At 35.1% G+C, this 123,273-nt stretch overlaps 14 protein-coding genes across 24 annotated transcripts; 9 read left to right on the forward strand and 5 right to left on the reverse strand.

Annotated features, from left to right (window-relative positions):
- Nucleotides 18,310-37,936, forward strand: LOC18588930. Its single transcript, XM_007013671.2, has 24 exons — nt 18,310-18,493; nt 18,599-20,688; nt 22,126-22,324; nt 22,421-22,480; nt 23,267-23,371; nt 24,994-25,134; nt 26,317-26,379; nt 26,778-27,005; nt 27,106-27,189; nt 27,694-27,851; nt 27,978-28,497; nt 29,216-29,386; nt 29,507-29,566; nt 30,036-30,158; nt 30,866-31,141; nt 31,947-32,012; nt 32,216-32,347; nt 33,089-33,913; nt 34,038-34,318; nt 34,595-34,851; nt 35,735-35,973; nt 36,145-36,336; nt 36,914-37,186; nt 37,478-37,936. The coding sequence occupies exons 2-24, from the start codon at nt 18,731-18,733 to the stop codon at nt 37,622-37,624; spliced, it is 6,558 nt and encodes a 2,185-aa protein (XP_007013733.2). The 5' UTR covers nt 18,310-18,493; nt 18,599-18,730; the 3' UTR covers nt 37,625-37,936.
- Nucleotides 38,280-42,322, reverse strand: LOC18588931 (psbP domain-containing protein 5, chloroplastic). The gene is made up of 11 exons (XM_007013675.2): nt 42,198-42,322; nt 41,918-42,099; nt 40,948-41,056; nt 40,467-40,516; nt 40,226-40,293; nt 40,040-40,138; nt 39,514-39,573; nt 39,302-39,361; nt 39,150-39,204; nt 38,693-38,742; nt 38,280-38,591 (listed from the first exon to the last, which is right to left on the reverse strand). The coding sequence occupies exons 1-11, from the start codon at nt 42,248-42,250 to the stop codon at nt 38,493-38,495; spliced, it is 885 nt and encodes a 294-aa protein (XP_007013737.2). The 5' UTR covers nt 42,251-42,322; the 3' UTR covers nt 38,280-38,492.
- Nucleotides 42,993-47,510, forward strand: LOC18588932 (polyadenylate-binding protein-interacting protein 5). Of its 3 annotated transcripts, XM_018127510.1 has the most exons (4): nt 42,993-43,117; nt 44,084-44,533; nt 46,023-46,111; nt 47,070-47,260. In XM_018127510.1, the coding sequence occupies exons 2-3, from the start codon at nt 44,105-44,107 to the stop codon at nt 46,092-46,094; spliced, it is 501 nt and encodes a 166-aa protein (XP_017982999.1). In that variant the 5' UTR covers nt 42,993-43,117; nt 44,084-44,104; the 3' UTR covers nt 46,095-46,111; nt 47,070-47,260. The 3 variants fall into 3 exon arrangements, with proteins under 3 accessions (XP_017982999.1, XP_007013738.2, XP_007013740.2); XM_007013676.2 differs by lacking the exon at nt 46,023-46,111 and having other exon boundaries at nt 47,070-47,510; XM_007013678.2 differs by lacking the exon at nt 46,023-46,111 and having other exon boundaries at nt 44,102-44,533; nt 47,070-47,510.
- Nucleotides 47,927-52,709, forward strand: LOC18588933 (pentatricopeptide repeat-containing protein At1g12620). The gene is made up of 3 exons (XM_007013680.2): nt 47,927-50,964; nt 51,112-51,201; nt 52,261-52,709. The coding sequence occupies exon 1, from the start codon at nt 48,337-48,339 to the stop codon at nt 50,497-50,499; it is 2,163 nt and encodes a 720-aa protein (XP_007013742.2). The 5' UTR covers nt 47,927-48,336; the 3' UTR covers nt 50,500-50,964; nt 51,112-51,201; nt 52,261-52,709.
- On the forward strand, nt 52,717-57,776 carry LOC18588934 (dnaJ homolog subfamily B member 4). 2 transcript variants are annotated; one of them, XM_018127511.1, is made up of 4 exons: nt 52,717-53,956; nt 54,088-54,287; nt 55,915-56,318; nt 56,901-57,776. In XM_018127511.1, exons 2-4 carry the CDS (start codon nt 54,123-54,125, stop codon nt 57,337-57,339), a joined length of 1,008 nt encoding a protein of 335 aa, XP_017983000.1. In that variant the 5' UTR covers nt 52,717-53,956; nt 54,088-54,122; the 3' UTR covers nt 57,340-57,776. The 2 variants fall into 2 exon arrangements, with proteins under 2 accessions (XP_017983000.1, XP_007013743.2); XM_007013681.2 differs by having other exon boundaries at nt 52,717-54,287.
- LOC18588935 (death-inducer obliterator 1) lies at nt 58,286-64,540 on the reverse strand. Its single transcript, XM_007013682.2, has 5 exons — nt 64,338-64,540; nt 61,632-63,734; nt 60,268-60,388; nt 59,543-59,602; nt 58,286-59,459 (listed from the first exon to the last, which is right to left on the reverse strand). The coding sequence occupies exons 2-5, from the start codon at nt 63,695-63,697 to the stop codon at nt 58,521-58,523; spliced, it is 3,186 nt and encodes a 1,061-aa protein (XP_007013744.2). The 5' UTR covers nt 63,698-63,734; nt 64,338-64,540; the 3' UTR covers nt 58,286-58,520.
- Nucleotides 65,812-70,296, reverse strand: LOC18588936 (E3 ubiquitin-protein ligase At1g63170). The gene is made up of 6 exons (XM_018128189.1): nt 69,727-70,296; nt 67,552-68,392; nt 67,150-67,275; nt 66,761-67,052; nt 66,261-66,483; nt 65,812-66,157 (listed from the first exon to the last, which is right to left on the reverse strand). The coding sequence occupies exons 2-6, from the start codon at nt 68,205-68,207 to the stop codon at nt 66,078-66,080; spliced, it is 1,377 nt and encodes a 458-aa protein (XP_017983678.1). The 5' UTR covers nt 68,208-68,392; nt 69,727-70,296; the 3' UTR covers nt 65,812-66,077.
- Nucleotides 73,486-77,560, forward strand: LOC18588937 (serine/threonine protein phosphatase 2A 57 kDa regulatory subunit B' iota isoform). Its single transcript, XM_018127679.1, has 2 exons — nt 73,486-75,414; nt 76,934-77,560. The coding sequence occupies exons 1-2, from the start codon at nt 74,260-74,262 to the stop codon at nt 77,288-77,290; spliced, it is 1,512 nt and encodes a 503-aa protein (XP_017983168.1). The 5' UTR covers nt 73,486-74,259; the 3' UTR covers nt 77,291-77,560.
- Nucleotides 78,321-85,006, reverse strand: LOC18588938 (cyclin-A2-2). The gene is made up of 12 exons (XM_007013686.2): nt 84,831-85,006; nt 83,372-83,732; nt 82,803-83,091; nt 82,250-82,377; nt 81,776-81,868; nt 81,230-81,363; nt 80,848-80,923; nt 79,776-79,852; nt 79,654-79,687; nt 79,398-79,547; nt 79,150-79,284; nt 78,321-78,845 (listed from the first exon to the last, which is right to left on the reverse strand). Exons 2-12 carry the CDS (start codon nt 83,699-83,701, stop codon nt 78,786-78,788), a joined length of 1,506 nt encoding a protein of 501 aa, XP_007013748.2. The 5' UTR covers nt 83,702-83,732; nt 84,831-85,006; the 3' UTR covers nt 78,321-78,785.
- LOC18588940 (aspartate aminotransferase) lies at nt 88,797-92,278 on the forward strand. 2 transcript variants are annotated; one of them, XM_007013688.2, is made up of 9 exons: nt 88,797-89,037; nt 89,200-89,247; nt 89,366-89,494; nt 89,725-89,784; nt 90,184-90,340; nt 90,552-90,658; nt 90,791-90,849; nt 91,153-91,261; nt 91,565-92,017. In XM_007013688.2, exons 1-9 carry the CDS (start codon nt 88,975-88,977, stop codon nt 92,015-92,017), a joined length of 1,185 nt encoding a protein of 394 aa, XP_007013750.1. In that variant the 5' UTR covers nt 88,797-88,974. The 2 variants fall into 2 exon arrangements, with proteins under 2 accessions (XP_007013750.1, XP_017983754.1); XM_018128265.1 differs by having other exon boundaries at nt 88,798-89,037; nt 89,722-89,784; nt 91,565-92,278.
- Nucleotides 92,420-94,458, reverse strand: LOC18588941 (photosynthetic NDH subunit of subcomplex B 3, chloroplastic). Its single transcript, XM_007013690.2, has 6 exons — nt 94,198-94,458; nt 93,971-94,084; nt 93,816-93,869; nt 93,580-93,642; nt 93,219-93,281; nt 92,420-92,626 (listed from the first exon to the last, which is right to left on the reverse strand). The coding sequence occupies exons 1-6, from the start codon at nt 94,387-94,389 to the stop codon at nt 92,588-92,590; spliced, it is 525 nt and encodes a 174-aa protein (XP_007013752.1). The 5' UTR covers nt 94,390-94,458; the 3' UTR covers nt 92,420-92,587.
- LOC18588942 (pentatricopeptide repeat-containing protein At5g11310, mitochondrial) lies at nt 94,653-99,697 on the forward strand. 5 transcript variants are annotated; one of them, XM_007013692.2, is made up of 4 exons: nt 94,653-95,199; nt 96,116-97,841; nt 98,400-98,583; nt 99,148-99,697. In XM_007013692.2, exons 1-2 carry the CDS (start codon nt 94,653-94,655, stop codon nt 97,354-97,356), a joined length of 1,788 nt encoding a protein of 595 aa, XP_007013754.2. In that variant the 3' UTR covers nt 97,357-97,841; nt 98,400-98,583; nt 99,148-99,697. The 5 variants fall into 5 exon arrangements, with proteins under 5 accessions (XP_007013754.2, XP_017981987.1, XP_007013756.2 ...); XM_018126498.1 differs by having other exon boundaries at nt 99,279-99,697; XM_007013694.2 differs by having other exon boundaries at nt 98,400-99,697.
- LOC18588943 (protein TIFY 8) lies at nt 105,059-114,493 on the forward strand. 3 transcript variants are annotated; one of them, XM_007013700.2, is made up of 6 exons: nt 105,059-105,745; nt 106,696-106,859; nt 106,973-107,424; nt 107,579-107,666; nt 113,513-113,735; nt 114,036-114,493. In XM_007013700.2, the coding sequence occupies exons 1-6, from the start codon at nt 105,457-105,459 to the stop codon at nt 114,089-114,091; spliced, it is 1,272 nt and encodes a 423-aa protein (XP_007013762.2). In that variant the 5' UTR covers nt 105,059-105,456; the 3' UTR covers nt 114,092-114,493. The 3 variants fall into 3 exon arrangements, with proteins under 3 accessions (XP_007013762.2, XP_017983928.1, XP_017983929.1); XM_018128439.1 differs by having other exon boundaries at nt 114,025-114,368; XM_018128440.1 differs by having other exon boundaries at nt 106,699-106,859; nt 114,025-114,368.
- LOC18588944 (gibberellin 3-beta-dioxygenase 1) lies at nt 117,518-119,856 on the forward strand. Its single transcript, XM_018126687.1, has 2 exons — nt 117,518-117,984; nt 119,178-119,856. Exons 1-2 carry the CDS (start codon nt 117,518-117,520, stop codon nt 119,737-119,739), a joined length of 1,029 nt encoding a protein of 342 aa, XP_017982176.1. The 3' UTR covers nt 119,740-119,856.

Consider the following 123,273-nt stretch of genomic DNA (forward strand, 5'->3'; position numbering starts at 1 on the left):
TTTTTAAAATAAGTTTTGATTTAGTTGAGGTTTAGGGTTAGTATTTGGGAATGGGGTTATTGTTCAATATTTTAGAGTTACTAACCTATTCTAATTGGATTTTTCAAGTTTGGACATGGTGTAGATGTTGTATAACTTGGTGGTGCACCATGATAGAAAGGTGATGGTTATCGATAGTGTTGATCTAGTTAGATACTCATACATAAAGCTGACAAATGGCGTCTTTGAAATGTTAGTGGACATTCCAATGTTGGAGTTGGAATGGTTGTCTCCATTATTACACAACACCTTAAATCAAATGAGGTTATCGAATTGAAGAGTGATGGTGATGTGTTGAAGCTGTTCGAAGTTCATAAAGGTATCGAGGAAATTCATTTGTACTTGGACATGATTCATGCCATTCCATTATAGACAATGAGATTTGGTAAGTCTTCTGTTGCCAAAAATGCTAGTGTGTGTGCTTTTGTTAGACTTGTTAATGGTGCTTTAGGTGTTGGCAGAGGCAAGATTGATGAGTCTAGCTATAGTGTTTTGAATAACTCTACTTTAGACAAAAATAATGAAGACAGAGTTGGTGAAGTAAAGGTTGAAATTGGAACTTCAAGAAGAGGTGGTTTAGATTCAAGTAGAGATAGAAGAAGAGGTAAAGGTAGAGTTGGTGAGGGTAGAGTTAGTGAAAGACCTTCTATTACTATTGGTATTAATGATGAAAAAAGTCGTGATTTAGATAGAGAAAGTAGTGATTCAGTTAAGGACATTGATGGAGAAGATGTATTCACTAAAGATGTAAACTAGATGCATGAGATAGAAAGTGAAGAAGAGATAAGTCAGTCTCAAGACAATTAAGGTAGTGATGCAAAGAATGTTGAGGTTGAATTTGATAAGGCAGAGGTAGAGTTGGTAAGGGTAAAGTTGGTCAAAGACCTTCTATTACTATTGGTATTAATGATGAAGAAAGTCGTGATTCAGATAAGGAAAGTAGTGATTCAATCAAGGATATTGATAAAGAAGATGTAAACTAAATGCTTGAGAAAGAAAATGAGGAAGAGATAAGTCAGTCTCCAGACAACTAGGGTAGTGATGCAAAGAATGTTGAGGTTGAAGAAAATGCAAAGAATGATGGTTTTTTGGATATTGGCACTAATGTAGAGGAAGGGAACTAGGATAGTGATGAATTTGACAATGAGGGTAGAACAATAGATAGGTCTTTTAAAGGCATACTTTATGCTCCTGAAGAAAATGGGAACGTTGTATTAACAGTGAACATATTGTCTACAAGTATGCATCACTTTAAGGAAGTGATGGCTAATTATATGATCCAAGAAGAGATAAAGCCAAAAATGAGAAAACTAAGTTCAAGGCTTTTTGCAAAGGAAATGGTTGTGAATGGATGGTTCAGGAAAACCTATGTTTGCATTGGAAAACCTTTAAGATCATAAAGGTAGGGAATGAACACTCTTGCATTAGAATTAGTAACAATAATGTTGCTGCTAATAATGCTTGGATAACTAACAAGCTTGTTGCTTAGTTGCACTCTAACCCAAATATGTCATATAATTTGATGCAACATGATTTACAAGAGAGGTATGGAGTGAGTATTCATTCTAAGAAGTTGTATAAGGTAAAGAAAAGGGCCCAAAAGGAGTTTAAAGGGGCTTATGGTAAGCCCTATTCTTACATGCACCTGTTTGCCTAGATGGTGAAGGATACAATTCCTTGGAGCATAGCCATCATGCAGTTAAAGAGGCTTGAGTTGAGCATGTACCCAACTTTCAAAAGGTTATTCTTGTCCTTTGATGCTTTACGAAAATGGTTAAACAATGGGTGTAGACCTTTCATTGGGGTTGATGGTTGCCACCTTAAAAAGCTATATGGAAGGGCCTTGCTATTTGCTATTACCATGTATAGGAATTGTGGTTTGTTTACTATTTCTGTTGTTATGGTGGAGATTGAAAATGGTGACCTTTGGTCTTGGTTTTTGTACTTGGTTAATATTGCCATTAGGGACTTCAATAAACCATTGGCAATGATGAGTGATGGGTAAAAGGTAAACCCTAAACCCCTACTATTTTTCATTTAATTAATTAATTTCAATTACTTATTAATTGTTACTTATTCTTATATGGCAAGATCTAAATGATATAATTACAAAGATAATACTCCATACCACTTAAAGAAGGTGTGTTAAACGCCTTTATAACAACTTTAAGTAAAGGTTTTTAGGATTGAACATGAAGGTGAACTTCTGGAAAGCTGTTAAACCATACAACTAGTGGGATTGGAATGAAGCCATGATGAATATTAAAGTTGAAAATGATCAGGCATGCAATTGGTTGATGGAAAAGCCACTCACACTGTGGGTAAGGCACACCTTTGACCCAAGTGTGAAGAATGACCATGTGATCAACAACATGACTGAAAGTTTCAACCACTATGTTAGGCTTATAAGGACTAAACCCATTTTGTCTTTATTTAAAGAAATTAGAGTCAAGATAATGAAGATGCTTTATGATCGGTATGAGAAGGTTAGCACATAAGAAAGGCAAGTGACACCCAAAATTAAGAAAAAATTAGTTTCTACTGAGTAAAGTGGCAAGTTTTGTAAGGTTGTACCTGCCTCGATTTCTAAATTTAATGTGTTTCAAGGTGATAGGGCATATTTTGTTAGCTTAAGGGTAAGTAGGATAACTTGTCCATGTGGTGTTTGGAATATTTCAGGTGAAGGTGTCTTAACATATTTCATGTATAATCTAATTGGTTACATATTTCAGGCTTTACTAACTTGTGTTTAGCTACGTTTTAAGTATTCCTTGCAAACATGCAGCAGCTTGCATAGGTCATGTCACGACCTGGTATTCCTTTCGAGCTCGTGACAACCGTCGCAGTGTCCCAATAGACACTCAGTGCCCGAAATGTCAATCCGAAACCCCGCAAGGCTTTATTATCAGTTTCTCATTTTCCTTGTGAGCAACCATTGTCAAATACCGTGTTCTAAAAGATTTTAAACTGTTTCTAACTAAAAGCAAATAAAATATTAATTTTCGTCTCACAGGAATATTTTGATCATTTTTTTTTCAAAATTTTCGAAACTGGCTAAAACATAATATACAAGTACAAAATACATAATTCATATTCAAAATGAGTTAAAAAGTCTAAAATCTTCATTTAAAACGAAATTACAATTATTTGAATATAATAAGAAAATAAAAGAACTATTAAGAAAAATATTATATTTTCTTATAAAACAATATTTATAGAGTTATACATGAATAATTTTTTATAGCGTAAAAGCTAAATAAATTTATACATACTGAAATATAGTAAGCCAACATATTTAATTTAATTTACAATAACAAGAGGGCCCCCGAATAAACAAAAGTAAAGAGGACTGTGAACCTACGGTTTGGAAAATGTAGATCCAACGGTAGTTCTCGATAAGATTAGCTATCTACAGTCTATACTGAACCTGAAATGGGTGGAAAAGAGGGTGGTGAGATTATAAAATCTCAATGAGTAAACAGACATCATCATAAATATCTACAGTTGAGTACATGGAGACAATAAAGTAAATCATCGTAAACTGAGTCTCAGCATTAGAATACATTTCATTTAAAATACGTAAAAAGGCTTATGAATCTCATAAAAACTAGGCTTGTGCCATAAATCCATTCTCGGGGACACTTTGGCTAAGGCATCCTACCGAGACCGCCAAAGCTATTAAAATTCACATTTCACATAAATCATGTTTTTGTTTTGAAAACATAGTCATTCCTTGGCGTTGGCTGAGTTTCCCCTCACGTGGTGGTTTAGAGTGAAGTGAACCCTAAGCTTTACCCTAGGAGATACCCTACGCGCCTCTCCGTTCGAGGTAAGAATATAATGGGGTTTACCGTGCCTCTCTAAAAGGCTGATCCACAGAAATCCCCTACTGCAGTGATTAATTAATATATATAATCCACCATACAATAAAACTCAATAACATGATATGGTAATTTTGTAATTCACAGTCTTTCAAGGTAACCAAACAATTCGCATTTCAATACAATTGCCAACTAGCCAATCATGCCCGATTTATCATAAGCCAATCAATTTAAACAATCAAATTGCCACAATTAACAGTCTCTGTGTACTCTATTTTTCAAAATCATTACTAATTTCAAAACAATTTATAATTTAATTTCATTGAAACACGTTTATTCATAAAACATGAAAATTTACCTTTTTAAATTTCTTTTTCCATAGAATTCATGAAATCCCCTAAAAACCACCCTAGATAATTAAAATGATAGTAAGTTTACTCACAATGTCTAGAATGCAGACTTTCGACGCACTCTGTCTACTGGTCCTCGGATGTAATTTTCTTGCCTTTATCGGAGGACTCACCACCTTGGCACAGTACAAAATTGAGAAATTCACTACATTGGTACTAAATTGAAATTAAACTAATTTAGACTATTAATGCATAATATGGAATACAAAAAAATACACTGGTAACTATCCAAACTCGGTATTGGCCTAATTCGTCTTATCACCCGATTAAATTACTAACGCGTCCAATTTAATCCCAAATTAATTTTTCTCAGTTTCTATACCTCAATTGCACCCAAATTTACTTAATGTCCCTCAGTGTGGTGCAAATTATCAGTCTCAACAATAAATTACGAAAATACCCCTAGTGAGTAAAAATTCATATTTTTGCTCCGAAAATTCCCATTATTTTTCTAGGCTCATAATTCATCATTTCTTAACCAATTTTCCTAAAATAAAAATCAAACTCATCCTCACTCATACATGGTAAATTTGGCCATTAATGGTTGTGGGAGAAAATAAATTCTTTTCTTGTTGTTTTGTTTCTAAATATGCTAAACTAACTAAAAACACTAACATAACTTAAAATCAAATTAATCTAATAACTTTCTCTCTCCTAACCCATTTTGATCAGCCAACAATTCATCATAAAAACATGTAATTTAAGCATGGAAAATCAGGAGAAATGCTTTAGGAAAATAGATTTCAGGCTTAAGTTGAAAAATCTTACCTTTTTCACTTGTTTTCCTTGATTTTCCACACTTTTTCTCTTGAAATTCCTCACCTAGGGTTTGTTCTTCCTTTCTTTCCCTCTTTTCCTTCCTTGGCCAAATATTTGGAGAATAATGGGCTGATTTATGATGATTTTTAAGTTAAATATTAAATTATCTTAAGCTTGACACATGGCATTTTCTTATTGGTTCATTTTTAAAATTTTCAAAATTTAAACATTTTATCTCCACCACATGATTAGTCAAAGGTCCAAAATGAGGATAAAGGAAGACCATGTGCTGAAAAAATATCTTGGTAGTGGAAAATTACAATTTTGCCCCTGGAGTGGCAAAATTATCATTTTACCCCTATATTCCAAATTATACCGAAATTAAAATTTTTCACTTCTAAATCTCAAATCATACTCCAATAAGTCAAATTATACTCCAATAAGTCAAATGGGAACAAATAAATCTTTTCTAAAAATTATCATTTTGTCTTCAAGTGGCAAATGACCATTTACCCCTGGATAGTGAAAATTCCAATTCGACTCAAATTGATCCTCAAACTTGAATTACCATTTTGAGTCATCCTTGGACTGTGACGATCTTAATCTCACCTTAAAATTCCTATTTGATCTAGTTCGAGGATTAAATCAACTTTGTTGTACCTCTAGGTACAATACCGACTTTTGTAAATTTTTCGGGACTCTCCTAGCATGCAATCATGCTATCATCACATGTATGTCATGAATAGTATTTTATAAGGTCGGGCTTTACAGCACTACCCCCTTTAAAATAAAATTTTGACATCAAAATTTCACTTACCGGATTCGAAGAAAAGATGTGAATATTGGTTTCTCATCTGGCCCTCGGCTTCCCACGTCATCTCCTCCATTCGAGCATTCTTCCACAATACTTTCACCATTGGAATGCTCTTGTTCCTTAGCACTCGATCCTTTCGATCTAGAATACAAGCTGCACCTCAAACTTCAAATCCTCATGCAATTCAATGGGAGGTGTTTCTAAAATGTGCGAGGGATCTGGAACATACTTTTTCAACATCGAGACGTGGAAGACATTATGAATCCGATCTAACTCTGAGGGTAATTCAAGTCTGTAAGCCACTGGCCCAATCCTTTCAATGATACGAAAGGGTCCAATGTATCTTGGATTGAGCTTTCTCCTCTTCGCGAATCTAATCACACCTTTCATCATCCAATAAATACCACAAATTATCACAATAGTATAATCAAATAAGATTTAATACTTGAAATTTTTAAATTATTACCTTTCCAAGGAGAAACCTTAAGAAAAACTTTATCGTCGTCTTTAAACTCCAAATCTTTCCTTCGTTTATCCGAATAATTATTCTGCCTATCTTGAGCTGTCTTTAACTGCTCTCGGATAACCTTGACCTTATCATTTGTCAGATCAATCAATTCCACATTCACCAATTTCCTCTCACCTACTTCATCCCAACAGAGCGGAGTTCGACACTTCCTTCCATACAAAACCTCGTATGGTGCCATCCCAATACTAGACTGAAAACTGTTATTATACGCGAACTCCACCAATGGCAAGTGTCTGTCTCAACTGCCAATAAGTCAATGACACAAGCCCGTAACATATCCTCAAAGGTCTGAATAGTTCTCTCAGATTGACCATCTATCTGCGGATGAAAGGCAGTACTAAATCTCAATTTAGTTCCAAGTGCTTCTTGAAATTTTGACCAAAATCGAGAAGTAAACCGAGGGTCTCGATCTGACACAATAGAAACTGGAACTCCATGTAATCTCACAACCCCATCTATATAAAGTCTTGCCAGCCTCTTAATAGAATACGTGCTATGGATAGCCAAGAAATGGGCGGACTTAGTCAATCTATCCACAATCACCCAAATAGCATCCTTCCCACTTTATGTCCGTGGCAAACCCAATACAAAGTTCATAGTCATGTGTTCCCACTTCCATTCAGGAATCGGTAAAGGCTGAAGAGTACTTGACGATTTTTGATGCTCCGCCTTGATCTGTTGGCATGTGAGACATTTCGCTACAAACTCTGCTATGTCTCGTTTCATACCCGACCACCAATAACTTTCTTTAATAGTCCGATACATCTTGGTGCTTCCAAGATGTAAAGCATAGGCAGAAGAATGAGCTTTCTCCAAAATAGCTCGTCTCAACTGATCATCCTTAGGGACACAAATTCAGTCTCTAAGCATTAAAGTACCATCATCGCTAAGTCTAAACTCACTAGATTCTCCATCTTGCAACTTTTGAACTTCCTGTTTCAACCAATCATCATATTTTTGTAATTCTCTAATCTAATTCAACAATGAAGGTCTCACAACAAAACTAGCAAGTAGGGTTCCATCCTCACCATTATTTAACTGGATCCCTAGAGATTTCATCTCAAGCAATATCGAAAAATAAGAACTCTGAAGTGCTGTTAATGAAGATGAGGATTTACGACTTAAAGCATCCGCTACAACATTTGCCTTTCCTGGATGATAATCAATCACCAAGTCATAATCCTTAATCAACTCCAACCATCGTCTCTGTCTCAAATTAAGCTCTTTCTAGGTGAGCAAATATTTCAAGCTTTTATGATCAGTAAAAATTCGATAACGCTCACCATATAAATAATGTCTCCAAATCTTCAATACGAAGACTACTGCTGCTAACTCCAAGCCATGCGTAGGGTAATTCGTCTCATGCTTCTTCAACTGTCGGGAAGCATAAGCTATTACTTTTTCATCTTGCATCAATACGCACCCTAATCCCAACTTAGATGCATCACTATATACCACAAATTCTTTTCCATTTACAGGAAGTGTTAAGGTGGGAACAGAGGTTAACCGGTTCTTTAGCTCTTGAAATCGATTCTCACAAACATCATTCTACTCATACTTAACTCCTTTACAAGTCAAACGAGTCAGAGGAGCTGCTATCAAAGAAAATCCCTGAACAAATCTCCGGTAATAACCGGCTAAGCCAAGGAAACTATGAATCTCAGTTACCGTTCTCGGTTGCTCCCATTGCAAGATTGCCTCAATCTTCTTGGGATCAACATAAATTCCAGCTTCGGACACCACACGTCCCAAGAAAACCACTTCCTTCAATCAAAATTCACATTTAGAGAACTTGGCATAGAGTTGCCTCTCGCGCAAAGTTTGTAACACAATACGCAAATGTACAGCATGTTCATCATCATTCTTCGAATAAACCAAGATGTCATCTATGAATACTATCACAAACTTATCCAAAGTATGGATGGAACACCTTGTTCATAAGATCCATAAAAACTGTCGGGGCATTAGTCAAACCAAACGGCATCACTAGAAACTCATAATACCCATAACGCGTCCTGAAGGCAGACTTGGGTACATCCTGCTCCTTAATCTTCAACTGATAGTACCCAGATCTCAAATCAATCTTAGAGAATACTATAGCACATCGTAATTGATCAAAAAGATCATCTATCTAGGGTCAAGGGTATTTATTCTTGATGGTCACTCGGTTCAGCTGACGGTAATCGATACACAATCGAAGAGTGTCATCCTTCTTCTTTACAAATAGGACTGGTGCTCTCCAAGGAGAAATGCTAGGGCGAATGAAACCTTTATCCACCAAATCTTGTAACTAGACTTTCAATTCCTTCAACTCTGCCGGAGCCATTCTATATGGAGGAATAGAAATAGGTGCGGTACCCAGAAGTAAATCAATAGGGAACTCAAGCTCTCGATCAGGAGGTAGTCCCGGTAAATCATCAGGAAATACATCAGGAAACTCACTTACTATTGGGACATCCTCTAACTTAGGTTTCCCCTTTGAAGTATCAATCACGTATGCCAAATAAGTCGGATGCCCTTTTTGCACTAATTTCAAAGCTTTGATGACCGAGATTACATAAGACAGTAATACTCGATGTTTCCCTACAAATACAATCTCTGCTCCCTTCGAATTTCGAAGGACAACTTCTTTTCGAAAATAATCCACGTTTGCCCGATGTGCAGTTAACCAGTCCATACCCAATATTAAATCAAAATCCAAGATCTCTAGAGGAATTAAGTCATCCCTAAATTTTTCCTCACCTACCCTTACCCCACAGTCTCTATGACAAGTATTTCTAATCAACTGTTCTCCTAGAAGGGTATGCACTACAATTTCTCCCTTTAATGGTGACTAGTTTCTATCAGCAATTGATGCAAATGTCGTACTCACATAAGATCTATCTGAGCCAGAATCTATCAAAACATAAGCATTTTTATCAAATAGAGACATAATACCTGTCACTGCTCCAGGTCGAACCCGTGCCTCATCTTCCGTCACAACGAAAACTCTTGTCAAAGTATGAGTCTGTGGTCTCGAAGGTGGATGCGTCGGGGTATTACTCTCCACACCGGATAATATGGCTACTCCTTGTCTCGGTGGTAACCCAAAAAAATCTCTCTTCTACATATCAGTGCGAGCTGGTGGAGATGATGCAGCTATAGTGGCTCGTCCTAACCGTGGATAATTACTCATAATATGACCCGTCTGTCCACATTGGAAACATCTTGTTGGCCCTCTACATAGCCCACTATGATAATTCTCACAATTTCTGCATCTGTCAGAACCTCCAGAACTCTTTCCAGAACCAGTCATAGCAGATCTGCTAAACCTCGAAGGTTTCTGCTGTGATGGTGGAAATAGAGGTCAAGGAGATGTTACGAAAACAGAAGTAGTGCTCCCTGAAATCGCTGAGTGCTTGCCTCTTTTTACTAGCTGACTAGAAGACATACCAATATTCCTCTTTTTTGCAAACTCAGTCCGAATCCTCTTATTCTCAATCGCGAGCTTCTCAGCCCATAAAGCCATCTATACCACCTCCTTATGTGGGTTCCTACCAGTCACTGTCATTCGCTCTTTAATCTCATTACGGAGCCCTTCCTCGAAATAACTAGTCTGATCCTGCTCAGATTTTACCAGATCTGACACATATAACATCAACTCGTTAAAACGAGTCTCGTACTCCTTTACAGTTAGATTCCCTTGTTTCAAACTCAAAAATTCTCTCTTCTTTTCTTTCTGATGAAAGTAAGTGAAATACTGACCATCGAATTCCTTGAAAAAATCGGACCATGTCTGAGGAGTAGTGGAACGGGACTTCACCGAATTCCACCAGGTACGAGCCCTCTTCTCTAATAATCTCGTAGCCACCATTAGCTTCATGTCGTCATCTAATCCCATATCAAATAGAGTCTCTGAAACCTAATTAATCCAGTCCTTTGCCACAGTGGCATCTAACTCACCCACAAAAGACACACAACCGAGCTGTCTAGCCTCCTTTAGCTTCTTAGAAATGGATACATCTTGTATTGGTGGTGGAACTAAAGGAGTAGTTGGAGGCACTATAAGTGGAACTTGACCAGTCTGAGCTTGACCAGCCATTGCGGTAAAGAAAGCTACCAATGCCTGTGCTGCCTCGGTAGGCATCACGGGAATACCAGTAAGTAGCTGAGGAGATGAAGGATGTGGAGGACTATCGGCCTGCTCAGCAGCAGGTGCTGCCCAAATGGTAGACGCAGCCGATTCTTTCTCTATTGCATCTAGCTGATGATATTGGAAATGACCTCTTCCCCTCCCAACCGATCTAGTGAGAGGTGGGCGTCCGCGTCGAGAAGGCATTATAATCTATAAAAGAATACGAGCAAGTTTAGGTAACCTTAGGCTCAATATGCAGATGCATGCATTCTATTCGACCTAACCTAACTTAATCAGGGGCCACACTGATACTGTCAATTTTTAAAACAACTTTAAAACTAAAAACTTTGATCTTTAAAACCAAAGGCTCTGATACTAATCGAATTGTCACCCGGTACTCCCCTCGAGCCCGTTGCAACCGTCTCAGTGTCCCGGTAGACACTCATTACCCGAAATGTCAACCCGAAACCCCACAAGGCTTTATTATCAGTTTATCATTTCCCTTGTGAGCAACCATTGTCAAATATCATGTTCTAAAAGATTTTAAACTGTTTCTAACTAAAAACAAATAAAATATTAATTTTCATCTCATAAGGGTATTTTGGTCATTTTTTTTTAAATTTTTGAAACTGGCTAAAACGTAACATACAAGTACAAAACACATAATTCATATTCAAAATGAGTTTAAAAGTCTAAAATCTTCATTTAAAACAAAATTACGGTTATTTGAATATAATAAGAAACTAAAAGAAATATTAAGAAAAATATTCTATTTTCTTATAAAACAATATTTATAGAGTTATACGTGAATAATTTTTTATAGCGTAAAAGCTAAATAAAGTTATACATACTGAAATACAGTAAGCCAAAATATTTAATTTAATTTACAATAACAAGAAGGCCCCCGAATAAACAAAAGTAAAGAGGACTGTGAACCTACGGTTTGAAAAATACAGATCCAACAGTAGTCCTCGATAAGATCAACTATCTACAGTCTATACTGAACCTGAAATGGGTGGAAAGGAGAGTGGTGAGATTATAAAATCTCAATGAGTAAACAAACATCATCATAAATATCTAGAGTTGAGTACATGGAGACAATAAAGTAAATCATCGTAAACTGAGTCTCAGCATTAGAATACATTTCATTTAAAATACGTAAAGAGGCTTATGAATCTCATAAAAACTAGGCTTGTGCCATAAATCCATTCTCGGGGACACCTTGGCCGAGGCATCCTACCGAGATCGCCAAGGCTATTAAAATTCACATTTCACATAAATCATGTTTTTGATTTGCAAACATAGCCATTCCTTAGCATTGGTTGAGTTCCCCCTCACGTGGTGGTTTGACGTGAAGTGAACCCTAAGTTTTACCCCAAGAGATACCCTACGCGCCTTTCCGTTCGAGGTAAGAATATAATAGGGTTTACCGTGCCTCTTTAAAAGGCTAGTCCACAGAAACCCCCTACTGCAGTGATTAATTAATATATATATATAATCCACCATATAATAAAACTCAATAATATGATATGGCAATTTTGTAATTCACAGTCTTTCAAGGCAACCAAACAATTCACATTTCAATACAATTGCCAACTAGCCAATCATGCCCGATTTATCATAAGCCAATCAATTTAAACAATCAAATTGTCATAATTAACAGTCTCCGTGTACTCTATTTTTCAAAATCATTATTAATTTCAAAACAATTTATAATTTAATTTCATTGAAACACATTTATTCATAAAATATGAAAATTTACCTTTTTAAATTCATTTTTTCATAGAATTCATGAAATCTCCTAAAAACCACCCTAGATAATTAAAATGACAGTAAGTTTACTCACAATGTCTATGATGTAGACTTTCGACGCACTCTGTCTACTGATCCTTGGATGCAATTTCCTTGCCTTTATCGGAGGACTCACCACCTTGAATTCTATTTTTTCCTCTAGACATCGCAAACGGTCTGCTGTTGTTAAATTTTTAAAAACTAACTTCCTCTCATCACGAAGAGATGCAAAAGTTTTTGCAATATCTCCCCTAACCTATTAAAAGATAATTAAGATAAAAGAATTATTCACAATCATTCATTCAAATTTGAAACTATATTAAAATTATACATTTCAAAAGGGCATATTTATACACCTTATTTGTCAATTTCATCTTTTTACCCTTTTCATTTTCACCACAAATGGATTCATTGTCAAGAAAAAAAATAATTATTATAAACTAAATTTAATCGTCAATATAAACATCAATATATAATAAATTTCACAACGTAATGAACAATAATACTTACAATTATGTCAAATAAAAAAAAGCAACATATGTACACACTTACTAGTAAAAAACAAAGGCATTCTTAGGTCGCTTTAGACGACAAGATTTGTTAATGACTTGGCCTTTGTTGCCATCTATGTTTTCATGGTTTTCACATTTTTCCAAAACGAAATCCATGCAAGAAGTTTTTGTCATAGTCTCAACATCTCTCATTATTGTTGTCATATATTTTCTAACAGCCGTATCTGTAAAACTGCATTATAAAGTAAATATAACCAGCCTTAAACAGGATTATGAATTGAATAATTGTTATGACAAAATCAATAACAAATACCAAGGCATAAATTAAAAAGTTATACAATAATGATGTTCAAACACAACTAGATTTTTGTTAACTTATAAATCATATTATTTTTAAAAAATTCTAATAAAAACTATTAAAAAAATAGCTCAGATGCAAACTATTCCCATAAAATTTTAAATCAATTTTCATAAGCGTGTTATTGATATGAAGAGCAGTGAGTTCAAACATAGGAAAGTAACAATGATTCAACTTTTCTTTTCTTTCAAAATATTTTTAGGCATGTTGAACTTGGGTATTTAAACGTTTATTGAACCAAATGCAGGCCATATATCATTCATTAAAGATGCAGCTGCCACTCGACCACCTGAGAATCTTCATCACCTGCTTAAAGTGCTTCAAACAATTTGTATTAAATTATCATGCAGTAAAACAGGAAAAACCAAGGTAAATACAATTAATATCGGGTCTCCAGTTGTTCTTAGGATGACAGAAATGGAAGCAATGTCTACATATGTCTGAGTAGTGACCAATACGTCAACACAGACTTGTTACATGTTCCAATATAAAGAGCATGGTCAGAATCAGTCATAGCCACAGATATATGTAACCAACAAAAATTTCAGCAAGCATTCACCAAACAATTTTTTTATCATATTACAATGATATCAAGGATAAAAGAAATCACTCAAAGTTTCCCTGATACTCAACAAACTTAATTGCCATTGTCTTGAGAATTTTGTCAGCAGGTTGCAGTAATGTATGCGCCTCCTAATCAAACAGAAAGTTAAAGAATATTCTTGCCGTTTTGTAAGGTTTCGATGCTGATATCGGTTAGAGTGAAAGACCTTCTAAAAAGGTTGACATTGTAGGAGAAGATTAGGTTGCTGGTAAACAATGCTGCACCATCCATGGGTCGAGATCAAAGGGTACGAATGGTGGTCCAAAGGCAATGTTGCTTCAATACACAACGCTGCAGCTCTGAATTCACAATAAAATAATTCAAAAAAAATTCCTCTGTTAAGAGAGAACACAGTCTGTTGGGGAGAGTCCTCATCTTCCCTGGCTCCTCTATTTGTGAGAGTTCTTATTTCTCTTGACTTTTTAATTTTATTTTTTTATTAACCAGTTGAACTAGTTTACATGTTTCTTTATCAGTTTTAAATCAATGGTCACAATTTAATCTTGTAAATTAAACAATGTTTATTAATTGACCTTACAGTAAGGTAAAAAATAATCACCTTACTGCAGAATTTGCCTATTTCAAATAGTAATGGATCTGGTAAAAAATAATCACCTTACTGCAGAATTTGCCTATTTCAAATAGTAATGGATCTGCGTAAAATTATGGACAAAATTTAATGGGGTCAAGGTATTTTACCCTTGTTTTTTTATCTTCAACCTTTTTCAAAAGTTATTTAGGTTTAGGGTAAAATATCGTGACCCCTTTTAAATTTTAGCTATAATTCTATGCGAGTCCATTGGTATACGAAATGGATATTCCGCCCTGATAGAATATCTTTTACTGGACACATAAGTTAGTCATTAGTCAACCGTTGATGTTTCATTAGTTTGATGATACGGCAATATTTCTTGGATAATTTTACCTTTCATTAATTTTAAAAATTATCACACTATATAAATTATAATTTTTCATTTTTAAAATTTTTTCTTTCTTATTCAAGAAAAAATTCTCTCTATCCTACCTTTTGTTGATCGACCATTTTGTGACTAGATTTGGCCAGGGAGTGCCAAATCTAACCAAATTTTGCTCCCTCAATTTGGGCTCCTAAACATTCCCCTAGGAAGCATGGATCGACGCTCCTTAGGGGAGTGTCGGTTTAAAGAGTGTGGATCTAGGGAGCATCGACACTCCCCTAGGGAGCACAAGATTCTCGCTCCCTTAGGGAATGTCAATCTCAGGTTCCCTTGGGGAGATTTAGCCAGATTTGACATTCCACGACTAGATTTGGTTGTGGGGTAATTAGTCAGTGTAAGGAAGCGTTATCGATCACTTTGAGAGAAAGGAAAATAGTGAAAAAGAGTGAAGAAAGAATATTAACATTTTAGATATTTTACATTTGCCAGTTAACATTGTTTACACATTTGGGATGAATTGTTTATTTTGAATACTAATGGATCCACTTGAAATTATGGCTAAAACTTAGGGGTCAAAGTATTTTACCTTTAGGTTTACTTGCTTGCATTCTATTTAGCTAGAAGTCATAGCCACCAATATGATTAATTGCAAACTAAACTTTATTACATATAGAGAAAGTTGAATGGGACAAAACATGATCCCAACATGGTCTCTGAGATGCATAGTAAATCTTGTTCTTGATTCCTTAATATCAACAAATAAATAAAATTTCCATGGCCAAAAGAGAAAGGAAGATTAAGAGTAATGAAATTGTTAGCAAATCCTCTAATAGACTTGATAAAGCAAAGACCAAGCTCCAAAACATTTACATGGGCAATTGCGTCCTTTGTAAGAATAATTTTTTTTTTTTTTTGCTTTCAAGTTCTTTGCAAATGATGATGACATTGACTTGGGCAAGAGTCAATTCTACTTGCTCCTCTTGCATTACAAAATATTTTAACAATTACACTTTTCCTTGTTTCGTAAATTATCTGATTAACTAATTTAAAATGTTGAATCATATTAATAACCAAATGAGATAACTTCAAAGTCTATGCAAGTGTACTAGAGACAATTTCAAAGTTCAAAGTTATGGCAAAGAATGATTTAGACAACCAAGTTTAAAGTCACTATAACTACCCATAACAGTGAATATGAATATGGTAAATTTTAAATAACATGTCAAATCTTATATAAAAAAAATAGTATAAGAAAAGGAGTAAAAAGGCTTGAGGCATGCTGTAACATACTTTCTTTAAAGAGTTGCTACTTACTATGGGGATTTGGAAATAAGGACTCTCTAAGATACAACAAGTTTATTGCATAATGCTTTTGATGGATGAAGTCAGTGCTGAAAGTGCATTCTTTTTTATATATTGAAAAGTTGTGTCCGTTGTGTTTTTATATATGTGTCTGTTGTGTTTTAACAGACGTTTTTATTGAACAATTTTCAATAGTTGTGTTTGTTCACTTCTATTTATTAAAAGAGTTATATTTTAATTTAAATAATAACATCTTGAATAATTATTTTCCAATGTGAGACTCTTAAATATTACAAACTATCTAACAATCCTTCATTAGTTTGTAATATTAATAATACTATGCATAATAAAAAGTATCATGAACATTTGAACTTTCTACTAGAATAGAAATTTTAAATTAAGATGAAGTTATTGGTATCACAGGGATTGAACTGTAACTCCTTATGCCATAATCGAAAATATCACATACATAACAAAATTTAATCGCTTTAAAATTCTACCAACTACTTTAGCACTTATATGGTCCTGTGTTAATCCTCGTTTCATGAATATTTATAAAAGTAAACCTTTTTAACTCTTATTCAAAGTGGCACCACTTTAATATTCATATAGGTGAAATTTGTCATTATGTCCCTATTTCTACAGGCATTTAACATTTCGATTAAGAGTTTTTTACTCATCTTCTCCTTGTAACAGTTGGACTAAATATTCTAGAATAAGGCTATTTAATGTAAAAAATTCAATACATAAGAATAGCATATTGTAACTTGTTATTAACCATTAAACTTTTATTGTTAGTTTTGTTAACTCAAAGTTGGGTTTCATTACTAACGCATTTAAGTCAAGGGTTTTAGCCCCATTCCACTAGATGTTGATTTTACAACCTCTTGGCAAAGTTTTAGTAAGTGGATTAGCCAAATTTTTACAAGATTTAACATAAACTATTATTACAATACCATTTGAGATTAATTTTCTTATGTAAGCATGTCATAGACTTATATATTTAGACTTTCCATTATAAATCTTATTGTGGGCTACACACATTGTAGCCTCACTATCACAATTTACGAAATTGGTTGGCATTGGTTGTGGTTATAATTTTATATCGAATAACAAATTTTCGGCTATTCTGTTTCTTTTCCAACAGCTGTTAATGCTAAAAATTCAAATTCCATAATGGAATTTATAATACAAGTTTGCTTCTTGAATGCCTAACTAATGGCACCACCTTTTAAGGAAAAAATCCATCTTGATGTGGATTTATTATCATCAATACCAACTATCCAACTAGCATAAGAAAATCTTTCTTTCTCAATTAAGACCGTTGTATCTTAATGTACATACGAAATGTCAAATTAATACATCAATGTGTATGTTCACACAAGTACCATTGTACCTTTATTGCACAATAAGAATGTTATGTCAAAGATATTGAATATATATGTTGCACCATTATGCTTTCGATGATAAAATAGGAATACATCATAAATCAAGTTGTTAACTTTACATATTAGTACCATTATACCTTTATTTACAATAAGAATGTCACATACCAAGCTATTACATAAACCTTAATGGTATTTACATTGGCATCATTATGTCTTAATGTATAATAGGAATACTAGATGCCCACCTATCATATGGGCTTTGATAGTATTTACATATTAGCATCATTATACCTTAATGTATAATTGAAATGCTACACATCTTTTACGCTAACAAGTCTTTATAATTATTAGAAAAGCAGTATAAGAAAGGGAATAAGAAGGCTTGAGATACGCTGTAATACATTGTTGCTTATTACGGGGATTTGTAGATAAAGACTCTTTAAGATACAACAAGTCTATTACAGAATGTTTTTGATAGATGAAGTCTGTGTTGGAAGTACATTCTTTTATATATACTAAAAATTTGTGTCTATTTTGATAGATACATTTATTATGTTTTAACATATGTATTCAAAGTGTTTTTACAAATGTATTTGTTTTGTTTAAAGATATTGAATAATTTTCAATAATTATGTTTGTTTAAAATTCTTGTATATATTAAAAAAGTTATTTTTTAATCTGAATAAGAACAGAATAATTATCTTCGATCATGAAATTCTTAAATACTACAAACTATCCAACATTTTGAACTATTAATTCAAATCTAAGAAACTTTAAGTGGAATTGCTATAAAACTTTTAAGTAGGTGAGTGGAATTTACCCATGTACCCATCCATGTTTTTTTATAAGTGTCGGCCGAGAAGGTCAATCTTGCCATTTCGTATATTCATCGGTTGCATACCCGTCGAGAGGCTCCACAAAATTTCCCCTTTGTTTTTTTTTTCCTATCTTGCCACGCTAAAAAAAAAAAAAAGAAAGAAGCTCGCATTGGTAACTGGAAAGCGAAGCCAGACAAGCAACCGATTCCCTTCTTTTTCTGTCTTTGTTTCCAAAAAGAGAAAAAAGATTCAAACTAACAATTAGGAACAACGAAGCGGCAGGCATTCTTAAGCTCTCACGCCATTCCTTCTCCCAGGTTTCCTTCTTTTTCGATATCTAAAAAACTAAAATTTTTTGTTTTTTTAATCAACTATTTAGTTCAAGAGCGAAATTTTTGATTTGTTGAATTTTTAAATTTTAGGATTTTTTGGGAATGTTTGCGAAGTTTGAGATAGTTTAAGTTGTAAGGGGACTAAGAGCAAGAAGGTTCTTGGTCCCCAACAAGATGTGTTAAGTCTATGAGGTGAAGAAGAGGAAGAAGAGGAAGAAGAGAATGAGCCTAAAACTTAATTCCCCATTTCTTGAGATTCCACTTGGAAGCTCTTTAAATGGTAAAAAAGGCCATGGGCATTGCTTTGGTTTTGATAGGGGTAAGCTCGTTAGAAGAGCAATTCGCAAGCGTGTATCTGCGGAGAAGCAGAATGATTGGATTGCTCAAGCAATCAAGTTTTCCCATTTTTGTGGGAAAAACATTGATTTGTTTAGGAAAACTATTGGGTTGAGAAATGGGTTTGTCGTGAAAAGTGTTAAGGAGCCTTTTGCTGGGAGCAAGGCTCTAGTGAGGTCTTTGTCTCCGTTGTGGAATGAGGGATTACTGTTGGTTAGGTGCTCCGTTCTCACGGCTGTCATATCTGGTGTGTGTTTATTGGTTTGGTACGGACAGAAGAAAGCTAAAGGTTTTGTGGAAGCAACGCTTTTGCCTTCGGTTTGTTCGGTGCTTAGTGAATATGTACAGCGTGAGATTGATTTTGGCAAGGTTAGGAGAGTTTCGCCATTAAGTATCACCTTGGAAGCATGCTCTATTGGGCCTTACAGTGAAGAGTTTTCTTGTGGTGAGGTTCCCACTATGAAAATTCGTGTTCGGCCTTTTGCCAGTTTGAGGCGCGGAAAGATCGTGATAGATGCAATTTTGTCTCATCCAAGTGTATTGATTGCGCAAAAGAAGGATTATACCTGGCTGGGGATACCCTTTTGTGACAATGGTCTGCAAAGGCATTTATCAACTGAGGAAGGGATCGATTATCGTACAAAAAGGAGGAGGATTGCCAGAGAGGAAGCTGGTGCTTGCTGGGCCAGAGAGAGGGATGATGATGCTAGGAAAGCAGCAGAGATGGGTTACATTGTTTCTGAGGGAAGTTTAGATATATCTGAAGATGATACAGTTAAAGGGATAGGTCTTTCAGCTGAAATAGCAAGCTCAAAGTCATTTTCATGCATGGATGAGAAGATGCATTGGAGGGATCATCATTGCGTGGACACTGGTGTTGATTATGACACGAAGCATGCAGAATTGGAGAAATCATTTGGTGTGAAAATTCCAGGTTCAGGGCTTACATTGTTGCCTAAAGGTCCTAAAGGGAACAAATTTAAGAAAAAGTTTAACAGGAGTGATACCTCTACTGCTGGTGTTGCTGCCAAGAGACGAATCCTTGAGCGTAGTGCATCGGTAGCACTTGCATATTTTCAGGGTCTATCCCAAGAGGACTCTGGTGATTATTCAGAGGCATCTGGAAGTTATGATATATCGGACCTTAATACCCTATTGGTGAAAAGTGAAGTTGATTCTAATGCTGAAGCTTCTATTGGCATTAATACTGGTGGAGGAAGTTTGCTCAGTTATAACCATTATGGAGAGCAATGTGAAGAGACAGAAAACCGGCATATTATCACGCACTGTAATGATAATGGCACTTTAGGTAATTTCAATTTCATACGTGATCCGTTTCTTATGACTGTTGAAAGACTTAGTGGAGTCAGAAAAATTGGCAAAAGTTTTCCATATGATGTAAATGCTGCAGGAGCTGCTAAAACTATGAGCTCTAATGTAAATGGTGAGGATTTGGTTGTTGATGTTGTTGTAACTGGAAATATGAATGAGAATGTATCCGAGGGTGAAAGGAGTCATGCATCTCAAAGTTTTACTTCCATAAAGTCTGACCTCACTCCTTCAGCATCCCATTCGGTTACATTTTGGCCATTAGGCTTGAAATTTACCTTGCCTTCTTTTCCTGACAACATGGGGGAACGTGTTTCCAATTTTTTAGCTGGATCCCTTCAAAAGCTAAAAAATGGTGTGGCTCTAAAGGTTGAAGATATTGTTGCAGAACTTGTTGATGGGGTAGATGTGGCGCAAACTGAAGGAATTGAGAAGATGCTTCCAGTTATTGTGGATTCTGTCCATTTCAAGGGTGGAACACTGATGCTGCTAGCATTTGGTGACAGAGAGCCCAGGTTCAAACTCCATTCCCCTAGTTTCCCTCTTTCACTTTATGCATATATACATGTGTGTACGTTAGTATATTCATATATTTCAATGATTTCTTACTATGTACCACGGATAAAATAAGAAAAGCAAGATTCAATTTCATTTCTCTTCATAGCCCTACCTTAAAGTGTCTTTAAGAATCTGTCGTAGTGAATTAAATGCACTTTTTCAGATCGCTTTGAAATGTAGTCTATAATATCAGTTTCAGAATTTCCTTTCTTATGCATTCATACCAAATGACTTTTCGTATACGATAACATATGGGAATTAATATGTACATTTTACCTTCTCTCTGAGTTTCCTCATACCCTGCAAATTTATGCTATTGAAGGGATCATTTTTTATTGTTTTGTTTGTATAGGTTTTAGGTTTTGGCTTATGCTTCTTAGAGTTATGGGTTTGTAATATGTAGTTGTTTTGGATGACATGGTTTCTGTTGGAAATCTGACGTTGGTGTTTGAATGAAGTATTTGAAATTGAAATGCCTATATAAAATACCGTATCTCAAAATTGATGAATTTGAAAAAAAATCTGTTTGGGAAGCAGTGGACAACATTCCAATGTAATTTTTTTAAGGAAAAAGGGACTCTACAAAGGTAAAAAAAGAAAACTTGAAGCTAATTTGCCCTCATCCTCTCTGTTGCATCTGCCTTCTATCACTGTGCCACAACTGTGACATACCTTTCAAACATGCTATAATTCACAACTGTCAAAATTGACACTTGAACCATGAAAATCACCATTAAATTAACTCTAAACATCTTTAAAATAGATGAATTCCCACTATTTGACCACTCCAAATTTCTTAAATTTGGCACGAAATCAGTAACTCAAATTCTCAACCTTCAATAACCAAAATTTTCAACCAAACATGCTCTAGGGATGAAGGCAGGTATGAAGACAAAGAAGAATGGTGATGACAATCGAAATTGTAGGAGGAGAGGAAACAGAGACAGAGAGAGAGAGAAAAACACTGAAATTGATTTTGAAGATGTTGCCTAAAAATGAAGGTTTCTGTGGTTGGGGAAAGACAAGATTAGTCTATAGGTGAAAGAGCTTCGCTCTCTTCTTATGTTTTGTCTCTTTCACAAGACTAGGCTGCATTTTCATTTGGCCTCTTGAGGCTTAATTTAAAGCATATAATTGTGACCCTCAGAGTACAGGTGCTGAAGGCAGATGCATTTACCAAATTCATTGTCTTGATTTGCAAAACAGAGTATTTGACACATTTTGAAAATTGAAATTCACTCTTGATGTACAACCCTCCTTGAAATACTCCATACATACTTCCTTAGTGAATCTGATTTTTCTCTATTGATCATTTACCGTGCTTGGAGAAAGTTTACAAACAAGAGATGCTCCATGTTAGTTCTATCTTTTAAAACTTTCAATATTGTTTGCAGAGAGATGGAGAATGCCAATGGATATGTGAAGTTCCAAAATCATTATGGCCGTGTGCACATACAACTCAGTGGTAACTGTAAAACTTGGAGATCAGATTTGGCCTCTGAAGATGGTGGCTGGTTGTCTACAGATGTTTTTGTGGATACTTTAGATCAGAAATGGCATGCGAATCTAAATATTTCCAACCTCTTTGTTCCGGTAAGGTGTAAAATGGATGTGATGCTTAACTTTTTTGACTGCATTTGATCCAGCATGAATTTGATATCTATGTTTTTCGTTTGCCTTTTCCTACAGCTTTTTGAAAGAATTTTAGAGATTCCAATCACATGGCTTAAAGGAAGAGCCACTGGTGAGGTGCTTTTCTAACTTCACTTTTTAGTTTTTCTTTTTTTGTTTTGATTTCTGGCATTATATAAAAATACATTTCAATGCTATAGGTTGACCAAGTCATTTTATATGCATTGCAGTACCATGTTGAAAGTTGCTTCTGGGATTAGTATTATAATCTGATGTTTATGATCTCTTTTACTCCCTTTGCTATCGACTTCTGTTTACTTCTAAAATTTTGTTGTTTGATATTTCATGGGAAGTTGCTGACCTGCTCCCCTGTTGTACTTTGCATTCACCCAGCATAGATGGGAGAGATGTAAGAGCATCATAACACTGACATTAGTTCGTAGGAATGGTTGATATTTACAAGAGTTGAGCAGTATGATCCAAGCCCGTCTCCCTGTCCCCTAACACTTTAAAATGACTTAAGAGGGACTATTTTTTTGCTTCATAAGCAATAGACCCGGGTTTGGCTCCTGGCAAACACAGTTGTTAAATTTCTGCTTTTCCAAAAGAACAAAAAAACACTGATTTAGGCTCTAGAGCATTTATTTCCTGCCTTAATAAGTGGTAAAGTTTCTGCCAAGTTTTGTGACTGTGTTGTGTTATAGAAGGAAAAAGAATCTAATACTGTACTTACATTCAATACTCTACTTATATAAATATATATATATATATATGCTGGTCAACTTTGGTTATTGGCAGGACTGTATTCTGCTATAGAAGGACGAAGAATCTAATATTCTACTTACTTTGTAGAAGGATTGATTGGTTGATATCTGTATCCTGGCCAACTTTGTTTATTTGCAGGTCCACCTGTGCATGTCAACAGGGGAGACATTTCCTAATCTTCATGGACAGCTTGATGTCACAGGGTTGGCCTTTCAAATATATGATGCTCCATCATGGTTTTCAGTATGTCCTTGTTTCATCTTCTCTATAACGTTTGCCTGCTTCCATTTCCATTTAGATATTTCTTGTAGCATGTCATACAATTTTGCTGAATCTTGTTGTAGCCTAGTACTGGGAGAAAAAGTTACTATTTATTTATTTTCCTGGGTAGCAGGACGAAGATATGAAACTCATTTGCCATATCTGGTTGTGTGGTTGCTAATTTACCATGTTTTATATAGTTTATACGCCCATTTTATTTATAACTGAGTTTTTGATGATGTGTTGCTAGCACTGGAAAAACATTATTTTTCTGGTAGCAGGTCCAAGATCTGAAAGTCAATTTATGTTTTTTGTTACATGGTTGCTAGTTTTCTGTGTTGTATACAGTTTATGCCCATATGATAAGTGAGTTTTTGTTTCTGGTGTTGTTATGCTCAGGGACTCTTGAATGCTTTAGGTGGTTTTTAGGTGCTTACAGGCACATTCCAGTCTATTAACATTATGCAATGAAATAATATATATCTTCATGAAGGAATTATAATTCAGTCAACCTCATATATCTGGCATTGGTAAGTATTACATGTTTGCCATTTGTATGGACTGAAAAGCTGGATTAGAGAAGAGAAGTTGGTTCACATATTCCACTTGCTAGGATGTTCAAATGCAAATGTGGGTGCATGTGTTGAGAAATAATTTCCTTGAGAATCAGTTTTTATATCTCTGATTCTCTTTTATTTTATCCGTGTTTTCATCGTTATTTCTCTTTTCTTTTGTTTGTCAATTGTAAACAAATTGATTAACTTTGTTGCTTAGAGTGTCCAATTCTTGTTTTCAGCTGCACTACTATTTTCAAAAACTTCAGCAATCCAATCCTAGTGCAGGAATAAATGCTATTTAGCTTGAGTATTGACATTGTGTAATGTGGGAGTTGGAAGAGTTTTCTTACAGATGTCTACATCCTTGTTATTGGGGCAATGTGAGATTGCTTTTCTAGTTTGAATGATGTCATGCGGATATGTTTCTTTAAAATTTTTCTGTTTCTCTTTTCCCGTTGGGTTAGAACAGGAAATGGGTGTATTTAGTTGAAGGCTTTTTCTTTCTATGAGTGAGGTCTAAACATTTGACAAAGACGGTTTTGTAGTGCAAAAAAAAAAAAATCAATTTTGCATCTAAGAATTAATCTAGCTGACGGCGGCAATGGACTGGACAAAAAGTCAAGTAGACCTTTGGTTGATGTGGGTTAAGCAAAAAAACAGAAAAAGGAAGAACATGTCATTGCTGAGTAATGGACAATTATATGGCTCTGCATGAACCTTAGGATATTTGTATATCTGATTTAATGAGATTAAGGTTTTGTTTCTTGATCGTATATATTCATGTTGTTTGTGTGACATCAACTCATTTCTTGTGACCTCTTTTGTTTCTGGTTAGTATTGTTCTCATCTTTCTTGACATCTGAGGCTAGAAAAATACTCACTAAGTTTATTCCTTCTCTGCTTTCCTTTTGATTGCTTTTATGTTCATGCAGTGCTTTGGACTTACATTTATACGTTTAAAATCAGATAAAGCTGACCATTAAGTTGAGTACCAAATTCTTGTTTGTCCTTTGGGAATATATTGGTCTGTGGATTTCGTTGTCGCAGGACATTTCAGCACATTTATGTTTCCGGGGTCAGCGAATATTCCTTCATAATACAAGTGGCTGGTTTGGTAGTGTTCCTTTAGATGCTTCTGGAGATTTTGGCATCCATCCTGAGGAAGGAGAGTTCCATCTTATGTGTCAGGTGTGTTATTGCATATTTTCTGGCCAGGCTTTATTTAATGCTTTTGAGGACCTGGTTTTCTGAATTTTACTGCTTTATTAAACTGGAAGAACTTCTTGTTTTGTTCAGACTAAAAGTGATGTTGCTGTATGTGCTAAAATGTATATGGATTTGAACAGTTATTCAGTTACACTATTGAAGTTTGTAATACAATTGAAAAGGGGATAATCCTTGTTGATAGTTAGAAGGTGGGATTGAGTTATTTCTTTACGGTTTAAACAAATGATTGGTTTAGTAGTGTTATCCACATCAGTCAAGTTCGAAATTTATTCTGGCCTTTTATTTAGGTTGAGCTTCTCCCTTATCAATTTGTTTTAAGTTGGATGCTTAACTTGGTATTGGAGCGCAAATTGTTTGTTGTTTTTATTATTTGTAAATGGTTACTCCCTAGTTGTTGTCCATGTGGTAGGCTTGTTCCATTTGTTTCAGGTTTGTCGTATGTCTACATGCTAGAGGAAGTCTTGAGCGGTGTTATCTAATATCAATTAAGTTTGGGATTGTTGTTGTGGTGTTATATTCAGGTTGGTCCATTTCATCTATTGCCAATTGGTTTAAGTCTGATGTTTAACATGATCCTTTTCTGGGTTTCTTGATTGCTGTTATCACGGAGAACAAATTTCATGTCAAAGTTCCTTTCACTCCACAGGGAGATACAGTTTTGTAAAATGCTAGCCCAGATTCTTATGTTTTAAACTTTTCATTATTTTCTTCTTTTGTGGTAAGAATGTTAATGTCTCTTATAACCTGCTGCCTCAATTTGTTTTAGAGCTAGATTTTAAAATGAATGTTTGAAGTTAGATTCACTTTTGAAGATGTACTGTAACTTTGATGATCACTTCAAAGATGCTGCATAAAGCAGCTTATGTCCATATATTTTGCTTTTTAGGATGGGAGTTTGTAACTTTGTGTCTAATGATGGAACTCCTAGGCTATTGTTTTAATTTCAATGAAGTTATTTGTAACATGAATCATGACATTCGCATTTGAGGTTATTATGAAGAAAAAGAAGTCATGACTTACAATCCAATGCATTTGTTTGAGCTTAAAGTGACAGCTTTGCTATGTTCCTTTCTTTTTCTGAAAACTTGTAGTGTTTTATTCTGCCTTCATTGTCTAATTGTGTAACCAGGACTTTATTTTCAGGTTCCATGTGTGGAAGTAAATGCCCTGATGAAAACTTTCAAGATGAAGCCTTTGTTGTTTCCGGTATGCATGGCATTTATCTTCTCATCATCATTATTACTGTTTGTACAACTACTACCCATACCCAATAGGATGACATATTCTGCAGGACTTTTCTGTTCTTATGAAGTTCATCATCGTTATTACTGTTACTACCAATGCTATCCATAGTTAATAGGATGACATATTCTGCAGGACTTTTCTGTTCTTCTGAAGTGATGCCTCTACTACTATTATTATGATATGACTATCGTCATCAACATCTTCCCTTTAATTAGATGTAATTAGTCCTTGATAGTTTAATTCCTCATACACTGTTGGTCCTATCTCTATACCTTTTCACTTCTTTAGGAATTTACTCGTATGGTTTTATCTTTGATCTATCAATGTTAATCTCTTTCAGCTTTCTATCTTGACTGCAGTTGGCTGGTTCTGTGACGGCTGTTTTCAACTGTCAAGGCCCACTGGATGCCCCTACTTTTGTGGGGAGTGGAATGGTGTCTAGAAAGATATCTTACTCTGTTGATGTCCCTGCGTCCTCTGCATCTGAAGCAATGTTGAAAAACAAAGAGTCTGGTGCAGTGGCAGCATTTGATCGTGTTCCATTTTCATATCTGTCAGCTAATTTTACCTTTAACACTGATAACTGCGTATGTTTTTTTTCAATAGAAAGTCTTGTTATTAAGATGGACATTTCTTTGACATCAGTGCAGTGGTCAGCTTTTGTAAAATTTTTGTCAAATGTGATAGGTTGCTGACTTGTATGGAATTAGGGCTAGTCTTGTGGATGGTGGGGAGATTCGAGGGGCAGGAAATGCATGGATTTGTCCAGAGGTATGTCAGTATTTCCCCTTTTTTGCCCAATTAGCTTGGCTGAGAGAACACTTGATTGTCATTGGATTATCATCTTATTCAGTGACTTTCTTCAAGTACCTTGTTGACAGCATGGAACGTCGTCCTCCATTATGCTTCATCCTTTTCTCTTGATCTGTTTGTTGGCTATGATATCTGAACTGCAGCACTTGGTTGGCAATTTTTGTACATTGAAGTTGTTATTTTCTGGCCTTTCATTGTTGCTTCTCCTATAATCTTTTTCATTGTTGGTCATACAATAATGAGTGTTATGCACTTATGCCTCTTCCAAATTGCAATTTCTTCATGATTTGTCTCATACTACTTAGGTTGGCATGTTTTGATTTCTTAACTTTAGCCCTCCCAATAACTAGTTGGCAAAGTGGAAATACAATAATAGAAGTATGTTTCCTTGTCCTATGATGCATTATGTATTCAAACGTTATTTCTTCTGCAATTCTGACGTACAAGACCTATATCCCACAGGGTGAGGAAGATGATACAGCAATGGATGTAAATTTCTCTGGAAATTTGTCCTTTGACAAGATTATGCAACGATATATACCGAGGTATCTTCATCTTATGCCACTCAAGTTAGGGGATTTAAGTGGAGAGACAAAACTTTCTGGATCACTTTTGAAACCGTAAGCTGATGAGCTTTCCTCCTTGATTTGGGTTCATTGATGTGGACAGTTTTATTTCTTAATTTTTTGTTTGTTTCTTCATTGATGTTGCTTATAGTTTAAGTTGGCTTATTCACGTTCCTGTAGGAGGTTTGATATCAAGTGGACTGCACCAAAAGCTGAAGGGTCTTTTAGTGATGCTCGGGGAGATATAATGATTTCACATGATTGTATAACTGTCAATTCTTCATCTGTTGCTTTTGATTTGTTTACAAAAGTTCAAACTTCATATCCTGAGGAATACTGGCTAAACAGAAAAGAGTTCAATGTGAAGAGTGCTGTGCCATTTATTGTTGAAGGAGTGGAGTTGGACTTGCGTATGCGTGGTTTTGAGTTTTTCAGCCTGGTTTCTTCTTATACTTTTGATTCTCCAAGGCCTACACATTTGAAAGCAACTGGAAAAATAAAATTTCATGGAAAGGTTCTGAAGCCTTGTATTACCAGTGAGCAAGATTTTGGTCCCGAGGGGAAACCTGAGAAAATGACAGATGAGAGAAGCAGACAGAGTCTTGTTGGTGATTTGTCAGTCTCAGGTCTCAGACTGAATCAGTTAATGCTGGCACCTCAGTTGGTTGGGCAGTTGAGCATCTCTCGCAACTCTGTCAAGGTGCTGCCTCCGCTAAGCAAGATACTTACTAGTGCTTTTATTGTGTTTGTGCTGAGGGTCATTTTATGTTGCTAAAAGCTTTCACATGCATATTGAGAGGGTCATTATATACTGCTGGATACATGGAACTTGAAACTTTATTATGCTCTATAAATATGACTGTATGAATTCTCTAATGTGGGCATAATAATATATAGGTTTAAACAATTTTTGTTCTTTCCATAGTGTCTAGGGGAGGGGAAGGCCAAAGAGGAACATGACCACAATGGAGTAGTATGATCCTTATAGCTGACCCAACATAGGGGGGAAAACTTAAGTTGTTTTTGTAGCTTCCAAGTGTATATTTTCAAGTAGGTTCTGACTTTCATTGAAATTTAGTGTATTTATGCGATACAAAAGCTTCTGCCTCATGTTTCTCTACCGTATTGCGACTTTTTAGGTCTATGGTTTATAGTTTATGATCTTGAATTTCTGAAAAGATTGAGAAAGCATCTAAAAATTGTGTAAAATAAATAGTAACACATGTCATATAATTTCCCATCAAGTCTGTTCTTATTGGGCTGAATGGAATACAAGTAAATCTTTCCTCTCAAAACATCAAGTATTTCATTGTCAAATATAATATTTGTGGGAACTTATTCTTATTGTATACCCATCTATTGCCAATTCTTTTACTAACTTATTTACCATGTCATCTTTCTTCTCCCTGGTTGTGCAGTTAGATGCCTTAGGTAGGCCAGATGAAAGTCTTGCAGTTGAGGTTGTGCAGCCCCTGCAACCTGGCTCTGAGGAAAACTTGCAAAATGGAAAACTATTCTCCTTTTCTCTTCAAAAGGGGCAACTGAGAGCTAATATTTGTTTTCGCCCACTTCATTCTGCTACCTTGGAGGTATCGTAAGATCTTTCTAGTTTAGTTTATGAATTTTAGTCTTATCAAGTGTTCTTAATATGAAAGCAAAAAGGTAAAATGAAGTTGAAACTTTCCTGCCCATGTGTATGTTGCTTGCAGATACGACACTTGCCACTTGATGAATTGGAGCTTGCTTCACTGCGTGGAACAATACAGCGAGTAAGCTTTTATATGTCCCTTCAAGACTTGAGAAGAACAAAGCTAATATCAGAGACTGCAGTTGAATTCAATTGAGATGATAGATTGAAGGATTTTTTTAGGGAGAGAGGGATTACATGCATAGCCTATTAATTTGGCAAGAAAGGATCAAAATTCTAATATATATTTTTTGAAATAAGTCAATGTAAGGGGGCGGGGGGGGGGGGGGGGTGTGGTGGTGTTTTCTGCACATTACCGCATTGTGAAAATCTTCTTCAATCTAAAAGAAGTTTCTACCATCTGCGACAGTGCTTGTGTCAATGGCCATAAGCTGTTTCTGCTCTCCATCTGAAATGTTGTGTTCCAATTCATTCTAAATGTGATCTTTTGGGAGGTTGATGATGATAAATCATTTAATATTGTTAGTTGCTAGTGGTAAATTGGATGTAAAACTGTATGGTTAATTGTGTTTTTGTTTTTCCACTTTCAGGCAGAAATCCAGCTTAATTTCCAGAAAAGAAGGGGCCATGGTGTTCTATCTGTGCTTCACCCCAAATTCAGCGGTGTGCTTGGTGAAGCCCTAGATGTGGCTGCTAGGTGGAGCGGTGATGTTGTGAGTATTTGAAGTTTTCATATTATCAATATGTCTGTTTTTGCTGGTGAATTGATTGGGTTATCTCACATGAAGTTTCCGTTTGGTTAATATTTTGTGTTTTTGGTTAATTGGTTAGGTATTTTTTCAAACAAGTTCAGTTTTAGGTTTGATCTTTTACTTGAAGTGGTTGCTAGGGGATCTTATCTTTCTTTCCCATCTTTTTTTTTGCTTGATGTCTTTCTTTACCAATTGCATGTGCAGATTATGCATTTGATGTTGTAACTTACTGTTGATATTGGGCTTGAAGTTTCCTTCCTTTTTTTTTTTTTTGCAATTGGTTTCATTTAAAACTTCTCCTTGCAAGCACTTGTAAGTTTCCTCAGAAACTGACCTCCAGCCTTCTTCTACCATTAGTTTTGTATTACCATTTATATTGTCTAACTAAAATTAGTTATATTGACTGGAGCAAACAATAATTTATAAACATAATGTTGGTCATTTAAAATATATTGACATTGTGATTGGAATCTCTAGCCTTCATATTAGTCAATGCCAAGTTTTTTACTTCAATTTGGATTTTTGGCAACAAATTTAGTTCCAGTACTGCTTGCTGAAGACATTGTAATATTTTTGAGGATACCATCACTGGTTTCTTTCATGTATTGCACGATCTAGGTGCTGCAAAGGAGGTAACTGATGTTACTGATTGACATGGCCTTTTGTAGATCACGCTTGAAAAAACTGTTTTAGAACAAATCAGTAGCCGGTATGAGCTTCAAGGCGAATATGTATTGCCTGGCACCCGAGATAGAAACCTTTCTGAAAAGGGAAGGGGCGGCTTGTTTAAAAGAGCAATGACTGGGCATCTGGGTAGTGTCATATCTTCTATGGGAAGGTGGAGAATGAGACTTGAAGTTCCTCGAGCTGAGGTTGCTGAGATGCTTCCCCTTGCAAGACTCTTGTCCCGAAGTACCGATCCTGCTGTTCTTTCTAGATCAAAGGTTGTGTTCTGGTTTTTTTACTGAAATGGATTATAATTCTATTTTGTCCAGGCAGCTTAGACACCCATAGAAGTCACTGCAACTAAATAAAATCTGGAGCTGGCTGTTCCATCGTTTTAGCAGGAAGCATTTGGCTAGTGGCAATACAGAGATTTTATTGTTATGATTTGAGTACAGTTCACCCTAGCTTCAAAAATGAAAAAACTAGAGTATCAAATGGGTTTCGAACATCATTGAAATGGCCTTACCCCAAAGTTTGTGTTCAATTAGGCTATATTAATACTCTTTTGGGTTGTTTTTTTTGTGTCCAAAATGGAAAAGAATATAAGTGTTATTGATGTCTGTACATGTTAACTGTTTAATAAATTACTGGTCTCTTATTTTGATGCAAATATTACAGGAAATAGTTATGGTATCAACACTCAATTATTTATGAGTTAGAAGGTCTCAAGTTAGAACAGTATCAATCCAAAAGAAAATGTAGAAATTTAACATATATGTTCCTTAAAACAATATAGTATCTAAGGAGGATTAGATATTGTTGGCATGTGACAAATTCCAATCTGAATAAGTTTAGGATTGCATATTAGATAGCTGGTGGTTGTTTGTGTTATAGTGAACTTGTCTCCGTTTTTTTTTTTTTTTGGGGGGGGGGGGGGGGGTTGGGTTGAGGAAAAGAAATGCTCTACATTAAAGTTTCCTCTTTTCTTAACACTATATTTGTTGTTTTCTTTACACTATGGAGATATCTGCAGTATTTATTCCTTTCAAATTGAAAATCTTTATGGCTGCATGCTATCTGCAGGATCTTTTCATTCAAAGTCTGCAGTCAGTAGGAGTATATACTGAGAGTCTTCAAGACTTGCTTGAGGTACTTGTTCAATACCTGATATGTCTTTCTAATCTTGAAGATGCAATTTGCAGTACCTCTTGATATGTGCGTTTTGGAATTGGAATGAGATGCCTATGTTTCCAGTAACTTCTATGACATTAGCTCAATATATAACTTACCAAAATTTAATTTTTTATACTTTTTTACACTTTTAAGGTCTAACAGCTCTTTGAATTTTTTAGGTAATACGAGGTCATTATGCTGCATCAAACGAAGTTATTCTTGAAGGCTTAAGTCTCCCAGGTTTGGCAGAACTTAAGGGCCGCTGGCATGGTTCTCTTGATGCAAGTGGCGGAGGAAATGGAGACACAATGGTATGCATTTTCCAACCTGTGCATACATGAATAAATTTTAAAAATTATTTGTTTGTCAAATATGAAATATTATAGCTAGTGTGTGATCAGTCTATAACCATGTATTTGTTGGAGTGCAAACTTAGTTGTGTGACATAACAAGGTCAGGATTTCTTATTGCAAAGCATAATGAAACTAGATCATTGATACATAGTATTTATTTATATATTTATTTTGTAGTTCTTCAGATAGGAAATGGCCAAGTGTGTACTTGTTCATGATCATTCACTTGAATCTGGACTTAAAGCCTGTTTGTAACTCCCATCTTAGGAACTATAAAAGTTGAATGTTACAGGTGTATTTGTTAAGGTTACGCCACTCACTCCTAAATTAACACATAAACAATCATTCTCAAACACAAAATTTTATGCAGTTTTCGTGATTTTGAAGTTTACTGTTATGTGGACATAGATGAACATATTGATTCGGACACTAGCAGTTTAAATGATTCATTTAAGGAGCCTAACTTTTTAAATTTATGCTGCTGGTTTTGGAGATCTCGAGGCTCCTCCAGGGGACCTTCCCTTTCTATCTCATTTTATGTATCCAGAGCTTCGGACGGGGGCTTATAAGTGTTTTCTTCTATTTGTATTTATTGGGAAGGACAGATTACCAATTTTTCTTTTCCTGTATCATTTTTGAATTTCTTTACAAGGAGGCATATTTCCTTTGACATTATTGGTTCTTGTCAATGTTTTCCAGGCAGAATTTGATTTTCATGGGGAGGATTGGGAGTGGGGAAGCTACAACACTCAACGAGTTGTGGCAGTGGGTGCATACAGCAACGATGATGGTTTGCGTCTTGAGAAAATTTTTATCAAAAAAGATGATGCAACAATCCATGCTGATGGGACTTTGTTGGGGCCAAAAACCAATCTTCATTTTGCTGTTCTAAATTTTCCTGTTAGTCTAGTCCCTACCCTAGTGCAGATTATTGAATCATCTGCCACTGAGGCTGTTCATTCTTTGCGACAATTGTTAGCCCCAATTAAGGGAATATTATACATGGAAGGAGACCTCAGAGGAAGTCTTGCAAAACCAGAATGTGATGTACAAGTAAGGCTTCTGGATGGTGCCATTGGGGGCATTGATCTTGGGCGTGCTGAAGTTGTTGCTTCCCTAACCTCAAGCAGCCGTTTTCTGTTCAATGCCAAATTTGAACCAATCATCCAAAATGGCCATGTACATGTTCAAGGAAGTGTTCCTGTTACTTTTGTCCAAAGTAGCATGTCTGAGGAAGAAGAAACTGAAACAGAACGAAGTGGGACAACTTTGGTCCCTGGCTGGGTGAAGGAAAGGGATAAGGAGTCAAGTGATAAAGCTAGTGAGAAGAAAATGTTTCGGGAGAGAACAGAAGAAGGTTGGGACACTCAGTTAGCTGAAAGCCTTAAAGGTTTAAACTGGAACATCTTAGATGTAGGAGAAGTTAGAGTTGATGCTGATATAAAGGATGGGGGCATGATGTTGTTGACAGCATTATCTCCTTATGCAAACTGGCTTCATGGCAGTGCAGATGTCATGCTTCAGGTGGGTTAGCTCAAGTTAGGTTACTTGTCGCCTAAACACTTGTGGTAAATAATTTGCCAATAAATTTTGATTCAGAGTTAATGTTAACTTTTAATAATCTTTTTTATGTGTTTTAAATAAACAGGTTAGAGGCACAGTTGAACAACCTGTGCTTGATGGATCTGCATCGTTCCACAGGGCATCTATATCTTCACCAGTACTCAGAAAACCACTTACAAACATTGGTGGCACTGTTCATGTGAAATCAAATAAGTTATGCATTGCCTTTTTGGAGAGTAGGGTAAGCAGAAAGGGGAAGCTGTTTGTAAAAGGGAATTTGCCCCTTAGAACAAGTGAAGCATCCTTGGGTGATAAAATTGACTTGAAATGTGAAGTTCTAGAAGTACGGGCAAAAAACATTCTGAGGTGTGTTTATCTTTCTTTGAAATGTGATTTATGATTTTTATATGATGATTTTGTTCCTCAATGCTGATGTTTGCGCTTATTGCTAGTATTGATGGAAGGCAGTAGTTCCTGCCCTACACCTGCCCACCAGGCTGCCATCTGGCATTTGCCTACTTGATCCATTAGCTCTTTATACCCAACAGATGAATTCCCTTTCTTCTGGGTTTTTGTTAGCTGTGTAATTGTTTTGTTTCCTTTATGTGTCGATTGTGGGAACTGACATCTTGCTAATATCAGTGGCCAGGTTGACACTCAGTTGCAGCTAACTGGTTCCATTCTGCAGCCAAACATCTCAGGGAATATTAAATTGAGCCATGGGGAGGCATATTTGCCACATGATAAGGGTAGTGGAGCTGCACCTTTTAATAAACTGGCATCAAACCAGTCCAGGCTTCCAGGTGCTGGAGTCAGTCAAGCAGTTGCTTCTAGATATGTCTCACGGTTTTTCAGTTCTGAACCTGCTTCTTCAAGGACCAAACTCCCACAATCCTCTGGTAGTGTATGCTATTATTACTTTCAATTCTGATGCCTTTTCTTTCTTTCTAGTAGTCACTGACTGCTACAATTGAAATCTAGACTACTCTTTGTGGAAACGCCACATGATTTTAAAATTTTTAACTTTTTCAGTACATCCTAATGAAATGTTTATTTTTCAAGAACTGGATCAGACTTCAATAGTAATCTAGAAAAGATTCTTTTTAATGCAATGCCTAAAGAGCGGATGACATTTCCTTTCCAATATTTTTCTTTTCCTAGTAAGGGCATTCTATAAGTTGACATTTCATTTATCACCCATTTACCACCCATTTACTTGTGAGATGTATCAATTCTAAGTTAAACACAAACAAATCTCTAAGTTAGAAAAGAATGGTGGCCTTTGCCTTCAGTGAGGTTCTTAGATAACCAGAAATTTCAAGGCAAAGATCTCTTATGGTGGGTTTTCTTTTTGCATTCAATGTTTGGAAGCCTTAAATGGGTGCCACGTAGAAGGAATAAGCTACTTTGATTTTAAGAAGAAGAAGAAGAAAGTAAACTCTAAAATTGGTGAATTAAGAATTTGTCTATAGGTGAAATTTTGAATTAGAATATTTTATAGAGATACCTGCTGGTCTATCGCTTTCCAAAAATAGGATGTGTTATTTTTCAATGTTTATTTCTTATTTTCTGCACAAATTAGGTGGTAATGACTGGATGAAGCATTTTATTAGCAGGAATAAGAAGTAATGTCAATTTCATGAAATGAAGAATAAGGATTTACTATCAGTTTTATATTTACTGAATTTTTGTGAACGTGCAGAATCGTATCTATGGTGTATGATCAATTTGTCTCTATTATTTTTTTGATTGTCCAAGTGAATTATTTATTGTGTTTTGCAGTTAAATCAGCTGAAGTTGAGAAGGAAATGGAGCAAGTGAACATTAAACCAAGTGTTGATGTCCGCCTTAGTGATTTGAAGCTTGTTTTAGGACCAGAATTGAGGATAGTTTATCCTTTGATTCTTAACTTTGCCGTTAGTGGGGAACTTGAGTTGAATGGCCTGGCTCATCCAAAATGGATAAAACCCAAGGGCATTTTAACATTTGAGAATGGTGATGTGAATCTTGTTGCAACTCAAGTGAGTCTATAGTATATCTATGTTACTGTTGTTCAAATATCTTTGTGCTTTTCAAATTTGTTTCTGCTAGACTGGTTATTTTATTGCATTGAACACACTGACAATTTTTTTGAAAGGCAAGTAGAAATTTCAAATTTTTGAACACACTGACTTTGACTTCTGCAAATTCAGGTTAGGCTTAAGCGAGAACATTTAAACATAGCAAAATTTGAACCTGAGCATGGGCTAGATCCAATGCTGGACTTAGCTTTGGTTGGATCAGAATGGCAATTTAGGATTCAAAGTCGAGCCAGCAATTGGCAGGACAAATTGGTGGTAACCTCAATACGTTCTGTGGAGCAGGATGTTCTCTCACCTACTGAGGTAATATTATAAAAAATAATATGATTGTGTGTAAATTTTTTGTTTCCTCTGTGTCCCCTTAACCGATATATTCTGTCTGTAAATAGATTAGGACCTCTTGTACTAGGGTTGCATCCTATGGCATTATTTAATGAAGTATTATTCGGAAACGATGATTGAGGATTAATGGTTCTTATTATATGCCGAATAAGCTGTGCGTTAAGGAAGTGATAAAGTTGAATCATAAGTGAAATATCTTGTCTTCCTTATGATCGGCAAATTTACTTGAGACGTAATTGCAAATTGAATTTAGTATCATGTAATTTGAGTTGTTTACTTGCATTCATATTGAATGCATGTGTCTGATCTCTGTTGCAATGGATGTGATGTTTGCTTCTGATTTTCTGTTGGTCTAACAAGTAGCTGTCCAATGCTGCAGGGAATTTATAAGCTTAGCCTGGATACGTTGAGAATTTTTGCCCTAGGTTTTTTATGTGGTTAATCTTATTGTTTGTAGTTTCCAAATTCATATAAAAGTGTTGATTTCATGGACTGTAGTGGTTTGGTTTGGTGTTGTGAATTTTCCCCCTTTGTCCAGGCTGCTAGAGTATTTGAGAGTCAATTGGCTGAGTCCATATTGGAAGGTGATGGCCAACTTGCATTTAAAAAGCTCGCAACTGCAACAGTTGAAACACTAATGCCAAGAATAGAAGGGAAGGGGGAGATTGGTCAGGCCAGGTGGAGGCTAGTGTATGCTCCACAAATCCCTAGTTTGCTTTCTGTTGATCCTACAGCTGATCCTCTCAAATCTTTGGCTAGCAATATATCCTTTGGGACAGAAGTTGAAGTCCAGCTTGGAAAACGGCTGCAGGTAAATCTAACTTTAATGCATCCTTGACTTTTTTCTTGTCTCAAATCAACATTCCATTTCACATAAGGAGTTCTTCTTTCATGTTAGTGAATCAATATATAGAATTAAAAGGTGGACGAAAAACAAACTCTACATTGTACACAGTTTTTGGGTGCTTTCTTTGATTGGATTCACTAATCATTGGCCTGATAAGCTTTTATACAACCTTTAATCAATTTTGAATTTTGAAGATTTCGTTGTTATCCCCTAAGTTCTTTATCATTTTCCAATGCTTTCATCTCTCTCAATTAGGCCTCCATAGTTAGGCAGCTGAAAGACTCAGAGATGGCAATGCAGTGGACCTTGATCTACCAGCTTACAAGCCGATTGCGAGTGCTCCTACAATCTGCACCTTCCAAACGCCTTCTTTTTGAGTATTCTGCTACTTCACAAGACTAACCTGCTAGCCGCCTTCATCCAGCTAAAACCGGGCCGCTTGCACCGGCAAAAGTCTTTCCATGGTCATGCCTACATTTCACGTAAAATGAGGGAAAAAAGGTCTGGGGAAGGGGTAGAGTAGTTTTTGACAATGTAAAGTTAGGTTTAGTTACATATTCTTATTCTTTGCTCGGAAATGAATGAGCTTTGTTCATATGTCAGCACCTTGAATTTTGTACAGACAACAGATGTAAAATTCAATAGAATGGTCTAGCTTCAAGTGAAGAAGAAAAAAAGAAAGAGGTATTGGTTTTCTAGTAATCCTTGATGTAATTAATTTGTGTACGATTTAATTTTTGTCGTCTTTACTAACATTTTTATTGCCTTTATTTATAAAATGCAAAGAGTAGAGCCTAAATATGCCATTTGATTGAAAAAAAAAATGCAAATGCAGAAGTCTGATCGAGTCAGTGTAAAGGGTGAAAAGATAATTCAGATTAGTTTAAAGACACTGAGGGAGTGGTTCTTTCTTTCATTCGTTTCACTGCCACTCCCATATAAGCAATCTCCAGCAAGCATGTCTGTTTAATTTTACAATATAAGCGATTTCGAGAATAGGACAGCAAACCATTACCAGTGTAATGCACTTGCTCCTTGCATACTTTTCATGTCCATATATGAAAAATATCAAGTCTTATTTCATCATGCTTCATTCAATTTGTCAAAGTGGATGGCAATAAAAAGAAAAGAATCACATGATAACAGAGTTTTGAAATTGTTAAAACTTTACACTTGAAATCAATTCCGTGGAGGGGGAAAAACAATGACCACCCCAACAAGACAAATAAAAATAAAGAGAGGGGAAGGAGAGAGGGTGGGAGGGAGGTTGTCACCAAAATCTCCATGGATCCTTGTATGGAGGAACATAATTGTCTGTGGGTGGAAGAAGGTGAAAGGATGCAACAGTCTGTTCCAATAAGGGGCCCATCTGCATTACGTAAGCTTGGCTTAGTAAATAATCCACACATTTATTATAGCTTGGAAGAGAGAAAGGGTCATGTATTATTGTGGTGAGAGAGAAAGGGGGACCTTAGTCCACTGCTGGCTAAGAGTTGAAGCACTTAGAGAGTACAGATAACCTGCAATACACATTTGCATAGTTGAATGAAAAGATGATTTGCAGAAATCCTATAAACACAAACATAAAATGATTTGTAGTGCCATAAGAGATCAGTAAATCACCATCTCAAGTCTCAACCATTGACTATGTAACCACGGTAGAAACTTGTTATCTGAGCTTAAATGGGTGAGGCATGTTTCTATATCTTTTTCCTCTCTCCATTGGAAATAAATTGGCAGATGAGCTATGTAGATCAAAAATTGATTAAGCAGTTTATTTTCATTCTAAATCTTAGGGTTTCAACACTCGAGGAAGTTTCAATTTCAAAACTTATGAGAAATTAGAAAGTAGACTTTGTTGCACAGAATGAAATAGAACAGCTACGTCTTTCGAAAATGAGGAATGACAGAAATTTGCTGATCCTACCTTCCCGTTCAGCTGTTGAAGCAACATAATGTCGGTAAAGGTTTGGTTCTTGAGCCTGCACATATCCACTAAAGGCATCAACAACCCACGAAAAGGGCAAAGCTGTACACATCTTTGCACCAAGAATTACTGGTGAGAGAGGAAACACTTACGGATTTGGTCGGTGATTTGCGAACAAGGTATTCATAGTACCAATATTGCTCACCATCAATCTGAGAAAAATGAAAAAGAGAATGAAACAAGTGGCATAGATCACTCATAGTAGTTATGTAATTTCCAAAGCTTTTAGTTGTATATCAATTCTACAAAAATCTAAACTGTCAAAAATGGCAATCATAAATTAAGCAAGGTTTTTAAAGCTTACTTCACTAGCATGCGCATCAAGAACTGAACTCTCGCTCATGCGCTGACTTGAGGTGACACGCTGCCAAAATATGTAGAATTTCAAATGAGAATCCACTCAATGGAGTTAAGTTTTCAGCAATTAAATATAAGAATCCTTCCAGAGACCGTTATTTACTTGTTCATTTTTTAATTTACTCGGACAAAGAGTAAAGATCTTTTGACACTTGCAAGCAGGTCTAGAATAATATTAATTGATTACACGGTTCAACCTCCGTAAGACAGTTCCAACTTTAGTTTAATGTCTATAAAAATGTTCAGACATTCACCTAGGAGACATGTATCACTGCCAACAAATACATAACATATAAAAATTTTTGAGGTTGCTTATATTTTCTATTGCAAATCTCAGTTTCCCACAGATTTCAGTCTTAATTACATATTTCGGACAAATTTTCAGGTGAAAGAGCCAAAATTCCAAATATGCAAGTTATCTAACATACATGTGAACAATGTACTAGTTAGCAAGAAAAAGTCATTTGCATTACCAGCGCAGACTTGTCAGACAATACAGAATCAGCAACATCTTTTGCTGCCCAGGTCTTCTTATCCTTTGACTTTAAGAACTGAATATTTGGGGGACCTATCTGAATCAAAGGATGAAATAAATTCATAAACCTCAAACAGCTAAGTAAGAGGATGAAATTCAGCAAGATATAGTTTTATAAAATTACCGAAACAGAAATGATGAGATTATCAGCTATGTCAACACGTTCAGACACAATGCGCAGGCGTGCATCAGCTGCATTATATATAAATGATCTAGTTAGATATATCATATGGTTTGCATCCACAACATAATTCTGTCTTGGAAATAGTGCTACAAAACTTGGAATCCTATAATTAACATTGATAAAAATGTTTTTGCAAGAGGAACTTTTCTTTTTTCAAGCTGTGAGATTGAATAAGACTTACGAGACAGTGGTGCAGCGGATGAATAGCGTTCAGGCTTTCTAGATTCCACCCTTCAGAAAAATGCAGAAAGTGTCATGTTCCTACAATTTTAGGCCAACAATAGATAATAATAATAATAATAATAAAGCAGATAAGTGGTTTGTTTTTACACGAGTAATATTAAAGTGAATATATGAAAGGTGTATCAGCATCTCATTGTGAAACAAAGGGCAGATGTCCTTTAAACAAAATCTGTAACTGTAATTTAACTCCACTGAAGGTACTTCTTAGTGGAAATGTGAATTATACAGCACAAACTGTAACAGGGATCAATTGCTTCTATAGCAGTAAATTAGGCGGTTGCGGAACAGGGATGAGAGTGATGGAGAAGAGTCCACAAAATGTTTTATTTACAAATTTCTTAGTTATCATTATATATGATAAAATAATAAAAAAAGGCAGCAAGTCATATCGCATATAAATTTTGATACTGAACACCTACCATTTGAAGAGGAATTTCTTATATGGCAACTCCACTGGATATGAATAGGTATAAGCATTTATTTCATCAACGATTGAAGCCATTTTTACATCTTCCTCAGCAAGACACCCTGCAATAAGCTTTCTATAATACTTGGAAGAAAATGGAGAAGAGTATGGACATAGAAAAACTTGAAAAACTAAAGAAGATGAAGTTTCCACTGTGGAATTGTCAAAGCCCCGGAGTAGTAGGAATAATAACAAAAGAAAATTTAGAACTTCCCGTCATGATCCTCTAGATAAAGATTTGAAGAAGGATCTAGCTGAATTTCTAGAAATAAAGGTTTTAGCAAATCAGTTTTGCTAAAGTGAAGAACTGGGGATCAGACATATATCAATTTCCAGAACCATACTGTTGTGATCTGAAAAAACTAGAAGTTGCTTAAATGCAATGATGATAAGTTTAGATTGCCAATTTCTTTACATAAGCTCAAGTCCCAGCATGGATGCCTCACTTAATAATAGTTTAGTCAATTAAGCACTATGATTAAACTTTTTATTTGTGGGGTTTTTATCATTCTTTATAGATAACAAAGGTAATTCCTTCGGTCAAAGGCATGAACTCAAATTCATCGAAATCGAAATCAAAAGTAGCATACATAATCTAATTATAACTCATCATGAAAATTTTCCATCAGTGCTGACAAAAGGGCATATGAGACATTTTAATCATGAAGTACAGCATTTCACTTACCCTATTTAATTTCAAAGCAAAAAAGAATAATGCATAGGTAAACCAAATGTTATGCTCCCTAATCAAGGGATCTTTTTTTAAAGGGTTAAAGCCACCACTTAAAAGCTTTAAATAAGTGAGTTTCCAACTGTCATTTTCAACATTCACAAACGTGAACTAGTCAATGACCATTAGTCTCCTTCAACATTCAAAAATAAAACCAATATGCTATTAAAAACAAAAGTAAAGAGCTATATACCTGAAGATGGAAGACGTGTACAAAGTGAAGAAGAAAGAGCAAAAAGCAGCAAATCCCTTCTCCATAACACGTCTTGGGATGTGGGTTTTGAAGGAAGACTATAACAAACTGTGATTTTCTCATGCAATCTTCTACTGTAATTACTATTCTTATGACTTAGCATTCTACTGCCTGGGTCATACCTGAAAGGATAAAAACCCCTACATTAAAAAAGACTAGCAAGTTGAGAAGAAACAAAGGAAAAGGAAAGAGAGAAAGGAGAGAGAGAGAGAGAGAGAACCTGAGGAAATGGAGCGTTGGGAGGGAAAGAAGAGAGGGAGACAGAACCACCATTGTTCCTAACCTCTCCGACAGCTTGCTTTCTTTCTTTCTTGGTTAGCTCACCTCATCCACCTGATTTTCCTTTCCTTTTTTTAATCTTTTTAGATTTTCTTACTCTTACTCTTTTAAATAGGTTATGTTCTTCTACAACTCGGCACAATCGAGTAAAACTGACTAACCGATAATGTATGGCCACGTGGAATGCTACTTCTCATTTTTTTTCTTTTTCCTTTTTCCAATTTTTTGGTAGTAATTAATAAGAAATATAAAGTAATAAATTAATCATTTCATCATAAGTTGAATTTAGTGTTAAATTTTCTCTTAAAGTGATTTATTACATATGATATGAATAGGATAGTACAAAATAATTGTTTAAAACTATTAGCATTTTATTATTAATTATCTATTATTAAATACTTTTTTAAAAAATATTTTTTACAGTTAATTTTTAACATTTTTAATCAAATTACAACGTTGAAATTACAGTCATTGAAAAATAAAAATAGATTTAATTCATCACTTTAAAATTATATTTGAACTTTATCTCTTTTAAATATTAATCTTAATAACGAAACAATATTGTCAAAAAAAATAATAAACAACATTGATATCAGCGAGCGGGTTAACCCGTTTCACGAATTTTCTAAGGAATTCGTAAACCGAAACCCGATTGAAGTTAAGTCGGTTTCCAAACAGGTCGCCAACGTCACCACTGCTTTCAAGTAAACGTCGACCCCCCCCCCCCCCCCCCCCCCTCCTTTCTCCCCTCACTAAAATGCTTTGTGATTGCTTTCATTTTAATCGCAGATCTCTTCAATCAATTGATCATCGTCTTCTTCTTTTTTTCCCCGACGATCTTCATACGTTTAGGATACTCTGGTAATTTCTCTTCCACTTTTCCTTCTGGTTTTCCGATCACACAAACTCCACCGAATCACGGAATCTTGTTCTTTTCTCTTGTATATCTTTATCGAATTCTTTGCTTTGTTTTCTAATTGTGTTCTTTCTAATCTTTGATTTTGGTTATTTTTACTTTTCTTTTGGTTGATCTTCCGACGCTTTGAATTCGAGAACGTTATCGAAGAAAAAAAGCTTAATGGAATTTTCGTTACTAGATTGCTTTCTTGATTGCATTCTCTGAAAAAATTTAAAGAAATTATGCATTTCTTCATAATTTATTTCTCCTTTTTTTGTGGTTGTTAATGTTCTATTTCTTGATCAGGTGCTTACAATTTTTTTTCCTGTTTATAAAGTCGATCTTAAAAAATTGATCATACTAGTCTTTGTTGGACTTTACCTTTCAAGCTTTGATAAACAAATCATATGATGGAGCTGATTATCTTTTATATTTATGTATAGAGAGGCTTATTTATTGTAAAGTAATTTTGTCACTGAATTTGATTATTGTTATGGTTATAACATTATCACATTATGGTTATTTGAAGAGCAGCAGTCATAAGTAGCAAAATGGAGTTTATTTTATATTATCGGCTTGATAGAGATTAGATGCTGCTTTTTTTTTTTCATATATAAATTGCTACTTGGTATCCATGCCTTGTAGTAAATGTTAAACAGAAATCATAAACCCACAGGATTCTATTTTGGATGTGAATGCTAACCAAATTTATTGTTAATAACAATTTACAAATAATTTTCTCTTTTTTTTTTGCTTAGTTCTTTGGAATTTTACTTAGTAACTTTCTTTCATTTTACTGTTTTTGCTAATAGGCTCACCTCATATTAATTGTCCTGGTATCAAACATTTCCTCTTTGTCTGTTATTCTTTTGAAGCATGAAGGATTTGCCTCATTTTCTAAATAATTTTTCTTTTGGCTAAATGAATAGTATTCTTTTTTCACAAAGCCAATGAAGCCAGGAGTTTCTTCATTGAATCCTTATGCAGCATCATACATACCTCTCGCCAAAAGGGAGGGAAATGATAATGTGGCAGCTAAAGATATTAAGCGTGGCAATGAGACTGCTTGGTACGAACCATCCTCACATTTGGCACATAACCCGCACCATAGCAATACTTCACTTGACTCTGTGACTCATGGCACTGGAAAGCACCAGATTCCTGAAGCTTCTGCACTGAAAAGCCATCCTGCCCATGGCTCCTTGATGCAAAATCTGGGAGAAATGACTGACAAGCAGATTATGGATGAAGAATTTGACATGGATTTGGAGTATCTTTGCATGATATTCCCTGGTTTATCCAATGAGTCTCTTCTGGATGTCTACTGGGTAAATAATAGAGACTTAGAAGCCACTGTTGACATGCTGAACCAACTTGAGGTAAATTTTGGCTAACTTTATTTTATGGGTAAAATACCCTCACTTCCTAAACTTTTAGCCATAATTTTACATGGGTCTATTAGTTTTCAAAATAGATAGTTTGCCTAAAAAGAATATCCTTCACTGGACACATAAATCCAGCCGTTTGGCTAACTTTATTTTATGAGAAAAATACCCTCACCCTCTTTAACTTTTAGCCATAATTTCACGCAAGTCTATTAGTTTTCAAAATAGACAGTCCATCTCAAAAGAATATCTTTCGTTGGACACATAATTCAACTCTTAGTCAATTGCTAATGTTTTTGATAGTTTGATGACTTGACAATATTGAAAGTATAATTTTACTTTCTATTAATTTTAAAAATTATTACACTATAAATTATAAATTTTCATTTTTAATTTTTTTTCCTATTAAAAAAAACTATCCCATACCAGATCGGGCTTCAGCCATATCTTCTAGCCCCTGTGCTCCCCAAGATAGTCACGCCCCCCACCCCTAGTGTGCTACCCAGGGGAGCGCAAAGATCCGCGCTTCGGTTCCTTTGTGGAGTGCAGGGTGGGGAGGTGCGGCTCTCTTGGGGGTGGCTAGCTAGGAGCGTCGCCAGTTGACTTGAAAACAAAAAAAAAGAAAATAGTGAAAAGAGGTAGAAAGAAAAAGGGTATTTTTAACATTTCACACTTGTCTGTTAACATTGTTTATGTGTTTGAAGCGGACTGTTCATTTTGAAAACTAATGAAATTGCGTGAAATTATGACTAAAAGTTAAGACATGAGGGTATTTTACCTTTATTTTATAGTTTATAAATATTTTGGGTAAAATGCCCTGGCCTTTTAAGTTTTGATCGAAATTATACAGAGGTCTATTAGTTTTCGAAATACACTCTGTTCTAAAAAAAATATTTTTCGCTGGACACGTAAATCCAGTCGTTTGTCAACCGTTAATATTTCTATCAACTTGCTAACGTGGCAAGGATAAAAATATAATTTTATCCTTAATTAATTTTTATAATTACTAGTATATAATTTTATTATTTTTTATTTTTAGTAATTAAAAAAAAATCCTCATCAGGGGAGCATCAGAGCTCCCTTGAGAAGCCTCGATCAGGGCTCCCAAGGGAGCACTTGGTGCTCCCCAAATGGCGAGGCCCAAATCGAGCTCCCTAAGGGAGCATTCGGTGCTCCCCTAGGGACCCTGATCGGTGCTTTCCTCCCTTGGGAGCATTGATCGGTGCTATTTTTTTTAAATGATAATAATTTTTTAAATTAATAAAGAAAGAAAGGGTATTTTATTTTTTTCATAACTTCTGTTAACGGTGTTTGTGCTCTTGGGAGGAGTGTCCATTTCGAAAACTAATGGACCTCCGTGTAATTTCGATCAAAACTTAGGTGGTCAGGGTATTTTAACTTTTTTTGTCAGAGTGATATTGGTGGATTATTTTTCTTCAGTCCTTCTCATCATGATTTTTTCTTGTCACTTTTGTTTCTTGAGCCATGGGAGGATGAATGTTTGAGCTCCTCTTCTGCTGTTCTATCTCGCACATCTCCAAATATCCTGCTATGAAGGGTGCTAATAGTGAAGTAATTAAATTTCTGAACAATTTTCTGATTTTGTTGTCAGATAACATATTTCACCTGATGTTCTATTTTTGGCTTTGACTAATAACTGTATGACATCAAGGAGCTCGGGATCTACTCCGTTTTCTGGGCCACTTCAGCATGGCCATAGTTTTCTTCTTCATTTGTTTAGGTCTTTTCTTTCGTTCAACTTCTGACCTCCTTATGATATTTCAGAAGATCAGTAATAGTGACTGCAAATGAATGAAAATTTTCCGCTCTTTTTGCTTCCCCCACTTTTGGGCTCTCATCTGATATTATGCATTGTGGATTTACATTATTGACTTGTCATTCATATTTGGTTCTTGCCATACTTATGTCATTTTGTTCTTTTATTGTTCTTTCACCATCACTGTTTGCTGAATGTATCAGAAGTGATGGTTCATATATTGGGTCATTTTGTTCAGTAAATTCGTTTGTCACTTTGTCGATAAATTTGTTTGTAACGTTGTCTTTATTCTGTAATTCCATCGAATGCAGGTTAATTGGGTGGGGTAAAGGGAATTCCTCTTAGGTGTGGGCCAGATGTTTTAGTCATGAATGGAGTGCAGCATGCATCTTGTGTGGTCATTGTATGACAAATTCTTTATGCCGTTTGCTTCGGCTTATCAGTAGTTATAGGAACTACAGGGGGTTTTAGACTAAACCTAATATTTAATTCTTTTACTACATAGAAGAAAATATTTAAAAGAGAAGGAAACAGAAAGAAATAAAAAATGTTTTGTTTTGTGATGGCTACTATATTCCATATTTTGCCATTCTGTGAGATATGCTGAATCATGGTCATTCCTTGGGTTTCTGTTGGAAGTGATTTCTGGAGTATATGCCATGTTAATTTTCAAATTGTGGATGAATGAGTTTGAAAAATGTTTTCTTTTACGCCCTTTGGTATTCATGGAAAATGAATTGTTGCCTTATGCAGATGTACACTGTTGAGTCTTCTGAAACTCTTCCTGACACCTTGGATATTGGTGATGTCTCTGAATCTGGGTCTTCAGCAACCTGCGGTGCTCTTAAACTGAAGAACGTGGCAGGCGAAGCCAGTGCCTCTTCATCTGGTTCTGCAGAACCTGCTGTTGCCTCCTGATTGACTTAGTGAAAGATTCTAAGTGGTCTTTTTTTTTTTTTTTTTCCTTGTGCCTGTTTGTGGATAAGAAGTATACAAGTAGGGGATCTTTCATGAAGGACGAGAAAAATTATACTTGCTATAACATTTGAAGGGTTAAGGTTTGTATAGTTGTACGCTGCTTGCCTCCGATTTCTGTACTGCTTTTGGGGCTTATGGTTTGGTGAAAAGCTCCTTGTGCAGTTAACATGCAAATCCTAGTTTTCATCAGAAATGAAAATGATTTACGTTTGTTCATGTTGTTGGTTTATGTTTTCTTGAGGATGCATCGATTTAGATTTTTTAACCTCTTTTGATAGCTCTAAACTGTGCAGTTGCCGAGCCCTGTTTGGGAATAATGCAAATTTTGGCCACTCAACTCTTCTCCAAATGCGTATTAATTCCACTCTTACACCATGGGACTACACCTACATTTGGTTCTGAGAATCCATAGGCCGTGGCCGTGGAAGTCTAACTCGGTTGGTCCTGTAAGAGTGTCTTCTTTCCCTTTTTTTTTTTTTTTTTTTTTTTTTGGATTTGGGTGGAGAAGCTCCAGTGAAAAATTAGTTCATGAACAGCTCATGCTTGAGTTCAAAGTATAAAAAGGGAACACAAAAACCTCAAAATAAAAAACAAAAAGCCCATAGCCGGAATAAATTAGCCCACAAAGAAAAAGAGAACTGGCTGGGGAGGAGAAGCTTTAAACTCTAATAGACCGAGCCCATGCTTTAGGGCCTATACTCCATAATGTATTAATGTACCAAAACGAAGTTCTCCTCTTCACTTCCCAGCTAATCTCAGCCGACTTCCCCTCGTTCTTTTTCAGTTCCACCATTTTCTCTGACAATAGGTACTGACTCTGGAGGTACAGTTCCCCTATGTTCCTCTTTGTTTCCCAAACGTGTCCGTATCCGACACGGACACGACACCGTTCTGCAGCTCCGGTGCCGCTTGCCACTGCTTCATAACACAATATAGTTTAGCGTTTTTGTTTTCCTTTTCTCCTTCCGTCAAATTTCCTAGCATCCCAAATTTACTAAATGCAATTGTATCCCAAAAATTCAACTTTCTGTTCAAGCTTTCCATGCCTTTTTGTTTTTCTCCTGCTGTTACTTATTCATACAGAATTTGCAGAAGTTTTCGTTGTTTTGAGAGTTTTGCTACTTCCTGTGCTCTAAAGACATTGGATTTCTTTGAACAAGCCGATACCCATGTTGCCAATTACTCAGAATTGCAGCGCAGGATGCAGAGTTATGCTATCTCAGGTGACTTTAGCAATGCTCTCTATACTCTGAGTTTGATGAAAAACATACACGGAAAACCAACTGTATATGATTGTAATGCTTTGATGTATTGTTACTTGAAGTCGAAAAACGTGTGTTGGAAAGAGTTAGTTGAAATGTACATTGGGATGAAGAGCTTTGGGCCTCAACCAAATGCATCCACTTTTAATACCCTCCTTAATGGAATGCTACGTCTTGGTAATTTGAAAGATGCGATTTTTACTGTTGAAGAGATGTGTAGGAATCATTTTGTGCCATCATTCAGTTCATTGTCCAAAACCTTGAAAAAGGCAGTCGAAGAAGGGAACTTACTTGATTGTCTTACTGTTTTTGAGCTTATGCTGAGGTATGATTATCACCCATCTGAACCAACTTTGAATGGATTTATTTCAATGCTTTGTGAAGCTGGAATGATTTCCGGTGCTTGTTTTGTTTTCTCTCTTCTTTTGAGGAAGGGTTATGTTTTTAGTGTGTACTGTTACAATCCCATTCTATGGGCTTTATGCAAGTGTGGTCGAAGTTCTATTGCTTTGCGACTGTTTTATTTGATGAAGAAGCGAGGGTTTGTTCATAATGTGTGTTCGTATACTGCTTTGATTTATGGGTTTAGCAGAGAAGGTCTGCAGGAAGATGTTTTTCAGTGTCTAGATTTCATGCAAAGGGATGGGTGTAAGCCTAATGTGATTACATACACGATAATTATTAAGTTTCTCTTTGACAATGGGAAGTTTGAGCAGGCTATGGACTTTGTGAGTAAGATGGAAGCAGAAGGATGCGATGCTGATCTGGTTACTTATAATGTTGTTCTCCGTGAACTTTGCCATAGAGGTAGAGTGGCTGACATTTCTGAGTTCATTCAGGTGATGAATCAGAAAGGTCTTTCTCCAGATTCATACTCATATGCGGCTCTGGCTGGAGGCCTACTAAAAATAGGAAAAGTAGGGTTTGCATGCGAACTATTGCTTGATGTAATTTCCAAGGGCTGTACTTTGGATGCTGCAGTTTATAATATCTTCTTCCGATGTTTATGTCAAGTGAATAGATCAAGAGAAGCATTATCTCTTTTGAAGAGCATGATGGAAGCAGGCTTTAAGCCAAACAATGTGTCATATAACACAATCTTGAGTGGCTTTTGCAGAGAAAGAAATATTAATGAGGCTTTGGAGCTCTTGGACCATTTTGAGTGGGATGCAAATGGGCCTGATGTAGTTTCTTTCAATACAATTTTGTCTACTGCATGCAGACTGGGAAACTCTGCAATAATCCAAAGTATCTTGTGTCGCATGGAATATGAACACATTAAGTTCGATGTTTTTAGTTTGACTTGTTTGATCCAATATTTCTGCACAATTGGAAAATTTTCAGAGTGTTTGAAGTTGTTGGAGTCCATAATGCATAATGATCCTAGTTCAATTGTAATCCCTTTCAATATTCTACTACATAACCTTTGCAAGAACTGGTTACTTGGAACTGCATACTGGATTTTCAAGAACTTAAGGAACACCAAGTTCCTTCCTGACGTGACTTCATACAACATTCTTATCCATGCTTGCATAAGAGACCGCAATCACCTTTTGGTTGGTCAATTATTAAGGGAAATGAATAGACAGAAACTGAAACCTGATGCTTTTATCTATGGTTCATTAATTAGTGGCCTCTGTAAGGAAGGGAAGATATCAGTTGCTCTCCAGCTATGGAATCAAATGCTAGAGAGTGGGCTCATTCCTAGTGTTCTAATTTACAATACAATATTGCAGGCAAAGTTTCAGAGAGGCAACTTTGGGGACATTCTCTCATTACTGAAAGTCATGATAGTGGAGGGGTTTCAACCTGATGAGGCAACTCTAGGGATCCTTAACGAAGCAGTTTCAAATGGTTGGATGAAGAGATTTCCTAAAGTTGCTAAAGTTCTGGGGTGGGTGATAAGCAATGACTTTCAGAAAGAAACAGATAAAGGGCAGTAGCTGGCTGATTTATTTAGCTTTTTAAGTTTCTTCGCATTTTGTTGCTCACAGCATTTAATCATTGCTGGAAAGGCTCAGCTTCAAAACCGTATGTGGGACTCTCACCGTATACGGCTCGCACAAAGACTCCTAAATCCATCCCAAGCCCTAATACTTAAAGTTGCCCATTCACAAAAATTTCCTTTGAATGCCAGACATTTTGCAATAAGTAGAAGAAGTGTGAGCATTGGATCGAGTCAATTCGTTAAGCATTTCAGTCAATTTGTGCGAGCTTTATTCCTTTTGTCGATTTGTTAGAATGGACTCCGCTATAATAGCATCCCTAGCCGCTCCAACTGGAAGGGAATTAGGAATGTCCCTCTTCCTTTGAACTGGATTTGATGAGTAACAAACTCTACAAAGAAGAGTGAGGTGAAGGGGCTTGGTATCTCTGAAGAAGATTCAAGCATGAAGAGGCATGAAGAGGTATGAAGAGTTCATATTCAATGGGCAAAAAAAAAAGGAAGATTCTTATTGCATCTATATTTTTTGTGTTTACCTGAGAAAAAAAATTATGTAAATTATTAATATTGAGAACTTACCTCTCATGTTTTCTTTTATTCTGGTATGCAGTGAAAGGGAAAAAAAAATCCTTGCATTCAGAGATATAGATTTTCTTTGCACCAAGAGCATCTGGTGTTGAACATCTTAAATATAGGAAAGGTAATGTGTGTTTATTCTTCCTATCTCTCCAATTCTTTCCCCTCTGGCCACACCCTTTTCTGTAATATTTACCCCAGGATCTGTTTGCATAAGTTTCAATTTGCTTGCTGTCATCCTTAGATGTTGGTGATTCTAGTTTCACATGCTTTATATTTGCATAGGGGCCCATGCCATGTGCTTGCTTGCTCCAATTATTAGGTGCTTCTTAGATTAGAAATGGTGGTGATTTAATTTTATTGTTTACTAAAAAATAAGCAAGTAATCTAGTTTCTTTGTACAAGTGAAATCTCTGTCGCATAGAACTTTATACTTCCTTTTTCATTTATTTTAAAATGTTGCTCTATTATTTTATTAAAAAAAATTTGAAGATCATGGTGTAGATTGTACATGCATTTCTTGCATGTATTTTTGAACTTTTAACCTGGGCATAGTTAGATTTAAATTTCTCGGCAAGAGCATTAAGGAGTTCTCCTTCATTTGATGCATTCAAAGAGGCCATCCATCAATGCCTAGTTAGACACATGGCAGATACCTCTAGGACTAGGCGAGCCAAATTGGCACTTGGTGCCATCCATTTATTCTCTTTTTTTCGTGTTGTATCTTAATGCATATTTTTGTGTAAGCAGTTACATCCCTTGTCTTCATCTGACATAAATAGAATCATATGTTCATTGTTTTTTCTTTGAAAATAAATCAACAAAATTTGGAATTGAAACTTTCTTAAGTAGTTCCTTCCAAGTTTTGTTGAACAGCTTAAAATTTGATTTAGATGCACCAAAATGCTGGTCTCAAGGTCAATTTAGCATTCAACGGTAGGAGATCTAAATATGATTGATAAGTGTTCATAATAGAAAAACTTATCAAGTGAGGCTTTTCATTTACTCTTTATGGCTTAGGTTAATGCTAGTGATTTGCTTTATCATTGATTATTTCAGCTCTTTGCTAATCAGCAACTTTCTAATTAACATTCTTGGGTGTCTGGATGAATATATAACAAGCTTTTATTAGCACAATATCTCACCTGATATCATACATATACATTTTCTTTTTCTTTTATAGGTAAGCTGGAATTTCATCCAAGGTATGGCAAAGTGTACATGTGGAACACTTGTGTCTGACTTGTGATTGGACTAGAACAGTCTGGTACAAGGGATGTTTGGGTCTTTGAATCATAAAGAATATTTTTATAAGATTTGAGAAATTGGCTGCTGTCAATTTTTTTGTCTGGTGGATATTTCCATGGCTATTAAAATTTGGATAGCCTACACATGTTGGTATATTTGGAAGAGCAGTTGTGAAGTTAGGTTGGGAATAAGGGGCTAGATGTTCATTCAATGATCACCAGAATTAAATGGCAGTAGGGGAAGTGATTGCAGCAAATTTGAAGAAGACTCTGAAGTCCAAAAAGGTAACTGTTGGTAATCCTGATTCCCTGGGATCATTAGTCTGCCAAAATCCTGCTTAAATCAAATTCGACTATGATGGTGCATTCGATGAGAAATCTGGGAAGGCTGCCATTGGTGTTATAGCTCATAACAGTCAAGGCCAAAGAGTGGTCAGAGAGGGTAAAGCGGTAAAAGTTAAGGATACTTTGACAGCAGAAGCTCTGGCTCTGAAGGTGCCTTCTCGGCTAGCAGGGAATGCTTTAGAAGGGTTGCGGTTGACTGAGCTTCTGCAGTTACTGTTGCTGACGTAGAAGGGAAGGCTCAACCTCAGAAGTGGAAGATTGCCCTTATTATTTCAGAGTTCAGCAATTGCCCCAATCATTTCAGAGTTAGTTTACCATAATGCGTAAGTCCAATCAGGCTGCTGATTGAGTTGCTAGGCAGTCGAAACAGGGATGTGCCCAAAAGGTTGCTAAGCAGTTGAAACAGGGGATATGGCTCAACAGAACCCCCATTATGAGTAAAGATGGTCTTCGTCATGAGTTGTTCCTGGCTGATTGTTACGAGTTGCTTTGGCATTCTCTTCATGGCTTCAGTCGTTGTACAAGTGCTTGTGTTCTTTTTAAGTAATAAACATCATTCTTCCTTTGTAAAAACGAAAAAAAAAAATTTACAACTATAATTTGTCCATCTTGGCACATGTCTGACGATTGGAGCAGCCTATTTGATCCCCATATTTCAAGAAGAAGAAAAAAGAAATTTCTTCGAGGCAATGTTTCCGACCTTCAGTCAGAGTCTTTGAAAAGTCCTTCAAATAGGCAAAGGGGTCCAACTCGAAGGCGCTGCCTTTCAAAAAATGCCCCTTCGATGCAGCATCCAAACGCTGTCCTAAGATATAGCTTTACATTTGCATTTACGCGGCACTTCCATTGCAAACTGCGGACCATGATCTCCCAGGAATAGAACAGAACAAAAAACCCAAAAAGGCCAAAGGGAAAAAGCCGAGGACCAATTCTGAAGATAAAATACGTACTTTTAATTGTAAGACCAAACGGCAATCTGACTGACATGTCAGACATTAGTTTAGTTTCCGTTGGTTTCGGTTATATAAACTGAAGTCTCCCAAAAAACACACGGTCTTAACCAAAGAAATTCAGGCACATTCGCAAGGCACAGAGAGAACAGACAAGAGAGAGATACAAAAATCTTTTTTACCTTTTTTTTCTTTCTTGTCTTTTTCTTTTGTTCATTCAACAACAGGAAATTTTGAATCTGTCTTTAGCTTGTCTCGTCAACGTCATTAGACAATGTTAATTTTGTCTGCAAACAAAGCCTCCATTTTCCCTGTTCCGATGTTGGCGCAGTTACATGTATAGATCTTGTTTTGCAGAATTTTGATGTGATGAAATAAAAGAGAGAAATTTAAAGAAAAGTTGGTGTTTTTCTTTTTATTTTTTGGCTGGGCTTTTGTCTATCTGTTGAAATTTTTTATGATTTATAGGATTTGGATCTAATTGTAAAGAGAATAAAGAAGAAATGGGGGTGGATTATTATAATATATTGAAGGTGAACAAGAATGCAACAGATGATGATCTCAAAAAATCATACAGGAGATTGGCAATGAAATGGCATCCCGACAAGAACCCAAACAACAAGAAGGAAGCTGAAGCCAAATTCAAGCAGATCTCTGAGGCCTATGAGGCAAGTCTTTCCTTGTTTTGCTTCTCTCTTTTAATTGTCAACTTAAGAAAAAGAATGGAATCCATTTATTTTACTTTTTGTCTCTCCATATATTTGATTATGGTATTTGCCTAGAAAGAAACTACGATGATGCTGATTCTATTTTAGTTAAGAAGAGGTGTTAAAATGAATGAATGTTAATGGAGGAAGGCCTGATGTATTTGCTGCAAATGATAGGTAGTGCTTACACAAGGAAAAAGTGAGATAAAGTTTGTCCAAACCGGCTTCAATCTTCGAATCTGATAGCTAGCTATTAAATAGTATTAGGCATGTAAAAGTGCGTTCTTGGTCACCAAAGGGAATTAGAGCTTAGAATAAGAAAGTAATGAATAAGAATAGAAAGGGGCATAGAATAAGAAATTAAATGCATTTGCAGAAACTATATGATGTAACAGGAAGACATAGCTGCTTTCTAAGCTCTTTCCAGATTGCAGTTTTAACATGTTGTTTTCAGGCCAAAAGAGATATTGTAATGCTAATTAGTGCAGATTCTTCAAATGGGACAGAATTAGGTTTAGACTTGAGTTATCTTAAACTACTCCCCGTAACCTGGGGTCAACTATTGCAACTTTATAATTTTGTTTAGAATTTAATATTGGTTTTGTAAAGATTTTCTTACCTCTAGATATGGGTCTCAAACAAGGTGTCTTATTCTCTTTCTTCTGTGCTGCTTATGACTTGTCTTTTGCCTTAATCTAGTCTCTCCAACTACAATAATATTCTAGGTTGCTGTTGCCAGATTAATGCAGCTGTTAAAGGCTTTGTATCTGTGAATGTTCAGTAGTTCAAAGATTTCTGAAGCTATGATAAGTTTAATTGTAATCCTATCCTGACTTGGATTTTCAGCTACTTCGTTCTAAGCTTTTGCAGCTTTTTTCCTTCCTTTTTTTTCTCATGGCTTAAATTTTTAAAACAATTGAACCAAATTATAACTAATCTGATTGTCCTATTCTAGATTAATTAGGAGGGATTTACTTACGTGATTATGTGCTTTAACATTTCTTTCTAAAACTGTTTTAGCTTCTAAACTATTGTTGATTTCTTACTATCTTATTAACTGGATTAGTTAATAGTCAAATTTGAGTTCCTAGAATTTATTTTATTTTAATCATCGGAAATTAATAGAGAGGTGTTAGGGTGTCTGGCTTCAAACCTGAACCTGGTGCATACCATAGGGGCTGGTTACCTCCAAGACAAAGGGTGGTTCACCCTAGAATAGGTTGTGCTTACTGCAACCTGAATTTCTTGTTTATTTTGAAGACTAATTACACCAAACATGTGCCTAAATGGCACACAATAGGTTTAAATTCCAACTTCTCCTGCATCACTATGGGCAGCATTGAGAGAGGTAAGAGTTGGTTTTAATCATCTCCTGAGATCCCTAGTTATTAAATATTCAACATCCAAGAATTTAATTATAACTTCCTTGCGTCCTGACAGAATTAAAGGAGTCACTTGTGCTACAATCTGTTGCTCTAAATTACTACTCATGATCATGGTGTCCATGTTGTCATATTGGAACCTTTTCTTTATAAAAATGGAAAAAGTAAGATGTCACATGGAGAATTAAGCTAATTTTGTGATTCAGGTCCTGAGTGACCCTCAAAAAAGAGCAGTTTATGATCAGTATGGTGAAGAAGGCTTGAAAGACATGCCACCACCAGGCAGCAGCGGACCATCATTTGGAAATGGCACTGGTGGTCTAAATGGGTTTAATCCTAGGAATGCGGAGGACATCTTTGCAGAGTTCTTTGGGAGTAGTCCTTTTGGATTTGGGTCATCAGGACCTGGTAGGTCTTCAAGATTCCATTCTGATGGAGGGATGTATGGAGGATTTGGTTCGACTGACAACATTTTTCGAACTTACAGTGAGGGGACTGTACCCAGGAAACCTCCCCCAGTTGAGAGCAAATTGCCTTGCAGCCTTGAGGAGCTTTACACTGGATCAACGAGGAAGATGAAGATTTCTAGAACTGTTGTCAATTCGGCTGGGTATGAACATTCATCTCAGAACCATGCTTGTCCTGCTCTATTCCTTTTTCTTATTAAATCTCCTACCATAAGCTTTTGCTTTCTGAATTTGATTTTGCATATATGCCAACATTTTAATCTAGAAACACCCTATGTCATCATCAATGGTTCTCAAGTTCCCAAGTTTCGAACAATATTATGCATGACCCATTATTGGATTTTCTTGATTGAATTTCCCAGAAAATATAGTTTTGTGCTCCAAGGATGGAACTGATGAAATTCTATAGTTGAAACTTTCATCAAAGATGGACGCTTTCTATGTACCTTTTCTTCTGCAGGTTGACAGAAAGCATGCATTTAACCTATTTATGGAACTAAAGAGGGAAAAAGAAAGAAAAAAGTTTCAAACTGTATGTTGGTAGACAAATTTATTGTTTCTTTCATGGTTTGCGTTTTTTGTTTTCCTTGCATGTATTTCTTTTTCATGCTGAAATCTATTTATTGTTGTGATAGTGGCATCATTATTGGTTGCTTTATATCTACAGCAAGCTAGAGTTTCTATCTTTAATCTCACTGATTGAATAATAATTTGTAAACTTATAGGCGGCAAGTACAGGAAACAGAAATATTAACCATTGATGTGAAGCCAGGGTGGAAGAAAGGAACGAAGATTACTTTCCCAGATAAAGGGAATGAGCAACCAAATCAGCTTCCAGCAGACCTTGTATTTGTCATTGATGAGAAACCCCATGATTTTTACAAAAGAGATGGCAACGACCTTGTTGTCAACCAAAGGGTGTCACTAGCAGAGGCACTTGGGGGCACAACGGTAAATCTCGTTACTCTGGATGGGCGTAGTTTGTCATTGCCTGTGACCGATATTATCAGCCCTGGTTATGAACTTGTTGTTGCCAGGGAAGGAATGCCTATAGCAAAGGAGCCTGGTAATAGAGGTGATCTTAGAATCAAATTTGAGGTGAAGTTCCCGACAAGGTTGACTCCAGAGCAACGAGCCGGACTCAAACGTGCTCTAGGGGGTTGAAGTAGGAAGTATTCCATATGTACCAAAACCATTATTTCCAGGCAGGACTTAAACACCGAAGCTGTCTCTGTTAGAGTAATTGACTGGCATCTTCAACAGGGAGAGTTACCTTGCCTGTGTATCATAGTTTACCGCCCGATCATCGTGTTGGGTACATTGAACTTGCCTCAATCAGTATCTTCCAACTCCTTTTGGCCAAAAAATATCCCACCCCCGTCACCTAATATTCATTTTGTTTTTATTTTTATTATTTTTATTTTTATTATTTTCTTTCCCATCGTTTGTTTTGTTTAATTGCTTAGATTCTATACAAGTAAGGCGTTGAAATTCTCATTTTCCATACAAGATATCCATCTGCAACATGTATAATCCATTCTCCAGTCCATCTGTAATTGTAACTTTTCGAAGTGATAATATATGGATTTATTCAACAAGCCTGATCAATTCCATGTTTGAACATGAATTGTTTTCCTTTCTATTTTCATAATTCATAACTTATGAGAGTTGAACTTCCTCTAACAACAAAAATCAAAAGGTACAAATTGAATAACTGGAAGAACTTCATCCTACTGAAGTGGTAGTATAAGTAAACAGATAAGCCACTGAAACGATGTGCAAATAGTTTAAAGAAATCATACGTTCCTCTGATGTAAAGGAGTAAAGGCAGTCTTGACTGTGCTGCTGCCCTCCTCTGTTACGAGGATCAAAAGTAAAAACAAAAGCATGTTTATGTGCGAACGCAAGAGAACTCAAATCCATTTTTTTTTCCTGCTTGGGAGAGAACGAAATGGAATGGAATAGCAGCAATGGCAATGCATGTCAAAGTGCCTTTTGGTGTCTACTTTTCAGTGCTTAACACGAGTCCACCGACATATTACAGATGGTCCGGTTAAGACGAACCCACGTTCAAAAATCCGAATCAGCATGCTAAATAGTTTCAAAGAAATGTTATGAAAGTCTTAGTTGAATTGCGGTAGCCATGTCCGCTTTAAAAAGTGGTTCGGTTAAAGCGCACGTTGGCCGTTGCTTGAGAAGAACACAAATTCTTAAGTTTGCTTTAAAAAACTACTATTATTAAACTAAAAAAGGCTATTGTAATGAAAACATGCAAGATTACCAAAAAACCTAGAGGACAGCTAAATAAAACAGCAACAATCACATTGCACGTACAAAAGACGAAACTAAAAGCCTCTACTGTGTGGAGGATCCTTTCGCCAGGCAGGCTGCCCAGTTCCTACTGCTGCCCCGTAAAATTGAGCTCCATTGACAAATTGTTGGCCTTGAGAACCAGACGTCGGAACCCACCAAGTTCCCTCCTGCCACGACTGAGTAGTGTTCTGTTGACCTTGCACATGCATGGTCGACAATGCCTGGTGGGGTAATTGCTGGGGCACATGCATTGGCTGTTGAAATCTATGAACTTGGGTTGGAGGCTGCGGCTGCTGTTGTTGGGATATTTGAGGCTGCCATTCGGGTATGTCATCATCATCATCATTCCACGGTTGCATTGAAACTCCTAGGGACGCATTGGTATTTGGTTGCCCATACTTTTGTACGAGCTCCCTCATTTGATCAACAGGACGAGATGACGTTTGAGAATGTAAATGAGCCGAGGCTATCCCCACTCGTTGGGATTGGTACCCAGTGGGGTATTGAGGCCCCGATGGGTTTGAGCCACCAGAGAAATTAAACTCAGGTAGGTCATCTTCGTCCCGAGAAGTGGCAGGACCAAAACCAGGGGGAACATCATCATCCTCGTTGTCATCAAGAGAGGGTTTGGAATAGACAGGTGGTCCACTATGGGAAAAAGTAGGCTTTGATGGAAAATTAGAATTCATGTTAGCATCCTTATCTTGGTGTCTCCTAGAAGTGAAGTGTTGCTTTTTTGAGGTGTGTTTATGGTGTGAAGTTGAGTTGGGTGATATTAATTGAGCTCTTCTCCATACAACAACTCCAATTAGACCATTGTCAATAGCATTAAGAGCCTCAAGGTGGTCCTTCGGGAGGATCTTGCTGAGCATTTCATGTGTTCTGGCATGAGGTGGACAAAAATAAAGTTCCACTCCAGAGGCAGGCTCAGCAAAACCCACTCTCCCATCCAAAATATACGAATCAGCCGCCTGCACAAGCGCATGCAAGTTGACTATCAGACGACAACCAAACAAAAGTCAATCTAACTAGAAAGTTTCCCAGCGTTTCTTACCTCAACCAGGCTCCCACGTTCACTCTCGGCTGATCCCTCCTTGCAAAGAAAATGAACCACCTGCAGAAAAATACATAAGAATTACATCAGTCTAACGTGTAACTTACGCTCTAAAATGGTAGTTTTAACAAATATACATGGAACTGAACCATAAATTTCTTTACCCCCACCCTAACAATTAAAAAAAAAAAACAATTTCCGTTGTCCAAATAGATTGACTTATTCGCTGAGGGGCCCTCAAATATTTACAGATTATTATTATGTTTCGAGTTTACAGAACATTTGACGTCCTTGTTCTTTCCCTGGTGATTAATCAGGAAATATTGGCAACATTTGAAATTCTTTCCATTGGGCAGAGTTTGTTTTCCAGTTATTCAGCACCCTACAAGTAATCATAGAAACAGCACAATTTGTACATGTAACGCCAATCAGATGGATATCACCGTCCTCCAAACTTTTCATTCCCACTTAGTCCAGCCAGCGGGAAATCGCAGCAGATGAGGTGATCAATCTTTCATGTTAACTCAAACTAAGAATCTTAATCAAGTTGTATCCCTTTGTCTCTTCTTGTTTGCCCTTGACTTATTAAATGAGATTGACCCCACACTCAGCAAAAAGAGATAAATGGAAGACAAAAACTGGGATAAAAAAATTGTTATTTTTCCCCCAATTTTTCTTTTATGGCAGTACAGGAATTTACTACAATGTAAATGAACTTGAGATACCATTACAGCACGACTTCGGGACATGGGTAGCTCTTGCAGGAACTTCTCAAATGCATCAAGCCTGACTCTGCCCTTGATTTCTAGCAAGCTAGGCCACTCCTTTGTACAAGTTTTTTCACCACTGCACCATGAAATTTAGGATCATTAATACACACCATGAACCTTAAAACAAATTTATTTCCTTTCACAGAACATTATAGTTGGGTTTGAGAACTTGAATTTGAAAGAAAGAATTTTGATTTGATTTCAAATTTAAAATTATTATGTGATGACACACATGTAAACATAACTTTCATGATTATTTTCAAATTCATGAATTTGTTGAATCCATATTTAGTGATAAATTTATGAATTTTGAGTTCATCTACTCATTCAAATACATAGCCACACTGAATTTTAACTAATTTCTATATAGTGTGTGCATTCATGATTTCATCTTCACAAAACTCCAAAGCTACTGTCTCAAATTCATGTTCCCAAACATTGCAAAACATTCAATGAAAATCACAATACTCAGCACCTCAATCAAAAACAAACCATCCAACAGAAAATTAAAAAAAAAAAAGAAAGGAAAAATTGAACACAGCAAGGTGGTATTCACATCAACCAAAATATTCTGTCTTCCGCCTATTTCTTTAAACCTATAAGGAATCTACCTCTTCAATAAAGCACATTATAGTTTCTTATAGCATCCAAAAGGCCTTTCCCTGTTCGTTCTACAGATTTTCCTTAAACCAAACAACTTATAGATCTTTTTCCTCCATGCTTCAAGTCATGCCATTTATCTACCTCCAATATTCATGTACCTGTACATGCTGCCTACAAATAATGGCACTCAAACGAGTTCGTCGTCACTTCATAACGAACTTACCTTGACGGTGTCCTCAAAATACTTGACTTGCAAGTAGAAATAAGCTTTAAAATCTATCATATCCACATCCTAGTCATGGTTTTAACATTAAAAAACCAAGAAAGTTGTATGATGTTTCAACTCCACAACTTTCCCAAATTAAATCCTATCTATAAAGCAAGCACAAAATGCAAAAGTCACCCACTGGGCCCACAAGACTTAGAGGAAAAAATCACCATCATCAAAGTTTAGAATTAATAACAATTTAAACTTAAGCATTGTCTGCCTCCGCTCATCAATAAATCACATGATCATAAATAAAAAAACATGTGCTCGTACATGTGACAATATACAGAAAAGAAAAAAGGAGCATCATGATAAATAACAGACAAACTGAGACAGATACCAACAGATGCAGGCCAAAAAAGGATCAACAACAAATTATGTTCAGAGAGAAAAAAAAAAAGATAAAAACAATATATCCTTGCATAGCATGCCATCTTGTAAAACATACCTTTTAAAAGTACCAATGACAGAGGTCATGGCTGTGATATTCAGCTGGAGCAACCCTCCCCAGACATGTTCACCCTTCAAAGTGGCTACAGAAACTGTAGTTTCTGTTTTCGCAGGAATGTCATTTGGCTTGACATCTGCATCAGACTTCACATTACTTGCATCAATAGTTTCAAGTTTATCAGGCGTGGTATCAGCAGGATCTTGTGAAGCTCGACCAGAAGACTTTGAATCAGACCCAGCTTCTGAGTCATCCTTATTAGAAATGGATGCTGCTCTCCGAGCATCACTAGGTAAATTCTCAAACGGTGGCTCTGAATCAAGAGATTGCATGAACTCATCAAGGGAAACAATTGGAGGAAGAAAATCTGCATCCTTCAATTCATCTTCTCCCATCAACCCTTGCATTGGATCAGGCCCTTCGCTTGAAGGAATGGTAATGGTAAGATCTGGGTCCTCTATATTACTCTTTTCACCTGCAGTACCTGATCCATCTTTCTTTCCAACAGTTTTACCAGTTGTAGGATCTTGTTTTGCCTCAGTTTTTGGTCGCCGACTAATTGAAGTAGCAGCAGAAACTTCCACTGAAGCACTATCAGTTTGTTCAACCTCCACTTGAAACTCACCCTTATGTGTTTTTCTCACTAATCGTCTAATGTCAACTTCTGTATCAGGCAAAACTACCATTTGAGCAAGCTCTTCTGCCTTTGCTTGTCGCCACTGGGAAAGCTCTTTAGAAGCTAGTTCCTCAGCACTCATAGAACATAGTCTTTCTGGGGAAATTTCACCTGACACAACTCTTTCTCTGAGTTCAGGGTTATTACGATCCTTTAAGTTGAACAATAAAGACCTGCCCTTCTCCTTATACTTTTTATTCACACCTCCAAATAATTTAAACAGATCTGCTTCAATTTGATATGCCAAAACTTGTGGAGACTGTACTGATTTTTCTACAGCATTTTCTCCTATCTTTTCATTAACAGGGTTTTGTTTCCCAACAGTTTCAATTTCCTTGTTCTCTGCCACATCTATTGCAGGTTCTAATACCCAAGAAAGACCATTTCCCTGCAAAAGTTCATCTCTTGCAAAAATATTATCACTAAATGGAACATCCTCATCGGGTAAAAGATTACTTGATTGAAATTGCTGCCCATCACATTTCAAAGTTTGTGTAGTGTCACTAATATTCCCACCACCAGCACCATCCTGATTGGAAAGCAATATCCCCCGAGGTTCTGCAGACATAGAGCCAACAGCATCAGCATTACCAGAATTAGAATCAACAGGGTTAGAACTCTCCTGTGTCTTCCCAGGGGAACTTACAGCTTCACCATTAGAATTCTTCTCCACCTTTGAGTTTTCACCTTGCTGTTGAGATACCAAGGCTAGGGCAGCAGCTAATGATTCCCGCATCTTGGACCTCACAGATTCAAATGACTCAGTCTGAACTTTTGGAGCCGACCGCATCTGTACAGGCTGATTCCTTGAAGTGGATGACCCTGTTTTACTTGGAACTGATCTCTTAATCGATGCTGGAGAAGGCTGTGATCCTGGCATGACGGAAACAGACTGCATCTGTACAGTTCTTTTACTAGGTGCAGATATTGGTTGTAACCAAGGCCTGTGTTCCATATGTGCAACTCGTTTGTTTGGTACTGGTAACCTCTGTGGGACAGAATCTGTAGAAATTGGTTCCATTGGTGCCTTACGCTTGCTCAAAGTTGGTAATTGATGTGGTCTCAGAGTATCCAACATGGTGGGAATCATTTCTCCTACTGGCTTATTAGACATTAAATACTGCTGTGACAGCTGAGTATAAGCTTGGGACTCAACCTGTCCAGGTTGCTGTTTTGACATTGATGATAACTGTGATCTAAGATCATTTGACACAGATCCCATCTGTCCTATAGGCATATTCGAAGGTATCTGCTGCTGTAGAGATCCACTGCTGCCAAATCCCATCAACCCCATGGACATCGGTGCTTCCAATTTGCTGGAAATGGGTTCCAGCTGAGCCATTTGGCTACCAGGTATCGTTAATTGCTGAGATACCAGATCGTTGGACATGCTAGATCAGTACCATAAAACGTATATACAAATATCACTGCATTGTAAACCAACAAATAAATCATCAATCCATTATACTATTAAATCATGCTCACATGTTGACTTCATCAATGAAACAAAAGAATGGCTATGCAAGTCAACCTCCAAAAGTAAGGAACATATGAAATAGTCATTTAACTTCTCCAAAATATTGAATTATTAAAAATAGTCAAAAAAGAAAAGACCGCTGAATATATAAAATCTCAATTCAAGTAGAATATTCGATGAGTTATATTGTCCAAGTCCTTAAAATCAGAAAGACGAATAAACCAAACAGAAAGTAGTAAACAATACTAATAAAATTATAACAAATTGCAATGCTTTTAAAGCACAAAACAACTCAATTCTTTCAAATTGCAAATAAGATTTAATTGAAACAATAAAATAAAAACTAGACATTCTTGAGATAATTAATTGACATGAAAAAGAAAACATGCAACGTTCGAAATCATCGAAAGCACAAACGGGAAAAACAAAGAGTAAAAACCTATTGTCAAGAAACCGATCCAAATCTAAAACCCTAAATCGAAACAAGTAGTCAAATTTTCAGAAAAATGATTGATTCAAGAGGAGGTCAAGGGTTTCGAATTAGGAAGCTTACCTGAATCGAGAGACGCGACGCAGAGCGGAGCTGAGAGGGGGAAAACAGACAGCCGTAGAGAGGATTTGAGGGTAGCTTGATGAAGCCTTTTGGAGGCTTTGAAGAGTTGTTTGGTAACAAAGAAATTGTGAACCCTAATTAAAATAAAAATATATAGTAACAAAATACTAGAAGCTTAACGAATACCGCCTCTGAGTCTTATTACCACTTTTTTACGAGTCTTGTGTTTATCCCGTGTCGAAGCGTGAAAACGGTCTTTTCTAGAGACGGATTATTAGATTGACACGTGCGCCTTTCTGTCTTCTGATTCGGGCCCATCTCCATTTTCAGCCCACCTGTATCGATTCTGCAAATCGGATCCAACCAAAGCTTTGACCTGACCCGCTCCTTGAATGGGTCAGATTAAGAGATTTGTCAAATTCAAATCCGCCGTCACAGAAGGGTAAGACAGGCGATTGGGTAACTTACTTTTATTTGGATTTGTGTACACTAATATAGGACCAAGTGGTTGAGTTCGTGGTCTTTATATTAATTTTTTATATGCTGACAAGTAGTTGATAATTTATTTAATTTTATATAGAAATTCAACTATAAATCATTTATTCATCTGTCTCGACTTTATCCATATTCGGTGCTTATCTTGAAAATTGCCCTGAATCTTGAAGAGCACAATCCATCATGCCTAAACAACTTATTTACCTGATTTTTGTACCAAAATTTCTTTTACATATAAGGAAATTCAACAAGAAATAGAAAAAGCACCCTTCTAAAGAGGGTTTTTTTTTTCTTCTTCTTTTTATGTTAAATAAATTGTCATATTCCTTTTTTTTTTCTTTTTTTTTAATTATAAGTGATTTTTATAACGAAGACTTAAATAGTTTAATTCCATTCTTTTGCGTAAAAATACTCAATACAAACCAACCACTCATTTATATAGAGATATTAATAGGTACATACTTTATATTATTCGATTAAGAAAGTTTAGAGCATCTTATAATTATATTCGAATAAAGTTTTTATAGTGTAATTACTAACCACCGTGAGTTTGAGTTAGGTCAAGAAATAATTTTAGGAAACTCACTACCCAACTATGATTTTAATATTAAATTTTAGTTATATATCTTTTTTGTTCATAAATTGCTTATAATTAATGTGATATTTATCAATATTCATTAATTGTTATCACTATAATTTTAAATTTTAATTTATTTTTTTATAAATTAATTTTAACTTTTTAATAATATATAAAAAATTAATTTTAAATTTATTTTAATCGAGCATTTAATAAGTACAAGTGTTTAACATATAATTTTTAAGATATTCAAAGAGAAGTTCGTACAACAATTTTAATTTTAAAATTTAATTAGATATTTATATAATACGGAATTTCTATCAAATAAGGAGTGATGCAATTGATGTCGATCACAAGGAAACACAGACCCATTTTTAAAGGAAGGGAAAGCTTGAGGAAAAGTCGAAAAGTTTTTCTTCATTCATTGCTTTGAAGTCCCAAGGACAAATGTCTTTGCAGGCAAAAACCTAAAATTCTTTGCAAATTTTGCAAAATCTCTATTATTTATATAACTGTATGTGCAATTACATAGCAAATCATTTCCATTCTGATTGGCAACATAGTAATAAATTTTACATGGCTCTTTTGATTGATGGTGCCATTGCACAATCTGGCTACATCATGTTTGGTAATTGGAGAATTGCCGTGTGTGTCTAACAAGCTACATCTCACCCCGTAAGACAACCATAAAGAATGGAAGGGACGACCACCCAACACATAAGAAGAAAGATCATCAAACTGTATGCAGCTGGTCATACAAATATAATTCCAAAGGATCAATATATTTATATATATCTTTTTATTACATTAAAACACAGAGCTGGTATAACTGTTGCCCACCCTTCTCTCACCTCGTCGCTGGTTATCGTGCGTTCCAGAGAGTGAACTCAAGATGCTGGCACTTGTCCCAGAGATGGCATCCAAAATGTTCTCACCAACCTCACTCTTGCAAAGAGGACAGGAAGCATTGATCTTAAGCCACTTGTCCACACATTCCTTGTGCATAAAATGAGAACATGGCAACTCCCTCAGCTCATCATTATTTGCATATTTTGCCAAACAAATGCAGCAGACCTATACAATGGGTTTAAATAGCTGATTATCAAAGGAACAAAACAGTAACATAAGAAACATATAATGAGCACGTTAACTATAATTGCACAAGTAAAGATATTGCTTATGACACCTGGAATTATGAATATCAACTCAAAATATGCAAAGAGATTTGTACTTCTTATTAACTAGACTATGAGACATGCCGTTATATTATCAAAACAATAATCAACACATCATGGAGGATCAGTGTAAAGGATCTGAATATGAATCCATTAAGAAATCAAGAAACACTCACTGCATCTTCTCCAGAGATGGCACGTTCCTTTTCTGTTCCTGCAGCCACAACCCCACCCTCACCAGCACCTGAGATGATTTCCCTATCATCACAGTTTCTACTTTTCTTCACCTTGAACTTGTAAGTTGGTAAAGCATCTATTGATTCGGGCGTGGCCCCTCTGGCCTGTGATAGATCCTCTCTAAATCCAAGGACGGAAATAATACAAGGCAGGCAACAACAGATTGTAGCACATAGAATGAAGGGCATAGCATACCCAATACAGCTAAATGTAAGAAAAACTATACATAGCCTGCAAAGAAAGAAGATAAAAAAGAGGATGAACTCTTAGAAAAGGTGTAAACTAAAAGCAGTAAATGCAGCCCATGCCACTAGGCAGTGGCCAGTACCTGTACATGTTAGGAGCCTCACTGGCAGATGAATGCCCACCAAATATCCAAACATTGCCAACCACAAACCAAACAGCAAAGAAGCAATCTAAAGCCATTTTGAAGTATTCCACTAGTGCTTTAATTCTGCAAGATAAAAATCAGCTGATTGTCAACTAAAGGCTACAGGCCATTATAACCATCAACTAAGTATGACTCTTTGTCAAATTTCAGCAGCATTTGACCCAAAAAAAAAACGTAAAAACAACTTTAACACAATGGGAGGTCAAATGGTCAAATATACCATATCTGCATAGCAACTCTTGGAAGCAATCAGTGCACCAGAAACACAGAACTTGAAAATGTATCTTACTCTCGGCTTATCTTTTTTTCTCATTTCAAATAATAATAAGAAAATCATACCTTGCACTTGTTACTCCTGCATTTTGACCACCTCTAGGAGACATAGTAGCAGGACGATGATCACCCCCATCAGAAGTCCTTGTTACAGAGAGAGAAAAGGGTCCAGCAGGGACATTAATGTGTGAAGTGTGATGATGTTGAACTGGGTCTTGCTCAGAAGCCTGGTTACGATGACGATAACGCCAATAAAGAAGAGGGAGGGTTGCTATGCATCCTGATGCATAACCCACAATCCAAGCAAACAGCGGTGCATGGGGATGCTCATTCCTTGACAAAGTCAAGACAACAATAGATGCTACAATTTGGCTCACTGTAAGAACTAGTTCAATAGAAATCCACAAACCAGAATTCAACGGACTCCTTCGACGACGAGCATCCCCTCTCCTTACAGCAGAGGAGGTTCTTGAGTTTGTACCATTGGAAGAAAATGATGAAGGCTGAGAACCTAGCACTCTTGCACTACCAGAAGGTCTGTCTTCATGCTGCAAAACATCCAACCCGTTCGAAGTTCTATCATGAGACAAGGTTGATGAGGAAGTTTCACCACTCCTTGGTATGTCAATAATATGTTCACTAAAGTTCTCTGATCGCTCCATTAACAATGGACAAGTGTCAGTTCGATGCTCAGAATGCAGTTCCGCAGAGGGAACATCCATCTAAGTTGACCAACACAACTGGAAATGATGAAAGCATAGAAACCTAACACAAGGTTACCAGCTTTATGTACTTCTTAACTGTGCTGAAACAATGGGCACTTTTGTCCCTGGTATTTGTCAAGTTCTGATGATTGACTCAAATTATTTGGCACCACAAGATGTGGATAAATTTACAATTCCTGTTCCTTTAAGAATGAAAATGCAACTAAATCAGAATAAAAAGTTCAACATCTTCTTCCCCTTAAGGACATGAATATACAATAGTTGATAAGCATAAATGAAACTGAAAAGGCAAAAGACATGTTGAACCAATTGATTTTTGTAATAAGAACCCACAAAACCTAGAAAGCCGAAATCTCCACCAAGTGAACTAATGAAAGGACTTGGCTCCATTAAGCTTTAAAACTTAATTAATAATTGACAAAAGAAATATTTATAACCAAAATATAGTTTCTGAGACATAAAAGGACAATGACAAGTAACATGAGAATAATTTACAGGTTACCTTTCCAGCACTAAATTTAACAGACAGAAAACAAGAAATCAACTAGCAGCAGAATAAAACTGAAATAATCAAGAATCTTTAGATTCATTATTTCTCATATCCCAAATCCTTTACAGTCTCGTATGGTAACCCTCAAACTGCACACCAGCACAATTAGATCCCAGGGGGTTCCGCCTTAAATCATTGCATCTCCCTTCTTCTTTTATTTCTAAAAGAATTAAACACTCCCCAGTCCCCTCAACCAAGCAATGAACTTTGGCATTCATAGGATATATAAGAAATTTAAGGCTGGAATTCAGGCTTAACCTATACATCTCCAATGCTCTCTAGAAATTTCAGCTCAAAAAAAGGAGGAGGGAGGAAAATCCAATTCAAGTTCTTCACATATCTTAACCAACAAACAAAGATAGCAGCTTCACTCTTAGAAGAAAAGGAAATTAATATTGTTTCAAGAACTAAACTTTTCACCATAATGAACACCATCCTTCAACTACCTCAACACCCCCCCCCCCCCCCCCCCAAAAAAAAAAAGAAAAATAAAGAATAATAGAGTAGCTGCAGAAAATTTCGTATTACTATCATTTCTTTTCACTTGATTTCTTCTTCAACCCAACTCGAGAAATAATATTAATATCCAGATAAATTTTCAAATCAAATAATCCATTACAATTAAAACCAGTAGCGACACCCTAAGATCGAAGCATGACCCTTGCACCTTACACATAAACATTCATTTGCTCAATCAACAAAAAAAAAAATTCGACATCTCTTGAGCCGCAAAAAGCGCAAGCGTTGACTAACGTTTAAAAACGATCAAACCCACCAAAAAATTAAAAGAAAAAACAAAAAAAAACATTAATTCTCACTCCATGAACCTTCCAAGATACAAAATTCAATCTATAAAGAAACCAACAACAAGCAAGAACCGCAAATGATATTTGCCACCAAAATATAACATACATAAAGCTAACCAAAAGTACACACACAGGGGGAGAAAGAGAGAGAGGATCGTACCAGAAAGGTTTGAACTGAGAAGAACCGATTAGAGACTGTAAGAGCTGAGAAGTAACCGGAGAAGCTGAAAACGGCGACGTTTACAGAGTGACTGAGCTGCTGCTTTCCTTTTTTTTTTTGTTTGTTTTTTTCATATAATTTTCCCTTTTGGAAGGTTTGTCGTGTGAAAGCGCGTGAGAATTTTGCTTGTTGGGTTTTTCGTTCTTTATTGGGAGATAACAGTAAAGCATCAGCACCAGACCTCCTTCATTTGCTTGGGTGGGTTACCCAGGAATAATAATACTATAATACACTACTCCTATCCTCACGATCTTTGATTTTTTCTATCTTTGAAAATTCAAACCCTTGGGTTGTTGCCTTTCTTTTACTTTTTTCACTCTTTGGATTTTTCCCCTCTGTCTGTTGCCCTGTTGCTGGATTTTCTCCCATTTGCCACGTACGCTTGTCTGTGCCTTTAGAGGATCACTAGCTGCAACGGGTCGCCGTTGGAAAAAGCGACGCACCCACAAGTTTCAAATCTGGTCCTTCCTCCCATTCGCCCATTCCTCCTTTTACTTGTTCGCTACTCTACTTGTTCTTTATCTTGCTTTTGATTTTGTGCTACTTCTTTTATGGGTTTTTGTCTATTATTATTATTATTTATCTTATAATAATTTCTCAACAATTCAGCGCTGGTATTTAAAAGAAAAACAATTACTAATTTTGTTTCTTTTAAATTGAGTAAGCTTTTCACATATAAAATAAATAATTAAAAGATTATTTGAATTTAAGTTTGAATTAACAACTTTTATCCTCTCTAGGAGGATTAAAATCTAAATTTTGATTTTTCATTTGCCCTTATATCTCTCATACTTTCCCAAAATAAAATATTCATAAGAAATAATGTGAGTAAATAGAATAACAATAGTTATACTCCTCAAATAAACTTTTAAATTATTGAAAAAAATTTAAATTAGTCTAGTTTTATTATATTCAATTAAGTTTTTATATTTTTATTTTTTATCAAATAAGTCTTTATAATTAATAATTGACTAATTGTTATTAATCAAAATATCACTTATTATTTTATATCCATATGACACTAATATAATATTAATGTAAAAGGTGATTGATATATTATTATGTCAAATTAACATGTTATGATATCATCAATTATAATATGTTAGTATGTGATATCATCATTAATGATATGTTAATGTCAATGTCACGCAGTACAAAATGACAGATGATATTTTGACTAAATCAATCACTAATTATAAAAGCTTATTTGACTCAAAATAAAAGTATTATGATTTATGTGATTCAAAATAAAAGTGTAAGAGTTTAATTGAATATAATAAAAGTATAATGATTTATTTAAATTTACCTAAATAATTTAAGAACTTTTTTAAATCTTAAAACAAAAGACAATTTGACATCATTAGTAACATGATAATTTTTATACAATTAAATAGTTTGATTACTATTAAAATGGTAAAAATTATATAAAAAGTATAATGTTGTACTAAAAGAATATAGAATAATATATAAAATTAATTTTTTAAAATTTAATATTTTAAAAAATTTAAATTATTAAAAAATTTTTAAATAAGTTTTCATTCTTTTATTTGGGATATAGCTAATTGTTAATTAATTATCATTAGTCAAAATGACACTTGTTATTTTTATATCATATGGTGCTAAGGTGGTGTAAATGTGGAAAATAAAAATGCCATGTCATCATATAATATCAACATGTCATGTTATCATTCACTATGACATATTAACATATCATGTTAACACCACATGATATAAAAGTGACAAATAATATTTTGATTAATAAAAATTAATTAACTATTAGTTACAAGAACCTATATGATCTAAAATAAAAATAAAAATATTTGATTGAAGATAACATAAGAATATTTTTTTTAAAAAAAAAATTTATATAATTTAAGAATTTTTTAAATATTATATCAATTTTTTAAATATTTATTTGTCATAACTAAGAGTGAGCATAATTGTCTATATTTAATGTCATTTGCAATTCTTATCAATAGATCACCGTCCAATAAATCTTACCTTTCACGTGGTCTTCGATAAGGTGATCCTCTGTCAGCGTACTTATTTATTATTTGTGACCAAGCTTTTTCATTTGCTTTACTTTTATACTCAACAAGAAGGGAATTTGTATGGAGTAACTATAGAAGAAGTGGACCTTTCGTTCTTCATTTACTTTTTTTAAAGATGATCCTGAAGCTTTACCAATTAATTTTGAAAGATGTATCAATTTTTGGATTGCTATTGATTGTTACCGGGCAAGTGATGAAATTGTAAAGTAAAAGAGCTAGAAATTTTGAAGAAAAGATTTTCAGTGGGAGTTGAAGAAAGGAGAAAGGATCATGTAGAAGGATGGATGGATGGATGGATTTCTTTACCCAACACGAAAAGAGATGTTAATGATATCAACAACACAAGCAATCCCAACCTATGCAATAGGCTATTTTCTATTATCAAAATATACTTTAGAAAGCTTTGAAAAGGAAACCAGGGATTTGCGATGGGGAAGTTTAGATGCGAAAGGGAGGTTTCAGTGGTCAAATTGGAATGTTTGAAGCAAGCTAAAAATGGAGGATGGGCTATAGGATTTAGAAAAGTGGATGCTTTTAATAAAGCTTTGGTGGCTAAGCATGGATGGAGAGTTGTTACTATCAACACTCTTATCTGGGGAGATGTTATTAGAGGAAAATATATTCCAAGAACACAAGTTTGTTCCCAAGGAGTGAAGAGGAAATGGTAGAGCTGCTGTTGTTTTTTGATAATGATGACATCCTCGAGTGGCAGAAGGGAGCGATTGGCTTGGGTGCGCGGTATAAGATGATGAGGAGTTGAATTCAGCCACGGATTTAGAATTTTATATAAAAAGCTTGGTAATCATACAAAATTATAGACTAGATGAATAATTTGATTCAAAGTAAAAAAATTAATTAATTTTAAAATAAAATAAAATTATAATATAAAATTTTATTAATAATTTAAATATAAATTTTTAAATTTATTAATATAAATAGACTAAAGACAAAAAAATTAATATTAAATTTTTATATTAAGTATAGTAAGTTGTGCTCAATATACTTTTATATTTCTTCAAATTTATCTATAATTAAATATGTATAATAATTTTGACAATCTCTGAAAAGTGAATTAGTGAAAAATTAATTTTTTATTTTTTTATATAACATCGTTTTTATAATTTTTTTATTGAAAATGCACGCTTTGTAATTATTATAAAAATTAAATGAGTTAAAATAAATCGAGCCAAATAATATAAGAAATGATGACATTCACTGACATAGCTCTTAGAAAGTTAAACCATTTATGATATCAAAATTTAAGCTGAAAAAATAAAAGAAAAATAATTTTAAAATTTAATAATTGATTTTTTTATTTTCGACATTAAGAGGCATAGCTCAGTTTCATTACAGTCTGATTGTCCTTCACCAGTCAAGAATTGATAATGTGGGAATTGGAATGTTAGGAGGCACTGCAGCTGTCGAGTTTAAGCGCAATATCACAATTTAACACTTCAATCCTTTCCTTCGTAAGTTCCGCTACCGTCAGAGAGTAATTACTAACGTCATCAAAGCGAACCAATCATGATCCAACGGTTGACACCACGTGTCACCATCTTATCAACGTGCACCAAACCAGAGCATACATAAGCAAACAAAAACAAAAGTAAGAAAATAATTGTACTTTCTTTTATGTATTTTTATTTTTTTATTTTTTGAAAAAAGGCGCATGCCTGCATTTTCCGAGAAAATCCCACAATTTTCTCATCAACCGAGAAAAATAAATTCTCTTTCCTTCTTTTTCTTTTTCTTCAACAACAACAGAGATTCCAAAAAAAAAAAAAAAACTCGACCTTGATAGTTAGCTAGATTTCCACCATAAAAAATAATCAAGGACGACGACGACGACGACGACAAGCTTTCTCTTTAGCCTTATTTTCTTTTCTCTTTCTCTTTCTCTCTCTCCAAACACACATTTTTCACTCTCTCACTTTTTTCTCTAGAAATCTCTAGGGTGGATCTTTCTCTTTCAGTATCAAAGATTCGTACATAACTTTGCAATCAATTCCCTCTTTTCTCTAGGAATAATGAGATTCTGATTCATCATCTAACATTATTTCTCTCCCTCTTTTTTTTTCCTTTTTTTTCTTTTTTGCGGTTTTGTGGTTTTGGATTGATATTTGTGAACATTGTTTCTATTAATTTTGGAAGCAAAATGTTTGTTATTGAAAATGGTTTCCCCTTTTCACCACTCTTGAAGAACCTCTTTCTCTGCTTTGGGCTTCGATCTAAACGCGTTCCAGTCTGTCCCAGATCTATCAACAAAATATAGGGTTAGGTTTTCCTTCTTTGTTTCCTGAACCGTTTTATTAATTTATCAAATCATTCTCCGGACAATGTGGCTGTTTTCAATTTAAGACCCCTTGGTCCTCAGTTCAAGGTTTCCTTTTGTTTTTAAATTTTATCCCTCAAAAAATCTACAATGCTAAGGCAATTCCTCAGTAAGCTCCCACGAAAATCCGGGAAATCGGACTCGCCCGAGCTAGCTCGGTCAAACTCATGCACGACAGCTGGGTCAACTCCACAAACTCACCGATCCAACAGTTTGAACTCGGGCTCTGTCCGGCCCTGCGCTGCAAAAAGGACATCCTCAGCCGTTTTCCCGGCGAGTGTCGTGGCAGGAATCGAGCCGTTGTTGCCATTCAAAGACGTGCCGAATTCGGAAAAAATGAATCTTTTCGTGAGTAAAGTTAGCCTTTGTTGTGTAACTTTCGATTTCACTGACCCAGCTAAAAGTTCAATTGAAAAAGATGTTAAAAGACAAACCTTGCTTGAGTTGTTGGATTTCGTGGCATCTGGGTCTGTTAGATTTAGCGAACCCGCGATTTTAGCGATGTGTAGGATGTGTGCTGTGAACTTGTTCAGAGTTTTCCCGCCTAATTATCGGTCTAGTGTAAGTAATGGTGCTGAAAATGATGATGATGAGCCAATGTTTGATCCAGCTTGGCCACATTTGCAAATTGTGTATGATTTGCTGCTTAAGTTTATCACTTCTTCGTGTCTTGATGCAAAACTAGCAAAAAAGTATATAGATCATTCCTTTATCTTGAGATTGCTTGACTTGTTTGATTCGGAGGATCCAAGGGAAAGGGAGTGTTTGAAGACTATATTGCACAGGGTTTATGGGAAGTTTATGGTTCATAGGCCGTTTATTCGGAAGGCTATAAGCAATATATTCTATCGGTTTGTATTTGAGACGGAGAGACATAATGGGATCGCGGAGTTGTTGGAGATTTTTGGGAGTATAATCAGTGGGTTTGCTTTGCCTTTGAAGGAGGAGCATAAGATCTTCTTGTGGAGGGTTCTGATTCCTCTGCACAAGCCGAAAACTTTGGGAGTTTACTTTCAACAACTGTCCTATTGTGTTACGCAGTTCATTGAGAAGGAGCCAAAGTTGTCCAGTACTGTGATAAGGGGGTTGCTGAAGTACTGGCCCATAACAAACAGCCAGAAGGAGGTGATGTTTCTTGGTGAGTTGGAAGAGATTTTGGAAGCAATTAATATGGTGGAATTCCAAAGGGTTATGGTCCCATTGTTCTGGCGGATTGGCTGTTGCATCAACAGTTTCCACTTCCAGGTACTTTTTTTTCCATATAGCTTGGTATATTCTTGTTACATCATATTTACTGAAGATAGCCTGTGTGCTTTTCTTCAATTAGTCATGTTATACTTAGTATGTTCTTATCTTCCTTTTCTCCAAGGTGGTGCATTGACTTGGATTCTCTTTTTTCACAAATTTTGAGTCATGCTCTGCACCTTCTATTTCACTCTTTTCCATTTTCAAACTTTCTACCATATCGCATTTAAAAGATGTATCATTTAACTTGCTAAGAAACATAATGAGTAGACTATCTTCAATTGTATGAAATGTTTCCTGTGATTTTTTATTCATGTTAAATTTATTTGCTTTTAATGCTTGCTTGGGTGCATTTCAACTTCTTATGTTGCCTTTTTTCCATCCTTTACTATACCTGATATAATGCCATGGATTGTGCCCAGGGAGAAAATGTTGCTTTCTAGGAATGGAAATTAGAATAAGCTAAGCCCACACACCAGAAGTTAGCATAACTTTGGACAACTTGGGGGTAGGCCCTGATTTGTTGACTTATATAATGTCTAAACTGGGGGTTGACAGCCTCTGGCCTCGGTTTGTGGGGGACTTCCTGATGTCTTAACGAAGGTTGCAAATGTTATGGTTTTGCTGTTAAATCTTCAGCTATTAATGCCAGAGTCTTAGGTTATAAATATTCGACTTGAAAGTTAGTAAACATTGTATCTCACAAGCTGTAAGCTAGTTGTCTTTATTTTGCAACAATAGAGTTGTCTATCTAATGCAACCAACCAAACAATTATTGACTAGAAGTTCTATATCAACTGTGTTAATGGGGGTTGGTAGCCTTCTGGTTGGCTTTAATGACAATACGCATGGCTCATCTCTTTTGTGGACATGAAGCAAATTGTCAATGTTTCCTTTGCAACCATTTTGTGTTTAAGATTCTGTCACTTCATGGGAACCTTGTCTGAACTGAGATGGTTTTAAACGGTATTCAGTTTCAGTCATGAACTGCAAATTTCTTTGTTTAAAACATAACTTTGATCTTTGCTCTACACTTTTGAGGTGGTGATACCTTTTTACTCGTTTTCAGCCCTTTGTTGTTGACTTGCTGCTTGTATTATTGACTTAAACGAAGTGAAAGAAGTGAAGTGCCAACATGTCTTTGTTTAGTTGAAGTCATGGAGCTAGTTGATATCTCTTAACTCTTGGCTAGAGTAAATTTCCACATTTTACAATAAGGATGTAAATTTACTGCAAAGAAAGGCTGCCCTCACCTTGGAGGATTTTTGTAGTGGACTAAATGCCACAAGCTTCTTCCCAGGTCCAGTGTTTAACTGTTGTTTTAGTTGGGTGATGCCTTTTTTTTGTTCTCTCTTTGTTTTCTTTTTCTTATTCTAAAAGATGCTTTTCTTGGCCTCCATTCCTTGTATGGTTATTGTATTCATCATGAGATATCAGTGATTTCACTTAATTGATCTAATTAAACTGAGATTTGGAAAGATGATTATAAGTTTTATTTTGATTAATCTGCTTGTTTCAGGTGGCTGAAAGGGCACTTTTCTTTTGGAATAATGATCAAATTGTAAACTTAATTGCGCATAATCGGCATGTGATTTTGCCCGTCATACTTCCATTCTTAGAAAAGAATGCCCAGAACCATTGGAACCAAGCAGTGCTTAACTTAACTCTTAATGTCAGAAAGATTTTCATGGAGATGGATGATGTACTGTTTATGTCCTGCCATACTCACTTTAAGGAGGAAGAGGCAAAGCTAAGCATATTAGCCGAGAAACGAAAGGAAGCATGGGAGCGGCTAGAAAATGCAGCCAGTCTCCAGCCAATAACTGGAAATACTGCTGTTCTGGTAACTCCTTTGGCAACATCAATCGCCTGTTAAGTGGCTTTCCTGAGTTGTTGTTGTCCCAAGGTTTTGGATTTTTCCTCTTCCCCACCTTTTATAATGATGGGAAAATGTATGCAAATGGCTGCTGTTAGGGGGTGGTGGGATTTTTTTGGATGTTCCATTGGCAGCCGTTTCTTGTAACTTGTTTTCTGTATTCTCCAAATGCTACTGTGTGGGATGTTAATTGCTTCCTGGGAAAGGTTATGGGAAGGGCCATGCAGTGGATTATACAAGTTTCTGTATCAGCTAATTTTGTTTACTCTCTCTCTCTCTCTCTCACGCACAACTCCACCACCTTCTTGTAACAGTATTTTTCTTCAAAGTTTGGCTCATGCGTAGCATTGGCATCAGCTTAATATAGTATCCATAAAGTTGAGAGGCTAAATCAAATGTTGCTGTTTCAAGGAAATAAAACCAAACCCTCACCTGCTTGAATGATTATAACTCATTTGATTCATTCCTCCCTTTGCTTCACCGTCATAGACATCAATCAAGTGGCTGTTGTCGGGTCGCAAAGCCAACAAGACGGGGCCTTGTGGCTATAGTTTCAGACACTGACGGTTCCTGAAAAATCATTTTGTCTTGTTTCTCTTGGTTTTATGTTTTTGGTTGAGGATGATAACACTTGACGTTGAAAACACAGCTGAGGTCCAGCCCATGCCCATCGATTCTTAGATTCCTTTTCTAATCCTGACATACAATAGTATTAGATGGGCTATCATCCACTCTTTACTCCCCAGTACCCTCAGAGCCATTCCCGTCTTTTTATCTTTAAACAACAATTTTAGAATGAACCGTAACCCACACGCATCACGAGATGGACCTTTCTAACTCATCATTTAGGTTTTAATTAGCGGTGAGTCTGTATGCGTATTGTAATTAGTTAACATCTAGGAAGGTGAGGGTTAGTTGAAACGTGGAATCCATTTTCTGCTTTTCGATCAAAGAAGGAAACGTGGATTACAATTCAAGATTTGACCCAAAAACAACGGATTACCATTTAGAAGAAACAAGTCAAAAAGCATTGGAGATGGGAAAAGAAACCATTCTTTTTTCTCTTTTTTTCTTGTTTTTTTTTTATTTTTGGAGTCTTACATACAAAGAGTCACGTTGAAATTAAGTACAAATTTGCAACCTAGCCAATAAAAAAAAATTCTAGTTGTGGTGGTTAGGACTTCCCAATTCCCATCGGAAAAAGGAAGTTCTAAAAGATTATTTTCTGCCTCTGAGGCATGATGTACCATCGACGGTCTAAAATGTGATTACAAGGTTACAGTGAAGTTGGTCTGGGAGCACCAGAACCTGACAACATGTTACAACAATGATAGAAGAAGATTGAATGGGACAATTTAAAAGGAAAAAGAAGAGAAAAAGATTAGAAATAACTAAAAATGTAAAAACCTTTTTAAGATTTGGGAATCAGATTCATTGTCCGAGCAGGGGAATGGACATGGACTGTCATGGTGTAGAAGACAAATCAGCTTTCCCTTCATCTTGAGAAAAGTGATACAACACTTTCTGGGGCTGTCCTCGTTGCTACGCATTTGAACTATGATGGCAACAGAAAGCAAAAGGAAAAATCAGTTTTATCAGAAACTCCTGTCTTTCAAACATGAATCCATTACCAAGCCTTCTTTTTTTTTTTTAACTCCCAAAAAGAGAGATTCAATCTTTAACTTTTTAAGCAAGAGATATCATTGAGTCATATACTCAAAGACACAAAGGCATGTAGCTGTCTGTCAGATAGGCCCTCGTGTCTTAAGTCTATTTTGTTGGTGTCATGGGAATATGTTATTTAGTTAAATTGGTCTTAAAATGCTAAGAAGCGACTGTTATATCAATCTATAATTTACCTTCTGTTGTCTGTACTTCTCACGTATAGCATTCAGGGAGCAACCATTAGTGTTGAGCTGCAAGTCTTCCAGTGCAAGTACTGTAGTTTTTAGCTCTGATGCCTTAAAACTAGTATAATGCTCCAGGGTTGGATTCTGCTAAAATCATATGGGAAATGCATCCTTCAGAGATAGTTTCTAATTATATAAAAAAAAAAGAACAGAAAAGAAAATGCGAAATTGAAGGGGGAGGTGCAAGGATTACAGACCCATGGATGGTCTGATTGATTTAGTGTCCATCTGGCAAGGAATACAGCAGATGCAGCAATAAGCGAAGGTAACAACTTTAAGAAATTGTACTCAACAAGAGTCAGCTCTGCTAAATAATTTGCCAAGAACTCCAGTTCCATACAAGGAACCTGTACATCAAGGTAATTGAAGTGCAAATCAGTTTTTTTTTTTTTTTTTTTTAATATTGAATTGATTTTATAGAAAAATGTAGACAGTGATTCTGAGATGAAGTACCTTATAAGTTGCTTGTGCTGCTTGAATGAATCTCCTGAGAAACAAAAATTAGGTGTCAAATGATTAGTTACTTGACTATTTGATGGCTTTTAAAGCATAGTTTAGAAGATGGTGTCAATTACCTGAGGAATGATTTTGTGGTTGGAACAGATAACTGAAAGCACAAGAAATTCAGAACTTTGCTCTCCATTTTCAACACCTGTCATGCAACTAGAATCAGGAACCTTGTATAACGGCACATGTTAACGAACATTATTGTCTCAAAGGGGATTTCATAATGTTGGCAAATTCCTTATCAAGTACTTTGGAAAAACTCAATCCAAACTATCGACCAGAGTTGGCTTTGATTTTTAACATCATGAATCAATCAAAGTGTTATTGTGACTAACAAATGTGTTGAGAGTTAGGCAGAATTAGCAAGGAGGCCATATAGAGTGAAACTTACATGAGGAATAGACCTCACAAGTAGTTAGCTTTTCATTAAGGCCAGTTCCTCTGGGAGTATTCATTATTAAGTTTCACCTTGTTATGAAAAAACTTTAGCAAACTAAAATTTTCTATCCCTGTAACTCAGGAACATAATGTACAATGAGGTATTCAAATTGCCTCTGATTCTGCATTGGAAACAAGGATTTTCTTTGTGAATGAGAAGCTACATGTGGTTGCTTAATAAACAAAAATCCTAAGCAATTTGCTTAATTTTGTAGTAAGATTTTATTGTCAGGATAATTGTTATCTCACATGAGGTCAGCTATGCAAAAGTTACTCTTTTAGTTTGGCTTTACTTATGCTGTTTCCTTAGTAAGTCACAAGTTATTCTACTATTTCTTTCAGCTGAAATACAGTGTCAATTTGGCAAATTTCATCCATCATGCAACCCTTATAGTTTGAACTTCAATGCAAATGACCAAAAGTTACAGAACTATAAAGATTTTCATGATATCTATTTAAGAAGATCCAAGCAGCACCCAATAATGAAAGTACTAATTATTTTGATTGTGCACTAAAAAACTAAAGGGCTGAAAAGGGTGTCAAGAGGTTTGATTTAATGGGAGTCAAGGGAAGCCTAGAAGTCTAGAAAGCATATGGATTGAGAAGGTTAGAATGATGGCAAACACACAAGTCAATGACTCTGCTAAAGTCATAACTTTAGCAGAGTCATTGACTGCAATGTATATAGCTAAACTATCATACCTCTCCTCTTGTGTAGGTATTATCAGTGATGAAGCAAAATTCTTCCACTCGAGGTGCACAGATCTCTTCATACTTTCTTCAAACCATAATAAGAAAGCAGTCAGAATCCTTAGTGAAAGAGTAAGATAATAATAACCAATGTTAGAAATATCACCAAATTCAATCAAAAGTTTGGTGCATACATGAACTACAACAAATATAGGTACTTTTTCCATATTTATCAGCATGCATCAGGCATGCATATGCGAGCTATAATTGAGTGCTCATGAAAGAGAGAAAGAGGGATCCCTTATTGTTGTTGACATCATCATGACCAACATTTACTATTGTTTGTGATTATCTACTGATAAGAATAAGTGCAGAAACAAACAAAATAACTTACGAGGCAATTAGCATGCAAGCAACACCAAGTAGCTGGAGTCTTTGTTTTTCGATAAAGTTGTGAGAGAGAAAACGATCAATTAGGCTCACTGTGAGGTAAAGTGTGTCTGGGACTAACTTATATTCTTCAGAAACCTGTAACAGGATGAAAAACTATAAATAGCAAGCACATCAAACAGCCTAAATTTTAGCTCATACTAACAATAGTGAGTGAAAAAGGCTACCCTCTTTATACAATACAAGTACAAACAGAATATCCTTCTATTTAGAACTCGATAAATATATGATTTTTTTTTTTTTGGGGGGGGGGGGTAGGGGGAGAGAGAGGGAGGAGAGAGAGANGGGGGGGGGGGGGGAGGAGAGAGAGGGAGAGAGAGAGAATAATAAACAGTAGACTTTGTCCCTGCTTATAGGCAAGAAAATGAGATTGCATAATAATATCTTCTACTAGGGACAAACAAACAGCCTTTGCAATGTCTTGTCCTGCATTCAAGGTGGAGACGCAAGTAACTATTTGGGTTTATATAACTTAACTGCATTGACTTACCTCCACTAGCCAGTCAATCAAGATTCCTCGCATGCTTGGAGTAATATCCCGCTGCAATTGTCCCATATAATTAGTTGAAGGTCTTTGGTTAAGCTGCGGAGAGGACAATCTCATGAAATAAGCATCAATTATGTTGTTGATAGAGCAAAACTTACAAGCTAAGAGACATTCTTCTTTGTAAAAACAGATATAACAGTGTTCTCAAAAATCAAAAAGGAATGAACAAGTATTTCAGTAAAACCAAAAGAACCCTGATATTTCTAACAAGAGAATATTAAATCTGATAATAGTATACTTAACATGTCTTTCATATTCTACTTTTTAAAGATGGAAAAACAAAAAAAGTAGCAGCATCATCAAATTAAAATTTACTGAAAATAATATTGAATAGTGATCAGTATGAAACTAGAGTGCTCTTATGAAAAACTATGACAATGCTATTGGCATTAAGTGAATGAAAATTGCACCACCAACCTCAGTAACACGTATATTATTGTATATGTCTGGAGCATATAAGCCACACAGTTGAGGATCTTTTAGGTTTGAATCAATATCCACAACACCTTCTGAGGCTCCTAGTTTCTTGCAAACCTCATTTTCTTCTGCATTATTCAATCAAACCCAACATTAATTTACAAGCAGTATATTTAAAAGCTAAGTGCCAATCTTCTTCCTGAAACTTTGTCATATTCTACACAGCCAAAACATCAATGACATTATCTACTTCAGTCAATACTAGAATATTATTAATCAGTTAATTTAGTGATTATCTATCTTAAAAATGAAACCCACAAAATGCCCAATTTTCATAATAAGGTTCCATAAACAGATATGGACTTAAAAGTAACAAAAATTTTTGTCAAAAACCAGAATAGTAATATTGTGCAGTATCTCATTGCCTGTTAACCTTGCAGTAGCGTTCGCAACTTAACCTTCTGAAAGAGGAATGCCATTTCTTAGACAGCTGACTAAAGGATTTTAAACAGAGGCATGTCATTACTTGTATGATTTTAAACATAGCACAAACCTTTTTCTTGATGGCTTTGAAGTCCAACAGGTATTCTTGAAGGCTGTATTGGAGGCATTGGATCTGCTACAGGACATTCTCTTGCACCAGGACACATAGGTTCCGCTTGTTCCCTTTCTTCCAGTATTTTGGGTAAAGTGTTTTCTTGTGTTTCCACCATCCTTATTTTTGATAAGTCTTCGGCTAACTTTGTTTTAACATCCTCTTCGACTAATGGGATTTCCACGGAGATATCTTCAACCATATCTTTCTTATTCTCCCTAGGGTCTCTAATAGTCTGCTTGGTGGTCTGTCAACCAGCAATATGAACCAAAACTCTTAGTTTAGATTATTTAGTAAGAAAGGATATTTTGGTGCTAGGAGAATAACAGAAGCAAATGTCATCCCTGCATTTATGACCTCTATCAGGAAGAACTTCATCTTCTAAGTTGTTTATTTGGGTCATAGTAAATTAAACAAGCATGAAGTTCCTGAACGGATGTTATTAGTATATTATATTTGGTAAACTGGAAATTTTCAGACTGAACTTCATGACAAAAAAAAAAAAATAAAGAAATTGATGTTCTCACCTGAATTTTTTTTGCATTTATGCGGTCCATGTACAAACTTTCTGCGCAGACAATAGTCACATCTTTAAGCACTGCCCTTCTTTTAGGCTGAAGGCCGACAGTGGCAGTCACAGAAGCTTTGTTCTCATCTGATGCTGCTCTTTTTGAGTTCCCTCGAAGAACGCGTTTTTGGTCCTGTTTGAAGGATGGTTTTGAGGAGGAGCATATTCCTCCTGCTGCCCCCAGGGCTTTAGACCGTGCTCGTGTAATTCGTCCTATAGGCTCTTCAACTTTTTCATTTGGTTCATTTTCTTTATTCATACTTGCTTGCCTTTTGTAAGAACAATGCATGATAATTAAATTGAAAACATTTTCATTGAACCTGCATTTCTAACACCAAATCATTGTCAAGTAGTCAGAAGAAAGAACACATTAAACTATAACTTAAAAAAAAAACCCTATGACGTCAATCAATCCTCCAACTGTATAAATATTATCTGATATTTCTAATTTCTACTACATTATGAAAAATTTATTGACCCAAGAAACTTTAGCCTCATGCATAAATTATCCCTTGTATTTGACACTAGAATCTATATTTTGATATATATGATGACCTATTGAGTCTTCAGACATAGCTCACCATCTTCAAAAATTTGAATCTTAGATGTGCAAAGTCCAAATCAAAGTCTAAATTCTAACAGTTGAATGTCTCGTAGGGAACTTTGGCATGGGAATTTTGATTTGTGATATAAGCTACAACCTCTCTCCACATCAATGCACTAACTTCAGCACTAGCAGTAATAAATATATAAATACCCTGATAGAAGAATGAATCACTCCAAATTTTAAATTTAGAAATGGCGGTGCTGTTTAAAAATTCACATTGTCTCAATATATGATAAAAATTCAGAGAGTTGATTTTTCTGTTTTCTTGTTAAGCTATTCTCTGAGTTAGCCAAGGCCAAACAGAGGATTCTATCTGTTGTTCAAGTCCTTCAATATCTTTATGAAAAAAACAGAAACCAAAAAAGAAAAACCTTAATTCCTAAATAGTTTTAATGTATTTTAGACTTAAAGTTCAAAAAATTCTTCTATTCATATCCGAGCTAAAGCAAGCAAAAACAAAAAACAGAAACAGAAAGACCAAGAGTCTATCATATTTGCTAAAAAATAATTGAAAAGAACCTTCAGATTCATAAAAAATACGTAATGCGCTTAAAAATTTGATTGAATTTCAATATATATAATAAAACGAAACATAGCTTGAAAAAAAAATTAGAGAAAAAATGTGCAAAAATATTGGAAAGAAAAGGAAAAAAAAGCTCTATCACAGATCTGCAAAATGAAACTCTCGAACTCCACCGATTCGAAAACCAGCATTAACCAAAAATAATCAAATGCAAATACCTAGAGCTGCGATTAAATTTTTTTAAAAATAATAATAAAAAAAACAGGACAGAGATGGAGGCGAGCTTACTGTTCTTTGGCGAGCTCCGAGACGGCGAATGGAGAGGTCTGGAGAGCTCTAGAAACAAATTTGTTCTCCGTTCTTTGGCTTTTTTCCCTTTTCGATTCTCTCAGAGAAAGAGAAAAAGCGAGAGAGAGAGCGAGAGTGAGTGAACTGTGGCTTGAAAGAGTGTCGAGTGGTGATATAAGGCAGGAGGGAGGAGCGTGACTGCGTGAGCGGGACGGTGCTACAGTTTGAACTTCTTAAAAATATTTTTTGTTATTTCCACTTCTCGCTTTTCTGTCTCCTTCCACACCCAATGGTTTTTTCGACGCTTTTCCTTTTGACCATGTGTTGTTTATATTTTTGAGTTTTGCTCCTGTCGGGTGGTTTAAAATAAAAAATGAAATCTGGTTCGTACTTCCCAATCATATTCCGCCACGCAATTTCGAGAAGGGCATTACCATTTACAAAGATTGATGAAATAGAAAATGTTTTTATTACTGTTTTTTCTATTGAATGAAAAAGGGAACAATTACTGTTCAACTAATGTTTCCAACAAAATCTTTTCAGCAGGAAAAGACTGCGAAAGCTACTAAGCAGAGTATACTTTCGATAAAATTTATATACGAAAGCGATTAAATGAATTTTGGACGCAAATTCTTTGATAATAATTTGTAGAACGTAAAGCTTTTCAAATTCAAAAATGTCTTACAAAGTAATTTCTTTTTTAGGTAAATACAAAGATACAAAACAAATACTAAAAGCTAAACATGGAAAGGTTATTGGCGCTTGTACTTGTGCATGGAAGTTTCGTTTGTCTCAAGACAAATCCAGAATGTACCAGCCGGCTGGGCAATAAAAATATTACTACCAATTTTATTTAATCAATATAGTATAAAATTAAATATATTTGCAAAAACAAATATAAAATTATTCCCATTTATTAATGTTAACACTACTTTTAAATTGCTCATTTTATTTTTGTTACACTTTTGTTGATATTATCATAAAAAGTGGAAAATTTTTCTCAATCATTAACTTGTTTAATAATGAAAAGACTTTTTTTTAATTTAAAAAAAAGAGATATTTTTGGACGTAACTATTGAATAAATGCTCAATTACAAACAATAAAAATAATCATTAATTTCATTATTTAAACTCCTACAATGTAATCAAATTTAGAATAAGTAACAAAGTTAAAACACTTGTAAAAATGTATCAACTTCATAAAATTTAAAATTATCATTGAAACTTTAACACGGTAACCACGCACTTACAAGTTTTAAGTGCAATTAACAGGCATAACTAACATTAATACAGGCATATTATTTTAACTTTAAAGCATTAGCATGTCTAGATTTGACAATAACATTTAGAAAAGCTTGAGTTTTATGATAATTTTGTGCTATTAGTTTAAATATATGGAAATATTTCAAAGATTTAAACTTGAAAGCTTATTCCTTTTTATCGATCCAAGCAAAGATTATTGCCAAGTAAATAACATATATATATAATATTAATTTTATGATAATTATTGTATATCATAATCGTAATTAGTGATTAGAATGAGGGAGTTCATTGTTGAATGTTGTGCTATACATGAAAGAGGGAAAACACGTGCAGAGTCCAAATGACAATTAAATCCCCATGATCTTGCTTATTACCTGAGGGATTCCTTTGAAAACACAGTAACTTTTCTTTTCTTTAATTCTTTTCATTTGAGGGGAGAAGAGAAAGTTGCATTTACTTCACAATCTTGACAAAGTGGGCAGAAAGGGGTGCGCCTGGGGCCTAGAGGAGCGCCCAGCTGCTTACATAATCCAATCCAAGTTGTTTTACGGGATAATTACATATTTCACCCTAGAGTATACAATATTATTTAATGTAATATTTGTTCTAAAAAATATATACTACAATGTGATACTCGGACTTTTTTTTCTGGACATCTAAACACGATTAAACGAATTTGATGAAACATAATTAAATTTGAATCAATTTCAAATAAGAGGTAGTAATGTATGAAACGCTTTAGATAGATGATATGTTTTGATTGAATATTAGACATAATTGAATTTTGTTAACCAAATTAGACCATGAAGTATTTTAATTTAATTAACAAAATGAAAATTCAAGTATCATGTTGCTTATTTTATAGTACAAATATTATATTAAATATTTTATATATTTTAAGGGTCAAATATGATACTATCCTTTTTTTTTGTATTATTAATATTATTAATGCATTGAACCCGAAGTGCAAAATGTTCGGTGAATGAATAGCAGTTGACTATAATAACAACAATGGGATTTTAATTCCAAAAGAGTTAATCATTTGAACTTTAAAACTACTACAGTCGCAACAATGATGAACCTTGGCAGAATTTGGCATGCTGCAAAGTGGAAATCTGAAGTAAGACTTTTTACAGCTAATTTTACCAGGAGGAGAAAACGTAGAGGCAATGGTCCCCGCTCCTACAATTGCCTTCCCCCACCCAACCTCCTGCCATCCATTTCTGTTCGAAAATCATTGCCACTACTGTGTAAACAAAAAGGGTAGCAACAAATTGATGAAAGTTGTGTTCTCCTGTTTTACATTGAAGCTTTTGCTTTCGGTCCATTACTGTGTGCCTGTAGGGCAGGTGGGACTCATAATTAGATCAAAATTGGCTCTCAACAACTTTTGCAATTGGCTCTTAATTTTCAATCCAGCTATTGTCACGTATTTTGGAGTCAATATGTATGGACTCATAATTCATTATTTCTACTTATGAAACTCATTTATGACTCATGTGACTAGCAATTCAAAAATTAACAAAGAAACTGTTGTAACGGGAGCCACATAAAAGGCCAAAACATGGGGTTCTTCGGACTGTCACCGATTTCAAGCTCTGGGAAGTTTTTTTTTGGTTATTTAAAGCAATACCTTTTTCCATGGCCACATGTTTTGTAAGTCCAAATCAATTCATTTTTCAAAATCTCAAGATTCCAAGTTCACATATCAATAATTTGGAAGGACAACTACTTTTAGGAAAACCTCTTTTTTTTTTTTCGTTGGTGAACAACATGGGTTTGGCTTCACCCAAAGCATCAAAACATGGAATTGAGAGATACATACCAAGTAGGCCTCAGGTCACTTCAGTGTTCTGTCCCTTTTGTGACTCAGCTGCAAAAGAAAATGAAGGGTTGTGTAGTCCCTTTTACCTGTATCAGCATTGGCGCTGCCTTTGTACGTGGCAGTCCACAGAGTGGAAAGGCTTGGATTGCGGATGGGGGGGGGGTCCATTGAGCCTTATCCCTACACTGATTCTAGGCTCCTCTTTGTATCATAAAGTAGTTCAATTCCCATGAATTTTTGAATCTCGTACAGTTGACACTTGACATTGCACCACTATCACCAAAACGAAAAGTTATATGTTTGGTTCACATTAAATGTTTTTATCTCTTACTTTATTGAGAATTGTAAAGTAAAATCTATTGCTTTTCGTGTTACTTTGAGGAAGCTTCCTGTCAAAACTTAGGTAGATTACATGGTTGATATGGTTTAACTGATCTCAAGATTCAAGATATAAAATGGTATGCAGCTCTGGTTAGCCCTAGTTAGTTTATTATTACTACTGCTTGCTTTCAGAATGGGTGTTTCTAAATTTGCAGGAGTTTAGAAACAACAAACTGTATTCTACCTAAGAGCCTGAGCAGCAAATGCTCTACTGTTTTGAAGGCAAACCATGTAAATAATTGGGCTGCAAAGATTTTTTAAATTAAAAGAACATTTGAATAGGAAGAAGGCGCCGAGAGAGCAAAAATAGCCAACTTTTAGTGACATGAGCATGTGAACTGTACCCCATTTTTTTGACTAGGGGAAAGCTGAATATTCACCTATACAAGACAATAGCATGCTCTTCTCTTTCCAATAATTAGATAACTACTTCTAGCAAACCAAATATAAAAACAGAGAGTTTAGACCTTTATGGCCTTTGTTTGACAGTTATACCAGTCTCTATCACATGTCAAGCGGCAGAAAACAATAGTACTCAGAAACTGAATTCAGTATGTAGCATATACATGCACCACAGATGCAACTCATCTCAGGACCATCTTCATTTGTTTCTAAAATTTCACTTACTTTCGCTAGAAATAAATACTCTTAGTGACAGGGAAAGACATTTTTCATATGGGATCTTATGGAAAGCTTGCGACTCGTGTTCTTGACACTGATGTTCCAGTCATGGTGGAGGTATTTGACATGTAGAGTTTAAACTGATGAGTTCAACAACTACTGAAGAAAAGAAGATGAACTTAAAAGGATATAAGCCTTTTATATCTGCTTTTTTTTTTTTTTTTTTTATGATCAGTACATAAAGATTATATACCACAACTAACAAAGTGTTGTTTGCAGATGCCAGAGTTAACTAAAGGAGCTACAGATCCTATTCCGCTAGGGAAGGTATATTTTGCCTCTTGTTCCATTTTCCCTCTGATTAATGTCCGTGAAAAGGACAAGGATTTTTATGCCATTCTCTGGGATCATGATTCATTCATGAATGGAATGTGCAATGCTATAGGGAGCAGTATACTGGCAGCCACCTGAGCAGGCTCTTGAGAAAGTTAAGCAAATAGCATGGGAGCCTTCAACTAGCAATTATGGCACTCATGAAGGTCTTCCAGAGCTTAAGGATGCATTGACAAAGAAGGTACACATTTCTAGATATGCTCATAAAAATTTTTAATGTTCGTAATTTTTCATATTAATCATTTATATATGATGGAAAAGAAGATTCACTCAATATATAGTCCCTGAATATGACATAATAATATTTAATGACTTGATAGTGCAAAGTACTTAATAAGATTGTTGTTTAATGTTGCTTTCAGCGTAGATAAATTTATACTTCCCTTCTATTAAAAAATTTTGTGCCAGCAGCTGTGCCAGGAGAACAAATTATGCAACTCCTCGGTCATGGTTACAGCAGGTTCAAATCAGGTAATTACTTTTTCTATCAACATGGGAAAGCAAAAGAAGAAAAACCCTGTACTATAGCCACATTAATGCACAAAATACTACAGAAGGTCAGAACTGAAGTCTAAATTTTACCATGAAAATAAAATATGAATGAAAGTACAAGGAAAACATGTACTGAACAGTCCAAACAAAACTCTTGATATGCCACTTCAATTTGCATACTATAAGCTCTTTTGACCTAACTTTAACAATATTAATCATGTAATTGTAATGAAAAAATTATTCATGAAGTGCTATTGTTTTTGAAATCATAACAGCATTGTACTATCTTTAGGAATGTCTTAGCATGTTAATTTCAATGTTTGGTTGTTCTCTTCTGGCTCTCACTCTAAACTGCTTCCTGAAATTTCTGAGGATTAGGGATTCTTAAATCTTGTGCTTACACTATGTGACGTTACGGACTCTGTGGTACTATTTGCGCCATACTTCTTCAATGCACACATGTCATTCCGGATGACTGGCATCACTAACATACTAGTTGGTCCCAGTAATCCCAAAACACTTCAGCCAGATGCAGGTTTGTAAGCCTGCACTACTCACATTTAATGCTATTAGTTTTTTAGAGTGCTTTTTCCAATATGAATATCATAAACTTGAGTTCACCTACCCTTTGCATGTCTTTTCATCATAAAACAGAAAGGAAGAAAAATAAAAGGGGGCTGACTTCTGTCAGCAAACATTTCTTGTATAGTAGTACTGAGTAAAAATGTGTTAACAATCTCTTGCAGATTGGTTGGAGAGAATTCTTTCTGAAACTAAACCAACTCCAAAGCTTGTCTCTATTGTAAATCCAGGAAATCCATCAGGAAACTGTATTCCAGAGCCTCTTCTCAAGGTCTCTTTCTCCCTCTCTCTCTCACACACATGTGCACACATCCGCACATAGTCACTGTGTCAATGAGAAGTATTCAATTTTCATTTATCCACTCCCATGAACTTTCTTAATTGCTTTTCTTGTTTCTACTAGAGAATTTCGGACATATGTAAAAAGGCTGGCTCTTGGCTTGTAGTGGATAATGCATACGAGTAAGTGCCTAACTTAATGTTACTAAAATGGTGTACATCCCAAGCCTCATTTTACTAAAATGTTAACAAGCAAGCACCTCATCATACACCCAGTAGATTCTCTAAAGACAAAATAATATGAAGAAAGTACTTGATTTTGAGCTAATTGATATGATGAATATGTTAACTAGTCTGACAAGTTTCCAACTGATTGAACCTGCCATAATTCTGGAATCAATATGAATAGCCTGAACTCCTAATTCCACTCTGTCATTCTGTGATTTGATTTTAATGACTGATTAGTTTTCTCATTTATGTTTTCAGGTACTTTATATATGGAAGTTCAAAGCACTCTTGTGTTGAGGGAAACCATGTTATCAATCTATTTTCTTTCTCAAAAGCATATGGAATGATGGGATGGCGAGTTGGATACGTAAGTAGAGTTTCAACCATCAGTAGCCTATCTATTCATAACAATAAGCGAAGTGATTTTTATTGCAAAAAGAATGAAAACATATGCTACATAGTTACATTATTTCATGGAGTCACAAATTATAAATATTGTCTGATTTAAAGCAGACACCATGGCAGCTATTTTTATTGTGTGATACTAGACTGGGTTACTTTCAAGCATTATTAGAGAAATAAGTTATGGCATAGAAAGTGTATCTGATTCTGATAAGATATTCTGGTTAAATGTTGAGAAAGTAGGCTAACAGTACTTTGTTGCATTCAGATAGCATATCCATTAGAGGCAGAGGATCTTCGTATTCAGTTACTTAAAGTTCAGGATAATGTGGCAATCTGCGCTCCAATGATCTCACAGCATGTTGCTCTCTATTGCTTAGATGCCGGGCATGAGTGGGTCAAAAACAAAGTTAAAACACTTGCCAAAAACAAGGAACTTATCATGAAGGCTCTTTCTCCACTAGGAGAAGATGCAGTTATTGGTGGAGAAGGAGCAATCTACCTATGGGTAAAACTCCCAGAAAGATATCTGAATGACTATGAAGTTGTTAGCTGGCTTGCACGAAAATATGGAGTGGTGGTGCTTCCAGGCAGTGCATGTGGTGTAAATGGGTGCATTCGAATCACATATGGTGCAGTGATAGAAGAAAAATGTGATATTGCTGCAAAGAGACTAAGGAATGGGCTGGAAGAACTTGTGACATATGGCATGGTGGAGTAGCGATTCTATTCAGAAAGCTCTAAACAGAAGGCGAGAAAATCTTTTCAGAATCAGAATGTGTCTTTCATGTTATGACAACATTTGGTTTCTTCTTGTATTATATAACCATTATTAAGTGCTTTCTTCGACTTTCCAATTTTTCTTCTTTATTTTCCTCCGAGAGCAAAGATCAAGAGATTGCTGCTCTCATAAGTGAAAATTGGGTATTTTAGGTATCTTAACATTTTTTTAACATTCATGAAGATAGCGGCTTTCCATTAATAGTACATTGCAGTTGTATATCTCGAATCAGCTCATTCCTAAAAATGATATGAGAAAAAATGGAGCAGCTTCATTGGGCATGTTTGAGTTCAAACCTACTAATGAAACAGTCTAGGACAGGTATTGCAAAACTCAAACAGCTTTACAATTCTGATCATGGAGGAGACCAATTCCATTATGTGTATAAATGTACAATCATTGTTCACAAATTAGAACTACTATCTTGGAAATTTCACACAAAAGATATATGAGGGACAAATGTAGAATGTTAAAATTGGTTACCAAGAATCCCTGATGTGAACAGTCACTTCATGCATTCTTCCATTGGGGCAGCCTTTGAACCACAACCTAAAACCAACAATTGCAAAGATAGAGACTCATTAGATATCTTATTTAACACCGTATCACTGAGAAACTTTGCTTGAGTTGCTCAAACCATATGACAGCGAATAATTCTTTAGCAAGAACATTTCTACTATTTTGTTTTAAACAAATGAGAAATTGGTAATTTTACAAACTAATTCCTGTAACTTTTTTAAAGTTTGCATACTAAGCATCCTATTGTTAATACATTTGCCATCCTACAAAACAAAGAGTATGCATGCCATACATGCCTAACTTTTACTTGTTCTAGGGTTAAGCCATGATGCATAGACGTTAACATCAGTGTTGTCAAAGAGGGAATCAAGTTCCAACTCACTCGCTGACTTGGGATAATTTCTTTTCAACTTATTATGAAAGTAAGAGTTATGCTATCTCTTTTTCTCCTTCTTCTATTTTAGAAGGGTATGGAACAAAAGCTACATGCATAATCCCTAACTTCTAACTTAATATGAGGAATCTATCCATAGACTGATTTCAGTATGGTAGCAACATATAGCACACTCCAATCATTTGCAGGGGAAAGACAACAGCAAGTAAAATAGTTTATGCATCATACCTTTCCGGAATTCTCCTTATTTCCCACAATAGTTTGACAAGCAAGCCTCCAAGATTCTGGTTTCTGCACATTAGAATTGTGGTTTTCAAACAATAGACAAATTACATCTTATATTAAGGAGAACACCCCCCCACCCCCAAAAAAAAACCAAAAAAGAAAAAGAAAAAGAAAAAATAATGTCAAAGTAATGCATGCAGAGGGACACATTTATAGACTCTTCTTGTTTTAGCAAGTGTCTTGTGGCATTGTGGTATAATCCAGAGAAAGGTTTCTTAAAAGTGATCATTAACCAATTTTTGAGACTGATATATATGAGTAAGTGTCTTGAAAGAAAATACTATATTGAAAGAAGAAAGCATGCCTTCTTGAGATACCGAAGTTCTGTATTGGTTCTTTCATTCAAAAGATCTTTCCCGTCAACAATCTGCAAAGAGAATCAAAAAGACCACAAATCAATTGTGATAAAAATTTGATGCTTTAATTAAAATGAAACAACCCACATTAAGCTTCTATCATTATTAACAGAAAGAAGGTCAGAAAAAAAACTTATACTAATTGAATAAGAGGATTAACCGTTAGTACTTAATTAATTCATACCTCTACAATGCAAGTTCCACAGCTTCCACCACCTCCACAGTTCATCACTTTCCCCTAATCTCAAATTTCAACTTAGGAACATTAAAAAAGGGATCAAAACCAAAGCGTATGGAAAAAAAAATCAAATAGAGGTTCCATTTCTTAAAGCAACTTACATAAGCAGCATAGAGCTCAATCTTGTTATCCAACATGATGTTTCTGAGCAACTTTTCTCCACTTATTGCTTTAGCTTTATCCACTGGATACGACCCATCACTTCCTGGATTCGGCTGCCACATTTCACCATCATCAAAAGTTAAAATTCCACAACTTAAGACTTCTGTAAAATAAAATAAATAAAAGGGTTTGATTTTTTTGCATGCGATTGCAAACATAGTAGTACCCCAATAAATTCCAGCTCGATTTCAGGCTTTTCTGTTGTAGTTGGTGAATTGGTTTCAGGAGAACTCGTGGCCAATGTAACAGAAAAATGTCTCTTCCTGGGAATAAAGATAGTTGGGTTCCTGTAACTGTTGTTGTTCCATGAAAATCCTGTTGGTTGGGGCGTTATGCTAGTTAAGTTCAGGGAAGCCATTTTTTTTCTGTTACTTTCTGTTACCCAGATGTTCTTTCAAATTCTGCGATTCTTCTCTTCCCTCTGGGACGGTTGACTTGTAACGTTTTGGGCCTCAACTGCAGTGGTAGTTTGGTAATTTTAACAGGCTCTTTAGATTGTGGCCAGCATTCACTGGGCTTCAAATTTGTCCAAATTCTTTGGGCCTTTACCCAACAACAAAGACAACCGCTAAAACCCACCTTAAACCCCTGAAATTCTTTGAGAAAAAGCCGAAGCAAAAAATGAACGCTCTCTTCTTCCAGCGGCAACACCGTTTTCTTCTTCTGAATATTTGTCACTTCCAAAAGCTCTTCTTCTCTGATCAATCATGGCTTTCCAAAAAACGCAACCCTCTAATCAAGTGGCCACCGCCTTCTTCCTCTCCCTGCAACCAACCTCACCCAATTCCCAATCGTACTTTCTCGCAAAGCAATTTCTCCATCATCTCCAATCTCCTCAAAAACTCAACCATTACCTCCGGGTCGTCTCTCGAGTCCGCCCTGGACCAAACAGAGATCGACCCAGATCCCGGCCTGCTCCAAGCAATATTCGAATGCTTTGATTCTTCTCCAAAGTTGTTGCATCATTTGTTTCTCTGGGCTGAAAAGAAACCTGGGTTTAAATCATCTGCCACGCTGTTTGACTCGATGGTCAATGTTCTTGGTAAAGCTAGGGGGTTTGAGGACGCGTGGAGTTTGGTTCTTGATCGGATTGGCGATGGAATGGAGGGTTCCACTTTGGTTTCTGTTAATACTTTTGTGATTTTGATTAGACGCTATGCTCGCGCAGGTAATTTCCTTGACATTTTGCATAAAAAGCTTGGAACTTGTTTGTGCCTGGAAGTTTGATAGAGCAATATTACTTGCCTCCCCATTCTATTTCTGTGTCAACTATCTGCATTACTGACATGCGCTTTAATTTTTCGATGTTTTTAAGGGTACGGTGTAGCAATTGGCTGATGACTTTGCAAATCCATAAATAAGATAGTGGATTTGGACTAGTAAATTACGGGTTATTATCCTATTTTGCCAGCACGTATATTTACTGGTCACATGTCCAATTAACCATACATATGAAAATTATTATTGAGCCGGTTCCTTGATTGATATTTTTACTATTTGCTTTTAGATTTCTATTTATTCTTAATTTTTGTTTTTTCATTCCTATTCATTTTAGGCCTAAAGCAATAACAGAAGCATCAACCAAATGGAATATAATTTACTTTTATGGATACGTGGTAACCTAAGCATATAAACACGCTTCTGAAGTTCTTAAACTTCACAATTGGTGTATAGGATAATGATTCATAGATTATTGCCACATCTGGTGGGGGCAAATAGCTCGCATAGAAGTTTTAGGATGAATAACGTTTTCCCTTGTGATATGAGTACAGGACTGGGTTGGCTTCTACTCTCATGAAGATACTTAACATTTTAAAGGCTGACCAATTTGGACATGTATTTTGAAATGCAACATTTGAATTTGGATTAGTTTAGTCTTATTCTCTTTGTTGTAGTTTTTATTGTGGTTTCACTCTTTGTATGTTGTAATGCTTGTAGACTTGTGGTGCTCACCTGCTTATTTTTTAAACCTGTCATACTTGTATGTTGTATGACATTTAATTGGTCAGCAGTTTAAGTGGAAAAGCTTGAATTTTATTGTTCTTTTGGAACTAGTGATGCTTATGCAGTGAAAATTCATGCAGGTATGCCTCAGCCTGCTATTCGTACATTTGAATTTGCAAAGAGTTTAGAACAAATTTGTAATTCTGATGAGGAAACAAACCTATTTGAAATAATGTTGGATTCTCTTTGTAAAGAAGGGCATGTTAGGGTGGTATCGGAATACCTCACTAGAAAAAGGGAAACAGATCTTGGTTGGGTTCCATCAATCAAGGTTTATAACATACTATTAAATGGATGGTTTCGGTCAAGGAAGCTCAAACATGCAGAGAGACTTTGGTTGGATATGAAGAAGGAGGGTGTCTTACCTAGTGTTGTAACATATGGTACCCTTGTAGAAGGATACTGTACAATGCGTCGTGTTGAAAGGGCAATTCAATTGGTGGATGAAATGAAAGGAGTAGGAATTGAGCCAAATGCGAAAGTATATAATCCGATTATTGATGCACTTGGGGAAGCAGGTAGGTTAAAGGAGGCATTGGGGATGATGGAACGGGTTTTTTTGTGTGAATCAGGCCCCAATATTTCTATGTATAGTTCTTTAGTGAAAGGTTATTGCAAGGCCAGAGATCTAGTAGGGGCTAGTAAAATACTTAAGATGATGATTAGCAGGGGTTTCATCCCAACCCCTACAACCTACAATTATTTCTTTAGGTACTTTTCGCAATTCAGGAAAATTGAGGAAGCAATGAATCTTTATACAAAGATGATTGAGTCTGGTCACACTCTAGATCGGCTTACTTACCATCTTTTGTTGAAGATGTTGTTTGAGGAGGAGAGGTTGGACTTGGCAGTTCAAATCAGCAAAGAAATGAGAGCAAGGGGATACGATAGGGACTTGGCTACTAGCACCATGCTGATTCATTTGCTTTGTAAAATGCATAGGTTTGAAGATGCTTTTGGAGAGTTTGAGGACATGATACGGAGGGGTATGGCTCCACAATACCTTACTTTCCAGAGAATGAATGATGAGTTAAAGAAAAGGGGAATGACTGACATGGCAAGTAAACTATGTGATATGATGAGTTCTGTCCGTTCTTCCAAAAAATTGCCCAATACATATGGTGGAGATGAGGACTCATCACGAGCAAGGAGGACATCCATCATGCGAAAAGCTGAAGCGATGTCTGATATGCTAAAGACATGTAAGGATCCAAGAGAATTTGTTAAGCATAGAACTTTATCTGAAAATGCTGTGTCAAGTGCAGGCCGGTTGATTGAGATTATCAAGGAAGGAGCTACAGAGACAAGTATGAATAGTTAAGGCCTAAGAGCTCGAGAAAAGGCTTCAAGAAATTTTGATGCAAGTGGTGTTGGATGACTTCTGTTATCTGCCAGGGAACTTATTGGAAATTGATTATGGAGAATTCGGTTTTGTGATTAAGATGGTATGTGATACACTGATATGAAAGCTTGTGTAACTTTAGGTATAAGATCACCAGCCGTCTGATGAAGATGATAGACCATTTGTATACTGCACATATTGGGATGTGGGGGACACAATGATAGAAAAGAGATCTGCAAGCTGGAGGATCCCAATTGAATGTGTTAAACTCTTGCTATTTATTTGAAATTGACTTGGAGGAATTTTTGAGGCGGCAATTACTTAGGACCATCTCTTCTTTTGTCAGTTTTCACTACTTCATTGTCAAGATGGAATTCCAAATCTATATTTTTGGATTTGGAATTTGCAACACAGAGGACAGGCTGAATAATGATTTGAGAAAGGCTACTGCATGTGGAATGCAGGTAAGATATAAATTATACTTGATTATTCTAAATTGCGTAATCCTGTTATTTACATATTTGGGTTTTTCCCCTTCCCTCACTTTAAGAAAATGAGAATAAAACAACTTTTCGAATAGTGATGCTTTCTTTTAAGCTTGGCATACATAATCGGTCGATGATGTTTCAATAAACCAAGTAAGCTAACAACACCTTTTCCTTAAGTTTAATTCTCTAGATTTCTTTCCCAAACTTATACGTATTTCTTTATTCCAATGTAACTGTTATACATATTAGATACCAAAATTATTTGCTCTCTTTTGCTTTGTAAAATTTTGGCCCCATTACATGCTCAAAGTAGTGAGGCCTCTTTTAAAATTTTGGCCCTATATAGACAAAACAGTCACCTACATTGCATTTTCAACTTGATGGGCCCTATTATCTTGTATATATGAATTATCCTTGCATGATGGACCCTTTGAGGAGGAAAGTTTCCATAATCATAGGAATTGTTCATTTCTTTCTCAAACTTTGGCCCAACAAAAAGAGAACCTGTCCTGACTAAACAAATTTCTTTGACAGGGATTATTTAGTCTCAGGTGGTTTTAGAAAATATATTAAGTAAAGCTGCTAGAAACTGGGCATTGGAAGCTGGTTTTACTTCACTCCTGCATTGTGCCTTTGACAGATTATGTATTCAATGTATCAAGTGTTTTTCTGTTATACAATGTGCAACTGTAGAAAATGGGAGCTATTTAGGCACCTGGTAAGATATGGTTATTAACCTTGGCATTTCAGTAATTACCTTTGCTTACTATGATATCCATTGATGTTCATGTTTCCTGATTTGGTGCTCCGTTGTCAACATTTTGTAAGTTAGCAACTATTTAGCAATCACGCTTTAATTTAGTTGCTCCAAATGGCCAGTCTCAGAAAAGGGGTTTGTAGCAAAACTTGCGTTTTCCTGCTACCTGCTGGGTGCCTGTTGAATGTTGAATCATATTTTGTGCAAGGCATGTGTACCTGTTAGTGTTTTGGATTTAGTATTGAGAGAAAAGTTGACAGAGATGTATCCTGTTTAGGATTTTTTTTTTCCTTTTGAAACATTGAATGCAAAAAATATAGGAGTGAGTAAAGTCCAAGGCATGTCAAAAGATCAGAAATACGACCTTTTTGTTTTTATTATTCACTAAGTGGACTTTGTGTATATACTTCTGAACTTAGTGTATTACGCGGTTTGAACTGATTTCATTGCATCTCGTATTGATTACACTTTGGTTTCTGTTGCGTTTGCTATAGCTTTAATTCTGAGTTCATCAATCTGAATCAGTTGTCGTGTCATCATTAACTTCATGTATCTGCATCACTACCGAGGGTGAAATTTGGAGTATGTGATACACAATGCGCGTGGGGTCTGATGTCCCATTGAAAGACTTTGACAAAAACATATGGTCCATGCAGGAATATTTGAAGGGTGTAAGAATCACCAACTGCGTACACATAGGGTAACTTATTCCTTCAATCCAAGATGTGATGGCTTATTATTGGTGGGGTTTGATTGCCACATGTATTACATCACTGATTCCTCTTGTCATCTAAAGGATTTTCAAGGTTGCCTGCTACAAGCAGCTGTAGACTAATGATATCTTCCCCTAAATAATTTATCATAAGTTGTGGGCAAATGCTGGACTTGTATAAATTATTAGTCTGGGATTTGATTGTCATGGTTTGGATTGTATTAACCTAGCTAACTAATTGTGATGTCGATGTTACATCTGATGTTATTGAGGTTTGGTTTGAAAGGGATCAGATTGTACTACTGTCTACAGGAAAACGATGGAGATCTTTCAGGAATTGACACCCAACAATTTGTATTTGAATTTGGTTTAAGGGTTCTTACCTCTCTTCAAAAAGTTAGTAATCAATATGCTTAGCTTAGATGATATTTAGTGATGATGACTGAAAGATTTAAAGCTGAGGTCTTGCAATGATAATCTTACTTCATAATTAACAAATAACCCAAATAAAGGAATAAATTATTGGAGGGTGGATACCCCTTGTAAAGCTAGATTAGGTGCCTCATCTTATATTTATAACCTTATTTAGAAAGTTAATATAAATATATATAAAACAAAGCCTATAACAGATAAGGAAAAAACAATAGTGGAGGGTCTGTTATTTTGACAAATAGATTATCTAACTTGATGCCATGTCTTATATGTTGGAAGATCAAAATAATTTTATATATATATATATATATATATATAATATACTTTAATTTCCAAACTCAATGAATTTATAAATATGTATTAATTTTGTTAAATAATAATTTACAAAATTAAGAAGAAGAAAAGCAGAATAGCCATTGTCCGCAACCAAACATATCAGAATGTTTAATTCCTTTATTAGGTTATCTATAGTCCTTGTGATATTGTGGGCCTCCATGTGTTGATGGCAACGTCTAAATTCTAAAAAGGCAAATGTACAGAGCATACCTCATTTCCAGCCAACAAAATAATCCTTATTATGGCCATTCCAACATGTCATTAATGAAACTAAAAAAATGACAAAGTTTTTAGGTTGGTGAAGAGATGATTACATCCTTGTTTGATCTGAGTTCCTATCTCCATAAATATCAGATGCAACCACAAACCCTGTCCTCTCTTTGCATAAATATCTCAATGTACACCTTCTGAGACCCGCAGCAACAATGTAGCTTGGCTTTTTCTTTTTTTCATTTTTATTTCAGGCACATAAATACTTCATTTTATTAAAAAAAAAATAAGAGTCAAAATTTAAAATTCTTAATTTTGAAAATTTGGAATTAAATATTGAGATGATAGGAATAGAATGATTAAATAAAGGTAAAATATTTTAAAAAGTCTTTAAATTATTTTAAATAAATTTTTATAAGTTTTTATTTTTTTATTATATTCAATTAAATCTTATGTTTTTATTTTAAATTAAATAAACGTTTATATTTAACAATTCACTAATTATCGTTAATTAAAATATCACTTATCATTTAATATCATGTAATACTGATGTAACATATTGACATATTATTAAAAGTAAATATTCATTAATTTTAATTTTAAGAAAAATTAAAATTGATCAAATCAATACTTTAGGATGACTGACCAAAGTCCATTGGTCATCACGACAAACCGATCAAACTGAAATCAACCACGATTCAATTGGTTAATGAGGCTCATTTATTACACAAAGTTTAGCTATTAAGGCTCATTTTACCTTTGTAAATAAATGGGTAAGAAAGGCTGAGGCGGTTGAGGAGGGTAGATGGGGCACGACGACGGCTGGAGGTAGAGCAGTAGACAACAAGTGAAGATGAGAGGGGAGGGTTTTTGATTTTAGGAGCTCTTTATTCTAGGATTTGAACTTTGAAAGAAAGGCACCGATATCAGGGAAGGGGATGCAAATGGGGGGAAAGGCAGGGAATTAATGAAGGCTCAAATAGGAATTCCCCCTCTCCCCATATATTAAAAATAGTTAAAAAAAAAAAATCAATCTTCGATTTTTCAGTCAGTTCGAAGGAGGAGAAGGGAGAACCCCCAGCAACTGAACCAATTAGTCGAGGAACTTGGTTGCCACAACTGGCATCGAATAACCAATTCGTTTAGGGTCATAACCATTGGTTTCGATCGTTTGTGTGATTACAACTGACAGATGTATAGTCCTGCATGTTATAGTGGATAGTGGTGAAATCAAGATTTCGCGTTTGGAGGTGAAGATAATATCTAAAAAATAATCATATTAGAAGTTAAATGTTTAACAAAAATATGAAACAATTTAGATGGAAAAAGTTTATGTGAAAGTTATACAAACAACTCCAGCTACATGTTAAATACAAAATAAATATATTTTTTTAATAATTATTGCATGCTAAGATTAGAAATATTTAATTGAGTTCGATGGTCTTTCATAGAGTTGAAGACATTTATTGTTGAATTAATGTCAAAATCTCGAATGATTTCCTTTTCAATGAGAATGATCAACGAATTTATAAAAAAATCATCTAATACTATATTACGAGTCTCGTTCTTAATAAGTTTTATAGTAAAAAATGCATGCTTTGATGTTGTAGTGGAAATTGGAAGCGTCAAAATAAGCCGAATTAATATGTTAATAAAAAAGTAAACTTTTGATATTCTCATCTTATTCAACACTTGATATAACTCAAAAAGTGTAAATACATTTTTCAAATGCTGATTATGAAAAATATCAAGTTTGAGTAGATCCAATTGATAATTTAAGTGCATTTTATTATACTTACTAAAATCATTAGGGTAATAGTTATTTACAATGATACAAATACTTTTAATATCAAACAATTTGAAATCGTTTTAAAAGTTCACAGATATGCTAAGAGTGAGCAACTCTCCTACATTCTCATTAAATTTGGAATCCAATTATTGCAAAAGAAAGTCTATAGCAACAAAAAATAAGTCAACTCGACCATGGTGCTTAATTGTCACATGATCCTTTTGAAAATGACATTTACTAATTTGTAACTAATTATCATGTTAGGAATTTCAATTTTATATTTCTTACAAAACTATAAATTAGTCCTATTAAAATTAGTTGTTGACTAATTGTTGTGAGGCATCTCATTAAATAAAAATTTATTACAAAATTATAAATTTTTTTAAAAAAAATATGTTAGAAAAATTTTACAATTTTGTGGAGGGGAAATTATAAAATTTCACAAAAATAAAAATAAGTTATAAAAGTTTGAAAATTGTTGGAGGATGAGGGCCTCCATTAGCTCTGGTCTTTTCGTCTCAATAGTTGATAATGTCACATAATAATATAATTATGACATATTTTTCAATTTTCATGACAGTATCATATCAATGTCATATAATATAAAATGATAAATGATATTTTAAATTAATAATAATTAGTCAACAATTAACTATAAAAAAATTTATTTAAATAGTTCAAGAATTTTTGTAAAACATTATATCTTAAATAAAAAAAGAATTATGTATAACCCAAAATCCAATGAAATTCTATATGTAAAAGAATTATAATTAGGTAAAGAAAACGAAGTTGGGCACTTGGGCATAGAGCAATGATATTGAACTTAAACTCCTAAAGTGCCGAAGAATCACCATACAAAATAAAGCAACTTTTCATGTATGATTTGAGTGGCTCTGCCATTTCAGCATCTGGCAAGCTGGTGTTTCAAACGTGGAAAAACTGAAAGTAACACTTGTGTGGCTCAAATGGTAAAATAGATGGGATAGAAACAGAGCTGTCACTTTCCGTTTTCCATGTCTGAAAATCTTGAAGAGGAAATTTCAGGAAAGCATCTTTGAGCATTAGCAACAAGTTATTCACATGCCCAAACCGTACATCTGGAAGACATAAGCTCATTGCGTTAGGGATTAATGGAAATTAATCATTTTTTTCCAATCAATCAAACAAAACAAAATAAAATAATAATAATAATAATAATAATAAATAAATAATCTTCTATTGATGATGATTCTGAAGGCACTATCTGATGAAGATATGATGCTTAAGCTGAGTGATTTATGTACTGGTGAAGAAGAGTGAAGTGGTTGACACGAATGCCGAAGTGGGGAAAAGGACGGCGAGAGGGTAATGGCAAATGGTAAGAGGCAAAGGTGGTGGGAGCAGTCAACAAATGTACTTGAAAGAGAATCAATGCCCCAATATTCCTCCTATTGGACGCACCTTATTGCCCACAAAATCCTGCTTTGCACGTGTTTTGCTCTTTAACCCTGCATTTCCCTGCTTACTTTTTACTCCTCCCCCAAAAATTTGGTTTCACTTTTGGGTTTTTTTGAGCTTTTTGCCTTCCCATCCCTTCATTTCTAAGCATTTTCACCTTCCATTCACGATTAATGTTGCCTGAGTCAATTTTCCCTCTCGAACTAATCTGATTTCAATTGGTAATAGGGCATCATTAGTTGAGGTTTTGCCGTGTTAAGTCAAGTTTAAGATTTTATTAAAAAATATAAATTCTCTTAAGTGACTAATTATACTTAAAAATATAAATTAACGTCGATTCATCTTTTACGATTTAACATATTGAATTGAAACTCTGTTTTTACTTTTAAAAAATTTATTGAAATGAGACACTATAATTTTGAAAATTTTGAGAAAATAAATACCTTGCTTCCTATTTTACCATTAAAGATTATTTCTATCTTTAGTTCGTTACCAATTTCTTATTATAGAAGTTTATGAAATTTGGAGCATTAATTTTTATCGTTAGTAGCACACTCTAAACATTACTACAACTTAATTGAACTATAGGCAAGTGGAAGATAATGTTCCTGTGTTAGCGAATCTCTCTATGAGCATGGAGATTTTTAAAAGGGAGACAAGAAACAAAGTATTTCATTGAAAAATAAATAAATAAAGAAGGAAAGAAGACAACTAGTAATGATTAGGGTTCGTAGGATTGACAATTAAAGTAGAGAAAATTAAGGTTGTTATTTATTTTTCATCCTATCTATTTTAATTTATATCACATGTAATTATTTTTTATAATTAAGTTACCATGATTTAACATTTTTAATACAATGTTTGTCACGCACACAACTTTCAAGAAATGAATGAAAGAGACATTCCTTAAATTCTTTCATATTAATCATGCATATAAGTTGGTTTAGTTATGACATTTCCCAAGAACAATGACTAAAATCCCCGTTAATTCTATAATATCTACAAAGAGAGATTTGGAAACATTAAACACGCGTTGACCAATAACATTATTAGCTTTTGCACAAAATCTTAATCATTCCGATTAATTTTTTTAATTAATAATTATTGATTTTGTTGCTGAAAAACATTCTCCATTCATTCCAAAACAATTAATTTATTACTAAAATACAAACACTATCAAGTAATATCTTCTTCATGTAGCGTACGAAATTTGATTAAAGATTTTAGAATTTCAAAAGTAATATTATAAAAGGTAAAAATACGAAAAATATTGATGAAAATTGAAAGCCGTGTGTTGAATAATTATTTTGATAATAGGAAAGGAGTAGGAAATTGCAAGAAGCAGCCCATATCCTTGCCCACCTTTCAATAAAAGGCAAAATCTTTGTTGGGGGATGATTGCACAATTCACAAGAAGTATAGATCCCAACCGAACAAAAAATAAAAAAAAAAAAGAAAAGAAAAAGAGAACCAAGACCAAAGTTACCAAAGTCCCCTCCTCGTAGTTCAGCTTACACACACACACACACACACTCTCTCTCTCTCTTGTTTTGTAAGAAAAAGATCACAAATTTATTTATGCTGGAGAACAAAACAACCCAACATTCAGACACTGGAAACAGAGAGAGTGGAAACCTCCCCTTCCAATAAAACTGAGAGCATAACAAAAAAAAAATAAAAAGGGTAACCTTTTGCTTTTAAATGCTCCCTTTCTCTCTCTTTCTCTTAAAAAGGACTTTGATTCTGAAATTTCTCGCCCCTCTCTCTTCTTCCTCTTTTATCTTTTTTAAAAAATCGTGCTGTCTTTTCTGAGTTCTTCTCTCTTTTCAACAAAGGAGCTGAGATAAGTGAGAAGCTAAGCTATGGTGGTGCAGCGACAGCGGAAGAATGATGATGATGATGTGGAGATGGTGATGAAATGGCCGTACTAAAAATGGCTCAACAAAGCAAAACTACCAACACCAACAATGCCAACACTAACAACACCTCGACTCATTTGCAACACCAACAGCAAGTAAAGCCAACGATGTTTCACGATTTCCTGGGCATGAAAGCTACAGATTCCCCTGTCGTTTTAGCCCATAAGGCCACTGACGCAAGGTTTTCAGAGGCTTCCCCTTCTGCTTCGGCCTCTGTTGGTGCTTCTTCTGGTGGTGGTGGTGGTGCTGGCCGTGGGCCCATCTCTTCCACCTCTGATCTGGGTTCTGGTTAGTTTCTCTCTCTTTTGCTTAAAGCTTCGTTTGTTTTTCTTTTTTCCTTGTTTCATTTTTCAAAGCTGTAATGTAAATGGGGAAGTTTATGATTTTAGTTTTTGTGTTCTTTTACTTGGGTTTTTGGTTTCTTTCTTTTTTTTTTTAATTTTTTTCTTCTCTTTTCCTTGTTGTTTTTGATAGGTGGTTTTCATGTGGAAAAACTCTCAGTATAATAGCTCATTAGGGAATGATGGAGTGTGGAAAGTATGATTCTTGTCGTATATTTGATAAGTAGTTTTGATTTTGGATTTTGGTCTCTGCTTGAGGCTTAAAATGGTTGATTTAGCTGCTGAAGTAGCAAGTCTTTTCTCTTATGGTTGGAGTTGGTGTCTTTATGATGGATTAGATTTGTGAGGTCAGCAATGGGGTTGGTAGCTCCTCTCCTAGGTCATCCCTTCTCTCTTCTTATTTTAGTTTCTTTGATTTTTTTTTTTCATTATTTTACTTTGGGCTAGATAGCTATGTAAATAAGGGGGTATGGTTTCAAATTCAGTGGAGAATTTTAAAGTTCTCTAATTTATGTCTGCTTTTTTAAGGTAGGTGTAGCCGTTATGGTGTGTGATGACTTTATCTACTCAATGCTGCTGTGCGATGTCGTAGTTCTTTACTTAATGTTGCCATCTCCTGTGGGTAAAAGGCATTGATGCGTCTATGCTACGAGTTTTTATAATTCGTCTGAAACAGCAATATTTAATTAGGCATTACGTGTTGCTAGTTAGCTGTTGTACATTTGCTCATAATAACCTGCTTTTTACCTTAGCATGTTGACATTCCAATCTTCAAGCTTGTTTCTTGTAATTGAACTGCTCAGATGGCAAGATGTTTGAACTTTGAAAGTACTTATATGTTCTGAATTGGGATTCTACCTGTCACAATTAAAGTTGATTTATTTTCTCATCAATTAGTAGAAAGACAGGTTGGGAATCATCTTGAGGGCATTCCATACTATGGCCCAAGGAGTGAAATATCTGGGCCCGAGATAAGCAACAGATTGGTAGGAAGTAAGAGAGGTAATTCAGATTCAGCCTTTATGGGTCATGAATCTCTTGAGAGCTTGCATTTGATGAAGGTATCCGTCATGATCTTATCATGTTTCACCCTTCCCTTCTCAAAATGAACGAGAAGCTCCATATGTTGTTAGTCATTTATATTTACTTAATATTTCTTTATATTTGTACTCAGATGCTTCGTAATGGGGCTGGGGGAGAGCGTTCTAGAAGGTCCAATGAGGATGAAGTGTTTCTTGGTATGCAGTCGATGAGGCCTTCTTCTGCATCTCTTATATTACAGCCTCCCACTGGTAGCAGACTTGAAGGAAATGCTTCCAAATGGGAGCGGTCTGTCCCCATGATAGGCTCTGCAGTTCAGTATGGTCCACGTGGTGGTCACTTTGTGCCTTTTGTGCATCAAGCATCTTCAAATAGGTTCAAGGATACAAATGTTGGTCCTTCTGTTATCTCTCAGTCAGCTGCTGATGAAGGTTCTAGAACTGGAATTAAAGGCCCTGGAATTTTGAGTTCTATTAATACTAGTGGTATTCCCACTGAAAAAAACTCATCTGGGGTAGTGCCAAGTGGGGCCAGACCAAAGGCAGGGGCACATATTTCAGATCCAGAGTCTTCAGTTCCTCCAAGGTTATTTTAATATATTCTTTGTATCTTGTTTCTGACTGTTTTGCTCTTGAATAAATATATATATATATTATATATAATATTATATATATATATATATAATATAAATATATATTTATTTATTTACTGAATGCGGTATTTTCTGTTGTGGTGACAGTCGACAAGGATTAACATCAGCCAGCCGACAAATGACTATATTTTATGCTGGTCAGGCTCATGTCTTTGATGATGTGCATCCAAACAAGGTTGGTTTTCTTGTTGTTTGCCAGTGGACCTCAAGTTTTTTTAATTTCAATTTTTTTCTACAAGGCTTGTGTTGCATGCTTTACAAATACTTCTATCTGATTCAAGTATTTCATCTAATTGAATTTTTAGGTCTAGATCATGTAGGGTAGGTTGCAGTTACATGATATAATCCATAGAATAGCAAAAGCAACTAGGTTTCAGATTTCTCTGTTGCTCATTGAGTCAGTGTACAAGAGGACCATCAAGCTTAACATCATAATAATGTAAGATTTGCATCGTCCAACTTAACTATGTGTAATGGAGCTTTGAATTTCTCACGAAGTTTGATACATCATCTTGTCATCAGAAACATGCGATGAGATTGATTCTTTTGATATCCACAACGGCTTGGAGAATAGGAGGAATGAACCTGTGATTTGCTCTTTCTCCAGAATATGTTGTTGATTCATGTAGTTGGTTTAGGGTGACATAAATTGACAAACTTGTTCAAAATATCAAATGATAGAATGTTGTTTTTTTGCCAATATAGGATGATTAACAAAATACAATTTCCAAATTTAGAAGCTTGACATTTATATTCAGGAGTTCTTTTACTTAAGCATGATAATTCAAGAAGTGGAATAAAGCTCCTGTTCCTGTTGCTCTTGTCATAAACCTGAGTTTATGCAATCCATACTCTAGCAAATGGAACTGCTGATGTTCCTTGGACACATCACATATGGTTACCATACAGGCCAGAGATGGAGGGTGGCTGCCTAAGTTTTAAGCATGTAGAGTGAGTTCTTGTGATACGGAGAGGTTGCAAATAAGTAAAAAGGATGTGTTGGAGATGACAAAGAGGAAGATTGGAACAGTCCTTGAAGTATAAGTGCTGTGATAGAGAGAAAGCGTAGTGTTGGCACAAGATGGAGAATAAGGCGAAGAAAAGCTAAGTAAAAGAAGATTTGAGAGGGAATATTTAGAGAGATATGGAGAGCAAAGAGTGAAAGTTTATCTGTCTTTACCCAAGAAATCTTGTTTTGCCAAAATAGATTGTCAAAGCATCTATGTATAAAGCACGAAGAAATAGTTACTCAAGAACATGGTTTAATGCACATGATGAGTAACAATATTGAAAGGAGTTTTAATGTACATATTCAGTAATAATTATTGGTGTAATGAAACTTATTTTTGAGTAAAAGGTAAGAGAGAAAAATACTTTTACTTTAGAAAAAGGTTAAGAGGAATACCTCTTAACTATCTTCATATTTGAGCCATTAAGCTGAGCTCTTTGGAACATATCAAGGTTGAAACAAACTCGCGAGCTGTGCAACTTGTATCGAATTACATTGATTGCTGTCCAAGTGATGTAGTTGTTCTACTTGTTCTGATTGTTCTCATTGCTCTTTATATATAGTCAGGGTGGAGCCTCCTTATGTGATGGGCCTCCTAAAACTTTTAAAAATATTTTCATAACATATAAAAATTTTTTAAATTTTTTTTAAAATTTATTAATAATTTTTTAAATAATTTTTTATTAATATTAAATAAATAAAAAATAATAAAATGGTTTCACATATCTTACTCAATTTTATTTTTTTTTCAATTTATATTATTATTTTTATTTATATTTATTTATTTTTTTCGTTTCTATTCTATTTGTTCATATGCTATAAGTTTTTATAATTTTTTTTTAAATTTCTACAAACCATTAACCATATTCCTTTTTTTTTTCTTTTTTGTTATATAATATGTGGTACCTACCTTCTACTTGTCATGTTATTCTTTTTTATGTTACGTAAATTTTATTTTATATGATTTTAATCTTTAAAAATTAATAAATTATTATATAGGTCTCAAATATAAGTTGTAGTATTACATTGTTACTTAAAATTTCATCAATGTGTCATTTTTTTATTAATCCTGATTATATGAGAAAAATTTAACTTGAGTATATTTTTTTATATGTTTTACGTTTTATATTTAATTGAAATGAAATTATCTTGAATCTATAGTATTTAAATAATTCTGATTATATACGAAGAAACTATTAATCTTATATATCGTTGTTAACTATTTATATTTTACAAATTATAGTTTTATATTTAGTTTTATATTTCTATTATCAATATTTTTATTGTTGATCGAATTTAACATATTAGTTTTTAAAATTTTTAACTTTTTTTCAACCGTGTTTGGCCCTCTCAATAAAATTTGACTAGCTCCGTCCTTGTATATAGTGTTATGCTTGTTGTAAAACAACTCTTAGAGAAATAAGAAGTTAGTAGCCAAAATCAAGCATCTACATTTTGTCCCCTACATTAGAATTCTTGACATGAAAGGTTCTTATGCATTGTTTGTTCTATAGAAGTGAATTATAAAGTGACTTACAAAAAATAAATTTAATGCTTGACTTAAGGAAAAGTTATATATATTGTGCTGTAATGTCTTGTGCGTGGTAATATACCGATGCGACATGTATGCCTTGCATGATGGCATGCTAATACCTTTTGTATGGCTTCAAACCTATTTCTTGCACACTGCATCGATTCTTTTTGTGTACATCTCTAATGCTTATTTCTTGTCTCTATGGCAATGCTTTTTTTTATGTATTTCTAGCTTGGTTGCCCTTGCTTGGAAATTAGTTTATTTAAAATAATACATTTTCCATGCATGAGGAAAGCAATAGAAAAACAGGAATTTCAAGGTTAATCTTAAAAGGAAAGAAAATCTTTTCCATCTATGCTGTATAACCACAAGACTCTTGTAAATTTTTTTTTCTAATTCAAATTAAAGCATTCTTTTTGTAAATCTCTCTGAGCAAGTAAGTTTTCTTCATCTTCTCTTCTCTCTCTTTTTTTTTTCCTATTATTATTTGATTAAAACGTAAAAAAAAAATTTGAAATTACTTTCTTTGATCCAAAATCATTAAGATCTTTTTTTTTGTGTTGGATTTTTTTTTCTAAATTTTGAATCATTAGCCTTTTTTAGCTTGCCCTATAGGGTACTTTTTGTTTGCAAAAGTTTTTGCATGTAGGTGTGCAATGGTTCTTATGATAAGGAAAGGTAGAGTTGCAAATAAGTAAAAAAAATGTGTTAGAGACGACAGAGAGGAAGAATAGAGTAGCCCTTGAAGTATTGTGTGTCATAGCGATTTTAGGAAAATATAGATAGATAAAGTGTAGTGGTGGCACAAGATAGAGAATAAAGTGAAGAAAAGTTAAGTAGAAAAGGATTTAAAAGGAAATATTTAGAGAGAGTTAGGAGTGAGTCTATTTGCCTCTTCTTGATAAATCTTGTTTTGCCAAAATGAGTTGTCAAAGCTCTAGATATAGAGCAGCAAGTAACAACTACTCAAGAACACGCTCTAATGCATATGATAGAGTAACAATACTGAAAAGAGCGTTAATGTATATAATGGGCAACCGCTAATGTACATAATGAGTAACAGATACTGAAATCCCATTATGTGACCGAGAGTGAGTAGTGGACTTTTTTAAAGGATGACTATTAATGATGTAATGAGACTTTTCTTGAGTAAAAGGAAAGAGGTAAAAGGTAAGAGCGAAAAACACTTGTACTTTAAGAAAAGTTAAAAATAAAATCTCCTAACTATTTCCATATCTCAGTTACCAAGTCAAACTTTCCAGAACGATGAAACTAACTAGCAAACCTTGCCACTTGTTCTAGGTAAAAAGTAAGAGCAAAAAACACTTGTACCTTAAGAAAGGTTAAAAATAAAATCTCCTAACTATTTCCATATTTGAGTCACCAGGCTGAACTTTCCAAAACATTTTAAGGATGAAACTAAACCACAAACCTTGCCACTTGTTCCAGGTTACTTTCACTCTGTCCATGTGATATATTTGTTTTACTTGTTCTAGTTGTTCTCATTGCTTTCTGCATTATGCCTGCTGTAAAAGAACTCTTGGAAAAATAATAAATTAGTAGTCAAATCAAGCATTTACACAAACCTTTCTTTTGGTGGAAATTTAGAAAATAGGGCTTTGTATATGCAGATTTTGCTATCTATTTGGGATAGATTAATGTTGGCCTTGAACTAAGGAATATATGAGCTCATATATATAGTTCTTTTGAGGACCTGTTAGTTACTTTGATTATTGAGAAATTGAGATTTTGATTTGAGAACTGAAGATTGTCACAGACTTAAGAATTTGAATGCAACTGGGATTTTCCATAGTTTCTTCCACTGAAGTTTCCTTTTCACTCAATTTTCTGTCTTTGAGATATTGGTGCCAAGTCAGTGGACTTGCCTTTAAAAGAATACATGGTTGAACCAGTGTGAAGTTGTCTTGACTTGTATTAATCCCTTCCCTTCTCTTTTGGGGTGATATAGAAGAGGATTGCATTTCTGTTTTTTTTGGGAGTCATATATGTTCTAATATGAAAAAGCTTACTTTGTCTTGAAAGCCTGGTATCATTTGCTACTGTAGAAGATTTTAATTAAGATTGTAATTGCTGTAACTTTTGATCTGCTCATTTGAGTTACTTTGCTGTGGTTATGTTGTCAGTTATACTTTGTTGTTACTCACTGGCTTATGCTATGGGTGGGTCATCACTGCTAATCACTGTGATGAGCTCCACTTGGAGCAATATTTCTCTGGTATTTGAGCTACGGGAAGTCAACAAAGTTTTTATGATTTTAGTTTTTGACATTTGAAAAGGGTTGGTTTTCAGCTACATTGCTGTTCACTGCTTCAAATGTGATGTTTGCTGACCATACATAATCATAAGGAATGTGATTTGATGGGAAATACACTAATGATTCTCCAACTTTCTTCATTGATGAGGAATGCATGTTGTTATAGGGGACTGAAAGTCCATTCTTACGGTTGGTCTATTTTTGTTGGGGAAGTTTGTTTTTTTTTGCATAGTGTACTGATTTAAAATTATTTACTGTTGTGTTGCTTCAGGAACAATTAGCTTTTGGTATAATAATAAACTGCTGTCCGCTATTTTTTTCCTGCGTATCAATTAATACCTGTTTTGTAAATTTGCTGTTTTACGTTGTTGTTTGGTCTCACTTTAATCTTCCTATCCCTCTTTGATAATTAATTTTGTTTAATTGTATTAGATGTTTCTTGTCCACTATTTTATTTAACATTCTCTTAATTTGACTTGTTCTGGTCAGAGGCTCTGGATTTATTTCTTATTCAACAGTGGAAAAGGCTTCGCTGCATATTAATCATGAGCTCTTCCCTATATTCCAAAATCTGTCACCAACTTGTGATGCTAACAAAATTTAGCTTAGTTTTGCTGTCACACCTCTTCATAACCCCCCCCCCTGCGTTCTTTCCTCTACCAGTTTTCTGCACCATTCCTTGTGGTTGCAACTTGCCTATTGAGTTATTTAAAATCTACATGTAATTAGGTGGTAAAGCTGCAAATATTGTGGGGCAGTTGTTTTTATAAGCCTTGTTCAATTACTCCTGTTCATCATAATGTTAGTTATTTTGGTGAGTGATTATAGATACTTTCCTTTTCAAATTTAAATTGTCATAGGACATATTACTGTTTTATTTCTAAAATTACTTGGTGGTTTTATAAAAGTGGAGTGGCTCTTTCTGATAAAACATGGTTGAGCATCTATCTTCAGGTATAATGTCAGAACAAAATGAGTTTCTGAGAATGAGGAAGTGATGTTTCTAATCCACTTCTAATGTTGTTATTGTATGCTACCGCATTGAAGGATCGTAGCTAAACACGTCCATACTCTGGTTCTTGTCACTTTTCTGGTTTTCACTGGGTTCTTTGTATGTCGTATTTCATGTCAAGCATCCTGTAGCTTGAATTTCTTAATATACATTTGTGGTCTTGACCACTGTTTTCTGCATGGTCATTTCAGGCAGATGTCATAATGGCATTGGCGGGTTCAAATGGAGGATCTTGGTCAACAACCTACTCCCCTAAATCTGCTGTGAGGCCAGTTAGTGAAAATTATGCACCCGGTGAGGAGCCTGAAGCAGTGGGTAGCATGGTGTTCTCACGGGAATTTAGAGGGAGGATAGCTGTCGCTGGTAACACTAGTCAAGGAACTGGTTCTGGTGAACGAATCTCAATACAAACAGGTGATCCTTCAACTTCCTTGCTGCTATGTAGTTTATTGGTTTCCATGTTACTTGCAATAGTATGTTTTAGTGGTTTCTCAAGCATGACATAAAATACATGTTCTGTTGTCTCTCCAACTCCAAATGAGTTGGCCTTTTTTTGCATTAAATAGTTGATCATGTACGCATAAAGGCAATCAGCACAGGATTCAAATATGATTCTGCAATCGATAAAAGTTGTTCTTTTTCTGTAAGGGGAATTGATAGGAAATGCTCAACTTTAGTATGCTTATTACTTTATAAAATGTAGGGGTTCCTCAGGGCACCATTGTTATTGCGAAAGATGCAAGAAACCCAGTTCAAGCAGCAGAACCTAGTGCTGAAGATAAAAGAGAGGTATGAAGGTAAGGGAGTTGGGAATAGCTTCAAATCTATGAGCAGACTTGTTAGGAAGAGTGAGCTGTTTCTTCTCTAATGTCATCAATGCTTCAACTTCTTTTTTCTGATTTTCTTGCATTATTATCATTTTTAGAAGCAAAGAGAAGATGGGTGGTTTGGGGGAGATGGGGTACTACTGTTTTGTTTATAGAGGAGACAATTGGATCATCAATTAACCATCAGGTGAAGATATTTTTAAGCTTCCCATGCTCTTAATTTGCCTTTTGTTAGTCTGAAATTCAAAATGCTATAGGTGATTTCGTCCCTTTTAACTCACATTTTAATTTTTGATGTTCACAAGTTCTAAAACGCTGAATGATTAACATGATGTTAACCGTTTCTTTTCGTGTATATCTATGTATGGATTTCATTTCGCCACTTAAACCCTTCTCTAAATCAAAGGATATGGATAACAAAAAGAAACCATATATCCAACATGTCGATTAACCTAATGTGTGTAGATCAGTTGTAATAAAAAAAGGTATGGATCCCATTTTTCTTTGGTATAATACTACTTGGAAAAGGACCTTGAATTATTTTTAAAAAAAATTAAATTAAATTTTTATTTTTTATTACATTGAATTAAATTTTTATATTTTTATTCTTGTCAATTAAGTTTTTATGATTAATAATTGATTAATTAATTAATTAATTGATTAGAATATTTTATATTTATCCGTATTTATATTAATAATTTATAAACTTAGGAGCGAGGTGTCAAGTTATGCAATACAAAAACTCTATCCCAACAAATTTCAAACTGGACATGTATAAAATTCTATCCCAACAACTAAAGATGAAGAGCAGTTTTGAATATGGGTTGGGAGGGGAGGAATGATGAGGATGTGATGGGATGACTTTCACCCGTTGACAGCTTCATACCGTATACAACCTGACATGCTTTTTTCTGATGTTGACGGAGTATGGTTTGGAATGGGGCTGACTGCCCTTCCTCCTGAGGGAGTGTAAGGTTACTCTGCTTTTCTGTGAGATTATTGCTTGAATGATATGCTGCTTAGTGCCTTGGAACAATTGTAACACTGGGGAAATGGCTTTTACCTGTTCTATCTAAATTTGTTGATTTGTACACAGCTCAAATCATGTGGAGAACATGTCCCGTATCAACGGGGCTGCACTAGCACCACACTGAGGGAGTTTTTTATGCATATGTAAAGCAAGGAAATCATTTCAAATGCCTTTAAAAAAACACATGAGGGCACTTATGCCATGAAAAGTTTAAATAAAGAAAGGTCAATGTGTAAAGTTCCTTAATTCCATCATTGCCAAGCTAGGAGTAGGATGAAGGCCTATTATTCCGTAACTAGGTGAAATTGTCTGCTTCAAATTTCTTCAACCATTCTAACCTTCCACGGCACTTTCATCTCTAGGCCCACAAAAATTCCAAGCTGAAAAAATTGGTTAATCTCGAAATTTTTCTGAGAAAATTGGTCAATCTCTGCTTTTGAAAATGAAGTTGGGTTTTGTCTATCTTCATAATTTGTGTACTTGACTCTCAATTTCTTTTTTGGACCATTATATTTTTGGCAATTAAACCCACCAGTCAGACACATGGTTTTCTTTGTTTTTGGAGCCTAGTGAGCCTGCATTAATCAAAGGTCGAATTCCGACACTGTACAAGTCGTTCAAAATGAACAAGTGAGCCAAATAGGCTCCCTTCGGTATGACCACAAGATTTCCCCCACCTTCACCACAACCCCTCCCCTTGATTTCCACGTGATTGCCCATGTTTAGGGGTCGGTGGATGGAGTGCAGCAAGTGACTTAGGTCAGTGCTTCTGTAGCCGATGTCACCCTGGAATTGGAGATCCAGCCAATATGTCCACCAAGCGAACTCCTTGGTCTTATTCCATTGCGAAATGCCCACCCAAAGAAGCCAAAGATGATCAGGTTGGGAAATGCAACGTGAATTTGTACATCCCCCCACCCCATGTGCCAATTAATCAGTGAACATTTATGGGATCCATTTATTTATTTTGACTGGATTATAATTATCATTACATATTGTAGCTTTTAGATCATTGTCTCATTCAAGCTTCATGTAAATCATGCAGACATATGCATCTTGATTCAATGCGTTTTCTTATTCAATGATTCTGAATGTGAAAATAAGAGATCCACTAGAAAACCAACATCTCATTTTCAACATTAATTAAGCAGTTGTTGGAGTTAATAACGATGGTCAGAAACACGAGTCTCGTGCTTGGACACCAAACATGATTACTTCCAAAACTCTAGCGTGTGTTTTGCTAAGATTATTTAATGCTAAACTTAATTACGAGTTCACATATAATCACTATTTTAAATTTATTATTCATACCCATCCTCAGTTTGAGAATTTCAAATGATCAATATTTAACTGATAATTATATTATTCATACTCATCCTCAGTTTAAAAATTTCAAATGATCAATATTTAACTGATAATTATAAAATGATTTTGTTCATTTCATTACTTTAATATAAAAATTAAAATTTCAATTTTTGTACGATAAATATGAAGAGATACAAGAGAGAGAGAGATTTTTTTTTTTAAGAGAAGAGGATTCAAACTCATACTTTTTACGTAGGGAGACCATATACTAATTGACGAGTCAAATACTCAAATGTAAAAGGAAAGAGAATTCAAACTTTGAAACTAAAACGTTTTATATAAGAAGAGATTGTAACAAGCATTAAGTCAAATTTAGATTGTTGATAGAGTTTTCAATGCTGTCATCTCCTAAACATCCATAATAGTATAGAGTTGTGATCTGATAATGAACTCCTGATTAACTAGCTGGATAGGTAGGGATCAATTATCAAATTGGGTGGCTTGATCTCTTCTCCTTGACAAAAGAAACAAAAGGAAATACAAACTAGTCTGGCCAGATTAATTTTTCCTGCAACTGTAGTTATTTGGAGTACTTGAGAGTTTTATTAAACTTAAATTAGGCAGTCCTTTTCCAAATTGCCAAAATGTCACACTTGTGGACAAGGCATGCCTATTGTCCACAAAAGCGAAAGGAAGAAAGAGAGTCCCTCCTTATCATGGAACATGAAAACTGTTTTCAGTCTTTGAGATGCCCCAACTTTCTGCATCTTTTGTTCCTTCTTTTGTCTTATTCAACCAATCCCCCGCCGAGTCCTTCCAATTTCACATCCGGACAACATTCTGTCCAAACAGCCACTCTCACCCACCTGCAGTATCAGATCATCTAAACCTAATTCCCTATATTTTTATCTTATTTATATTAATTAAAACATCTTATATTATATATACATGTACTCTGGTAATCAACACCACAAACAAACCCTAGCCTTGTTTATTAATTTATTGGTTTATTTTTTTCTCTCTTTGAACTTATCATGACCACTCTCTCTGAAGTCTACAGAGAACATGCTATCCACCTCCGGCATATCGTTCCCCTGGACTTCCACTCCGTCCGGACCGTGCCCGACTCGCACGTGTGGCCTAAATCCGATGACTTCTCATCCGATGACCAGTTATCGATCCCAATCATTGACCTCAAAGATCCCCTCGCTGTAAAACTTGCAGGTCATGCATGTGAGACATGGGGTGCGTTCCAAGTTATTAACCATGGCATTCCTTCGAATCTTGTCGAAGAGGTGGAGTCTGAGGCTCGGCGGCTGTTCTCTCTCCCGGCTCAGCAGAAGATGAAGGCGTTACGTGAACCGGCAGGCGCCACAGGATATGGTCTAGCTCGGATATCCCCGTTTTTCCCAAAGTATATGTGGCATGAAGGGTTTACAGTCATGGGTTCACCGGTTGACCATGCTAGGGCACTTTGGCCTAATGACAATGCACGTTTTTGGTAAGTCCATGCACTCTTCATGCATGCACGTGTGCAAAATTTGACAAAAAAAAAAAACAAATAAAGATACGGCTAGCTTCTTCCTGATACATTGAACCTTAATTTGTTTCTTTCATTTTTTGAGGAAGCAACCATCCTTATTAACAAGTCTCGATATGGGTTGGTTTCTTCATTTAAAGCGATTTATCTTTGTTCAAGAAAAATTTTCTCATTAAGTGGGGACCTTTAATTTAGGCCCCTATGATCTAGCTATTTCAAGGAACTTTAAGTAAAGTTACAGGTAATACTTAATTAGCTACGTCTGATATCATAAGCTTATTCATTCCTTCAAAATCATGTAAATCCCTTCTAACAATACCTGCCCACGTGCCAAACATCATTTGTTTTAACTTATGATTATTTGTTAATATTAGAAATTAAAAGACAAAATAAGGGCAAGTTAAGCTTGACAGACATGATGCACAGGCATAATTTAGTACAAATGTTTATATATACATACTTTAAAATGTTATATCAGTCATTATCAATTTTATATTCAATTACAAGTTAATTTTGGCTCGTGAGTCATGTACCCTGTCCCTTCTAAGAGTAGAGAAGCCTCTAGCATCTAGGATCGAGTTAATAGTGTTTTATGTACCATTCAAGTACCGGAGTGCACCTATATTATTGCCACGGTATAAAGTAAGGAAAAGTTAATTATATGTATACACTTATTTTTTTCTACCACATACATGTATATATTCGAAAAATATTATAAAAATATTTTGTATTCAAGGTATTGGTTTTTTTGGTCAAAAGACATTGTTCTTTGTAAATTACGAATTTGATAAGAACGATGCATTAATTAAATTGATAAAAAAAATGTTACTTAAGACAACACCTGTATAAATTGTGTTATATATACTATAAAGATATAAGCTTGCCCTAGCTCCGAATTGCAATGGGTACTAATCGAGGAGTCTAGCTCTCATAAACTGTTAGCAACATTGCAAATTAATCCTAGAAATCCAGCCAAAAGTATTGTATTTTTTGTACTAGATGGACCACATCCTAAATCAAAACCTCATTTAGAAATTAGGTTTTGTATTTAACGAAAACCCTGGTAGAGTTCTAAGGTCATTTAAAAATTAGGTTTAGCACAACAATTTACACCAGTTTGTTCATGCATTTATTGCTTGTCAACATATAAACAGTGACGTAATAGAGAGGTATCAGAAGAAGATGAAAGTCCTAGCAGAGCAACTCACACATCTCATCCTCAAGTCATTGGACGTTTCCCTAGAAGACCTAAGCTGGGACGTCGGTTCTCCCTCTACCGCTCTTCAGCTGAACTCTTACCCTTCGTGTCCAGACCCGAATCGAACCATGGGTCTAGCCCCACACACAGACACATCCTTCTTAACACTTCTACACCAAAGTTCCATAAGCGGTCTCCAAATCTTCAAAGAAGGAGTTGGTTGGCTCTCAGTGCGACCCATTGCCGGTGCCCTGGTTGTAAATGTTGGCGATCTTCTGCATATTCTGTCCAACGCTCGATTCCCTAGTGTCCTTCACCGGGCCGTCGTAAACCGAGATGGGTGTCACAGGTTGTCAGTGGCTTATTTCTATGGAATACCCACAGATTGTAATGTATCCCCGTTGGCAAAGCTCTTAAATTCAGGCCATACTCCTAGATACCGGTCTGTGACAGTGAAAGAATATGTGATCCTTAAGGCTAAGAATTTCGAGGAAGCACTTTCTTTGATTAGAATTTAAGTTTGTAGGTTTTTAACATTAGTGGGACAAGCCAGTGTTTGGATTTTGTGCTTTTAGCTTGGCACGTTGCTAGTTGGCATTGCTAGTTGTAATTAAATAAAATTATCCTCCTTTAAACTTTGGCATATTCTATGTAAAATTGAAACGTATATTGTGATGGTTTTTTTTTATACATATTACTTTTCTTTTCAATAGAGTTTATTTTTTTTTAAGAAGAAGGTGAATTTTATTAATTTTCAAGTCCAAGTTACATATAGAGAATATTACATACTCGCTTTTCAAAAAAATAAAAAAACGTTGCATACTCATAAGACCTCTCAACAGATCCTCCCATTACAAAGATCCCTACTATATGATTTTAAAATCTCATTAAAAACCTTATCATGGAAAAACCCACTGACATAAAAACATATTAAAAAAAAGAATTCTTTAAAAATCATGTATTGCGTAAATTACGATACCTCTAATCACCCTTCATTGAGCTCACACATTTCTTGTCTAACAATATATTGTTGTTGGCTAAAGCAAAAAAGCAGATTTGAAGTTAATTGCTGTTTTGTACATTGTTGAGTCCGAAACCTAGTTTTAGCAATGAACAGTGAAGTGCTGGAATGACTTATAACACAATAGACAAGCTTACCCATATATATGTATAGAAATAGAGAAATTACCATAATAGTATACTTTTCAACGACCATAATGTTCAAAATAATTATTGATATATAGAATATGATTAGGAATAGGAAATTTGACAGGGTGATTTTTCTTTAAACGAGAGATGTGTAATTTTGTGTAGCATTTTTTTTGGCACATGTTTTAAAAAATGTTCACATGGCATGGACCAATTATTTTGTCAACTCAAAAATTTTAAATATAATTTTATCTTTATTTTATTGGAGAAGCTGAAGGAAAGAACGTAAGGAGTGTACTTTTGTTTTTTTTTACTGCTGTTAAAAAATTTGACTATCTATTCGTCTATAATTATAAAATTACATAATTCTAATTACAGTCTAAGATTTAATTATGTGGTACCAACTACTTTTTATTAAGTCTAAAAGAAAGAAGATTCGAAATTGAACTTTATATATATACTAAGGAATTAAATTTTCTAAGTGCCGGACCAACTATTTTCTTCAAGCCAAATTTGTTGGCAAAGCTGTGGCTTATTTTTGTTTTTTAAAAAAGTGTTTAGGCTTAATATCTAAAGAAAAAAGAAGGGGGTCAAACAAAAACCTAAGCAAATAACTCCTTTGCATGTTTTGGCTGAAAGTTCATAGCATTCACAGTGGCAACAAGGAAAGCCAAATTTCAAAAATGGATCTGCTTTCTTTTCACTCCAATTCCCATGCAATTCATGATCTTTTGCTGGCTTTGCAATTTGTCGTCAATGTAATAGTAATCCATTATCGTGTGGAACACCTTTTTATGTAAATTATATTTCTTAGTTATCCATGTCTGCAAACATACGACAGATAGAATATCATGCAAATGGTCGCACCGAATATTTGTCTTATCCTCACCTCTGTATCATTTCAGAATAGGAGATCGTTCGTCTGGAAAAATACGTTCCTCAGGTTTTTTATATGCAGGAATACAGAGGAATAAATCTTGTCCTATCATGTCATTGATCTCTGGTTTTTTCTGCTTCAATTAATGGTTGCATCAAATCAATGCACAGTCCGAAAACCCCAAAGTCCAAAACCAAAATCTTTCTTCCACTTAAAGACAAAAGAATCTTAAGAAATCGGGCTTTGTCTGCATTCCGACCCAAATCATGCATTTTTCACAATTATTACCAGCAATTATTGTTTCTTTTTTTACTCCAATCATCATCAACTTTATAAGTGTTTCTTTTGTCTCGTTGGGATATAATAACCAAAACTTTGTTAAAATCAGACTCTTTAATGATTTGAAAGAATAATTACAAAAAAAAAATATTTAAAAACAATGAAAGAACAATTATAAAGAAAATATAAAAAAAAAAGTAAGAAAGAGAGAAAATATTTAAAAAGAATAAAAAGATCTTATTTAAGTGTGTATTTATAAATAAAATGAGAGAGTTTATTTATAGACTAATAATCCTTAGTTTAGATAGAATTTATAAGATGAAAATGATACGAAAAGGTTAGATGAATGGATTAAATTTTAATTTTCATCTAATCTAATGTACATCAAAATGTAGATATACATAACATAAATAGATATTCACAAAAATTTCATAACACTCTTCTTGAATATCTATTGTATTAAGAATATACCTTATTAGAAAAAAATCTGATGAAAAAAAAATTCGAATGAAAGAAAAAGAGTACATAATTATTTTCAAGAATACGCTTTTGAAATATATAATTCTTTTCAAGAATACGCTTTTGAAATACTATCTCATTTAAAGCCTTATCAACAAAAACTTAGTAGGAAAATTCTTGATGAAGGAAAAAAATACAGTGTATATTTTATTCCTTTTGATGACTGCATTTTTTAAATCTTTAAAATGATGTATTTTAATTTTTTGCACCAACTTTTCAAATGTTGCAGTAGGAAGGACTTTGGTGAATAAAACTACTAGATTGTTACTTGAACAAATTTGTTAAACACTAATATGACATTTTTCTTGGAGATCATATGTGAAAAAGAATTTTGACGAAATATATTTTGTCCTATTGCTTTTAATGTATCATTCCTTTAACTAGGCTATGCAAGCAGCATTATCTTCATATAATGTTGTTAACATTTCTTTCTTAGTTGACAATCCACACGTTTATATAATATTTTCAATTACATATTTTAACTAGATATATTCACGACTTACCTCATGAATTGTCAAAATTTCTGTAAGGTTAGAGGAAATCGTAAATATAGTTTGTTTTATAGAATATTATAAAATAGTTGTATCTTTGCATGTAAATAAGTAACTTGTTTGGGCTAGTTTTGTGTAGATCAAATAAATATTATGCATCTGCATAACCAATTAATTTTAATTTTGATACATTTGAGTAATATAAACCCATGTCCATTGTTCCTTGGAGATATCAAAGTATATACTTAATTCCATTCTAATGTCTTTGAGTTGGAGAAGAGCTACATCTTGCTAATATGTATAGCAAATGATACATTAGGTTGTGAATTGCTAACAAGATACATTAGTGCTCCAATGGCATTAAGATATGGTACTTCAGAATAAAGAAAATTTTTATGATCTCCACGAGGTTAGAAAGGGTTTTGTCACATTTAGTGACTTTATAACTATTGGTGAACTCAATGGATGTGCTTTAGTCATATAAAATCGTTTTAATACTTTTACTATATAATTTGATTGATAGACAAAAATTTCATTTGTCAAGTGCTCAATCTTAAGACTTAATCAAAAATTTGTTTTTTTCAAGATTTTTCATTTTAAATTCTTTTTTTATATAATCCACGGCTATTGATAACTTTTCAAAAGTTCCAATAATATTCAAGTTATCAACAATTATAATAAATTCATATTCAAATCTCTTTATAACGACACATGGGTATGTAAGATCATTTTATAAC

Source organism: Theobroma cacao, chromosome 9 (genome assembly GCF_000208745.1).
Source record: "Theobroma cacao cultivar B97-61/B2 chromosome 9, Criollo_cocoa_genome_V2, whole genome shotgun sequence".
Taxonomy (NCBI): domain Eukaryota; kingdom Viridiplantae; phylum Streptophyta; class Magnoliopsida; order Malvales; family Malvaceae; genus Theobroma; species Theobroma cacao.

Bases quoted from the DNA above. Each gene is read 5' to 3' on its own strand.
- LOC18588930 (XM_007013671.2), top strand. From the start codon at position 18,731: ATGAGCCTAAAACTTAATTCCCCATTTCTTGAGATTCCACTTGGAAGC. The intron at 25,135-26,316 runs GTGTGTTATTGC...CTTTATTTTCAG, and splicing joins AGTTCCATCTTATGTGTCAG to GTTCCATGTGTGGAAGTAAA. The intron at 37,187-37,477 runs GTAAATCTAACT...TCTCTCAATTAG, and splicing joins AGCTTGGAAAACGGCTGCAG to GCCTCCATAGTTAGGCAGCT.
- LOC18588931 (XM_007013675.2), bottom strand. From the start codon at position 42,250: ATGGTGGTTCTGTCTCCCTCTCTTCTTTCCCTCCCAACGCTCCATTTC. The intron at 40,517-40,947 runs GTAGGTGTTCAG...ATTTTTCTGAAG, and splicing joins AAGAAATTCCTCTTCAAATG to GGTGGAATCTAGAAAGCCTG. The intron at 38,743-39,149 runs GTAGGATCAGCA...TGTGTATTGCAG, and splicing joins TTCAACAGCTGAACGGGAAG to GTTATCTGTACTCTCTAAGT.
- LOC18588932 (XM_007013676.2), top strand. From the start codon at position 44,105: ATGAAGCCAGGAGTTTCTTCATTGAATCCTTATGCAGCATCATACATA. The intron at 44,534-47,069 runs GTAAATTTTGGC...TGCCTTATGCAG, and splicing joins ACATGCTGAACCAACTTGAG to ATGTACACTGTTGAGTCTTC.
- LOC18588933 (XM_007013680.2), top strand. From the start codon at position 48,337: ATGCCTTTTTGTTTTTCTCCTGCTGTTACTTATTCATACAGAATTTGC.
- LOC18588934 (XM_007013681.2), top strand. From the start codon at position 54,123: ATGGGGGTGGATTATTATAATATATTGAAGGTGAACAAGAATGCAACA. The intron at 54,288-55,914 runs GCAAGTCTTTCC...TTTGTGATTCAG, and splicing joins AGATCTCTGAGGCCTATGAG to GTCCTGAGTGACCCTCAAAA. The intron at 56,319-56,900 runs GTATGAACATTC...GTAAACTTATAG, and splicing joins ACTGTTGTCAATTCGGCTGG to GCGGCAAGTACAGGAAACAG.
- LOC18588935 (XM_007013682.2), bottom strand. From the start codon at position 63,697: ATGTCCAACGATCTGGTATCTCAGCAATTAACGATACCTGGTAGCCAA. The intron at 60,389-61,631 runs GTATGTTTTACA...TTCATGGTGCAG, and splicing joins GTCATTGGTACTTTTAAAAG to TGGTGAAAAAACTTGTACAA. The intron at 59,460-59,542 runs GTAAGAAACGCT...GCGCTTGTGCAG, and splicing joins AACGTGGGAGCCTGGTTGAG to GCGGCTGATTCGTATATTTT.
- LOC18588936 (XM_018128189.1), bottom strand. From the start codon at position 68,207: ATGGATGTTCCCTCTGCGGAACTGCATTCTGAGCATCGAACTGACACT. The intron at 67,053-67,149 runs GTACTGGCCACT...CTTTCTTTGCAG, and splicing joins GAGGCTCCTAACATGTACAG to GCTATGTATAGTTTTTCTTA. The intron at 66,484-66,760 runs GTGAGTGTTTCT...CCCATTGTATAG, and splicing joins CCATCTCTGGAGAAGATGCA to GTCTGCTGCATTTGTTTGGC.
- LOC18588937 (XM_018127679.1), top strand. From the start codon at position 74,260: ATGCTAAGGCAATTCCTCAGTAAGCTCCCACGAAAATCCGGGAAATCG. The intron at 75,415-76,933 runs GTACTTTTTTTT...TGCTTGTTTCAG, and splicing joins TCAACAGTTTCCACTTCCAG to GTGGCTGAAAGGGCACTTTT.
- LOC18588938 (XM_007013686.2), bottom strand. From the start codon at position 83,701: ATGCATTGTTCTTACAAAAGGCAAGCAAGTATGAATAAAGAAAATGAA. The intron at 83,092-83,371 runs GTGAGAACATCA...GCTGGTTGACAG, and splicing joins TAAATGCAAAAAAAATTCAG to ACCACCAAGCAGACTATTAG. The intron at 79,285-79,397 runs GTCTGTAATCCT...TGATTTTAGCAG, and splicing joins ATCAATCAGACCATCCATGG to AATCCAACCCTGGAGCATTA.
- LOC18588940 (XM_018128265.1), top strand. From the start codon at position 88,975: ATGGGATCTTATGGAAAGCTTGCGACTCGTGTTCTTGACACTGATGTT. The intron at 89,248-89,365 runs GTATATTTTGCC...GCAATGCTATAG, and splicing joins ATCCTATTCCGCTAGGGAAG to GGAGCAGTATACTGGCAGCC. The intron at 89,785-90,183 runs GTAATTACTTTT...TCTGAGGATTAG, and splicing joins TTACAGCAGGTTCAAATCAG to GGATTCTTAAATCTTGTGCT.
- LOC18588941 (XM_007013690.2), bottom strand. From the start codon at position 94,389: ATGGCTTCCCTGAACTTAACTAGCATAACGCCCCAACCAACAGGATTT. The intron at 94,085-94,197 runs GTACTACTATGT...GAAATGTGGCAG, and splicing joins TCGAGCTGGAATTTATTGGG to CCGAATCCAGGAAGTGATGG. The intron at 92,627-93,218 runs GTATGATGCATA...TGTTGGTTTTAG, and splicing joins ATAAGGAGAATTCCGGAAAG to GTTGTGGTTCAAAGGCTGCC.
- LOC18588942 (XM_007013694.2), top strand. From the start codon at position 94,653: ATGAACGCTCTCTTCTTCCAGCGGCAACACCGTTTTCTTCTTCTGAAT. The intron at 95,200-96,115 runs GTAATTTCCTTG...AAATTCATGCAG, and splicing joins TAGACGCTATGCTCGCGCAG to GTATGCCTCAGCCTGCTATT.
- LOC18588943 (XM_018128439.1), top strand. From the start codon at position 105,457: ATGGCCGTACTAAAAATGGCTCAACAAAGCAAAACTACCAACACCAAC. The intron at 105,746-106,695 runs GTTAGTTTCTCT...CTCATCAATTAG, and splicing joins CACCTCTGATCTGGGTTCTG to TAGAAAGACAGGTTGGGAAT. The intron at 113,736-114,024 runs GTGATCCTTCAA...TATAAAATGTAG, and splicing joins ACGAATCTCAATACAAACAG to GGGTTCCTCAGGGCACCATT.
- LOC18588944 (XM_018126687.1), top strand. From the start codon at position 117,518: ATGACCACTCTCTCTGAAGTCTACAGAGAACATGCTATCCACCTCCGG. The intron at 117,985-119,177 runs GTAAGTCCATGC...ACATATAAACAG, and splicing joins AATGACAATGCACGTTTTTG to TGACGTAATAGAGAGGTATC.